The 122878-nt window shown below is 41.5% G+C and overlaps 3 protein-coding genes and 2 pseudogenes across 4 annotated transcripts; 2 read left to right on the plus strand and 3 right to left on the minus strand.

The window, feature by feature from the left end:
- Window positions 1–18020: 18020 nt before the first annotated feature.
- Window positions 18021–19566, minus strand: LOC132242705 (PCI domain-containing protein 2-like). Its single transcript, XM_059711685.1, is given in 2 exon segments — window positions 18021–18905; window positions 18908–19566. Coding segments are annotated over 2 exon segments (1152 nt in total). The 5' UTR covers window positions 19545–19566; the 3' UTR covers window positions 18021–18390.
- A 12352-nt stretch (window positions 19567–31918) lies between these two features.
- Window positions 31919–97515, minus strand: IQUB (IQ motif and ubiquitin domain containing). Its single transcript, XM_059711686.1, has 13 exons — window positions 96216–97515; window positions 82701–83080; window positions 80365–80499; window positions 75853–76011; window positions 75593–75765; window positions 75235–75390; window positions 66748–66958; window positions 59647–59822; window positions 47655–47825; window positions 42732–42908; window positions 36351–36599; window positions 35480–35665; window positions 31919–32240 (listed from the first exon to the last, which is right to left on the minus strand). Exons 2-13 carry the CDS (start codon window positions 83074–83076, stop codon window positions 32058–32060), a joined length of 2352 nt encoding a protein of 783 aa, XP_059567669.1. The 5' UTR covers window positions 83077–83080; window positions 96216–97515; the 3' UTR covers window positions 31919–32057.
- Window positions 76373–79988, plus strand: LOC132211272 (MICOS complex subunit MIC60-like; annotated as a pseudogene).
- LOC132211606 (small nucleolar RNA SNORA42/SNORA80 family) lies at window positions 84259–84372 on the plus strand (annotated as a pseudogene).
- Window positions 97516–99425: 1910 nt separating the features above from the next.
- NDUFA5 (NADH:ubiquinone oxidoreductase subunit A5) lies at window positions 99426–108223 on the minus strand. 2 transcript variants are annotated; one of them, XM_059711687.1, is made up of 5 exons: window positions 108099–108214; window positions 107803–107847; window positions 107105–107221; window positions 105102–105167; window positions 99426–100757 (listed from the first exon to the last, which is right to left on the minus strand). In XM_059711687.1, exons 1-5 carry the CDS (start codon window positions 108117–108119, stop codon window positions 100656–100658), a joined length of 351 nt encoding a protein of 116 aa, XP_059567670.1. In that variant the 5' UTR covers window positions 108120–108214; the 3' UTR covers window positions 99426–100655. The 2 variants fall into 2 exon arrangements, with proteins under 2 accessions (XP_059567670.1, XP_059567671.1); XM_059711688.1 differs by lacking the exon at window positions 107105–107221 and having other exon boundaries at window positions 108099–108223.
- Window positions 108224–122878: the final 14655 nt, after the last annotated feature.

Consider the following 122878-nt stretch of genomic DNA (forward strand, 5'->3'; position numbering starts at 1 on the left):
TCCCACTGGGGTGCCTTGCCAGCCTGGGTGAGGGGCTGATGGCTGTTTGCAGGCTGGTCAAACCCCCTTTAGGGTGTGGGGTCCCCACTGGGGTGCCTGGCCAGTCTGGGTGAGGGGCTGAGGACCGTTTTCAGGCTGGCCAAGACTCCCCGGTGATGGAAGCTCCGAGCCTCTCCTTTTTTTCTTTTCTTTTTTTATTCTGGGATTTATTTACCGTCTATAATTGAAACTTTGTTGCCTTCAGTGGAGCTCAGAGCCAGACAGGAAGCTTGGCTTCCTCCATCACTGGAGCAACCAAGCCTCCTGCTCGCTTCAGCTCTGTGGCTCCCGGCTGCCATCTTGGTTGGGTTAATTTGCATATAGTCGCTCTGATTGGCTGGTGGGCATGGCTTAAGGCATAGCGAAGGTATAGTCAACTTGCATGTTTGTCTTTTATTAGATTAGATATTCAATGACTTCTATGCATTTATACATAATGCATTCTGTGCTTATATAGTGGCATGTTACTTATACATTGTCTCCCACAACCACACACACAGAGTAAGGACATTTCATTATTCCCTGCTGCACCTTGACACCTAAAACAACCAAGTACATCCCCAGCTGGTTGGGTTCAGTGGATAGAGCATTGGCCTGTGGACTGAAGGGTGCCAAGTTCTATTCTGGTCAAGGGCACATGCCCTGGTTGCCAGCTCAATCCCCAGTAGGGGGCGTGCAGGAGACAGCCAAGGGCACTACAGCAATGATTCTCTCTCATCATTGATGTTTCTCTCTCTCTCTTCCTCTCCTTTCTTCTCTGAAATCAATACAAATATATTTAAAATAAATAAAACAACCAAGTACATGGTAGATAATCATACACGCAAAATGAACTAATAAATATCAGGATGAACAAATGAATTGACAGGTAGGAGAAAAAGGTGAAGACCTGGATAGAGTACCCGGTGGGGAAATGAAAGGGCAAGACAGTAGCATGAGAGATTCAGACTCTGGTACTTGAGGTCAGAAAAGTGGAAGCCACGCAGGTGAATACGTGTGAGGGTAAAAGGGAGAACCAGTCACTGCTATGGGTTCTAAATGCTGCCTAGCATGACCCTTTGACAAATCACTTTGGCTTTTCAGTCCCACATGAAATGCTTGGGGGATACTTATGAGACTTGCATGGAGTCTCGCTTCAGACTTGAGCCTAAAAATAAAATTTTAAATGGAGACACTTGCTTCCAAATACTGTAGCCAGAATAAATTATGCTAAAGATAGAAATATCATAGAACTCTGGTTGAATGACTAACTTGTGAAATCCCCTGCCCATCCTCCCTTCCCAGTGAGCATTTCCCACAATAACTGTAGGAAAATTTGGAAATATATGTAGTGAACAAGTGATTGGTTCCAAGGAGAAAAAGGTGGGGTGGGTAAAAATTAGAATGGTGATGGGGCAAGTAAAATTAATGTCAAAAAGAGAAAAGAGCCCTACCTACTGTAGCTCAGTGGTAGAGTGTTTGGTCTGCAGACCAAATGGTCCCGGGTTCGATTCCAGTCAAGGACATGTACCTTGGTTACAGGCTCCTCCCTGGCTCGGGCTCTGGTCAGGGCGCACACAGGAGGCAACCAATGGATGTGTTTCTCTCATATCGATGTTTCTCTCTATCTTTCTCTCTCTCTTCCACTCTCTCTAAAAGATCAATGGAAAAATATCCTCGGGTGAGGATTAACCACAAAAAAAGAGAGAAGAGTTTTGAATCCATGTCAGCATGGCAAGCCCAAGAAACAACATCTCACAAACAGCTCTCCCTGGCCTGCAGGAGGTTAGGGAGCCTCGGCCTGTCTCCTTCCCAAAGCAGCTCTCCCAAATGCCCTTGCTTTCCTTTGCCCCTCCCCATCCCTCTCCCAACACACTCCTTCCTTCAGTCCCTGGGGACCCAGGCTCGTCTCCAGACCTGGGACCTAGATGTGTTTTCCTCGGTGCCTTTCCAGGAAAAAGATATAAATTCAACATAAATGTGCAGGAGGACCCCAAAGTCCCTCCTAACCTAAAAAGCTGGCTTTCTGGCTGCTTAGTTAACGGGAGCACTCACACATAAACTTTCTAAATGTATTTAAAAATGTGAGACACTTAACAGAGGACGCCGGCGAATGTAGATTGGGAAACAGAACACCTGCTGCTGCTCTAGTCGGGCTTTGTAAGTTGGTTGGAACATAATGGGAACAGCCTGTCATGCCATAACCATTATAATGATGTAAATTATTTATATAGATAAGCACACATAAAATGAAATTTAAACACCATTAATGAATTTCACCATGTTCTGTTTGGTTTTGCTGCACTTTATTTTTTTTTTTATGTTTTTATTTATTTCAGAGAGGAAGGGAGAGGGAGAGAGAGACAGAAACATCAATGATGAGAGAGAATCATTGATGGGCTACCTCCTGCACGCCACCCGGGGGATGAGCCCTGACCAGGAAATGCACTGTGACCTCCTGGTTCATAGGTCAATGCTCAGTCACTGAGCCATGCCAGCCAGGCCGCTTTGCTGCATTTTAAAGTTTTGGGGAATGAAAAGGCATGGGGAGGAAGACAAAGGGAGTTTATTAAGAGATATATACTATAAATAAAATTTCTACCTGTAGTCAAAGTTCTCTTCAGTTCTCAACTTTTTTCCAAATAAATGGGGTCACATAACATCAAAGAATTACCCACCTGGTAGAGTTGCCAGATTTAGCAAAAATAATAAATATTAAAATTTAACTGGACATTCTGTATTTTATCTGGCAACTCTGCCCTATGGGGCTCTTGCCTGATTCGATGTCATGGTTAAGAGCTTGGCTCTGGAGAGAGACAGCTCTGTAATCCTGGTAAATAATTTAGCCTCATTAAACCTCTGTTTCCTCATCTGTAGAATAAATTCATAATAGAATCTGCCTCAGAGAATTGTTCTGAGAATTAAACAATTCAATTCATGTGAAGCCACACAAAATGAATGTTGTTTCCCACCAGAAAATACTCAATTATCATTATTATTATTATTATTATTATTATTAGGATGGTGAACTTTTTAATTAATTAACAAAATTACTGGATTATTTCCAAATACAGTTCAACCATGTTTCTGTGGTTTGGTTTTATTGCATTTTCAACTTTGGAATTCTTCATGAAAGTTAGAACAAGAGGCATATAAAATTATTATACAAATATTAACAATATCTACATTTCAGTTCTATGTTGGCAACCTAGGGAGGTATGGGAAAGGAAAAGAAAGAGGGGTGGAAGACACAAATTAGATGCAAGAAAGATAAAGACAAGTAGATGGGCTTGGTTTGGCCTGCACCCTAATGTTTTAAGTCTTTTCCAACACTCACAGATGGGGAGTTCACCTAGGTGCACATAATTCTGGCTCTTCTTGACAAATCAGGACTGTGCGCCCCTCCAGCCTGAGTAGCGGTTGTCCTTGATGGAGCATGTGCATTTGAGTTCAGCCCCTACTTGTCCACCAGGCACCGAAGCCTGCTGTTGGTCATCATTACTCAGTTTACTTGTATGTACTGTCGTTATTCTTATACCTGGTCAGCTTCACTCATTCATTTCACCTGCCTGGCCCAGCCGTGAGGCTCAGGTGTGGTTTACAATTGCATTAACTCATCAAAATGATCTTGAAGAGCAACCCAAACCACCCAATATATATATACCACCCAATTATAAAGAAGCAATGGGTTTGGTGAGCAAAAACAGCTTAAAACAAGTCATCGAGACCAGAAGGCTTCAGTTGTTTCTTCTTAGTTGTCTTCTAGCGGAATCTTGAGAACTTTGTACACCTTGCACATTTTTATGTTGAAATTTAAAATTTGTTATCCTTGGTGTAATGATTGAAATGATATCATTTCTAGCATAATGTGAGCACTAAATTTTAAAATCAAACTCATATCACTCCATTAAAGCCACCTGATAGATTATAAACATGATAGTAAATTTTAGCATTTTATATTGAAATAATTTTAGACTTTCAGAAAAAAAAGATAATATAGAGTTCCCTAGGTCTTTTTCCCAACTTCTCCTTACGTTAATATTTTACATAACTGTGGAATAATTATCAAAACTAAAAAATTAACATTACTACAATACTATTTCCTAATACCAACAATAATATCCCTAGAATTCAATTATAGGATTCTATCCAGGGAACCACATTGCATTTAGTTGTTATGTCTCCTCCAATCTGTGGCAGTTCCTTGGTCTTTCCCTATCTTTCAGTATCTTCACACTCCTTCAGAATACTGATCCTATATTTTCTAGAATGTCCCTTGATTTGGGTTGGTCAACTATTTTCTCGTGGTAAGACAGAGATCATAGATTTTTGTGGAAGAATTCCACAGAGATGATGTGGCCTTCTCATGACATCATATCAGGGGCTATATGATATCAATTTGTCTTATTATTGGTGATGTTAATCTTCATTGCTTCATTAAGGTGGTATTTGCCAGCTTTCTCCAATCTAAAGTTACTAGTCCACCTTTATAATGAATAAATACACACTTTGAGGGAGATTCTTTGAGATGATGCAAATATCCTGTTTTACCCATTTATTTTAATATCCATGGATGGATTTTGCCCATACAACTATTACTCTGTTGTTCTAATGATTTTCTATTTCCTTTAACCCTTCTTCATTTAGTAATTGAAATTCTTTTATAAGGAATACCTCTTCTTCCTCACTTATTTATTCTGTTATTTATATCAGTATGGTCTCGTGGATATTTATTTAATTCTTTGGGTTATGTATTAGTCAGGGTTCTCCAGAGAGACAGAACCAACAGGATGTGTATATACACCTAAAGAGAGAGAGATTTATTTTAAGGAATGACTCACACTGTTGAGGATGTGCACAGTCCAAAATCTGCAGGGGAGGCCAATAGGCCAGCGACCCAGGGAACAAATGTTGTCCTAGTCCAAAGGTAGGCAGCTTGCAGAATTCCTTCTCGCTTCAGAGGGAGGTCAGTCTTTGTTCTGTTCAAGCCTTGTGCCGATTGCATGAGGCTCACCCACATTATGAAAAGTAATATGCTGTAGTCAAAGTCTACCATCTTAAATGTTAATCTCACTAAAAACAACAACAACAACAACAACAACAACAAAAAACCCAGCTTCACAGAAACATCCAGAATAATGTTTGACCAAATAGCTGAAGTACTTGGCAACACGACCCAGCCAAATTGACACGTAATATTAACTGTTATAGGTTATAACCCAATATGACCATTATTTGTTTTGTTTCTCAAGTGGTTCCAGCTTTAGCCATTAGGAGCTCATTCAGGTTGGCTCCTCTGTTCTTTTGACAAGTTTCTATCCTTCTGCACGTCTCTACTTTCTGAAACTACAGAATATTCCAGGCTCATCTTGTATATTACCTGCCCCAGTCCTGAAATCAAACACTTTTCCAAGGAACCTTTGTTCCTTTAATGGGAAAAAAATATTTAGAAACAAAGGCCTAGACACTGAGTGTGCTCAGTGCTGCTGGGATATCAAAGCTTGTAAACCTCCTCTGTGGACAGAGCTAAGAAATGTGCATATGACACTTACACATACATATTTACTTCTGTATCTACCTCTTGGCATATTTGAAAATATGGGTTTACACAGGTATATCTGACTCCAATTTAGCACCACGGGATTCAGTTCTAGCCTTCCCCCTTTCCTTATTTGTAATGTCTTCCTCCAGTCGTGAGAAGCTTTGCTGACATATACAGCATGTTAACTTACTTGTTCAATCCTAGTTTACATATAAAATAGTTTCAGTATGGCTAACCCATGCTCCGGTAGGACAGATACTTGCCAAACAATGTACAGTGTGTGTGTATAGTAATTTGGTCTTTATAGTAATTTAATCTTCATTGCTTCATTAAGGTGGTATTTGCCAGCTTTCTCCATTCTAAAGTTACTAGTCCGCCTTTATAATGAATAAATACACACTTTGAGGGAGGTTCTTTGAGATGATGCAAATATCCTGTTTTACCCATTTAGTTTAATATCCATGGATGGATTTTGCCCACACAACTATTACTGTGTTGTTCTAATGATTGCATGAGACCCACCCACATTTTGGGAAGTAATATGCTTCCGTCAAAGCATTTGACTAAAATGCTTTTTTTAATAGTTTAATGTATTTTAATAGCAAACTTACAGGAGCAGCACAGAAGACAGACAACATTAAAAACATGTACTTGCATGTAGGACAACTAAGTTAGAAAAGTACAGTGAATTGATGGAATCTACTATATGATAAAAATGCTACAAACACCATTTAGTTGCCATCAATAAGAAATTTACTTATTTCCAAATGCTGGCATTGTCCAGAAAAATTTAACAGGTTTATTTATATTGTTATAAAGTTGAACTGCTGAAACTTGTTCACTGAAACATTTGACTTACATTAATGCTTTATGTCCCCGAATTTATGTTAAAAAAAATCACACACAAAAGAAAAGGGAAAAACTGCCAAATAACTGATTTCTGTCCCCTATTTTCAACTTGTAATCATATACTTAGGTACCCTTGGACCCCATGGGGGAAAAAAAGAACCCTAACATTCAGAACTACCAATAACAGGAAGAAGAGAAAATTTTTTAAAAGAATGAAATGTTTTCTGTTGGGGTCCAACACCAGCAGGTCAAGGGTTTCCCAAAGGTGTAGACGGAGTCAGCGAAGAATGAAGGACACCCAGGCAGCGTTCAGTTGATCAGCATAGCGAGGTTCTCCTCCCAGGATCTCCAGCGAAGTTCTGTCCTTTATTGTCTTGTTACATCTGTATTTATACCAGTTGATTTTAATCCTGTCAATTTCTATTCCAAAGGTTAGGGCATTTCTTATCTCCATTCCAGGGAGTAAAGATTATGTAACTTAAGGGTGATTGTTCATAGTTAAAGTGATTAACTACCCGCCTGGCATTTAGTTAAGGGGTTTTATTCCCTCCCTAACTCCAGGGAAAAATCCCCACCTGGGAAAACAACCTTTCTCAGAGAGGTGACCTTAGTTAAAACACATAGCGCTAAGAAGGGGAGCAAACATATTAAGAACAGTATGTCATATATGCCAGGTCCCTTGAAACATGCTGTGCAGATGTTTCTTCCCTGCAGCAACTGTGTCAAGCAGCAAGGATGGACCGGCTTCCAGCAAAATCCCCCCCCTTTTTTTTTTAAATGATAGCACGTGTAAATCAGCGGCCAACTCGCTGATTGGGTTGTTTAAAACTCAGAAGAAGACTGACAAGCAATGATAGCGAGCATAGCTATAAACATAGTGGATAGAGTGCATACAGAACCTTGTAGAAGGTTGCTGGCCTCTTCAGTCAAGGATTTCAGCTGTCTCCAAGTCGGTGGCCTGGTTGTCCTTGTTGATCTGGCTAGCAGGCAGTGTCATTGGCGACGGGCTTCCCGAAGTGTCAGCGCGTTGAAGGGCTGGATCATGGGTCCATCAGAGCCGCGCTTGATGGTGATGTGGGCGTCCGAGGAGGAGTCAGCTGTGCCCTCTGGGTCGGCTGATATGGATGATACTGGGGAGGAGGAGGAGGAGGTGGAGATGGAGGGTAGTAGAGAGAGAAAGAAGAGAAAGCAAAAGAACTACAAGGCATGGAAGTGTTTAGAAAAAAGAGGGAGAAGAAAAGGAAGAAGGCAGCATCCTGACACAGCCCTTTCCTTCAGCTACCCCTTTCCCTGTGGTCCAAGGTAGAAATGGGAAACAAGTCCTGTTGCAGGGAGAGGGCAGCTGCTGTCAGCCAGTCTCTGTCTTCACCTGGGTCCCGATCTGAGCTGGGCATGGGAAGCGAAGCAGCCATGGGGGCAGGAGACCTCCCTCAGAAGGGGTGAGGGTTCAGGCCTCTGCAAAGTTGGGGGGGTGAGGGTCTGTGCCCCACCTCTGTTGACCCCCAAGTTGTCTCCTGGTGGCCCCTCTGCGACTGTGCCTGTCTTAGGCTTTTTCTTCCCTGAGGAATCTTACCCGTCTCTGGCTAACCAGCCATGCTCCGGGGCCAAGCAGGGTGATGTGAGGTGTGCGAATGAGGGAGGGGCAGCGCCCCCCTGCAAGAGGTTCAGTTCTGTCTCCTTGGTAGCCTATGCCCCGGTGGCCTCCACGCCCAGCACCTGCCTTGGGCTCCCCTCGCCTGCAATTGGACTGTGAGAAGAGGGTCCCTCTTGACACAAGGGCAAGAGGGGCCAATACAGGACAAGGGAGGCACGGCCTGTTGGCATGTAGTCCTGGGACAGGGCTTTCCCAGCCAGGATGTCAGGCTCTTGGCACAAGACAACTCCACGTATGGGGCATATACCAGACACCCCCAGTCACGGCAGAAAAGGGAGGTGCCCTTCCTGGAACAGTAGGGTAGAGAGATTCTAGAAAAGGCTGTGTTCAGGAGAGAAGGAGAAAGGCCAAAGAACCAGCAAACAAGTAGTCAGATTTTAAAAAAAGAAAGAAAAAGGAAAAGAGATGTGGGGCAAAGCTGGGACATAAGGACAGACAAAATTTAGGCACATGTGATCCTCCCAATGGACAGGTGGTTCCAGCTCAGGGCTGCACATCTGCTGCCGACGGGCACTGGTCAGGTGTGCTAACTCGGCCTCCCAGGCGTGACGGTCCCAGGAGGCAGGCAGAGGCTGCTCCTTCTGGAAAGATACAAAACACAAGCTCTTCCCCACATCATCACCAGATCTGGTAAACTCTTGTCTGGTTTGTGTATCCTTCTACCAGGCTGAGTCGGCAGAGGCTATTGTACAGGAGGCTCGATGCCTTTTGGCTGCTGTACAACCCTCTGCATTGTATTTTTTAAAAATATTTAACATATAACATTCTTCTCTTCCTTTTTTGTTCTTAGAGAAAAGGTTTATATTGGGGGAATTGTCAGTTTTCTTTTTGTGTCAAGAGCTAACTTTGATGTGTTAAAACTAAGTAAAATGCATTTACTCAATCCAAAGCAGGTATTAAAAAGAAAAACCCCAAATGCTCTCTTGTATCCATTTTAAGAGTAGGATTGGCGCTTTCCGCTATTACCTGAGTCCTGATCTATCACCCCAGGGAGAGCTTGCCAATCCTGCACTTTCCCGGGGTGGAAAGGCTGCAGTGGGGTTAAGGATAAGGCTCCTTGGGGCTACCTTCTCCCATGCCTCTACATTTACCTTTCCTTCCTCAGAAAAGCATGGACATACTTCTTGTATAAAACGTATGTGTTAAAAGATCAATACAGAGTCTTTTTTCTTTAGATTCAGTATGGCACATCTTCTCAATCTAAAGATCAATACAGAGTCTTCTTTCTTTTGACTCAGCATGGCACATCTTCTCAATCTAAGTTCTGTACTATCCACCTTCTTACCCTACTTATCCTCTATAGGGGGGTCTGCAGCACCCTGGTGGAGTCCTATCCGTCCCAAGTGTGGGGGTTTTCAATGGGGGGTTGGGGGGGGTTAACTAAGGGAATCCTGTTCAGGCGCCATCATCTGGGGTCCAGCCCCAGCAGGTCCAAGGGTTCCCAAAGGAGTGGACGGAGTTGGCGAAGAAGGAGTCTCACGGACACAGGGTTTAGTTGATCAGCATGGTTGGGGGGTTTTTTTATTATCCTATTACATCTGTATTTATACCATTTGATCCTGTAAGCATGCCTCAATAATCACATCATGGTATGTTTCGAGTAACCTTCTACAGTTCCTAGTTTCATTTCCATAGTTCTGTCTCTATCTAGTTCTGTTGATTTTAATCTTGTCTAGGTTAATCTCTGTGTTCCATTATAAAGGCTATTCCAAGGTCACTGCTCTACTGATAAGCTACAAGGAAGTGACTGAAGGAGATTATCCTACCCAGTAAAGGTTATGTCCTCCCAGCCTCGCTGCTTGCCTTCCCTGGGACTGCCCTGTGTCGGTGGGTCTCCAGGGGTATAGGCTTTGGTGCTTTCCCTGGTGGGCAGACCCCTGGGAATGTGGGCCCAACAAGTCCCAAATTTATTGCCAACAGTCTTAGTCCAAGTTCTTCATAAGTTGTACATGGTATTTCTGTAACAGTAGGGGGTTTCACTGATTTATTCTCTGCCTTAGTCCTGTTAACTCCAGGGAAAAATCCTCACCTGGGGAAAGAACCTTTCTCGAGGAGGTGGTCCTGTTTAAAACACATAGCGCGGCTCTCTCTCTGTGTGCACTGCCCCTCCAGAGGGCAGGCACCACACCCAGCCCAAGCTTTTCATCTATTTTATGTCTGTCTTCCATTATTTCTTTAATCCCGAAAGGGCCTCCTAGTTTGCACGAACTGGTTCAAGTGTCCTTCTGCGGGCAGGCGGCGCGGGAAGAAGACCACGGCCCCAGCACCGCTGGAATATAGGAGAGGGGAGATTCGGAACCAAGATGGCGGCGATATAGGCAGACACGTCCCAGGTCCTGTCCCGGAGCAAATGGAGCGAGCAGCAGAAGCTAGTAACACTCACACCGAATTGGCGAAATTGCTCAGCTGGTGAGAGGCTTTGCAGCCGGGAAGAGCAGAACTCCCCTGGAAAGGTAAAAAAAACCAGGGATTTGGGCAGGAAAGTTTGCCAGACCTCTCAGCCCAGAGAGCCGGAGGGAGACCGTGTGGCAGACAGCCGCGTCCCCTGGGACAGGCACAGCCCCTGACGGGGGAAAGGAGAACCGCGGGATTCCTGGCGCCGCCAGGGAAATTGAGAGCTGGGTTCTGTGACCGCGGAGGACTGAGCCTAAAGGGGGCAGCCTGAAGAGCTGACCTGACCATGCAGTCCCGGTAAGAGAAGAAGCTTACAGAAACCAAGCCTTCCCCGTTTCCGCGACCGGCATTTGTTTGTTTGTTTTCACTGAATCCTGTTCATGGGACATTTCGGATACAGACACTCACCTGTGCTGAAGAGAGGGAGAGTGTGCTGAGGAGTGGAATCTGGGGAGAGACTGGGGAAAGAGGGGGAGCCGGGAGAGGTGGTAGTGAATTGAGTGCTGAGACACCCCTGAGCCCAGGACTGGGGCAGCCACCCGCTCCTGAGAGTGAGTCTCCTCCCCCCAGCCCCCAGGCAAGGAGCACAGCCACACCCAGATTCCACCCTGTACGAGATCAAGGATTAAGATAACCTGATCAGTCCCTGGGAGTTAACAGGGTCTGGCCTATAGGGGGATTTTCAATCCCAGCAACAACACAGCGCCGGTAACTAACTATTACGCAGTCAGCTCTGGGCAGTGAACTTCCACTGGACAGAGAGGCCCTATAGCCTCAGAGGCCAACCCCAGAACACTGCCACCCAGAAGCTGACCCACAAACTGACTCTTTGCTAAACACAAAATAAGGCAGTCTGGGAAATAAATGCGGCATGCTTTAAAATAAGGACTGTGGTTCACAACACAGAGGAACAGTATATCGCAGGGAAACTCAACACTCTCCTGAATACCTGGAAGGTCTAAGGCGAGCCACACTGAAGAATAGAAGAAACGAAGGACCTCCACTACTGCAATTTTTTTTCTTTTTTCACTTTTTAACTAAGAAACCAATTTTTTTTCATTTTTTTTTCTGTTTTTTTTTCTTTTTTTTTTTCTTTCTTTTCTTCTTTTTCCATCACCTGATTTTACCCTTTTGATTACTACCTTCTTATTTTTAACCAGTATTATTACTGCTACCATTTTACCATTTTTTTAAAGTGCCATTTTATTTTTTCTTTATTTTATTTTGGGATTAGTGTTCACCATTCTATTTTCATCGTTATATTATTGGTTGTTTCTAGTTTGCATTCATATCCAGGGAGCTGTTGCTGGAATTTGTTGGGATTAATGGCTGTTCTATAGGAGTATTCTCCTCATATAAAAAGTCTCTTCCCTCTTCCACTTCATTCTCTCTTTTTGCTCTTTTTTTTTTTTTCTTTTCTTTTCTCGCTTTTATTTTCCCCCTTCCTTTTTCCCAATTTCATTTTTGCACTCCCTTTTTTTGGTCCCTACTTTTCTTTTCCTTTTTCTCTTTTATCTTTTTCTCTTCCTTCTTCCTTATCCCCTAATTCTCTTAATTCAGGTGGTCACCTTTAACTGGGGTTATTAATATCGTGAATATATTTGTGTATAGTGCCTGGTACGTGGTGCCTTGTTGTGTTGTATTTTGTGCCTTTAAATCAACGCAGCAGATCCAAGCAACAGCAACCTCCTGAGCACCTCATCCTCTGCTGAGGAACAGCAGCTGTACGTGAAACCTCGCCCCACCAGCCGGAAGAGCCACCACAGCTGTGAACAGCACCCACCAGAGGAGCTGCTGACAACTGAAGAGCAGCTGCTACCGCAACCGCCCGAAGAGCAACCACAGACCAAGGAGTCACTGCCACCAAGGGAGCAACCACTGAACAACTCAACGTCTAGATATGTCAGTGAGATCAAACATGGGTAGACAAAGAAACCCCCAAAGGAAAGAGAAGGAGGACTCTCCAGAAAAGCAGCTAAGTAATACAGAGGCATGCAACATGACAGATAAAGAATTCAGAATAAGGATCCTAGAGTGCATAAACCGGATGGAGGAAAAAATCGACAACCTCTGCAAGAAGCAAGAAGAAACAGATGAAAAAATCGATAACATATGGAAGAAGCTAGAAGAAACAGATGAAAAAATCGATAACATATGGAAGAAGCTAGAAGAAACAGATGAAAAAATCAACAACCTAAGTAAGACCCAAGAAGAAATGAAGAGTGATATAGCTGCAATGAAAAACTCCATTGAAAGTATCAACAGTAGACTAGGAGAAGCAGAGGACCGAATAAGTGAATTAGAAGACAAGGAAGCAAAACACACCCAAAATGTACTGCAATTGGAGAAAAAAATTAAAAGACAGGAGGAGAGCCTAAGGGAGCTTTGGGACAACATGAAACGAAACAACATACGAATAATAGGAGTACCAGAACAACAGAAGGATGAACAAGGATTAGAAAACCTACTCGAAGAAATAATATCAGAAAACTTTCCTGAGGTGGGAAAGAAAAAAGTCACACAAGCCCAGAGAGTCCCAAACAAGGTGAACCCGAAAAGACCCACACCAAGACACATCATAATCACCATGGCAAATGTTCAGGACAAAGAGAGAATCTTACAGGCTGCAAGAGAGAGACGGAAAGTTACATACAAAGGATCTCCCATTAGATTGTCAAATGACTTCTCAACAGAAACACATCAGGCCAGAAAAGAATGGACTGAAATTTACAAAGTGATGCAAAGCAAAGGACTGAATCCAAGAATACTCTATCCAGCAAGGCTATCATTCAAACTTGAAGGGGAAATAAGAAGCTTCACAGACAAAAAAAGACTAAGGGAGTTTGTCACCACCAAGCCAGCATTGCAAGGAATGCTAAAGGGACTGGTATAAAAATAAGAAATAAAAAGCTCAGAAAGAAAACAGCCACACAAAAAAAGAAATGGCTACAAACAAGTACCTTTCAATAATAACTTTAAACGTAAACGGACTAAATGCTCCAACCAAAAGACATCGAGTGGCTGAATGGATAAAAAAACATGACCCATACATCTGCTGTCTACAAGAAACCCACCTCATTAGAAGGGACTCACACAGACTGAAAGTGAAAGGATGGAAAAATATCTTTCAGGCAAATGGAAAGGAAAAGAAAGCTGGGGTGGCAATACTTATATCGGACAAAATAGACCTCAAAGTGAAGGCCTTAACAAGAGATAAGGAAGGCCACTTCATAATACTAAAGGGATCAATACAACAAGAAGATATAACCCTGGTAAACATATATGCACCCAATGTAGGAGCACCCAAATTCATAAAAAAACTCCTGGAAAATATCAAAGGAGAGATCGACAACAATACAATCATAGTAGGGGACTTTAATACACCATTGACAGCACTGGATAAGTCCTATAGACAAACAACCAGCAAAGATACAGCAATCCTAAATGACTCACTAGATCAGATGGACTTAATAGACATCTTCAGAACACTTCACCCCAAAGCCAGAGAATATACGTTCTTCTCAGGTGCTCATGGGACATATTCAAAAATAGACCACATATTGGGTCACAAGCAAAGTATCCCCAAATTCAAGAAGATTGAAATCATAAAAAGCGTCTTCGCAGACCACGATGGCATAATATTAGAAATAAACTACAATAAAAACAACCCAAAATACTCAAACACCTGGAAGCTGAATAGCATGCTATTAAATATTGATTGGGTTACCAATGAGATCAAAGAAGAAATTAAAAACATCCTGGAAACTAATGACAATGAAAACACAACAATCCAAAACCTATGGGACACATTGAAAGCAGTCCTGAGAGGGAAGTTTATAGCTCTACAGGCCTATCTCAAAAAACAAGAAAAAATGGGAGTAAATCATCTAACACTACATCTCAAAGAATTAGAAAGAGAGCAACAAGAAAACCCCAGAGTGAGCAGAAGGAAGGAGATAATAAAGATTAGAGCAGAAATAAATGACATAGAGACCAAAAAAACAATACAGAAAATCAATGAAACCAAGAGCTGGTTCTTTGAAAGGATAAACAAGATTGATAAACCTCTAGCCAGACTCACCAAGAAGCAGAGAGAGAGGACCCAAATAAATAAAATCAGAAACGATAGAGGCGAAATAACAACAGACCCCACAGAAATACAAATGATTGTTAAAAAATACTATGGACAGCTTTACTCCAACAAACTAGACAACCTGGAGGAAATGGACAAATTCCTAGAAAAATACAGCATTCCAAAACTCAATCAGGAAGAATCTAAAAATCTCAACAGGCCAATAACTATGGAAGAAATTGAAGCAGTCATCAAAAAGCTTCCATCAAACAAAAGCCCAGGACCAGACGGCTTCACAGGGGAGTTTTACCAAACATTCAAGGAAGAACTAAAACCTATCCTCCTCAGACTACTACAAAAAATTCAAGAGGAAGGAACACTTCCAAGCTCATTCTATGAAGCCAGCATCACCCTAATACCAAAACCAAAGACAACACAATAAAAGAGAATTACAGGCCAATATCCCTCATGAACATAGATGCCAAAATCCTCAACAAAATCTTAGCAAATCGGATCCAGCAGTACATCAGAAAGATCATACACCATGACCAAGTAGGATTTATCCCAGGGATGCAAGGATGGTACAATACCCGCAAATCAATAAACGTGATACATCATATAAACAAATTGAAAGAAAAAAACCACATGGTCATATCAATTGATGCAGAAAAAGCATTTGACAAAATTCAACACCCATTTTTGATAAAAACTCTCAGCAAGGTGGGAGTAGAAGGATCATACCTCAACATAATAAAAGCCATATATGACAGGCCCACAGCCAACATCATACTCAACGGACAAAAACTAACACCATTTCCCCTAAGAACAGGAACAAGACAGGGATGCCCCCTCTCACCACTCCTGTTCAACATAGTACTGGAAGTGTTAGCCATTGCAATTCGGCAAGAAGAAGAAATAAAAGGCATCCAAATTGGAAAAGAGGAAGTAAAACTGTCCTTATTTGCAGACGACATGATATTATACATACAAAACCCTAGAGATTCCATCAAAAAGCTACTAGACTTAATACATGAATTTGGCAATGTAGCAGGATACAAAATTAACCCCAAGAAATCTGAGGCATTTCTATACACCAATAGTGAACTTTCAGAAAGAGAGATTATAAAAACAATCCCGTTTACCATTGCACCGAAAAAACTAAGCTACCTAGGAATAAACTTAACTAAAGAGGTAAAAGACCTCTACTCAGAAAACTACAGGACGTTGAAAAAAGACATAGAGGAAGACATAAACAGATGGAAGAACATACCGTGTTCATGGATTGGTAGAATCAACATCATTAAAATGTCCATACTACCCAAAGCAATCTATAAATTCAACGCACTTCCCATTAAAGTACCAACAGCATACTTCAGAGATCTAGAACGAACTTTCCAAAAATTCATCTGGAATAAAAAAAGACCCCGAATAGCTGCAGCAATCCTGAAAAAGAACAAAGTAGGTGGGATCTCAATACCAGATATCAAGTTGTATTACAAAGCCACTGTTCTCAAAACTGCCTGGTACTGGCACAAGAATAGGCATATAGATCAATGGAATAGAATAGAGAGCCCAGAAATCGGCCCGAACCAATATGCTCAATTAATATTTGACAAAGGAGGCAAGAACATACAATGGAGCCAAGATAGTCTCTTCAATAAATGGTGTTGGGAAAATTGGACAGATATATGCAAGAAAATGAAACTAGACCACCAACTTACACCATACACAAAAATAAACTCAAAATGGATAAAGGACTTAAATGTACGACAGGATACCATAAAAATTCTAGAAGAATCCAAAGGCAAGAAAATCTCAGACATATGCCGAAGCAATTTCTTCACTGATACAGCTCCTAGGGCACTTGAAACTAAAGAAAAAATGAACAAATGGGACTACATCAAAATAAAAAGCTTCTGCACAGCAAAAGAAACCATCAACAAAACAATGAGAAAACCCACTGTGTGGGAAAACATATTTGCCAATGACATATCTGATAAGGGCCTAATCTCCAAAATTTATAGGGAACTCATACAACTTAACAAAAGGAAGATAAACAATCCAATCAAAAAATGGGCAAAGGACCTAAATAGACACCTTTCAAAAGAGGACATTCAGAAAGCCAAGAGACATATGAAAACATGCTCAAAGTCCCTAATCATCCGAGAGATGCAAATCAAAACAGCAATGAGGTACCATCTCACACCTGTCAGACTGGCTATCATCAACAAATCAACAAACGACAAGTGCTGGAGAGGATGTGGAGAAAAAGGAACACTTGTGCACTGCTGGTGGGAATGCAGACTGGTGCAGCCACTATGGAAGACAGTATGGAGTTTCCTTAAAAAACTGAAAATGGAACTCCCATTTGACCCTGTGATCCCACTTCTAGGAATATATCCCAAGAAACCAGAAACACCAATCAGAAAGGATATATGCACCCCTATGTTCATAGCAGCACAATTCACCATAGCTAAGATCTGGAAACAGCCTAAGTGCCCATCAGTAGATGAATGGATTAGAAAACTGTGGTACATCTACACGATGGAATACTATGCTGCTGTAAAAAGGAAGGAACTCTTACCATTTGCAATGTCATGGATGGAACTGGAGAGCATTATGCGAAGTGAAATAAGCCAGTCAATAAAGGAAAAGTACCACATGATCTCACTCATTCGTGGACAATAGAGACCATTATAAACTTTTGAACAATAATAGATACAGAGGCAGAGCTGCCTCAAACAGATTGTCGAGCTGCAGCGGGAAGGCCGGGGAGGGTTGGGGGGCAGGAGGTAGGGGGGTAAGAGATCAACAAAAAAAATAAAAATAAAAAAAATAAAACACATAGCGCTAAGAAGGGGAGAAAACATATGCCATATACGCCAGGTCCCTTGAAACATAAGCTGTGCAGATGTTTCTTGCCTGGAGCAACTGTGTGAAGCAGCAAGGGTGGACCGGCTTCTGGCAAATTCCCCCATTTTTATTTTATAAATGACAGCGCGTGTAAATCAGCGGCCACCTCTCAGATTGGGTTGTTTAAGACTCGGAAGACCTGTTTGTGACCTTGCCAACAGGTCAGTCAGAGGCTTACCCCTATATCAGCTCCCCACAACCCTTGAAATAGAGCAACAAACCACCCAGAGAGCCTTTATATTTCTTGACTTTTCCTGTCACATGCGCCAGAACGCTTCACCATTTTGGATCTCGCCATATTATTTGGCTCCTTCCCTTATTACACAAATAACGAAAACTTAAAAAATAATGGCAACTATACTTGTTGCAAATACTGAATAGAAGTAGAATGTTGGGTGTCTTGCTCTCTGTTGAACTTGGCTTCCTGATTTTGTGTGAATTACAATTTTATTTTCTTTATTCCATTTAGTTTTCTTTTAGCTTCCCAGTCCTCCTCCTCCTCCACTATGGAGATGCTATACCATAAAAGCAACTACTATTTATTGAGAATCTACTATGCTTATACACATATTAGATCATTATCTTTTTTTTAATTCAGAATGCCTTTTATTTAGAAAAATTATATAAAAAATTGCTTTTGTGCATAACTCTTAGGGGAAGTAAACTGTAGCTGCCTTGGAGAAGAGCCTCCTTCACAGAAGTTTCTCCAACGCTCCAGAGTCAAAGGAGGGTCTGCAACATTTGAAAAAGAAATTCCAAGTCTCCGCGAGGTCAACATCAGTAATGAGCGATGAGAGAATGTCAAGATGGCTGTGAATGCGGGGAACTCAGTCTCAACACCCCTGAGAGAAGAGGCCCCAGAGAGATTCCGGCTGCAGAAAGTAACGTCCTGGCAAAGTACGGATTCCATCAGTACGATAAACACCAGAGGAACAGGTTCTGATACATTCAACACACTGTAGACAGCGGACGAAACGGATTTTTCTTGCTAACTACTAGCTTCTGATGCTGATGTGATATATAGCCTTTGACGTGACCCATGTATATCAGGTTGGCTAGAATACACTGGACTTCATCGATGTACACGTCTTCCACTTGCATGAATTTCAAAGCAACTAGAAAAGCATCCAGAGATAACTGGTGTGTTTTGAGTAACAAGTACACTTTCTTAAAAAGATTTCTGTAGGTGATGATCTTCAGCTTTTCAAGGATAAGGAAGATGCCCCAGCGAATAAAGAAGGTCTCATGCTTTGCTAGAGCCTCGTTCAATAGAAGGAGATTGCCTTCACTTACAGCTCTGGTTACTTCAGCAAACTGCATGAGATGATACTTTTTCAAAAGCTCAATGGTTGGCATATGACCCAACAGCATTTTTACTGGGAGTAAATATATCAAAATCATCCTTTTGTTCTTCTGACTCAAATGATGACAGTGCTCAAATGCAAAGGACGGGTACTCCTCGGCTTGTACGTTACTCTCTGTGCTGTGCTATAATCTTCTTTCAGATCTGAGCGGTCGATGGCCCTGATGAGAGGTATAAACAAATGGAGTTTGTTGATCTTAAAGTAAATCTTGAATAACTGATTCACCAGAAACAGCATCCCCCACTTCTTAGAATCCTCTATACCAGCACGAGTGTCACTGGCACAGACGCGGAAACAGCTCATCAACAGCTCAGCAGCTTTTCCCAACATGTCCCCAACTTTGCTTTTTCCTTTCTTAACCAGCTGCTGATCTGCATTATTGGCAAATACTCGAAGATCAAGTGCTACTGCATACATGACAGGCAGAACCCAGTTTTCTTCTTTGTGGGCCTGAAACGCCCTCAGGAATGATTGGACGATGACAGTCTGGCATTTGTATGCCTCTGTGAAGTCACGGTTCCCCACTGCGTACGTGCACCTTAAGTGAGCTGCAAACATTTCATCATAAGGGGGTTCCAAAACTTGTTGACACTTCTCTTCCGGAGAGGCCAACTGAAGCCGTGGGTTGGCAACATGAGGATGCTTGAAAGACACCAGCTCTGCAAGGGATTCCCTGTCTCTGGTTTCGATTGCCTCACAGACCTGCTGCAGGTACTGGTTGATAGTGATGTGCGCCATGGTGGCTCCCACGCCGCCGGGACCAGACAAGTAGATTTTTATCTTTAATGTTCCCAGGCACCTTTTTGTAAATGAAAGTTTGCAGGGTTTGGGCAGTGTTGGGGTCCTGCCCAGAGGGCCCAGGGGTTCCCAAAGGTGTGGACGGAGTCGGCGATAAAGCAAGGACATGGAGATAGGGTTCAGTTGAGCATCATGGCCAGGTTCTCTCAGGATCTCCAGCCAAGTTCTGTCCAGGTTCTCTTGCCACATTCTCTAGCTAGGTTCTCCAGCCAGGTTCTGTGTCTTACTGTCTTGTTACATCTGTATTTATACCAGTTGATTCAATCCTATCAATCTCTATTACAAAGGTTAGGGCGTTTCTTATCTCCATTCCAGGGAGTAAAGATTATGCAGCTTAAGCGTGATTGTCCATAGTTAAAGTGATTAACTACCCGCCTGGCATTTAGTTAAGGGGTTTTATTCCCTCTCTAACTCCAGGAGAAAATCCCCACCTGGGGAAACAACCTTTCTCAGAGAGGTGACCTTGGTTAAAACACATAGCGCCAAGAAGGGGAGCAAACATATTAAGAACAGTATGCCATATACGCCAGGCCACTTGAAAGATAAGCTGTGCAGATGTTTCTTGCCTGCAGCGACTGTGTCAAGCAGCAAGGGTGGACCGGTCTCTGGCAGTTTTCCATCATAGTGGATTCTTAAGCACGTTCTCCACGTATGTGGCATGCTAGCTGGATGTCTTTTGGCATAACTGTTACACGTTTGGCATGGATAGCACACAGGTTGGTGTCTTCCAACATAACAACCAGATAGGCCTCACTTGCCTCCTGCAAACACCAATGGCTGCGCTCTGGAAGCACAGGTCTGTTTTGAAGTCCTGAGCAATTTCTCACACCAGACGCTGGAAGGGAAGCTTGCAAATGAGAAGCTCAGTGGACTTCTGACATTATCCAGCCAAAAGTCGGCCTTTCAAAATGATTCGGGTCAGAGCTCCTTGCATTCCTACCTTCGTCAGTGTGGTTATGCCATTCATTTGAGAGACAGTTAAAATCATTTCTCACAATCTGTCTTTCCTCTTCAGGTTCCCTCTACAACATCACAGTTAAATTTCCTTTTGTTTACAGAGAATAACATTCTCTCTGTGTGGTGTACAGTTCTATGGGTTTTCCCATCGTCATATATCCAATGCCATGGTTCCATCATCCCCGAAACAGAACAGCTCAGTTATCCTCAGTTTTCCTTGAGCTGCCCCATTGCACTAATGTTTTTAAAAATGTGATATCCTTCACAGAGCAGCGATCCTTGGAAATCAGTGGGATCCAAAAAATTGGATTATAGAACATTAAAAAATTTTCACATTATGAGTGATTTTCCAATAACTACTTGCCCCTTCTTCCCCCATGGTCTAGAATCCCCAATTTTCAATGGGACACTCAGTCCTTCAGAATCAAGTTAAACTCGCCTGTGGCTAAGCCCTGGTCAACAGACAGAAGTGCAAGTGTCAAGCAGGAGCATCTCTGGTATAGACCAGTGATGGCGAACCTTTTGAGCTCGGCGTGTCAGCATTTTGAAAAACTCTAACTTAACTCGGGTGCCGTGTCACATATAGACATTTTTTGATATTTGCAACCGTAGTAAAACAAAGACTTATATTTTTGATATTTATTTTAGATATTTAAATGCCATTTAACAACGAAAAATCAACCAAAAAAATGAGTTTGCGTGTCAGAGGTGAACCTGTGTCATAGGTTCGCCATCGCTGGTATAGACCTTACTTTCAAGATTGCTGCAGCATGCCCTTTGCCCTTTCTTTATGTATATATACTAGAATTCATGCCTGGGTGGGATCCCTTGTGGTGGCCTGCGGATATCGGCCCCAGCTCTCACCCCCAGCCTCACAGCCCCAGCGCCCGCCCCAAGCCTCACAACCCCGCAGCCCCTCCTGGCACCCCACCATGGCCGGGTGTGGCCCCCTCACTTGATCCACCATCCCGCCTGCGGGGCGATCGCTCAGGTCCGGGCCCCCGCCCGGCTATCTCAGCACCTGGGAGCCAGGAAGCGACCCTGCACCCTGCCACCGCCACTGATTGCCATCTGCAGGGCAATTGGCAGGGCGATCATGCCCCCAGTCGCACCCGCCTTGGCCTGGAGCCACCCGCTCACCTGCTCCACCATCCCACCGGGGTCCCACTCTTGTTGGGGCCCATTGGGACCAGCATGTTGTTGATGCCCGCCATGTTCCACACCACCCCCTGGTGGTCAGTGGATGTCATAGAGAGCGGTGGAACTCTTGGTGGAACAACTGCCTGAGGGGGCAATTTGCATATTAGTCTTTATTATATAGGATATTTATTTATTGACTTCAGAGAGGAAGGGAGAGGGAGAATGAGATAGAAAAATCAATAATGAGAAAGAATCATTGATCGGCTGCCTCTTGCATGCTCCACACTGGGAATTGACCCCTAATCTGGGCATATGCCCTGACCAGGAATCAAACCGTGACCTCCTGGTTCATAGATTGACGCTCAACCACTGAGCCACTCAGGCTAGGGCTTGCCCTTTCTACTTCATTCTTATCTCTATTGTCCTAACTTAAACTGGCATGATGGTTTAATATTTAATATTTAATACTGTTTTCCCAGAGGGTCAAATGAGATCATTCTACAACTTTAAATTTGGTAGCAGATATTTGGCCTCAAACATTTGGATTCCCATATTTATCTTTCTCCTGGGAAATGTAGTTTGGGCTCTTATGGCTATTAAAGTGAATAAATTCATCTTTAAAAATAAACTGAAGTAAAAATAAGCGATCTTTCAATTATCCAGGTTTATTATAGGATCTCTGTGATCCATATGTTGGTTCTAAAGATACTTTTCAAAAGCCATATCCATACATAAATTTACACTGGCAACATGTCTTTCTTCCTCCTGTAGTGCTTTAAAATTCAAATGCAAAGAAACCATCCTTAAATTATCTTACCTTGTGAGTGACATCCCCCACTAAGGCCTAGATTCACCTCCCGCCCACATAGATCCAGTTCATGGAGACTGCTGCCATGAAATGTAATAGATGGAATGAAGACTTGTGCTAGAAAAACAGCCTCATGTCAGTTTACATAGCCTTTCTGAGCATTTCGTTTCAGAGGGGAGGACTCACAGAGAAACCAATCATTGACCTGGACTCAAGAAGAAATAGGAGGCATATGTCAACATAGCTACGGCAGGTGCTGTGTTCTGTCGCCTGAAATTAGTAGCACCTTCCATACAGTAGAGCTGGAGTTAAAGGGACTGGGATGGAACTAGATTCCTGTAGTGTGTCCTTTTGAACAAAATTTCAAAATTTTGATAATAATGCCTGTGGAAACGAGACGTAAACATCAGCTGAAAAAGTTAACTGAAATTTCTAGCTCTCAATAAGATGTTATTGTATTTTTCACCAATGGTATAAATGGTTCTCCGCCTTCATTTAGAATGGACAGAGGACATGGGCCTGGTCTGTGACATGAGAGAGGTTGGTATGTAACAGAAATTTCCCAGCAGGGAGGACTTGGAGAGTGTGGGAAGGGCTCACAAGTGAAGGTATTGGGGTTTCCTAAGTTAATCTCATTCACTCATATATTAGCAACTTTTTATTTTTAGGGTGATAAATAGCAAAAGTCACTTGATTACTAGCCCAATGCCTATTTCCAATGCTCTGTCCCCATAACCAACTCGTTTCCTAATTAAGGGACAGGTAACAAGAGCTAATCTCTACCGATTATGAAAAAAAGACTTGCCACAGAAATATAGCACTAAGTAGCTGTAGATGGTGAATGTGATTGGAAATAAACCTGAAATGAGAGGGAAAAACTGGGAAATGAAGAGCAGTGTCTGGGAGTGAGCAGGGGGCAGAAGAGGAAAAGACAGAGGGAGGACTGGACCAGGTGACCACTTCATCCAGGAAAGATGGGTGGCCGGATCTTCAGGGCCACCTAGGCCCAGGAATGCTTATGAGGTGCAGAAATTAGTTAGCACCATTCACCTCTCAGTTTCCTCTCTTATTTTTTTTCTTTTTTTTTTTTTTTAAATATATTTTATTGATTTTTTACAGAGAGAAAGGGAGAGGGATAGAGAGTTAGAAACATCAATGAGAGAGAAACATCCATCAGCTGCTTCCTGCACATTCCCTACTGGGTATGTGCCTGCAACCAAGCTACATGTCCTTGACTGGAATCGAACCTGCAACCCTTGAGTCCGCAGGCCGATGCTCTATCCACTGAGCCAAACCGGTTAGGGCTCCTCTCTTATTTTTGTTGCCATGTTCCCAGACCCTTGCACACTAGTCCCTGGTCACACAGGCCCTCCAGCTCCTTAGCACACCCACTTAAGCCTCTCTCTCTTTTCCATCCCCCAAAGCTCACAAACTGAGAGAGGGCTGCATTCATTTGTGTCTTTTCTTGGTTCTTTCTTAACTATGTACACAAAAGCAAGGTCTACCATTATTTCCTCATTTTCTATCTCCTGGGGATTTTTTAAAAATTTCTTTCCTTCTCTGTCATCTGCCTTCGGTGTCCACTTTCCTGTACCTTGTAGGTAGGTGTCCTGTGAGGGCACAGTGATACACACAAGCAATAGATTGTTCAAGTGCTTCCAGATATTTTCAGATTATGCCCCCCAAAATTATGATTCAACAGGTTTAGAAAATTATGATTCAAAAGGTCTAGAAAAGGATTAGACCAGCCGTGGGCAAACTACGGCCCGCGGGCCGGATCCGGCCCGTTTGAAATGAATAAAACTATTGAAAAAAAAGACCGTACCCTTTTATGTAATGATGTTTACTTTGAATTTATATTAGTTCACACAAACACTCCATCCATGCTTTTGTTCCAGCCCTCCGGGCCAGTTTAAGAACCCATTGTGGCCCTCGAGTCAAAAAGTTTGCCCACCCCTGGATTAGACTCTGTGTTTTGTTTTTAAATCCTCACCTGAGGATATGTTCTTTGATTTGAGAGAGAGGGAGGGAGAGGGAGAGAGAGGGAGAAAGAGAGAGAAAGAGAGAAAGGAAACATCTATTGGTTGCCTCCCATATGTACCCTGATGGGGAATCAAACCCACAACCTTTTGGTACATGGACCAACGCTCCCATCAACTGAGCCACCCGGTCAGGGCACACTCCATGTTTTTTAATGTTCCTTTGGTTACTCCAGTGGATCCAGTTGGGAACAACTAGATCAATGAATATTTTAAATGGAAGGTATCAATCACCCTACCATCCACATCAAAATGAAAAAGTTATCCCAACCAAGTCTTCTAAAACTACTGAATCTTAGCTAGGGATGTGCAGCCGCAGTGCAAACCCAGTGGTGGATCTGAAGAGCAGCATCTGGAGCTATCCGTCTGCAAGAGAGTTAATTGATGTGTTCCATAGCTGTCACCAGTGGAATGAGTTCATCTATAAGCTATAGTTTTAAGTTTTGAAAATAATATATTTAAAATATGTGATATGATAAAAAGCATTCTTAACTGAAATATTGTATTGGCAAAGGTCTTTTGAAATAAACAATGTTTTAATTTTCAAAGACTTGTCTGGACATTTTGGATTAAAACATGAAAAAAACTTTAAAGTCTCTAAGTGAAAAACTAATAGATATTCATGCGATGTCTTATTCATCCTCAAATTGGGAATGCAAATGATTATAATGTCTGAGTAACAAATCCTATTGCAAACCAGGTGGTTTTCAGTTCTTTGCACAAAATTAAATAATCTAATTTAGACACCAACTGAAATGTCAATAAAAATAATTTTGAAGACAGAATACTGTATGTTTTTTGGCATACAATTCAGGAGGTTAGGAATAAATGCATAGCCAAAAATTTGGAGTTCCAATTTGTATGAATGTTTTACTGCAGGGAAGTATGACATATCTACACTAATAAAGGAGAAAAATTGTAATTGGCGTACGAGCTACCCTTTTCATTGGCTAATCAGGGCTATATGCAAATTAACTGCCAACTAAGATTGGCAGTTAACTGCCAACAAGATGGCGGTTAATTTGCATATGTAGGCACAATGCAGGGAGGCGAAAGGGAAAGCAGGAAGAAGCCCCCTGCCACTGACAGTGATCGGAAACCCAGGGGGGAGCTAAGAGCTGGGGGGCAGGGCAAAGGCAGCCCCAGGGCCGCCTTTGCCCTGCCCCCCAGCCATGATAGGAGAATCAGGCGCCTTTTCTGCCCTGGCCAGTGATAGCAGGAAGTAGGGGTGGAGCCAGCGATGGGAGCTGGACACGGTCAAAGCTGGCAGTCCCAGGAGCTAGGGGTCCCTTGCCTGGGCCTAAAGCGAAGCCCACGATCGCGGGGCCACTGCAGCTGCGGGTCCCCGCTGCCCGGGCCGGACGCCTAGGCCAGAGGCATCAGGCCTTGGCAAGGGGCCGATCCTGCGATTGGAGGGTGATGGGGGTCAACGCCTGAGGGCTCCCAGTATGTGAGAGGGGGCAGGCTGGGCTGAGGGACACTCCCCCCCACACACACACCCAGTGCACGAATTTCGTGCACCAGGCCCCTAGTGATAGATAATATACTGTCAGCCATTCATGAATACATATTACATTAAGATAGAGTTCTGTAAGAGGAGAATTGAGAAAATATGATGAACATATATTGTTGAAAAGGTATTTGTCTAAGTGGATGGTGAAGAATATCAAATTGCTATTGTATCACCTTAGAAACGGGAAAGAGCATCATTCTCACTCTTGCAACAACAAAAAAACCCTGGGTACCTCTAAGCCCATCACAAGGAGCAGTCATCTGCAAATCACTTTGTAGCTTATGCTGGGTGGCCCTGGGTGGGGCACAGGTGGTGGCTGACTTCTATCGGTCCCTCTCCGGAGGCCCCCGCGCATGTGCATCCAGTGGACAGCTTCAGGCCACATTGAAGCACCACCCAACCACCTCCACAAGTGACACACTCAAGAGGCAGGCTCAGTGGGCACCAGAGCCCCGCTGAAGTAAGTCCTACTCTGTGGGGTGTGCCCCCGCACACCTGATCCTCCACAGTGATCTCAGCCAGTCCTTGCAGCCGATCAGCCTGGGGGAAAATCCCTCCCACTGATGTGCCAATAGAAGTCAATGCTCAACTACAACAGGAGGGTGTACACAGCCCACATGGGGCAGCACACTTGGGGTGCCTAGCTTGGGTGATTTGGGAGGCTGTGCCACTGGACCCGACAGAGCACTTACTGCATTAAGCCACTCTACCCAGTTTGGGAAACATAATTGCTCTACCTAATACATAGAAACAAACACAGGGAAGCAGCCAAAATGAGGAAACAAAGAGACAAGTCCCAGATCAAAGAATAGGACAAAACTCCAGAAAAAGAACTAAACAATATGGAGATAAGCAATCCACTAGATACAAAGTTCAGAACACTGGTTATAAGGACACTCAATTAACTTAGAGAAAGAGTAGATGAATTTAGTGAGAACTTCATCAAAGAGATAGGAAACATAAAAATGGCCGAAACTGGTTTGGCTCAGTGGATAGAGCGTCAGCCTGCGGACTGAAAGGTCCCAGGTTCGATTCCGGTCAAGGGCATGTACCTGGGTTGCGGGCACATCCCCAGTAGGAGATGTGCAGGAGGCAGCTGATCGATGTTTCTCTCTCATTGATGTTTCTAGCTCTCTATCTCTCTCCCTTCCTCTCTGTAAAAAATCAATAAAATATATTTAAAAAAATAAATAAATAAAATAAATAAATAAAAATGGAACTAGAAAATATAGAAGAACCAGTCAGAAATGAAGGCTGCATCAACTGAAATGAAGAATACATTACAGGGAATTGACAGTGGAGTAGATAGATCAGAGAATCAAATCAGAGATTTAGAAGCTAAGGAAGCAGAAAACACCCAAGCAGAACAACTAAAAGAAAAATAATTTTTAAAAATGAGGATAGTATAAGGAGCTTCTGGGACAACTTGAAAGTACCAACATTCACATTAGGGGGGTACCAGAAAGAGAAGAGAGAGAGAGAGAGAACAAGGGATCAAGAACCTATTTGAAGAGATAATTGCTAAAACCTTTCCAAACCTGGTGAAGGAAACAGACATAGCAGTCCAGAAAGTGCAGAGTCCTGAGCAATATAATCCAAAGAGGCCCACATCAAGACACATCACAATTAAAATGACAAAGGTTAAAGACAAAGAGAGAACCTTAAAAGAAGCAAGAAAAAAGCAGTTAGTTACCTACAAGGGAGTTCTGATAAGACAGTCAACAGATTTCTCAAGAGAAACATTTCAAGTCAGAAGGGATTGGCACAAAATATTCAAAGTGATGAAAAGTAAAGAACAACCAAGATTACTCTATTCAGCAAAGCTATCATTTAGAATCAAAAGACATATAAAGAGCTTCCCAGACAAGAAAAAGCTAAAGGAGTTCATCACCACCAAACCAGTATTACATGAAATGTTAAAAGGTCTACTTTAAGAAGAAGAAGAAGAAGAAACAAAGATAAAAAATATGAATAATAAATGGCAATAAATACATATCTATCAACAATTGAATCTAACAAGCAAAATAAATGAACAAGCAAAACAGAAATAGATTCATACCTAGATACAGAGAACATTTTGATGGTTGCCAGATTGAGGGGGAGGGGGGGGGGTGAAAAATATAAAGGGATTAAGAAGTACAAGTTGGTAGTTACAGAATAGTCACAGAGATATAAAGTACAGTATAGGGAATATAGTCAATAACATTGTAATAACTATGTATGGTGTCAGACGAGTACTAGATTTATCAAGATGATTACTTAGTAAGTTATGTAATGTCTAATCACTGGGTTATACACCTGAAATTAATATAATATTGTATGTCAACTGTAATTAAAAATTAAAAATTATTTTAAAATAAACAAAATTTTAAAAACTGCTTCAAATATTTCTTTTTAGAAATTTGCCTTAAGGTTGTGTGTGAATGTGAGGAATATAATATGTATAGAGTCAAATATATAAAAAACATGTGACTAAATGTTATCTTAGAAAATATAGCTTTTATTCAAAGGATAGCACTTGACTATATTACATTTTTTATAATATAAAATTATATTCAGCACTGCTTAGAGTGGAATTTATTATATGAAATGCTTATATGAGAAAAGATAAAATAATTCAAATCAATTATTTAAATTTTACTGGGAAGTCCTCAATAATGAGGGAGAAATAAAATTATTTTCAACAAATGGTGCTAAATTCCTGAAAGTAATACAAAGTAATCTATAACAATAAAAGGCCAGGCATCATGATCAGAACAACCAATCGACCAGTCGCTATGAGGTGCACTGACCACCTCTCGGTCCCTCCCACCAGCCCGCAGGCTCCCATCGCTAGATGGCCAACAAGGAACCACCAGAACCGGACTGGGTGACAGCGGAGTGGGTCTGGGGACTGGACTCGCAGGGCGGTGGCAGCATCGCGGAGCGTCCCAGGGCATCCCGGGGCGGCGGCAACGTCGCGGAGCATCCCAGGGTGGCGGCAAACAGCTTCACAGAGTGTCGTGGGGTGGCATCAGCTTCACAGAGCAGAGCATCTTGGGGCAGTGGCGAGCAGCGAGCAGCACCACGGAGCGTCCCGGGGCAGCATCAGCGTCGCGAAGCATCCTGGGGCGGTGGCAGCATCGCAGAGTGGCGAGCATGGCTCTGATCACAGGCTAGGCCTTGGGACCCTACACACACATGATTTCATGCGCTGGGCCTCTGGTCTCCATATATAAAAGCCTAAGTGGCTGTCCAACTGACCGTTCACCTGGTAGCTATGATGTGCAATGACCACCAGGGGCAAATGCTCCGACCAGTAGAGAAGGGAGTCCGATTCCTCATGGAATTGGCTGTGGGTTAAGTTGCTGCTGGAGCACTGTCAGCCCCGAATCTGCTTTACCTGAACCCCGGACCCAGAGAGGAGGGAGCCCGATTCTGGGGTGCATCACCTGAGAACTGCCCTCTTGCAATCCAGGACCCCTCGGGGGATACTGGAGAGCCAGTTTTGGCCAATCCCCACAGGCCAGGCCAAGCGACCCCACTGGGCCTCTAGTAGTGAATATAAAATGTCATTGAAAAAAAACCCAAAAAAACAAATGGTGCTAGAACAACTAAATATCCGTATTGATAAAAGAAACTGTAATCAATGCCAATCCTATATAATAAAACCCTAATATGCAAATCGACCGAACAATGGAATGACTGGTCGCTATGGTGCACACTGACCACCAGGGGCAGATGCTCAATGCAGGAGCTGCCCCCTGGTGGTTAGTGCGCTCCCACAGGGGGAGTGCCACTCAGCCAGAAACCAGGTTCACAGCTGGCGAGCACAGTGGCGCGGGAGCCTCTCTCGCCTCCGCAGGTCCCTCTCCCACTTCCACAGGAGCCTCTCCTACCTCCATGGAGAGCGTGCCTAAGCCGGCAGTCAGACATTCCCCGAGGGGTCCTGGGCTGCAAGAAGGCACAGGCCTGTCTGAGGGATCCACACCCCTCCTCCCCCCCCCCCCACCCACCAGTGCTCAAATGTCGTGCACCGTACCAGGCCTCTAGTCTCACATAATATACAGAAATGAACATAATATACAGAAATACTCAAGATGGATCAAGGGACTAGATGTAAAGCTAAAACTACAAGACAATTACAAAAACACTGTTAACATAAAACAAATGGGGTTTTTGTTTAGCAAATAAGAATTCTTTATTCTTTATTCAAAAGCAACTTAAGTATTTTTTTCAACTTCAGGGTCTTTTCCTGGCCACGTGCTGCTGTGTATAATGGAAATTAAATGGTTTCTTTCTTCGAATGGGAGACCAAATCCCGTTGGTTTTGTTCACATCCATTTAAAAATAGGTAAAAAGAATAGAGCTATCACAACACATAATATTTTTTATTCTACTAACTGGTATTTTTAAAACTTCACATTGTTACAGAATATTTATAAAATAATAAAGCCTAAAAAGTTTAAGACCACATAACTAGTATAGTTCTCTGTTTCAAAGCCAAATCAATCTCCTGAAGTTTGAGAGAATTACTGACTTAATAAATTAGAAAAGAGGGAATTAGTGAGTTGTTGTCTTCCTAAAACTGCACAGCTGCCTCTAATTTGGAAAAGATAAATGCAGGTAGGAAGACCATTGGAAGCTGCCAAACACAAGCATTATCCGGAAGCCAAGCTGAGTGGGAGGAGAGACAGAGCAATCCATTTGCAGATAAAGCTCTTGTGAAATCCGGAAGATTTTTTTCTAAGGAAGTCCCACTGAAAGTTCATAATAACTTCTTGAACAGCTGTAAATTTCAGAGATAAAAGTATCAGCAGTAGCTGTACGCACTTTATATACCTGGAACCTTCACCCCGGGAAAGCAGAATTCTGTCTCTTTTGAATAGAAGGAAACAGAACAAGGGATGACTCTTGGGTCAAATTGGAATACAATGGCTTTTGGACAAAATCCCACAGTGCCATGTGATGAGTCTACAGTTAATAACCGTGTAGGCCACTAAGAAAATGATTAATCATTGGAGGGCTAAACCAAATTCTGTGTGTATCCCATCAACATATTGCATATGAAATAATAAAGAAAATTATGCTGTTGTAACACTTAAAGCAAGCAAACATTAATCCTTCATTTAACAAACGTTTAACACTGCCCGTGTCCCATATATTTTACATATATACTCTAATTTTCTGCAATCCTAAAGCTGAAGTATTCCCAACATCACTTTCTAGATAAGGAGACACAAAAAGATTTTAACTCTTTGTCTGTTTTCATAAGTTCCTGAAGAATAAATAGTGGTTTATTGGACATTGTGGCCCCATGGCATAGTAGTCAGTCCATATTAAACTAAAAAAAAATGTGTTAAATAAATTAGTAAATGAATGAACGAGATATAGTTAGGCTGACCTTGAGAAATACCTAGGATAAGCAGAAGCAAGGGAGTGAAGGCAGAATTAAAAAAAAACACAGAAAATCCAGTCACCATTGCTTGTTACTGTTTAAGGAAAGCAAAATTAAAAAGTGAATCGCCTTATACCTAGCTACAAAAGAAAGGCATTACTACCCATAAGCTGAGGAGGTAAAGAGCAAGAATGAGTCCCAGAATTCAGAGTTGTAGAGCATGTAGCTGAATGCAGTCACTGACAACAGACCAAAAATCAGGTGAGAGGAGCCAGGGGAATAAATACCACAATCTTTGCCTTTCTTTCAGACCTCAGGTTTCCTGCTGATGGCTCCCACTGACCAACGCAACTAAAGGGCATGACATACTTGTTGATGTAGTGCACAATGCTCAGCCTCCAGGGCACAAAGCAAAGAGAGAGGGAGGGTGGGAGGCAGAGCGAAAGAGGCAAAGGAAGGATATCCAGCAAAAGCCACGTGTTTTACATTTCAATAGACTTTTATTTGAAAAACAATTAAAACCAATTTAACAAATTCTATTTCCATACGGTGTGACCTCTGTATTATTCTATTTGCAGTGGACAAAATGCTGATCATCAAACAAGTACTCCTGGGTCTTCTAAGGACTGGGCATCTGGGGCTCTATAATCTTAGGGCTTGTGTCTTCCTGATATTTCTGTCTGATTTCACCTATTTCGGGATCATCAACTATAAATGAAGCCAGGACTGGAATCTGCGAAAAGTAGTTCTTAGCCAGGATATGCTTGTGTTTGATCTTGTGAATGAACAAGGGTTCATATCCCTGAAAAAAAAAAAAAAACTCTATTAAATGTCACAGTTATATTTAGCCAAGTAAAAACACTTTCATGCCTCGCTGCCTTCGCTTATAATTTCTCTGAGCCCAGGGTACATTTTTCGCCACTGTGACTATCATCTTTCAGGGCTCAGCTCCTATGACCTTTAACCTGCCCGCTTTTCCTGACTCTCCCTTCTTTTCCACCAAGTGATGGCTACTACCTGTACCTTCTCTTACCACCTGTTTTTTGAGAGTAAAACAGCGCCTCAGTAAAGATCCCTCACTAGTGTCAATCAAAAGTGAAGCAAGCCCTAGAGGAAAGGAGCCAAAGAATATGAACTAGGTAGGATTATCCTGGGCTTATTTTTAAGCCTCCTCTCCACCGACAAATTTAACAGGTCAAAATAGGAATCCTTCGCACTAATCTAACTTTATTCCATCACTTCTTAGCTCATATTTATTAAAGAAAAATTAACACATTTCTGTTATGCAGCATTAAATTATCCATACACAGGACTTCTTATATTTTCAAAGTACCTTTATAGATCCAAAATGTAATCCTTAAAGATGAGATAAGCATATTATAGTACATACAATTAAAGAAATAATAAGCAGCTCTTAAAGAATAATATAAAAAGATATCCAATACCTATCACCCCCTTGTTATATTATTCCCTTTTTATTAATGAGAAAACCAGAACACCAAGACATTAACAACCTTGCCCCACTTCTCTCAGCTCATGAGTGACAGAGCCTGAATTCAAGTCAGGCTGCTCTGGTCCTCTGTACCGAGTCCATGCGTGTAGGCACCTTTATAAAAAAGTATGAAGCAAAGCGGGCAGGCCTTACTGTCCTTTAAATCATTAGTGACAGGAATGGGAAATACTGGGTCAGGTCTGCTGACTCTAAATCCACTGTTGTTCTACTTTGGCCAATGTGACACCATGAGAAACTGATCTGCCTCTTTTACAGTTTAGAGAAGAGAAGCTTTTATCCATGCTTTTCCTATAACTTGTGTCATGATTACAGGGAGTCAATCTTTAGCATCTAAGTATTTTTTTTTTTTAATTCACTGAGAAAGCAACTATCAGTGCATTATGGAAGATCTGGAAATACTTTAACTTGCTGCAAGACAAATTATTCTATTTTTATTTTTTTTTGTTAATCCTCACCTGAGGATATTTCTTCTATTGATTTTTAGAGAGAGTAGAAGGGCTGGGGGCTGGGGCAGGGATCGGGGTGGAGTGAGAGACAGAGAGGGGAGAGAGAGAAAAAAACATCAATGTGAGAGCAACACATCACTTAGTTGCCTCCTGCATGGGACCTGACTGAGGACCAGGGATCGAACCTGCAACACAGGTACGTGGCCTTGACCAGGCATAGAACCCGTGACCCTTCAGTAGGTGGGCCAATGCTCTAGCCACTGAGTACATTGCCAGAGCAACAAATTATTCTTTAACTAGGTTGAATATTAATACTCAAATGATTACACCAGGCTGAATATTAATACCTTAAAAGATTACATCAGCCCCAAACCATCAAGAAGGTAATTTTTTTTTCTTGAGTTTGTCTGGTTGTAAACCTTAGCTCTAGTTACAGAAATTCAGTAAGCTCAGCATCCTGAATGGGGATAGAACTTAATTTGATTCTGCAGTAATTTGATTAAATACACAAGGGGAGCTGTGTGGATTAATTGAAGAAGCGGTGGAATATCAGCGCTGGGAATGCACTCCAGTCCCACTGCGGTGCTAGATGAAATGAGTTTGCTAGTATTGTCTATGCTTCCAGTGATTAAGTATTTAGGAGGCAGCTGAGTTTACTAAATACAGCACATAACACACCTTCAAAATTTCTTGCTGCTCTTTCTTTCCATAGCTAAAGTAAAATTTATTTTAGCCTGGCTTCTCCAGGAAAGTTATTCAAAAAAGCTAAAATTTTAACTAGCTTCTCCCCATTACACCTCCCCTCTCCCCAATAAAAACACAGGCAGGGCACAGCATCATCCAAAATGACTTACATTTGAAGTCATTTCTTTAGTTTCTCTTAGCTGGCATCTTACATGGAACTGAATACATCAACTTAATCAGCAGAAGTCAGTAGCAGCAGTAGGAGTCCTGGGCTTGCTTAGTGTAAATAAAGCTCTCTGGGAACCCATTAGGGACTCCTCAAATTCATTCATCAACAAGCTTTAGAAATTACATCGTGTAAGTTACTGAAATTAAGTGGTATTTAATTTTTAACGTGCTTTCTCCACTCCTAGTTAGTTGGAAGCAAATAAAAAATGGAGCCTCGAAACTACACCCCATCAGTATGATGATTTCCATTTTGAGCACAAAATTATGAACAAAATTTATTTGACAATTTAGTGTGCTTTTACGTAGGCTTGTGATGATTAATCAAAGGGCAGATTTTGAGTTCTATAATATCTATTTAGTGGTAATATTCATCTATTCACCCAACAAATCCTTATTAAACCCCTAATCTGTGACGGGCAGTGTGGTAGGTATTAAAGACACAGACACAAGTAAGCTAAACAAAATCTCTGCCCTTGCGGAGAGATTGTGCTTGAACTTGCTGTTATTAGATGGGAGTAGTATCATGTTTGGGTACTTGTACAAACCTTCAGGTCTTTCATTCTCACCTTTCATTCTTTTATTCTCGCCTTAGCTTCCCTTTAATTTTAATCTGTCACACGTACCATCCACAATTTTTGTTATCCAATGGGTTCTCTGTTTCTTAACTCAATGGAAGTACTTAAATTATGCAGGGAATGTGGTTTTTTAAATCCTCACCTGAGGATATTTTTTCCATTATTTTTTTAATCTTTAATTTCTTTATTGGTTAAGGTATTACAAATGTGTCCTCATCCCCTCATTAACCCCCAACCTCCCTCCACACACACACACACACACACTCATGCTCTCATCCCCCTGTTGTCCGTGTCCATTGGTATGCATACAAGTCCTTTGGTTGATCAGAAAAGTGGAGGGAGAGAGAGAGAAACATTGACATGAGAGAGACATATCGATTGGTTGCCTCCCACTCTCACCTGGACCAGGGCTGGAGACCGAACCTGAACCCAAGGTACACACCCTTGATGGGGAATCAAACCCAAGACTCTGCAGTCTGGTGGCCTATGTGCTAATCATTCCAGGGCAGGCATGGACTGTTGTCATACAGTCGAGTTATCTCTAATAATTCCAATGATTAAATTAATTTTCCCCGGTAAAACACAACTTGCTTACCGCTTCAATACTTGTTAGCTTGAGGTGAGCGGCAGCTTCATCCTTGGTGAGGAGAATGCAGTTCCAGGGGGACCACTCCACGGCCTTGTCCCACCGGACGACGACCAGATCGTTGAGGTCATTCCAGGCACTGAGTGCTGACTGGGCCGCCCAGATGTTCTCTACCAGGTACTGAATATCTTGCAGCTGCATGTCAACATAAGTTGAAAAATGCCTTCTTATAAACATAAAAATTGCTTACGATTATTATATTACTTGAGGAAATAATTGAATTATATTGAGTATATTCTTGAAAGAGAAATACTATTCGTGAGGTTTTCCGTGGCGTATTGCTCCTTATTTTTCACTAAACATTTGTTCATTCTGACCAAATTAGGTTATCAGTCTCACATTCATGACCGTCCGTACCTTTGACCTAGAGTAAGCTATATATATTTCTTCCAGTATGCTAATTTTACCTTACATTTAAATGGTAAGTACTTTTCAAAATGTATGAGTAACTATCATCTTGTCCCCAGGGTTAATGTCTGTCATTTTACTCCCATTTTACAGATGAGGACATTAAAATGTTAAAAAGCAATTTTCTTAGTGTTGTTAAAAAGATATTTTTTTGTTTTAATGAAAAAAAGAGAGAAGGGGGAAATGAAATAGCTTTAAAAACATTTTTTAACTTAAACCATATTAGCTAAAACTCTTGAAGCAACTTTTTATCAAGAAGTCTACATATATAAATGTAGAATTGCCAGAAGAGCAAGCTTCAGAAAGTATAAGCACAGGAGGTAAAATCCATTATTTTTAAAAGTTTCGGTGGAAAAGCAGGAATCTTGTCTGTAAACTTTCATCTAATATTGGCAACTCTCACTGATCATACCTGTATCAGGAAAGCAATTTTAGAATCATCTTCATAATTAACTTCTGAAAAGTAGAGCCGCTTAAGTAAATATTTGTACTTCAAAAATGATTCCCGTTGTCGAGTCTCATTGTCAAGGCTAATACAGTTACGACACCGGTATATGCGGTGTGCAGTGGATGAGATAGCGAACTCCGTAGACGGTAAGTAGAGCTGGCAACTGTAGCAAAAGTAAATCTTCTTATAAAATTTCAGTGGGTCTGGAGGAACCTAAATAATAAAAATATATACATATATTTAAATTTATATAGAGAGAGCGAGAGAAAGATGTAAATAAAAGCCAAGTCAAATACCACCCAACAGAAGCACGGAGGGCTAACATCTTAGAAAGAGATAAAAAGTTGGTTAATTTTTTAAAAAATATGTTTTTCTTGATTTCAGAGAGAGAAAGGGAGAGGGAGGGAGTGTTGCAGAATTTACCAGGCGACCAGAAAATACACAAGGAGTACCGGAGGTTCAGGAAAAACCCTTTATTTAAAGCAGTGTTGCTGCTCAGGGGATTCGAAGATCCAAAGCCTGAACAACTTATACAGTGAGGTTATCCTATCTAATAAAAGAGAAACATGGTAATTAGCATACAACTGCTACCCTACCCATTGGCTAATCAGGGCAATATGCAAATTAACTGACAGCCAAGATGGCAGCCGGCAGCCAGGCAGCTTGAAGCGAACATGAGGCTTGCTTGCTTCAGTGACGGAGGACTCCAACGTTCCCCGCCTGCCACTACAGGCCTCTGAGCTGCAACTCTAAGCAACTATGTTACAAATATAGAAGCTAAACAAAACCCCAGAAACCTGCTTTAGTCCTCCAGGCTTCAGCCAGCAGGATCGCAACATTGTTTCAAATACAGAAGGTAAACAAAGGCCAGAAACCTGCTTTCAGCAGCAGAGGCCTAAGAGCTGGAGCCAAGCCTCAAAGCTAAAGCTGGCCCAGAATAAAAAGAAAAAAAGGAGCAGTTGGGAGCTTCAGTCACCCGTCAGCCTGAAAACAGCCCTCAGCCCCTCACCCAGACTGGCCAGGCACCCCAGTGGGGACCCCCACCCTGAAGGGTGTGTGACCAGCTGCAAACAGCCATCATCCCCTCACCCAGGCTGGCCAGGCACCCCAGTGGGGACCCCCACCCTGATCCAGGACACCCTTCAGGGCAAACCAGCCCCTTGCCCTGCGGCTCTGTGACAGGGGGCGGGGCCACAACCTCCCTATCCGCCCTGCTCTGTTCGTGACAGGGGAAGGCGCCCCAACCCCCTGATCAGCCCTGCTCTGTGCCTGATAGGGGGGAGCTCCCCAACCCCCTGATCGCCCTGCGGCTCTGTGTGTGACAGGGTGCGGCGCCCCAACCCCCTGATCGGCCCTGCTCTGTGTGTGACGGGGTAGAGCCATAACCTCCTATCGGCCCTGCCCTGAGTGTGACAGTGGCGGCGTCCCAACCCCCTGATTGGCCCTGCTCTGTGGGTGATAGAGGGCGGCGCCCCAACCCCCCACCCCCACGGGCCCTGCTCTGTGTGTGATGGGGTAGAGCCATAACCTCCCCATCGGCCCTGCCCGGAGTGTGACAGTGGCGGCGTCCCAACCCCCTGATCGGCCCTGCTCTGTGGGTGATAGAGGGCGGCGCCCCAACCCCCTGATCCACCCTGCTCTGTGTGTGACAGGGGGCAGTGCCCCAACTCCCCTATCGGCCCTACTCTGTGAGTGACAGGGGGGAGCTCCTCAACCACCTGATCGGCCCTGCTCTGTGTGTGACAGGGGGTGGCGCCGCAACCTCCCCATTGACCCTGCCTTGAGTGTGACAGGGGGCGGCGCCCCAACTCCCCAATCGGCCCTGCTCTGAGCCCGACCAGGGGCTGCACCTAGGGATTGGGCCTGCCCTCTGCCACCTGGGAGCAGGCCTAAGCCAGCAGGTCGTTATCTCCCGAGGGGGTCCCAGACTGCGAGAGGGCACAGGCCAGGCTGAGGGACGCCCCCTCCCCCCCGAGTGCACAAATTTTTGTGCACCAGGCCTCTAGTCCTATATAATAAAAGCCTAATATGCTAAGTGTCTGGTCGTCCATTCAACCAATCAAAACATAATATGTTAATGACATGCTAATGCCACTAACTGCTCGCTATGACATGCACTGACCACCAGGGGGCAGATGCTCTGACCAGTAGGTTAGCTTGTTGCTGGGGTCTGGCCTATTGGGCCTGAGCAAGATGGGCCAGACATATGCTGTAACCCTCCCGTGCTCCCTCCCTGGCTGGCCAACCTCCCGCATCCCTCCCTGACCCTGATCATGCACCAGTGGGGTCCCTCAGCCTGGCCTGTGCCCTCTCGCAATCCCGGACCCCTCAGGAGATGTCAGAGATCCGGCTTCAGTTCTATCCCCCAGGCCAGACCGAGGGACCCACTGATGCACAAATTCATGCACCGGGCCTCTAGTTCCTTATATATATTTCTCAATTCTTTGTTTCCTTATTCCCGGCTTTCACAGCCCCTCCTGAGTCAGTTAGAATGGGGAAGTAAGATTACAGCCTTTAGTGGTGCTAGTGACCTCCCCTCTAGCTAAGCTGTTAAATTCTTAGTTTGTGGCCCTTGTAAACTGGGAGCATTTAGGAAAACAGATTATTGCCTAAGGAAGGGGCAGTGACTTAATTATAGGCTAACAAGAATGTGCACTAGGACACCAGTCACTGGCACAGATTCAGATTGCTAGCACCCCCGTCCCCCAGATTGCCCCCTATATTCCTCCTCAAGAGAGAGAGAAACAGGATTGGCAGCCTCCTGCACACTCCCTACTGGGCATCGAGCCCACGGCCCAGGGACTTGCCCTGACCTGACCAGGAGTTGAACCAGCGACCTTCTGGTGCATAGGCCAAAGCTCAACCTACTGAGCCACACCAGCTGGGCAAAAGTTGGTTAATTTTTAAAGTCATACTTTCCCTTTAACTTACTATTCTATACAAAATTTAAACTTCAAGTAGTATTCACTTATCCTGCCAAAATATTAAAAATCTGTATTATTCATCAATCCTTGGATAGATGTAGTAAAATCACATAGAAAATTAATTGACTGAAAGAAAATTAGTAAGTCAAGACTTTGGGTTGCAAAACAGTAAGAAAACCTTCCAAGTACTTTGGCACTTATTTTTAAGAAGACTTTAGAGTTTTGGTGTTATGCTACACTAATTAATCTTACAGGCAACTAGATTAACATATAAGTAAAAGCTCACTAAACCAATTGCTCTTATTCATTCAGTTTAACAATAAATTTGGATAGGCTCAATTTTCAAGATTTGAAACTCTGTATCATGTGGTAGTTCTATTTTTATTTTTTTGAGACAACTCCATTCTGTTTTCCATAATGTCGGTACCAATTTACACGTCCACCAATAGTGCACAAGAATTCCCTTTTCTCTACATCCTTGTCAAAACTTATCTTTTGTCTTTATCACTTTGCAGTTTTGATTTGCATTTCCCTGATGACTGAGCACTTGTCATGTGCATGGTGGTCATTTCTCTACTCTTCGGGAAATGTCTCTTAAGGTCCTTTGCTCATTTCAAAGTGGGTTAAAATTGTTTTGCTATTGAGTTGTAAAAGCTCCCTTTGGGGGGGGGGGGCAGGATATTAACTCACCAGATATATGGTTTGCAAATATTTTCTCCTATTTCATGGGTTGCCTTTCACTTTGTTGATGGTTTCTTTTACTGTGTTTTTTAGTTTGATGCAATCTCATTTGTCTGATTTTGCTTTTGTTGCCTTTGCTTTTGGTGTCATGACTAAAAAATCATTGTCAAACCAATGTCAAAAAACGTTTTCCCTGTTTCCTTCAAGTAGATTTACCGTTTCAGGTCCTACATTTAAGTCATTAATCCATTGTGAGTTGATTTTTGTACGTGGAGGGATATAAGGATCTAATTTCATTTTTTAATGTGGTTATCAAGTTTTCTTAATCTCATTTATTAAATAGACTATGCTTTCTCCATTGTGTTCTTGGCTTCTATGCCAAATATTAGTTGACCTTATATGTGTATGTTTTCTTCTGGCTAGTCTGTATCATTGATCTATATGTCTCTTTTTAAGGCAATACCATACTGTTTTAATTATTAAAGATTTGAAATATAGTTTTAAATCAGAAAGCATCATGCCTCTAATTTTGTTCTTTCTCAAGATTGTTTTGGCTACTAAGAATCTTTTCTGTGAACAATGCCATTGGAATTTTGAAAGGGATTGCACTAAATCTGTAGGTCAGTTTGGGTAATATGGACATTTTAACAATATTAATTCTTCCAAAAAGATTTAGTAATACAAAGCAAACACCAAAAGCATGATCCATTTAAAAAATGGATACATTCAACTTCATCAAAATCACTTATGCTCTGTTAAAGCTATTGTGTAGAGAATGAAAAGCCACGCCACAAACTAAAAGGAGGTATTTACAAATCATATATCTTACAAATGGCTTGTATGTGAAATAGACAAAGAATTTTCAGAATTCAATAAATGAGAAAATAAGTAGCCCAACTAAAAAAAAGAAAAAAAGGTGGGGGTAGCAGCACAAGATATACGCAAACAGCTCACCAAAAAGATATATGTATGGCAAAAAAGTGAGTAAAAAGATGTTTATTAGTCATTAGGAAAATGGAGATTAAGAAATAATGGGATACTACTTCACATCTATTAAAATAAAATTAAAATAAAACTTGACAATACCAAGTGGTGACAAAGAGACAGAACAACTGGAACTCTCATACATTGAGATGGGAATACAATATTGTACAGCCAGTTTAGAAAAAATGCTTGTCAGTGTCTTATAAAAGTACATATGCATTTACCATATGATTCAAAAAATCCCACTTTCTAGGCATTTAACCCCAAACAATTAATTTACATAAAAATTCATAATCAAGTGTTTGTAGTGACTTTATTTACAAAACCACAAAACTCTAAACAACTCAATGTTCTACAACTGTGAATAAACTCTGGTATATCCAGACAAGAAAAATACAAACTACTGATATACTAAAAACCATAGGTGAATTCCAAATGCAATATGCTAAGTAAAGGAAGCCAATCTCAAAAGACTACATGTTGTTTCACTTATATGACATTCTGGCTTAGGTAAAACTATAAAAACAAAATGCAGATCAGTACCAAAGGTTAGGGGACCAAGGAAAAGATTGACTACAAGGTAGCAGCATGAGGGAATTTGGGAAGGCAATAAGACTTCTTTAATCTTGATTGTGCTATTGGTTATATGACTCTCTGAGTTTGTCAAAACTCACTAAAAAGAGTTAATTTTACCAAAGGTAACTTACAAAGTAAATAAAATGGTATAATGTTATGTGAATGTATAAAATATAAAATTCTATTATATTACTACAAACATATAAAAACTAAGTAAGTCTATAGAAAAGGCTAGAGGTTAGCCTGGACAAATGAAACACTGATTTAAATAAAAAATAATAAAATGGGAAACTTTTCTCTTGAATTTTTGTTATATTTTAATATTCTCTTCCAAAGCAATTAAATTTTAAACATTCATTTAAAAATAAAAATTATAAAAATTAAATAATTTTCATTTTTATAAGTTTTGAATAATTATTAAGATAATTGTCAAAAAGCAAAACAGATAGATATTCAGTCAGCTTCTTAAGTAAATTACAACTCTACAAATAATCATTGGAATAAAACACTATTTAGAATTCTTTAGTAAACTACCCCTAAAAATATTTTAAACTGTTTTGTACAGTAAGAAGGCAATAAGGCATTTATCTTGGCTTTAGAGAGCAAAAGCCCTATTGAAACCTAAACAGTTGGAGAAGACAGTTCAATTCAAACACATGTTACATGTGCCGTTCTCTCAGGATAGCTACATGGAACTGTTCAATAATAATTATAACTACGTGATTAGTATTCTAAGGGAACACAAACCAAGTGCATGTAGAATCTCAGAGATGCAGGGTCTCTAAGGCCTCATGAAGGAGGGACATGTGAATTGAGTCTTAAGAAATGAATTCGGACTTGGCTGGGTGAAGGAGGCGGACAGCATTCCAGGTGGAAGCAACAGTACGTGCAAAAGCATGAAGGTGTGAGAGGTGATGATACATTCAACATAGTGCGATATTTAACTAGAGATTTGGTTCAGATATTAGGAAAGAACTCAAGGTTGGAAACAGACACAGAATTGAAATGAATATGTTTAATTCATCAACACAAAAAATAATCATTCAAAAGAGATTTCACAATAAGATGATCTTCCCCATGGAATCCCAAGTAAAGTGTTAAAGCAAACTTTGAATAGTCTTCCATTTATTATCTCACATCTTAGAATTTTGAGAAAGCAATACAGGAAAAAATTGAGTACCTTAAGGTGTCTTGCAACTTCTGCATTAAACAAAGGTGTTTTGATGTAATGAAAAAACAATGTTGCAATTCTTTTTCTGAGTCCTTCAAGGTTATCATTTTTGACTCCTCTCATCATAAGGTCAACCTCTCTGTCAATCAATTCTAGAATTTCCTGAGTCAATTTACATTCATGTTCCTATTTAAGACACAAAAATATTCAGTACAGAATTTTAAGAATCAGTTTTTTAAATTACCACATGAAGAAACTGAAATGAGACTCCAGAAGAAATGCAACATCACTGATAGCAATATAAACTGGCACAACTAATTTGGGGGGAAAATTGACATTATCTAGTAGAGTTTAAGATATACACAATCTACAACCCAGCAATTCTGCTCTTAAGTGCTTTAGAGAAATGTGCATATGGAGTCATTACGCACAGTGACCCCAAAGTAGAAAGCAACCAAAGAGCCATAAATAAGTTAATTACATAAATAAGTGATGGCTTATTCATAGACCAGAATATTATCTATGTAAGGAAATAAGTGGACTACAGCTATATTCAATAACAACTTTCAGTCTTACAAATTAATGTTGAGTAAAAGAATCAAGGCACAAAATAGTGCATATAGTATCAATCCATTTAAATAAAATACAAAAATAAGCAACACTAACCATATTTTTTAAGAAATGTACACAGAAGTGGTAAAATAAAGAAAAAAAATCAAAGAAATTACTACCATGGAAGTCAGTATGGTAGGACTGCTAGGGGATAAGAGGGTGAGCTGCCATTGTAAAGAGAAAGTGGGACACCGGCAATGTTGGTTCTATCCTGTTTTGGATCCACAGGGTGGTTACATGATTGATGGCTTTATATTCGTTAGACTGCACACATATATTTTACACATATTGTCTGCATGCTAATATAATTCACAATAATTTTTAATAAAGTAAATAGAAATGAGTGTGGTTGGATAAGAAAGCCCTGGGTAAGAGCTAAGTGATTAAGGTACAAGGATTGATAAGTAGTCAAATAGAAGGTGCTCCAACTGCCCCACAGAGGATCATGAGAAATGAGTGAGCCAGAAGGTAAAGTCAGTAACTAATACTCTTCCGTACTTTCCAATACATGCTTGGCATAGCTAATACGTGAGTCTAATCAGTGGCCCCTGAGCCTGAAGGCACTTTAGAAGGACTTGGGGGAGGGTTTAAAAGATGTTTAACATTGCTCTCACACTTGAGTATCTAATTTAACTGCCTTGAAATGGAGCCTAGATATTATTTCTAATCATTCTCATATCCTCTATCTGTGTGTGGTGTGTGTGTGTGTGTGTGTGTGTGTGTGTGTGTGTGTCTGTCTGTCTGTCTGCCACTCTCTCTTTTTCAAGCTCTCCAGATGATCCTAATGTGTACTCAGGTTTAAGATTCACTGGTCTGTATTAGTAATTGTTACCAAAATAATACCTATTATTTATTGAGGGCTTTCTGTTTGTAAGTACTGAGACATACAGATTATATTTTTATTTTATATATTTATATATACATATATATGCACAAACATAGATATATTTATATCCTCAAAGCAACTAACTTTACAAATTAATTAAAAATGATTTTCAGAAATATTAAATAACTTATCTAAGGTTGCACAGCCATAAATGAATAAGAGCCAGAATTTGAATCATTCTTGAAGCCCGGGGGGATTAGGCTTAAGCTGGCAGGTGGACATTCCCCAAAGGGTCCCAGACTGCAAGAGGGCATAGGCCGGGCTGAGGGGAACCCTTTCCCCCCCCCACCCCCAGTGCACAAATTTCGTGCACCGGGCCTCTGGTTGTTATATAAAGGTACGGGTGATATAGTAGCTTAAACAAATTGTTGAAGAGATGCCCAATTTATCTTTTATGAGCCACTCTTTGGTGTTTTTTTTAATTAGCCAGATAATGGTCCTAATTATGTCAGATAAGAGGATTTCTACTAGATTCCCTACCTTCACTCCCTTCTTAACAATTTGGATATCATGCTTATTTCCTACCTCTAGATCTATTGCTTCTCCCTCTCTTCTTAAGTATCACAGTATTTTAAGGCCACTCACTACACAAACATCTTTGAAAGAGTAGTTCAGGACAAAGGCACTCAATGCCTCTGCTCTCAAGATGGGCAGAAATGCGAGAGACCTGTGGAGACTTATCTCCCAACAAGAACCATTTACTCGGCTACTTAATGTGTCATACGAACTTTGTGTGTTTTGGTCTTGTTTCTTCTCAACAGAATAACAGTTCTTTGCAGTTAGGAAACAAAGAACCCACACGAGGTATCTAAGCATTTTGCTGATGAAATTCTTAGATTGCAATCACATGATTCTCCTAGATAGATTTAAATATGGCTGACATTTTTCTGTTGTTATTTATAATGAACCCCTGATTATAATTTGGATATCTATATCTATATGCTCTGAGAATTTGGCTCATATTGATGACCAAAATAGACATGCCATGCAGTTATCCAACCCATAGCCTATCTAAAACCTTTATAATAGTTAAAACAGATGGTAACTCAGAAACAACTTCTATCTTTATGCCATCAACTGAAGGTGGCATCTGGCAAGTGCCTTATAAATGTAGTGAACTGAAAATCATTTTTCAGAAGCCAAATATTTTAACTGAATTGCCCACTTAATTTACCTATATTGACAAAAACATAGGACCAATATTGCCTTCCATTTGAGCTATAAAACAGAAGAGCGATTCCAGTGGTCCTGATGATACTTGCGTTTTCCCCTTTATTTAGGATACAGAAGACATATTCATTATAGTGAATGCTGTGACGTGCTGCCCGGATTACCCCACTTCAGAACCAAAGCCCTCGGTCTCCCTGCTGTGGACAGGGCCGGCGGCTGGCAACTCCCAGCTGAGCCTCCCTCTAGATTGCCCTCAGCTGAAGAAAGCCACATTGGCTGAAAAGAGCCACCATCGATTTAAAAGGACTTTCTCAGTCAAGGCCATGCTTTCTTCCCGGGAACACCCTGAAATCAAATGACTAATCAATGTGGGGGCACAAAGGCCAGGACCGAGTGGAGGTATTTGGGAACAAACAAATAACTAAATGGAATTCTGACCCAGGTCCTGCTCACAGTGGGTCCCCTGGGTGCAGAGACCCGCCCAGCATTCATTTCCCTGGTCCTGACACATATCATTGGAATGGAATGCTTGGTAGTTGGCACAGGCCCCCTTTCCTTTGATTTCTTGTGCTTCTGTGATGGGGAAGACGAAGCAGAAGACCTTGAAACTGCTCTACGCTGGAAACCAAGGGGGTAGAGTAGAAATGGCCTCACTCACTACTTTGGGAATGTTTGCTTCCTGTCCCTGCAGCTGTGTGCTCTTCAAGTTTAGAGGTTCCAATTCCTGGGGGGGAAATGCTTCTCGCAGTGGACACAGCAAGAATCCTATTAAACGTGAAACTATAACTAATGCCTGGGGTCCTTAGGCCACATGATCTGGGACAAGAAAAGTGTCACACGCCTGTAAAAGTAACTGACCTTGATCTTTCAAAGGCAGCACAGTGGGGCCTTGACTTACGAGTGTCCCGACTAATGAGTTTTTCGAGATACGAGCCGTCTCTCGGCTGATTTTTTGCTTTGAGTTGCGAGCTAAAATTCGGGTTACGAACCAGCTTCAGATATCCCACCGCTAGTTGCCGCAGCGAACGTCACAGTGAACGCCACAACATCAGCCCAGCATCACGTGTCTCACTCGTTCACTTTATGATTTGACATACGAGTAATTTGAGTTACGAGCTCCATCACGGAACGAATTAAACTCTTAAGTCAAGGCCCCACTGTATGGCTTTTATTGCCCAATGCAGACAAGGAAGGGTATTTTTGGCCCCCATGTAATGGGCATTTCTTGATATACCATTTAAGGCTGAGTGCTGTAAATAGCAGCATAGAGCGTCACCTTCCCCTATCCCTTTCCCTTCTTGGGGCCTGAAGGAAAAGACCAGCGAGGAAGGTTAGACCTCTGGCTACCAAGGAAACTAACACCTTCCTGAATCAGCGATCACTCAAGCCCAACCCAGACTGTTCCGAGGGGTATTCACTGGCTTCAAACCAGGGAGCATGTTCACTGGGCTCCAATCACGGAGCAGGCCTGGCAACAAATGTGAGCTTCCCTGAGAGGTATTGGTTGGTTCAGCCCTTTGTTCTCTAGACCGAGCATGTCAAACTCATGACCCGCAGGCAGCATGTGGCCCACAATGAATATTTTTGTGGCCCAGCCAATATAACGGTATGTAAGAAATATTTTAATAAAAATTTCATAACTTAATTTTTACAATATCCTGTTATACATAATTATTAATAATGAACGACAACATTTGCTAATGACTGACTACTATAATTGTGTTGCATTTATTTCCCTTACACTCCTTACATGCAGGCGCACCATTTCTCTCCACTAATACTAGCAGCAAACATTTTAGCAGTTGATTGCCACATCATTAGTCTTGGACTGACTTGTTTGGTGTGTGCAGGAGGAAATATTTCCCTTTCAGAGAACAAGAAAAATAGGTTTATTTGCATTACACTTATTAATTTGTGCAGTTATTCAGTGTCTGGTAAGTTAATGTTCAAGAAAAAATATTTTTATTAAAATGTTCTATTATTTTATGTTAATGATTACTCATTTATTTCAGCCCTTTTGTTTTCAGCATTTTTATATTTATTATGTGCCATAATACATAGTTTGAGAACTTTTAGATAAATATCACTGCATAACCCATATCCTCTCCAAATTATACCAAAATAGTATAGTTGACACAATTTATGTAAACATTTATCAATCATTTTTATAATTACTGAATGCAAACATTTCATTTATTTCAGCATTCAATTTTTTTTATTGATAATGCTAAGAATACCCCAAAACTAAGAGAGAGTTAATGTACCTTCACAGTATGTTTAAGTGTTAAGAGTACGTCCAGCCTCTCATCTTGGGAGAGATTTTTCAGCATAATGCATTTATAGATGTTTTGAAGCTCTCTGGCTCTGATAATGAACTGTGTTTCCATCTCAATTATTTTGCCATCGGCTCTTCTCCATGTCTTCGGAGCTGAACACTTAAAAATATATTAGGTTTATAATTATCAGTTAGTTAAAGGCTAAATTATAACCTTGTTTTTTCTATTAAAAGTTTACCTTAATTATCATGTGCTTTATGAATAAGAGTATCACTAAAACATCAGAAAATTAATTAAAGAATTTGGAGACCATGGGACAGTAAGACATTTTAGGAAAAAAAATATGAGAGAGCTGTTCAGCATATACAGTATAAACACTTCTACAGGATTCAGATTCTGCTACTAATTTGTACTAGCTGGTACGTTGAACGGCTTGAAGGGTGCATGAAAAAACTCATTACCCCCATTTAGAATGTTTCTAAAAGTTATCTGCTCAGTTCAATTATATCAAATTGTATAAATGTCTTGACCGTGCTTTGCCAACTGAAGACCACCTTTGTGGGTGGAGCTACTGTTACAATCCTCAATGTGTAAAGCCAAAAGAACTCTGTGAGTTTTAGTTTTGTTTTCTAGATAAATAAATCTACCCAAAGTTTACCATTCTTCACAACGCAGATGTCCATAGTGAGACGGCGTTAGTAGCTATCTTAGCAGTTGCTATGGTCCCTGCCTCCCTGGTAATGGCTAAGAGTCTCACTTTGTATTTCCAAATCTGGCATGGTGCCTCCCAACAGAGCCCACCTCGGGAGCTGAGGGTGACAGCTAGAGCTCACCTGCCCTGCTGCTCCTGTGACTACCTCCAGGCTAAGAATTCAGAAACCAGAGACAGGAGGTGGAGAAGGCCCTCCGCAACTGCGGACACCAGCAAGTCTTAATGCCGAGTAGGAAGTTTGGGTCTGCCAGCGCTTCTGTTCCCGCCTTTACGATGCATTCACCCAGAAATTTCCCTGTGAAAACTCACGGTCTATTTGCTCTTCCACTTTAAGGTAGAAGGCTGCTCAGTTTCTCTCCCTGATGATACTCTATCAGAAACAAGGCTATCTTATCATGACTAGTAGCTGTTCAGATGCTGGAGGCTGATTGGTAATCGCTCTGGAGACCTGCAGTCCAATTGCCATACTTGCAACCATTTAAATCTTAGATTTGATATGATTTAGAGTTTAAATAAAACCCCAGGTGTTGGGACAAATCGTCAGGAATGTAGACTAGCCAAATAAAGAAATAATATAAAGATGCATTTGGTATGATGGTATTATGAGGATCTTATAGTTATAGCATCAATTTACCTTTTATTATTTTACATTTCATATTAGCTAAACTACATTGAGAACTACAAAGTAACCTTTGAAAAAATTACGTTTGAGCCTTGGCTGGTGTGGCTCATGGCTCATTTGGCTGGGCGCAGAGGGCATACAGGAGGCAGCCGATAGATGTTTCTCTCTCTCATTGACATTTCTCTCTCTCTCTCTCTCTGTCTCTCTCTCTCTCTCTCTCCCTCTCTCACTTCTCTCTCTAAGGCAGCGGTTCTCAACCTGTGAGTCACGACCCCTCTGGTGGTTGAACGACCCTTTTACAGGGGTCGCCTAAGACCATCCTGCATATCAGATATTTACATTATGATTCATAACAGTAGCAACATTACAGTTATGAAATAGCAACGAAAATAATGTTATGGTTGGGTCACAACATGAGGAACTGTATTTAAAGGGCCAGAAGGTTGAGAACGACTGCCTAAGGTAAATAAAAACATATTTGTAAAATAAATCAACTATATTTGATATGCTTTCAAAGTAATGCTTTCAAAGTAATTATTTTCTGATCAAAGCCAAAATGAATCAAAAATTTTAGATTCTCAGTTCTAATTTTAATTCAGCAAGTGCGAAGCATCAGCGCTATAATTAATTATATTTTAGAGTATAACTGTAGTATTAAAAATATATTATTCATTAGTGGCCTGATAGAATTAAGTCAAATTTATTAAGAATTACAAAATGTATATAGCTCAATAATAAAGTGTTTTATCACTTAATTATTATCAATTAGAAATAAAAATATTGTTTTAAATTGAATACAGCCTTGTATGGGATAGGCCTCAGAGTGTTATTAAAGTTTCATGATTGTTTCAAAGCTCTTTTTAAAAGTTTTAAGGAATAAGCAATCGTAAGATAAGTTTTCTACTGCAATATTCTAAAGTCTAACTAATTTAATATGCAATTTTCCTCAGGGTGGCTCTGTTAAATGTAATCTTCAAGTAATGTGGATGATACCTTTTGCTCTGCAGGCTGGTAATTTATTTCACTTGTAATAATCCAAGCATATTAACCTTTTGATGAAATGCCTAGTGTAAGAAACATGCCTCTGATTCATCTTCATAGAAAAGAAACAGCATGTGGCCAGGCGGTCACTGAATTTCCCCAGAGCAAACAGGGTGTGGGGGGTGGGGAGAGGGCATGAGAGCTGTGCACGTGGCTGATAGCACATTTTCCAGGAAGATTCCCCTAAACGAAGGGAGGTGGAGACAGCTAGAAAGGTCTCTGCCCAATGTTTTAAATGGCCCAATGCGAGACAGCAAGACCTAGGCGGCGTATTAGGAAACAGGTGACCAAACAGTACTCAGCCAGTGAGGAACCGGAGGAGGGACTAGATAAATAGGCTATGTTCCCTGCCCCACATGTGTTCCTGTACAATGGGCGCCCACTCTCCAGAGTGTTATTAAAAGTCTCATTTTCGCCATGTTTCTGTCTCCCAGTCTGTCATTGAAATTCAGACAGGTGAGCCATTTCTCAACCTACTTTATCTACTGCATTGTGTTTTATCCAGCTGGTAGATTGATTTAACTCTACCTTAACTTTTTAGCCCCATCTAAATAGTATGATATGGTAATATCTTGGATTTTTTCCAAACATATTCAACATTCTGAACCTTTCCATTCTTTAGTTTTCAACTCAAACTCTATTCCTAACTACTATAGTCTGAACAAATAAAATCACTAGTACCTGAAATCCTATTTTACTTATAAACACACACACACACACACAAACACACACACACACACACATGCAGTGTTTTTATTTCAATTGCTCAGGACAATAAAATTTGTGTCCAAATTGTTCTATAATTATTTTATGTTTGTTAATTCTATATCTCCCCAAAGATTATAAGAATAAATGTTTCAGTTATGTATATCTCACAGGGCTAACAGTACTCATTCATTCAGCCAACTAATATTTATTGTGTTTACTGTATATCAGCACACCAAGTACCTAGTAGATAAAATACTGTCCTGATTTCAAGAACTCTCAAATCTAATGAGATGTAAAGATAAGAAAATAAGTAACTAAAAGAAGGGTGATTATGTGTGATGATTGCAGGTAAATAAGTAATTAACTGGTGAAAAAAAATAGAATCTAAGATGAAACCCAAAGAAAAACTAGGAGGTAGACAGAGTAAAAGGAATAATGAGTGATAGATACAAAGAACCCTAGATATGAAGTTCAAGTTCCCTAGTGTTGGCACTATGGAGATATTAAAAATCTGTTTGGCAAAGCTTTTTTATACCGGATTTATTCCTGCCAACACTGACAATTTGGTCTTCAAATCTAGGCTTCTTTGGTTTCGGGCCTTAAGATATTTTTTTACTCCGATGTAGGAAAATGTCAACTTTGCTGATTTCTCTTTCCTATTGCCTTTTTTTCTTTGAAAGCTTTGGCTATACTAAGAGATGCACAACAATCGTGTTCTTAAATTGGCTCGGAAAACAGGAGTGTAATAAATTCCACTCCGTTGCTAACAAATGAGACAGCGCGGACTCTGGAGGAGAGAAACAGAAGAACAGCAGGAAGACGCATTTCAGGGCAAGAAAGGTGGAGAGAGAACCTTGAGCGCAGCAGGCTTCCACAAAGGAGGAGAAATGACTGCACTGTGAAGAGGTCTTTTCTTCCTCCTAAATTAATACGCAAGTCCCGAAGGACACAAATTAAGAATAGCCCAACCCCCCAATAGCTACTGGGTAGTGGTCAGCTTTTCTTTTACACAGCAAAGGGGTTCCATTCGTCCACAGAGGACACCCCTGTACACTGTGGTGCTCAGAGAGAGGCAAGAATCAGTTGCATTTTTCTGTCCCATTAGCTGTTGGCCACCTGACTAATGAGACTTAAATGACACACCTAACATAGCTGGCAGTTTTTTAGCTTGTGATTATGAGAAGTGAAGTGGTGTGAAATCAAGAGAATCAAAGAATAAATGGCCTCGACTCTAGAGAAAGCCTCTTACAAAGTGCAAATGGTCTCGATACAGTTTGGATAAAAAGCACACAAGATATATTAGAAACCAGCTGATGATTTTTTGTTCAAATTTCTTGACCTGAATTTCTTCACCTCTGTTAACTTGTGAGTTTTTAACTTTTGATAACCTGTGGAGGTCAATGTTTGATGTGTTAAAAGTATAACTCATTTAATTAATTCTTCAGAAAACCTTTCCATTAAGCCTTTTAAGGAGAATGAAGGCTTAGTATAGAATTTGTAATAACTGACTGGTTCCATGCCTTGACTGGACCAATTTAAAAGCATATCATTCTTACTCAGAGAAATTCCATGTTCAGGATACAAAGATAAAAAATACCCTTAACCAGTTTTGCTCAGTGGATAGAGTGTCAGCCTGCAGACTCAAGGGTCCCAGGTTTGATTCCGGTCAAGGGCATGTACCTTGGTTGCGGGCACATCCCCAGTAGGGGGTGTGCAGGAGGCAGCTGATTGATGTTTCTCTCTCATCGATGTTTCTAACTCTCTATCCCTCTCCCTTCCTCTCTGTAAAAAATCAATAAAATATATTCTTAAAAAAAGATAAAAAATAAAATATTAGTTCAATAATCTACATAATCTTTAGATTCAATGAAGTTAAACACCAAAATTATAATTGTGTTCTCCAATGTTATTTCCAAACTACAAAAAAGTAATTGTTCTTTTTACATATCTATATATTATGGTGCTAAGAGTGGATCTTAAAATCTGCATTATAGCTCTGGCTGTTAGTTTTGAGATTTGAAAAACTCTAACCTTGTCCAGCTTCAGGGATTAATAATAAGCTATTTTTTCTTAGCAATCAAAAAACCCTGTGGATTAATAACTTACTTCAAGTCTAGGAGCTGAACACTGACTCCTCCTGCATATTAGAGGCAATGTTAGGCATGGGGGTGATGGGGGAAGGTGGACGGGCATAGTAGGGGGTAGATGTTGTATTTGCAACAAAAGACTTAATATAAAATCTATCGTAATTGTTTTCTATGATGTTTAATATGACATCATATACAAAAAGGTGATTAAAATGATTTTTTATTTAAATAACAAAGATTTTAAAATGTACTATAACAGGTTAAAAGCAGGTCCAAAGTCACTGTTCGTCAATATTTTTGAAGACTGGACTAATTAAGTTATGTAATGGACTGGGATCGATCTTGAATGTAGTTGCTCCATTCTGTGGTTGTGTTTTTCTTGCCCTATATAACACTTTGGTCAAAAGAGAAGTGAAATTCCTTTGTATCAGATGAAATGTCCCATTCTCTAAACCTTAGTCTGGGGATTGGTGAGATCAACTGGTGTATCAGCTGGAGTGACTGCAGATTTAGAACTCCAGTTCTAAAGCCTATGATCCACAAAAAGCCTTCCCTCACCATCCATGAGTTCTTCTGGCTAGCTCTTCTACCCTTCCGTCAACCTTCTGGTCTTGCATCGTTGTGTGCTGCCCTGAATCAGTCTGGACATTGGGATTCGGTCATTCTCGCATTCTGTCTCCTCTCACAAAAAAATACCATCTTAAAACCAAGATGGCAGCATAGGTAAACACCGGAAATTGCTGCCTCCCACAACAAATTCAAAAATACAACTAAAAGACAAAACGGACATCATCCAGAACCACAGGAAGGCTGGCTGAGTGGAAATTCTACAACTAGAAGGAAAGAGAAAAGCACACTGAGACTCAGAGGAGGTGCAAGTGCAGAGGTACGGAAGCGCACGAGGCAAGGGCTGGCAACTGAGGACACAGCTGTCTTTTTGAATCAGGAGGGAGTCACAAGACCCTGACTGCTCTGAGCTCCAGTTCTGGGTGAGTCTCTGGGGACCCGGTCCTAGACTCATATGGGGAGAAATTGGACTGTCTGGCAGTGGGCAGACCTCGGAACTTGAGGGCAGCTTTCTCTCAGAGGTGCTTGCAGCGATTACCAGGACACTGAGACGCGGGGCCCCTTAGGGCAGAGCTGAGGATCAGCCATAGCTGCTTGCTCCGCCCTGTTGATCCCCTAAGACCCTGCCCCACCCAAGCTGCAGCAGAGGCTTTTGCATATGAATGCCCTGGCCCTTTGCAATCTGAAAATTACCTAACAAACTGCAGCTAGGCCAGACAGACCCAGAACTTCCAAGAGAAGGCCCAAGGCCCCATAGCAGCTTGCATTGCTTCACAGCTGGGCCTCATCTGGGCACCTCCAAACCCCAAACAAGGAAGGGGAATCTGCAGATCTCTTCGTAGCTCCTGCTGGGTAGCCTCAGGCAGAGGCTAAATTAGCACCTCCTTAGATCCAAGAGCCAGTGTACCCAGTGGTCAGAGTGGGGTCATCCAGATTACAACTCCTCAGATCCATAAGGGACACACTCAGGGGGCAGGCTCAGTGAGCACCAAAGCCCAACTGAAGCAAGTCTTGCCTCATAAGGGTGTCTTCAGCACAGAAGTTCTCCCACTGTAGACACAGCTGACTCTCACAGCCAATTGGCCTGGAGGTCAATTCCTCCCAGTGATACCTACAACAATCAAGGCTTAACTACAACAAGACTGTGCACACAGCCCACAAAGGGGTGCACCAAGAGTGTCCACCTCAGGTAATTGGGGAGGCTGAGCCACTGGGCCCTATAGGACACCTAGCACACAAAGCCACTCTACCAACATAGGGAAGCATAAAAAATGAGGAGACAAAGAAACAGGTCACAAATGACAGAAATGGAGGAAAGCAAACGACTGGATATAGAGTTCAAAACCACACTTTTAAGGTTTTTCAAGAACTTTCTAGAAACCGCCAATAAATTTAGTAAGACCCTCAAAAAGACTGGTGAGACCAGCGATAAATGTAGTGAGACCCTCAAGAAGTCTAGTGAGACCCTCGAGGTTATGAAAAAGGACCAACTAGAAATTAAGCAGACACTGACTGAAATAAAGGATATCATGCAGAGTTCCAACAGCGGACTAGAGGATCACAAGAATCAAGTCAAAGATTTGAAATACGAAGAAGCAAAAAACACCCAACAGGAAAAGCAAAAAGAAAAAAGAATCCAAAAATATGAAGATAGTGTAAAGAGCCTCTGGGACAGCTTCAAGCGCACCAACATCAGAATTATAGGGGTGCCAGAAGAAGAGAGAGAGCAAGATATTGAAAACCTATTTGAAGAAATAATGACAGAAAACTTCCCCTACCTGGTGAAAGAAATAAACTTACAAGTCCAGGAAGCTCAGAGAACCCCAAACAAAAGAAATCCAAAGAGGACCACACCAAGACACATCATAATTAAAATGCCAAGAGCAAAAGACAAAGAGAGAATCTTAAAAACAGCAAGAGAAAGACAGTCAGTTACCTACAAGGGAGTACCCATACGACTGTCAGCTGATTTCTCAACAGAAACTTTGCAGGCAAGAAGGGAGTGGCAAGAAATATTCAAAGTGATGAATAGCAAGAACCTACAACCAAGATTACTTTATCCAGCAAAGCTATCGTTCAGAACTGAAGGTCAGATAAAGAGCTTCACAGATAAGGAAAAGCTAAAGGAGTTCATCACCACCAAACCAGTATTATATGAAATGCTGAAAGGTATCCTTTAAGATGAGGAAGAAGAAGAAAAAGGTAAAGATACAAATTATAAACAACAAATACACATCTATAGACAAGTGAATCTAAAAATCAAGTGAATAAATAATCTGTTGAAGAGAATAAACTGGTGATTATAATAGAATCAGGGACATAGAAAGGGAATGGACTGACTATTCTTGGGGGAGAAAGGGGTGTGGGGGATGCAGGAAGAGACTGGACAAAAATCGTGCACCTATGGATGAGGACAGTGGGGGTGGTGAGGGCGGAGGGTAGGGTGGGAACTGGGTGGAGGGGAGCTATGGGGGGAAAAAAGAGGAACAACTGTAATAATCTGAACAATAAAGATTTAATTAAAAATAAATAAAAATAAAAAATACCATCTTGCACTTAATATTTTACTTATTTAGTAATACAACTAAAGAAGCCACATTGTACCCTATTCCCTTCCAACTGCCTCCTCAGCAATACTCAAAAACCTCCATTTTACTGGCACAAAACAATACTTCCTATACTGAGGATCCTGCAAGGTCAGATTGAACCCCAACAACTTATCAAAGTATTTATAAGAAACAAAAATGATCCCTGGCAGGTGTAGCTCAGTTGGTTGAGTGTACTCTGTACACAAAAGGGCTGCAGGTTCAATTCCCAGTCAAGGCACATGCCCGGGTTGAGGGCTCAATTGTGCAGGAGGCAGCCAATTGGTGTTTCTTTCTCTCTCTCTCTCTCTCTCTCTCTCTCTCTCTCTCTCTCTCTCTCTCCCCCGCTATCCCTCTCCATTCCTCTCTCTATAAAATCAATAAAAGGAAGGCAGGGGTGGGTAGGTGGGTGGGAAGACATCAATCTAAGAACTTGTATGCATATATGCATAACCCATGGGCACAGACAATAGGGAGGTGAAGGCCTGGGCCGGGGAGCAGGGGTGGGCTAGAAGGGGTCAATGGGAGAAAAAGGGGACATAGGAAATACTTTCAACAATAAAGATTAAAAAATAATAATAACATGTCATCAAGGAAAATATAAAATAAAATTAATAAAAGCATATATTTTTAAATAAAAACACATTTTCTTCTTAATGGGAATTCTTGTGAACAAAATTTCCCAATCTTATCCTTTTGTGTGTGTGAGAGATTTAAAGGCTTTATCTTAGAGTGATATATTTCATGAGAAAAAGTTATGTTCTTCAACTGGCTCCAGTTGCTATTATATGTTGGGACTTGATCTACTTTTAGACTCTTTATAATTCAAAAAATGTTTAGAGTTGATGCTAGACATGAGGCCTGGGGTAGGGATGAGGAGCAAGGTAAAAAGGCATAAAGAAGAATAGATATTGTAAAAGTATTTACAAGAAGAATTTAAATTAGTTTATAGTAAACAAAGGAGCAGAGAAAGCACAGGTGGCAAACCCTATGGAGGGTGCAGCCCATCTTCCCTGCCCACTGGCACCTCAGAGGCCTCAGGCACCTGCAAACACTCTTGGGCCCTGGGTCCATGCTGACCTCCTTGGTGAGGTTAACAATCAGACACCTAAGGAACACAGTTCCCAGTGATGATGCTAGATTCAACATAAAGCAATCTGCTAAATGAATAAGTTTGTTTGAAATACGAGTCTGGAGAAGTATGAATATTACGGCTTCTATACAGTAGACTCGTCTTTTCTAAATGAAAATATTTAAAAATTTGAAATGACAGTATCTACATGTCATTGTATAATATCTGAAATATATACACCATCTAATGTCTGAAACATAAAATTATAAAACGATTGTTTCTCATTTCCCCCTGCCTTCCTCCATGAGCATTCATTGATATGATACTCTGTGATAAACTCTGTGCTAAGATGTGAGGATACAGAGACAAAGATAGCTCTGGCCTTCAGCAGCTCAGAATCTAGGAAGGATGCAGACATGTAACCAGATATAATAAAAACTGACCACAATGTTCTAAGAGAGAAGTAAATAGTCTCATAAAAGCATATAGTCCAGGCTACAGTAGGAGGATCAGTGGATTCTTTCTTGAACAAGGGGCGTCTGAGCCTGTTTGGAAGGGTGGTTAGCTGGCTACGGAAGCAGGAAGGAAAGGATATTCCAAGTAGACACAACACTAGATGCCAAAGCATCAAGAGCACGTGATCTTTCCAAGGATGTGCACATTTCTGAGCACGGCTGGAGCAGTGTGGCTTTCGTGTGCAAGGAGAGATGGCAGTGGGACAACAGGGTGGGTGAGGTGGGCTGAGAACCCATTATTAAAATCTTTGAGCCCTAGCTGGTTTGACTCAGTGGATAAAGCATCAGCCTGTGGACTGAAGGGTCCCAGGTTCGATTCTGGCCAAGGGCACATGCCCGTGTTGTGGCTCCATCCCCAGTAGGGGTTGTGCTGGAGGCAGCCGATCAAGGATTCTCTCTCATCCTTGGTGTTTCTATCTCTCTCTCCCTCTCCCTTCCTCTCTGAAATCAATAAAAATAAACAAATTTAAAAATTTAAAACCTTTGTTCCCTGAGGCAGTGAGGAGGGGCATGGGCAGAGTGGTATTTAATGAGGTCACTATGGTAGTGGCAACCATATGGATAATGGAGGAGGGAATTGCAAAGAGAGACTGGACACCAAGAGCCCAATTTGGGGACATAGAGTAATCCAGAGGAGGAGAACATCAGAATTATTTAAATCAGGGGCAAGCTCACACACACAGGACAAGCATCTCATGACAATCTCCTGGGGGGCGAAAGGGCAGCGAGAGAGAGGAGCTGCCCACAGCATACCCTCAGATGCCCCCATCCTTCTGTGTTCCAGCAGGACCACAAGGCGTTCCACAAGACCCAGAGTAGCTGCGGTTCTACTTTTTGCCTATGTGGATACATGGGAAGTCATCAGAGTGCCATGAAGGAGCCATTTCCTTACAGGCAGTGGTAGTGGGTTTAGAAATGAAGCAGTAAAGAGTTGAGGAGATTATTAAAATAATAGAACAAATAGGTTGGTGGCTAAATGGTATGTCAAGAATGATGCTTCCTGAAGCAACTGAGTAGATGATGAACTATTCACAGAGATAAATGGTGTGTGTGCTACAGAAGAGGATAAGGTTGGAGGTGAGGGGTGAAGGAACGGTGAGATGATATGACTTAAGAGTTGACGTGAGGTGGACTCTTGGGACATCCGAAGAGCAATGACAGTAGGCAATTGGATATGTGATCTTGGGAGCCCCTAGACAGGTCTGGCCATTTTTTACCATCACATCCAGCCTATAGGGAACTATAGGGAAGTCCAGGATTCAGGTAGTCATTAAGACCAGAAGAAAAAACTCAGATCAAACAGGAGAGTGTACAGGTAAGATAAGAGGAAGGCATTTATAGTATCAAAAAAATACATTTTTGAGAATAAATGCTCTCAAACAAGAATCATACAAACTAGAATCACTAGACTCCCTACAGGCAAGTATCTTGAAGAGCTCCATTCATTTTCTTCCTGTAGCTGGTTGGCTTTTAATTGTTTACAAAGATCAGGTTTATAAAAGAAAATTGGTCACTATGGAAACAGGCTATTCAGTATCAAACAGACAGTGTCACCAGGAAAGGGTAATTACTTTAGTTTTTCCATTAATTGTATGTTTTCATGGTTTTCAATAATCATGTATCTTTTTGGTCAGAAATATTCCATCAGTTAATGACTTGGTGAGCAAGAGAAAAAATGCTAGTCTATAGCTATTTCCCTAGGCTGCTTACTCTATGGGCACACCAGAAACGATATTTTATGAATTTCATACTCCATATTATCAGTGGGTGCAATTCATCCAATTCCTATAGCCAGCCTAAATCTAAATGAACAGTCACAAGGAAAGTGTCTCCATTTTTTTTATTCATGGTTGAATCCCTTTTGTTGAAAACACATTAATTTCATGTTACTTGTCCGTCATTATTCTAGGCTACAGTTAAAATGTAAAGATGCATCAAAAGTAAAAAATAGAATTTTAAAAAATATGTCACCAAAATGCTAAACAAAATTCACGCAAATTCTTAAAATGTAAATCTTACCTGTTTTACGCTAAGGGTACACTGATGTTTAAACAAGTGTCGCTGCACTGACCTTATTCAAAAAAGTTTGTATGATGGCTTCCTGGTTGGCCAGGTAAGCGATGTGTCTGTACCTCCCAATGGAAGCAATGATCTGGGTCTCTTTTTCCAGAAGTTCGCACAAAGCAACTTTCCTCTCAGCGCCACAGAAAGTCTGGTTAATGTATTCCAGTTGTTCTTGTCGCCAGACTAGAGGAATAACATGAGAGACTCCTGAGGTTTTAATATCCCACAGCTTTTTACCACCACGTCCTGACAAGCAGTATTTTATTTCTGTGTCAATTTCAATAAAATTATACATGAATGGAATCACTCATAACGTACATCTGACATACGAAAAAGTAGGATGAAAAAGAAGCTGAGAGGCTTAAAGCAATAAAAGTGGTCAGACAGACAGAAGCCAGAGGAAACCGATACCGAGAATGTCACCGTAAGCCCGCAGGTAAGCTTGCTCGCGGGTTCCTGCCGCAGCAGCACGCCTGTCTTCATCCATGAACGGTTACCTAACTTCAGCTTCCCTCGAGATACCCTCCCCCCGAACACATCAGATACGCTAAATGCTCTGTCCCCAGCCTTTTCTTCCAGACACCTCAGTCTCTTCTCTCCTAACCCACACAGGAAGTGTGGTTTCGAGGTATAGCTAGATCTTGCCTTAATGTTCTTTCTATTCTAATGGCTGCCCTAAAAAAATCATTTTTGTAACTTTGTCATTTACTTCATCTCCTGTTTTCCTCCCAACCCCTACTCCCCTCTTTCTAATTAAACAAGCCATATAAATGACAGCTGCTGACTATGTGCCAGACTGTCCCAAATGCTTCCGTGAACTCATTTACTCTCCTGACAAACCAATGCTTAGGTGCTACTGGCATCCCCTAGTTTATAGAAAAGGAAACAGGAAAAGAGAGACTGTGGGGCTTGCCCAAGGAGCCGGGACTCGAACACTGATAGTCTGGCTCCGTGGTCCACGCCTTGCCTGCTCTCTGCCTCTTAGAAGCATGCCATCCTTTCAATTGTACAGTCCTTCTCCATGCGAACTGACTCGTTGGTTTACTCCAGAGACCCACCTTGACTTAAATAGTCATCTAATCCTTTCCTCTGACATAAAGGTAATGTATTATTACACTGTCAGGATGAAGTTTCAAACTCCCATGAACTACTGTGGACAAAGAACCAAACTTTTTCTTTTCTGAACTTTAAATAACCTAGTTCACTTACATGGTTAGAACACCTGCCAAAATTCTTCTTTGCCAGTTCAAAATACTCAACAGCCATTTTTAAATTAAATTTAATTTAGTTTAGTTTAATTTTTTCATCACCATTTATCCCCTCTATGCCCTTTTCCACCTCCACCCACCACCTCCCCCGCTGCAATCACCAGTGCACACTGCTGTCCATGCCCATGAGTCCTCTCTTTTATTGCTTTTTAGAGAGAGGGAAGCGAGAGGGAGAGAGAGAGAGAAACATTGATCAGTTGCCTTGAACATGCAATCAGCAGGGGACTGAACCCACAGCCTGGGCATGTGCTTCAACCAGGGATCGAACCAGCAACTTTTTGGTGCACAGGATGATGCTCAACCAACAGAGCCACCCTGGGCAGGGCTCCACAGCCATCTTTGAGCAATTATGATGTGAAAAGAACTCTCTAAGGCTGGAAGGTGCATACGGAAGTGAGAAAGGCATGCATACGCCATTGTGAAGGGACTAACGGTGTCCTTGCCTCTCCCCAGTTGGGTAGACTGTAAAATCCTCCCATCAGGACAGAATTTCTGCTTCTCCTCCCATTTCTCTTTACCCAAAGCCTGCCATTTTGTACCAGTGGCTTAAAGACTTCCTTTGGGTGCAGCTCTTCCTTTTTTAATTTATTTTTTTCATCATCATTTATCGCCTCTATGCCCTTTTCCACCTCCACCGCCTCCCTCCTCCTCCCGCAATCACCAGGGCACACTGTTGTCCATGCCCATGAGTTCTCTCTTTTATTTTTTGATTAATCCCTCAGGACCCCCCCCAACATCACCCCATCAAGGGGCACATTTCTTGACATATAAGAGTACTTTATTGTCTCTTAGTTATGATTTAATCAAGTAAAATATACTCTTTCTTTGTTATATTCCAGACATGGGTACTTTCTCATCATGTTACAGAGATAATGCAAAATCTATTACATTTATATATAATTTATATAATTAGAAACTATAGTTTTCTTCTATTAAAATGTCAGGTTACTTTAACACCCATCTCTGCACTGAAAGGTGAATATCTGAAGCCATAGTGTTGTTTCTGGCCCTCATCTGTTATAAACAATGCCTTTCGTGATTTCATGGCATCTAGTTTTACAGTTTTATCAGACCATTTCCTCTTCCTCTTAAATTTCGATCTGAAATCACCCTGATCAGGTCAATAACTTGCCAGTTATGTTCTTTATAAGAATCTACTTGACCAGTGTGGCTCAGTTGGCTGGGCTTCGTCCAATGCACTGAAAGGCTGCCAGTTCGGTTTCCGGTCAAGGCACCTGCCCAGGTTGCGGGATTGATCCCCGATGGGGGGGCATGCAGAAGGCAACCAAATGATGTTCCACTCTCACATTAATGTTTCTCTCTCTCCCTCTCTCTTCCTCTCTCTCTCTAAAAATCAATAAAAAAAATCTTTTAAAAAATAATCTACTCTGTACTTGTAGACACTGTATGGCTTGGTTTGTCCAATAAGAGGATTTGTAAATTTAAGAGTTAAATTGTATTAAGAAAGTCCAGGAAATCTATGACTGATGAGTTTATCAGTTAAGAGTGGTAAGCAAAAAGAACTTTTAAAAATTGAACAAACTCCATATACCAAAAGGTAGTATATGATTGAAGAGAAAAACTGAAAAATTATTTGCTTATGGAAATAATAACTGAGAATATTTATCTCATGGTATTACCTAGATGTTCCCAGAAAGCAAATAAAAACTGAGAGGTATTAGTAAGCCTATTTTACTTCCTAGTTTTACATTAGAAACCTTTCAGTAATAAATTTAGGCCACTGGAGCATTATTTAGAGTATTCTGCTAACCTCAAGAAACAAAATACTGCTCGCCTAGATTAATATTTAAGTCCTAGGTAAATATGGATATATATATATATATATATGTGCTTTCAAGTACATGTATTCATATTACTCAGTTTTTATATTTTGCTTAAATTATTATGACTTTTAAAAAGAAACCCACCCAATGAAGCTAATTAGAAATAAAAATATGGGCCTTAATTTCAATAAAATTTTCCAATAGATGAACCACCTCCCTGTAAATCTGTTTTAAGGGATAGAATATGGCATCAGAAACATACCATGTCCCAACTACTTATAAGAAGTAGAAAAATACAGGAATCAGGAACAGCTGGACAAAACTAATTTTACATCTCATTTGACTGTTTCCAAAACTATAAATAGAAGCCATTGAGGAGAACAAGAGAGATTCTTCCTCCCCTTCATAACATTTATGCTCCCTAGGGATGATTTAAAGAATGGAATAATATATTAGTTTGCTTGGGCAGCCTTAACAAAGTACCACAGAATGGGTGACTTAAACAACAGAAGTTAATTTCCTCTCAGCTCTGGAGGCTAGAAGTTCAAGAGCAAGGTGGAGACAGGGCTAGTTTACTCTGAGGGCCTCTCTCCTAGGCTTGTAGAAGGCCGTCTTCCTCTGGTGTCTTTATATGATCTTCTCTCTGTGCCTGCCTGTTTCCTAATCTCTTCTTCTTATAAGAGCACTGGTCAAATTGCCTTACGTCCCATTCATAGGACCTCACTCCTTCTTGATTACTCCTTTAAAGGTCCTTTCTCTAAATTCAGTCACATTCTCAGATACTGGGGATTAGGAATTCAACATATGAATTTTAGGGGAAACACAATTCAGCCTATAACAAATATCAAAAACCCTCAATATTTTGAAAGAAAATGATATTAAACAAGTTAGTTCATTTGAAAGAATACATTTATCTCCTTATCTTCTTTGACAAATGACCTAATTTCCAGAGTTTGAAGTTCAACTATGAAATGAAAGTATAAGACTAGTATCTAAAGTCCACACACATTCTAAACTTTCTGAGACCTAAATTACAATTTTCAAATAAAAAATAACAGAACATACCATCTTTATCCACCACTGGCAACTAATGTGCGTCTTCTTTTTAAAATTCTCATCACAAAATCAATCAATCAATCAATAAGTAAATAAATAAAATTTCCCTCACAGACTGGAAACCTGAATGGGGAGAATCTAGAAAGATTCAGACTGAAAGCCCAGAGCCAGATATGTAAATGGACTGAGCCCACTGAGTCTTCAAAAGCCAGAAATCGAGGTACCTTGACCAAGAGGTAATAGTTAGAGTCAAAGACTCAGTCAAAACAAAGCAAAAGGTTAGAAGATTCAATTCAATACATATTTACTAGCTGTACTGAGCAAGGTCCTATCAGATGCCATAGGTGCAAAGGTGACTAGTGAAAAGAGAGTGGTGTGCACAGAGAATAACGGGGCAGGAAAAGAGGCTGTGAGCTCTATCCAGGCTGTCCGGAGAGGTTTCTAAAGATGCTGACGCCTACGCTGGGTCTGCGGTAAGAGTAACAATTGAGATCAGTGGAAAATTAAATAAATAAAGAAGTATTCATTTTTATTACTGAGGGACAGATTACCTGGAGGAAAAGTTAAAACTTTGTATTAGGCGTTCTAATTCAAATGTTATTGCCACTATGAGCCACAAGAGGGCAGCAGTTCCAAATACGTACAGGAGTTAAGACTATGGACTGAAAACTAAATTATTAAGTAGAAGAGCGGTATAAATTATTGAGCTTGTGAACCAGAAATTTTAACTACAACAAAAAATACTTTAAAATTATTATTCTGAGAGCTTAAATTTAGAATTTTAGGGCTAGAAAAAAACTAAGGGATGTCTCTTTCATGCAAATTTCATTTGCTTCCATATAAAACATGTATAAACGTAAAATGTATTTGTTCTACTCTAATATGAAAAAATCTGTATAAAATTATTTACCACATAACAGTAACTTAAACATGCATAGAAGTTTGTACTTTTTTAAAGTAGTTCCATAAATATAATATTTTATATTTTCTACTTTATAAAGTGAAGTAGATGAGTCAAAAATTATTAAGTTATTGTACTGATGAAGAAGCTGAGGCTTAGGAAAAGTGACTTGTGTAAGTTAATTCCACTAGTAAGTAGAAAAAGTAGAACCTCATTTAGCATATTTCCTATTATTTTGCACAGTTACCTGTTAACCAAACAAAATAACAATGGTATTTGGTTTATTCACACAGGAATTTGGCATGTTGTTTGAATAGAGTTCTGCTCTAACAGAACTTTAGTTTTATAATTATCAGTAAGAGCTTTCACAGACAACTTGTTAACAGTGCTCTGTTTAACTACTAACACCTAGAAATAACCTTTGTTTTCATCTGATAGAGCAAATGGAAATAGAAGCAAAATTTAAAGTAAAAAAGAAAGTATTTGCACAGGTCAACACTGAGGAGACAGGGGATGCAGATGTAGAAATCTAGGGAGCAAGCTTAACTATTCCACTAGCCACATCCCTACAGACACTTAGTGTTGCATGTGAGGCGCATTTATTAATATTGCTGGTTGGACCTAGTGTTGAATTGTATCGTCTTGAGTAAGTAGTGTCTTGTCACACAGCTCTGTAAGTAGACACCTAAAATTATATTCAATTAGAGCGGAAACAGTGACTTGAGTAATAGAACACATAACAATATCCACGAATAGTATATACATAAAGTTATAGTAAAACACACTTGCTAAAAGTTAATATTATGAATCATCATAGAAATCATATTGTTATTTCTTTGGATTAAACAAAAAACCTGCTCAACCAAAAAAATAATAATAATTGAGGCCATTTTTAATTTCTAAAATTCTTCTATGATCACAAGCGCCCAACTTCCCCACTTTCTGGCATCTACGATAATAGAAAAACTCTCTGTCCCAGTTACTTCCGCTTCCGCAGGTATTCCTAGGAAAGCAGAAGCTAGAAAGGATGGCATTACTACATGCCTGTTTCCCCTTCATTCCTGTATGCATTCATTCCACCAATATTTGTTGGGACGCGAGCTAAACACAGAAAAACAGAGATAATTATTTTTTTTTAAATCAGTTATTCTCTCCTGAAGCTTACAACTCAGTGGTGAAAATTAATGTTAAATAAAAGATGTATTACTACAAATTATGATGATATGAGTGAAAAGTTCAGAGTGCAATGAGAACATGAGATGCAATAGGATCTCCGTCAAAAAAGGCTTGGAGTGGATGACATTTAAGCTGAGAGATGAGACAGGCTTCAAGAAGAACAGTGCACCTACTGCTTGTTCCAGTAACGGAAGCTTCTAATTGTGCCAGTGACTAGCATACATTGAATGAAAGAAATGAAGCAAAAAGTCAAATGTGTAGAAAACACATGCTTACATATTATCATTGATGGGAGGGAATTAAAATACATTGCCACGCCCCTCGTCTAAAGGGCCGAATCAGAGACAGGATGCTGAACTAAGAAATTGGAGAAGGCCCTAGCTGGTTTGGCTCAGTGGATAGAGCATCAGCCTGCAGACTGAAGGGTTCTGGTCAGGGGCACATGCCTGGCTTGTGGGCTCGATCCCCTGTAGGGGGTGTGCAGGAGGCAGCCAATCGATGATTCTCTCTCATCACTGATGCTTCTAATTCTCTCTCTCTCTCTCTCTCTCTGGAATTAATACAATATGTATTTAAAAAAATTGGAGAAGTTCAACTCTGAATTCAAAAATTCCAAAGACCGTCAAAGAACCATATTGGACAATACTTTCTTTATAACACAGGGTTGAGGATCAAATGAGATAATATACTAAAACTACATAATTTACCCGTTGTTAATAGAAAAGCATTTCCAATTTCATTTCCCCCTTAATTCCTGTACCAAATGTAAAACACTATTCATCATTTTAAATTATCTAGTCCAGATTCCCAAGACATTTTTCCTAAGATAATAAAGTCTTCCTTTTGTCTTTAGTAGACCTGTTTTTCCTACTAATGAAAAATTTTAAAATTAATATTTTATGCAAAGCCTATTTTAAACTTACGTTCTAGCGCATTATAAAGAAGTTCAAAATCTTCTTTTGTTTTAGGATTATGCCTCCGGAGATAGTCCATTTTCATCCATTCTTCTTTTTCTCTTATCTTTCTTAGTTCTTCCTCTTCTTTCCACTTCAACTTTAACATTTTTTGTCTTCTTAAATTATCAACAAAGACTTTAGCATGCCATTTTCTATAGTACGTCTGTAACACTATTACCTGTAGTTAAAAGGAAATAAAAAGTATCTACCATCAACTTTATGAATCAATAACAACAGGCAACAATGATTATTTTTATTCCAATTCAGTAAATACTAAAACACTCTGAGTCTAGTTTTAGTTCTGTGACAGGTACTCTCACATATATTATAACACAGAAAATGCACATCAGTTATTTGACTTTGAAATCTAGCAAACACATCTTCATGGGAGGCAGATAGTACAATACTTAAGAGCACAGGCTCTACAGAAAAACTTAATTTAAATCTTCCCTCTGCGACTCACTAGCTGTTCGGTTTTGGGTAAGCTACTTGCCATCTCTGTGCTTTGGTGCCCTTATCTATAAAACAAGTGATAATAGCAGTATACATCTAAAGTGCTTAGTTAGCTTAAACCTGGTGTATCTCAAATTGTCAATAAATACTATTATTGTCATATTTAATTATCTCTATTATTATTGAATAGCAATTATCTCTAGTTCATCATTTTGTCCTTAGCATTAGCTTATATTTAAAACAAAATTGAAGACCATAACTCTTTCTCATGAAGTATATCACTCTAAGATAAGGCCTTTAAATCTCATTTTTTTAAAAAAGATAAAATCAGGAAATTTTGTTCACAAGAATTCCAATTAGGAAGAAAATTTGTGTTTCCTAAACATATAGCAGGTAGATTATGTGGTGGAAATCACCAAAGGCAGGTTAGATAAAAGAGAATTTAAGCAAGCAGGTATCTATTAAATTATGAGAAGTATAAATATGTCTGAGGGTCCACTATAATAAATACATCTGAGGGTCCACTGGATCCGCAAAATACTTGCAATATAGTTGAGAGTTTCCATTTTTATTTACTAGACTCATAAATAAAAATAAAATGTGGAGAGGCTGGATCAAGATTGAAGACAGAAATATGTTGATACATGCCTATCCCTCCTTCTAGTCCCAGATAATTAGAGATAATTATATAAGCAGAAATAAGAAAAGACACTGGACCATGTTGAAGGAGTCCTCCAAAGGAAGAGAAACTTTAAAGAATCCCCTCAAGAAAGGGAATGGGTGATACTTTAAGCAATAAAAGAAAATTTTAAAAAAAAGAAGAAGAAGAAAGGGAATGGGTGATACTTTAAGCAATAAAAGAAAATTTAAAAAAAAGAAGGAGAAGAAAGGGAATGCGTGGAATAGCTGCAGGAGGAGTCTAATCATACACTGGACAGGCAAGTCACAAAATACAGAAGCGACTCTAAGACTGCTTCAAGCCCCAAATTGCTGGGTCACGTGAGCGGAAGAATCCCAGGGCAACTAACTAGGTGACTGCTTGAAAAATGTGAGAGAGACAGGATCCTCTAAGTCTAAGACAATTAGTTAAAGAGAACAGAGCCCTCGCTGATTTGGCTCAGTGGACAGAGCGTCAGCCTGAGAACTGAAGAGTCTCAGTTTTAATTCCGGTCCAGGGCACCTGCCCTGGTTGCAGGCTCGACCCTAGTAGGGGGCTTGCAGGAGGCAGCCAATTGATGATTCTCTCATCATTGATATTTCTATTTCTCTTTTCCTCTCCTTTCCTCTCCCTTCAAATCAATACAAATATATTTTAAAAAAGCAACCGAGGTATTTGCCTCTGGGCAAGAGGAGCCAGTGGCCTAGAAGGCTCGTGGCACCAGGATGAATAGAAGCCCCCTCTCAGAAAACTAGCTCTCCCCCAGAATCAAGCCTGGCCCATCCCCTAAAGCCACTGGGTAAGGCTGTAGTATACAAATTATGTTGTAACACAATGGACTTCAGAAATCAAAAATACTCTGAGGACACACCCAAGAAAAACAAAACATCTAAGACAAGCCAACAAAATAAAAAGTGCCTCATTCAACAAAGAAGAATTTACATTTGTATGAAACAATTACTAAAACAGAGGGTCTCAAAGCCTGTGGGCTAGACCCATAGCAACAGCAGCATCTGAAACTAAATTCACAGGCTTCAGTACAAGGGCTGGAGGAGCAGGGGCCAAGGCATGAAAGAGCTGGCAGACACCGTCATTTCTTTGTTGAACTTTACCCCAGCCAGCCAGCTGGTGCAGTTGCCAAACTGGAGATCTCCATTAAGTTGGCTAACTCTGTTCACCGCCCTGGTGATTCCCTGAGAACCCACCACACCACACTCACACCACCCACCAACTTCTCCCAGCAGATCCTTCACACAGGCAGTCTTCCCCAGATTGTGCTGCTCACTTTCCTACAATCTCTCAGAGATCCTCAACCCCCAAGCCAGCAGCAGCTGGCATTAGCATTCCCTGTACCTCTTGCAAAGGACCCCCACGCCCAGGTCTAAGGGCAGCCAGACTCAGTTTGCAGCCTCGCCTCTTCCAGGCACCTCTAAACTCACAGGCAACAATCAATTGCAAAAGACAAAGGATGGTTGACTGGACAAGAAAATCCAGACCCATATATATGCTGCCTACAAGAGACCCACTTCAAATAGAAAGAGTCACAAACTGAAAGTAAAGGGATGAAAAACGACATATCATGCAAATAAAAGGAGGGGGGAAGCTGTGTGGGGAATACTTAAATCAGGCAAAACAGACCTTAAAACAAAGACTGTAAGAAGAGATAAAAAAAAAAAAGAGGGCATTTCATAATGATGAAGGGATCAACCTAACAAAAGGACAGAACACTTGTAAATATCTACACAACCAATGTGGGAACACCTATATATAAAAAGCAAATATTGATCAACAGAAAGGGAGAGATCCACAATTATACAGTCATGGTAGGTGACTTTAACAATCCATTAGCATGCTTTCACACTCTCCACATCAACATCAATGGACAGGTAATCCAGGCAGAAAATCAATAAGGAAACAGGGGCCTAAACTGACACATTAGATTAGAAAAACATAATTGATATTTTTAGGACATTTGACCAAAAACCAGTAAGTCTCAGTTCACAGTGTGGCCTCTCCCATGCGCCCCCAGGCCCAGCACAAGCAGCTACCAACCATGGATCACTTTGTAGCAACTACCAGCTAATGCTGAGTTGGTCTCAGGCAAGGCTTGATCTTGGCCTATACTGAAGCCCCTCCCAAGAGGCCACAGAGCCAACAAATTCAGTGGCTAGCTTCAGACTACAGCAGAGCACCACCCAATTAGCTCAACAAACAGCACAACCGAAAAGTGGTCTTGGCAGGCAAAAGAGCCCATTGGGGTGCATCCCACTCGATGGATCCAGCCCCCCCACAGTAGCTTGAACACTTTGGTCATGACCAATACTCACAGCCTGAGGGTCACCCCAACTACTGATGTGCCAACAACAGTGAAGTACAACTACAACAGGAGGGCACACACAACCCATACAAAGGACAATCCTGGAGCACCCAGCTCAAGTGACCAGGGAGACAGAGCCATTGGGCTCCCAGGACATGTACGACATAAGGCCACCTGCCAACTTGGGAGACATAGCAGATATAACTAATACCTCAAAACAAACACAGAGGAAATCAAGATGAGGACACAAAGAACCATGTACAAAATGAGAGAACAAGAAAAATCCCCAGAAAAAGAACTAAATGAAATGGAGGCCAGCAATGTATTAGATATAAAGTTTAAAATAGTGATCAAAGAACTTTGTGAGAACTTCAACAAAGAAATAGTGAGCATAAAAAGGGACACAGAAACCATAAAAATGAACCAGTCAGAAATGAATACAATAACCAAAATGAAGAATACCCTAACAGCAGATTAGATGAAGTGCAGGATCAAGTCAGTGCTTTGAAAGACAAGGTAGCAGAAAACACCCAATTGAAACAGCAAAATGAAAAAAGAAAAAAAAAATAGGATAGTTCGAGAAACCTCTGGTATAACAGCAAGTTTAACAACACTCACTTCATAGGGGCACAGAAGAAGAGAGTCAGCAAGGAATAGAAAACCTATTGAAATAATAATGACAAAAAATTTTCCTAACCTGGAAAATAAAATAGACAAGTCCATGGAGCACATAGAGTCCCAAACAAGATGAACTCAAAAGAAGCCACATCATAATTAAAATGGCAAAGATGAAAAACAAAGAGAGAACCTTAAAAGCATCAAGAGAAAGGCAGTCAGTTATCTACAAGGGAAGCTTCCATAGACTGTTAGCTCATTTCTCAACAGAAACTTTTCAGGCCAGAGGAACTGACACAAAATATTCAAAGTGATGAAAAGCAAGGACCTACAACCAAGATTACTCTAGCCAAGAAGGCTACTAGTTAAAATTGAAGGAGCAATAAAGAGCTTCCCAGACAAGAAAAAGCTAAAGGAGTTCAGCATCAGCAAGCAGTTTTACAAGAAATGTTAAAGAGACATTTTAAAGAAGATGGGAAAAAATAAACATGAATAATAAAATGGAATTACTTATTTAAAATATAACTGCATTAAATAATACTTATAAAAAATTATAATACTTAGAACATAAAAAGAATGTACAAATTTGTATGATAATGATAGCACACAAAAAGGAAGGACTAAATTGGAGTTCTATTGGAGCAATATTTCACTATTTTGTTGGATTTCAGTTAGTATTAATGTGAAGTATCCTATATAATAAAAGAGAAACATGTAAATTGATCGGTCCCTCTGCTACACTAACCAGTCAATCAGGAGTGCGTATGCAAATTAACCCAACCCACCAAAGATGGCGGGTTAATTTGCATACACAGGTGCCCGGCGGAGAGTAGAGCGGCTTGGGGAACTTTGCTCCCCAAGCCGCCTGACAGAGAGCAGAGAGGGAGAGCTGATGGCTTGGAGACTAGGCAGAGTGGGAGGCCATGGGTCAGGGACAGAGCAGGAAGGGAAAACCAAGAGCGCAGGGAGCACCAGGAATGCTGGGAATCGTAGTTCTGGTGGCAGATAGATCTCTAGACACTAGAGCAGTGATTCTCAACCTGTGGGTTGTGATCCCTTTGGGGGTTGAACGACCCTTTCACAGGGGTTACCTAAGACCATCGGAAAACACATATATAATTACATATTGTTTTTGTGATTAATCACTATGCTTTAATTATGTTAAATTTGTAACAATGAAATTGGGGGTCACCACAACATGAGGAACTGTATTAAAAGGTCACAGCATTAGGAAGGTTGAGAAGCACTGCACTAGAGCAAAGTGAGCCTGGAGCAAGTTACTGTTGAGGTGGGGGATGGAGGGAAAGCAAAGGTGAGAGACATAAGTAAAATCAGAGTGTTTAGGAAAAATTAAAGGGAAGGTATCCTAAAACTTCCAGGAAATCTCCACCAATGAAGCAAAGAAAAAAAAATGCCTCTATTATTCTGTGAGCAACAAACCTGAGTTGGGGTCTCAGACAATTCACTCATATGACTGCAAAGACAGACAGAAACTTCCGGATTGGAGAGGGCTCTACTGAGAGCTCCCAGATTGGAGAGGGTGCAGATCGGGCTGAGGGACCCCCACAACTCCCAGTGCACAAATGTCATGCACCAGGCCTCTAGTATTATTATAAATATAGATGCATATTGTAATCCCTAGATTACACTCAGAACAACCATTTAGAAAATAACTCAAAAATAATTCAAAACATAGTAAAACAATAATTTTAGAAATTTAAAAATGGGTAAAGGATCTGTGTATACATTTCTCCTAAGACTATATACAAGTTGTTAATAAGCAAATAAAAATTTATTCAGGCCAGTTAATATATATATATATTCAGCCCAGCTGGGTGTGGCTCAGCAGTTGAGTGTCAGCCCAGGAACCAAGAGGTTGCCAGTTTGATTCCCATCAGGGCATATGCCTGGGTTGCAAGCTCAATCCCCAGTAGATACATGCAGGAGGCAGCCAATGATTCTCATCACTGTTTCTATCTCTCTCTCCCTTTCCCTTCCTCTCAGATAACAATAAAAATACATATTTTTAAAAAGAAAATATATCCAATATAATTAGCCATCAGGGCACACAAATCAAAAGCACAATAAAATACCACCTCACACTCTTTAGGATAGCTATAATAAAAAACAATAACAAATGTTGATAAGAATGTAGAGAAATTGGAATCCTCATATACTGCTGGGGGGACATAAAATGGTACAGTGCTTTGGAAAACAATTTGGCAGTTCCTCAAAAGTTTATAAGTAGACTTACCATATGATACAGCAATTACACTCCTGGGCATATACACAAGAGAAATAAAAACTTATGTCCATATAAAAAAAAATTGTACATGAATTTTATATCAGTTTTATTTCTAATAGCCAATAAGTAGAAACAACCCAAATGTCCATCAACTGATAAGTGGACAAATGAAACATGGTATGTACATTTGCATATATGTAATAGATATATACATTTGGGTATATATAATATTATCCTGCAATATAAAGAAATGAAGGATTAATACATGTTACAATATGAATGAGCCTTAAAAACATTATTCTAAGTTAAAATGGTCACAAAGACTACATACTGTATGATTGCATGTATATGAAATGTCCAGAATAGGCAAATCAACAGAGACAAAAAGTAGATTAGTGGCTGCCTGAGGCAGAAAGGATTGGAGGAAAATAGGATGGCTATTAGGTGGAGAACTTCTTTCTGGGATGATGGGAATGTTCTAAAATTGATTGTCATAATGGTTGAATAACTCTGTTTATATAGAAAAATCTTTTAACTGTATACTTTTTTGAAAAGAGATACTAAAAATTTTATACTTAAAGACTAGAGGCCCAGGGCAAAAAATTGTGCACAGGTGGGGTCCCTAGGCCTGGCTGGCAATCAGGGCCTATGTGGGCCATCTCACCTAGTCCTGATTGGGGCCGGGCTCGCCAGAGGCTGCCGGCTGCCGGACAGGGCCTGCCAGATGGGGCCTGCCGGATGGGAGGAAGGACTGCGGACTGCAGGAGGTTTGCCAGCCAGGGCGAGAGATTGGGGGAGGTTGTCTTTGGGAACGCACTGACCACTAGGGGGCAGCTACTGTGTTGAGCATCTGCCCCCTGGTGGTCAGTGCATGTCATAGTGACTGGTCAACCAGTTGTTCCTGTCATTCTGGCTGTTCAGTCACACCGGTCACTTAGGCTTTTATATATATATATATATAGATATTAATTATATAAATAAAAAACTAGAAAATAATAAAAATGGCACACTAGAAAATATTTAACATAAAAGAAAATGGTAAAGGAGGAAAAGAGGAACCAGAGAAACACAGGACTATAGACAACAATAGCAAAATCATGATATAATTCAACCTTATCAATAATAACATTAAATATATGTGTATTAAACACTCTAGTCAAAAGGCAGAGATTACTAGATTGGATAAAAAGATAAGATCCAATTATATGCTATTTACAAGATATATACTCCAGATACAAAGTCTCAATTAGGTTAGAAGTAAAAGGATGAAGAAAGTAGAGTATGCAAACATAACATAAAAGAGTTGTAGTGGCTATACTAATATCAGAGAAAACAGATTTTAATACCCTTTTGTTTTCAATTAGTCTGGAACCCTTCCTAGGTGATCCAACTGTCACAGGGATTAAGGCCAACGGATAGAGGGTAGAGAGATCATAAATGGCCAAAGGCAACTCACAAAGGTCTGGGAATTCCCTCAGGGAAAGAGAAGGATTAGGAGTATTTAGGATTCTGGTTCCTTATACTGGGGGCAGATTAATCCCCAAAATTGCTTTTACTACCAATAAAACATGGCTCACACTGACAAAGACTCTTTCCTTGACCAAATTCTAATCAGGCTCCTCTAAACTCTTTTTCAACTATGCCTGGACATTAGGGCTTCTGTGTTCAGCTTTGCATTTTTTCAATTTTATTAAGAATCCTGCTAACTCAGTTTAACCACAATCCCCACCCTCAATATCTGATCACTCTCCATATTTGATCGGGTTCCTCATCTTCTGCCACCCCCCAGATGATGCCTACTCACTCTGGCCTGCCTTTGGCAAAAATCCTGTTAGGTTGGTTTAGCCAGAATCCCCTTTACCCCTGATGTTTTCTCATAGTAATTTTCCATCCTCTGACCCCTACCTTGTTCCTTGGCTATAAACTCCCACTTTTCCTGCTATATTCAAAATTAAGCCTAATCTCTTCCCTCCATTGTAGTAGCCCCTTTTGAATCAAGTCTGCTCTACCATCTTTAAAAAATATTGTAATTTAGTCTTTAACCACACTCACATAGGTTCTTCCCATGCAAGCTTAGTGTGGCTTAGGCAAAGACATAGATATACACAGAACAATTGACTCACATATTGAATTTTTAGTATTCACCCATAATAAAAGTTATCTTACCGCATTTAATCTTCGAGCATGGTATTCTTCTGCTGTAAAATATTTTCCTGGTGTTATCAGTTTATCAGTCATATTTGATACATACACACCAATTTTAGTCATCTGTGTGGATGTTGTATTTGTAGTTTGTTGGAGCTTTTTTCTCAGTAAAACTGTCTAAAATTAAAAGAAGATTTAAATAAATATCTACTCTCTACACATATAAATGAGTAAGAGCATGTTCTCCTACACATTTAAGTTATTTATTCATTATTTTAATTGCCATATAATTCCTTAGAAGACTTTTAGAGAGGTATACAGCATAACATGTGTTTATTCTGTAGCTTCAAAAACCTATAAGGAAAAATAAAAATACTACCTGGGTATCCCTACAAAATATATTGTCTTTTTCAGGAATCTTTTTAGGTACAGTTTGTGTTCCAGCATTGTGATATTCTATTCCCGTTAGTTTATGTCTGAATCCACCAAGAAATGGTTTGTGAAAGTCAGATTTTATCATCTCAACAGCTACATGCTGGTACTGATCAATGGCTGAGGAGATAAAACCAAGACTGAATGGAAGTTCAACTACAAAATGACTCTAAAATGCTTTTATCCAAAAGACATAAAATAACTAACCAGTTTGTACTTTGACAATTATGATTTGAGAGGCATTTAATCTGTGTAATCTTTTGATTGGATACAGATCTGGAAGTGTGGAATAGATATCCACTTGTACAATATCCTGTGGCTTAACTCCATATTTTAGTAGAGTCTCATGATTTTTAAGAATATTTCCTAAAAATGAGATAAAATTATAAGAAGTGTTATGACAAAGAAATGAAATATATACTCATTTGAAGGGGCTATAAAACATCTATAAACACATGTTGTTTAATTACCAAAATATTGATTGGTATCGAGTGCCAAGTATTAATGGTGTCCATCTCTTGCTATAAAGTTAATACAGAGCACTCTGCAGTGGGAAAAGTCAGGGTGGTATCCCGCACAAGAATTCAGCATTATAAGTAAAGCTACAACTCTTAACTCATCAGAAACGCAAATACATAATAACCATGCAACTCTGTAAACATTTGAAAATTTAAAAAACCTATTCTATAATATGAGCAAAATCATACTCTAAATGATTCTGTAAAAAATGACAGTGTATTACATGTAAGCACAGGTCATAGCATATCCGGGAAAACCTGATTATTTTAATACTCACCTTTCTCTCCAGTAGAAAAGTATACAATCAGAATTCTAAAGAATCCCTTCCTGTCTCTGTTTCTATAATCAGAAACTCATACAAATTAATTAATGCCAAGGTGGAGCTAAACCTCAGTTTTGTGTTTGAAAAAGTATAGAGTAATTTATTTTTATGTTGTATTGCTTCAACCTCTTCCTTCTCCCCATTGGTTTATTCTATAAATTGACTCTAATTTTATTTCTCTATTTTAAGGCATACAAAAATATGTATAATGTTACTGGTTGCAGTTTTGTATCATGGAAACTTTATTGATAATACCCATACCAATTTTCCAACATATGATCTTCCTAATTACACTTGATCTTAGCCAAAAGGCCGAGAAGCGATGATCTTCCTAATTACAATTAATAAGTTAAGCATAGCAAAGGTTTTAATACATTCATTCTTAGAAATATATCACATACCACCACTAGCCTTTTAAAAATGTTTGATAATTATCAATATTTTTATTTTTTTATTTTTTTTCAATTATAGTTTACATTCAGTATTATTGTGTATTAGTTGCATGTGTACAGTATAGTGGTTGGACAACTACATACTTTACAAAGTATTCCCCCTGATATTTTCAGTACCCCCCGGGCACCATACGTAGTTCAAGAAAGCACAAAAATCACTGAGTTTCTATATTTCACCCTCAATTCATAATTTAAAAATTAACATGAATGTTATAGATTTGGTGATAGGTTGAAATAATGGTCCTAATCCCCAGAACCTATGAATGCTACCATATATGGAAAAAGTGACTTTCAAGGATTTTGAGATGGAGAGATTATCCTGGATTATCCAGGTGAGCCCTAAATATAACCACAAGTGCTCTTATAAGAGAAAGCAAGAGGGAGATTTGATTATAGGGGTGAAGGTGACATGACAGAGCAGAAGGATTTGAGGAGGCTGTGCTGCTGGCTTCGATGATGGAGGAATGGGCCATGAGCCAATGAATGCAAGGAATGCAACCCTAGAAGTTGGAAAAGGCAAGGAAGCAGAATCTTTTCAGAACCTTTAGAAGGAGAAGAGCCCTGCTGACACTTTGACTTTGTCTGAGTGAAAGTGAGTGAGGATTTCTGACCTCCAGAACTGTAAGAGAAATCATGTGTTGCTTTAAGCTACTAAATCGGTGGTTGTTATAACACTCATCGGAACCTAATACAGATTCCCAGAGCCTCTTTGTTCCTCTCCTTGTTTCTGTAGTAGGCTTAGTACCATACCAAACTTGAATTCTAGTTCTGGTACCAGAAGAAAGCACCTATCTAGAAGGTGGTTAGTTGGCACAGAATCCAGCTTTTTCATTATTATTGCTACTGACATAAGCCCAGTGGTGCTGCTGAGTATTTACACATAAAGAAAAGGCCGTGAAGTGCAAAGAAAGAGATTCTTAGGTACCACTGGCCAACTTCTCCAGTGCTCTCTCCAGTTTTGAATTTCACCTTATAATTAATGCCACACAGTTTCAAGTTCCCTTTTTGGAGTTATACCTATATTTAAGTTCAGACTCTGCCACTTATTAGCTATGTGAATTTATGTGATCTGAAGAGAAACCAGAGCTTTAGTTTTATTCTTTTAAAGAAAAAATTCATAATAAAGGATTTTGTGTGGATGGAATGATATTGTGATAATGTAGCCACCATATTTTGTAGGGCTATCACATAGTAAATGCTCAATAAATTAACCATCATCATCAACATGATCATGATCGTTATCACTATTATTATTACTATATAAATTTTAGCTTTGTTTCCCCAACCAAGCTTTAATAACCATTTGCTTGAGTACACAAGAATTACACTATTCGAGTATACTGATTATAATAGTTTTGGGAAACAATTTTTTCTACTTTATAGTGCTTAGGATTTTCCACACAAAAAAAGTTATTGTGGCACCTTTGTAAGTAAAGACCAGAACTTTTTAAGCTAAAATATTAGGATTTGCTATGGGACACAGCAAAAGCAGTCTTGAGAGGGAAGTTCATAGCACTACAGGTCTAACTCAAAAAATAAGAAAAAATAAATAAACTATTTAACCCTAAAACTTAAAGAATTATAAAGAGAACAACAAGAAAAATCCCAGAGTTAAGTAGATGGAAGGAAATAATAAAGGAGCAGAAATAAATGACATAAAGACTAAAAAAAATACAAAAAAATCAATGAAACCAAGAGCTGGTTCTTTGAGAGGATAAACAAGATTGATGAACCTTTAACCAGACTCATGAAGAAACAAAAAGAGAGGACCCAAATAAATAAAATCAGAAATGAAAGCAGAGAAGTAACCACTGACACCACAGAAATACAAAGGATTGTAAGAAAATACCATGAACAACTATATGACAACAAGCTGAACAATGTGGATGAAATGGACAAATTCCTAGAAAACTACAATCTCCCAAAACTGAATTAGGAAGAATTAGAAAACCTGAAAAGGCAAATAACAACGGATTAAATAGAAGCAGTAATCAGACAACTCCCAGCAAACAAAAGCCTGGATCCAGATGGCTTTACAGGGGAGTTTTACCAAACAGAGAAGAACAAATACCTATACTCCTTAAACTATTCCAAAAAATCCAAAAGGAAGGAACACTTCCAAGCTCTTTTTTTATGAGGCCAGCATTATCCTAATTCCAAAACCATATAAAGACATGACAAAGAAAAAGAATTACAGGCCAACATCCTTGATGAATAGAGATACTAAAACCTTCAACAAAATATTAGCAAATTGTTGGGTAGTGCCGTTGAGGCCATCAAAGACAATTCTGATAGTGAATTTGCCCAAACTTTAACCGCAGCCATCGCTCAAGAGTCCCTGACCCGTGGGGTGCACAGTGAAGAGACCCTTAGAGCCCGTTTCTATGCTGTCCAAAAGCTGGCCCGGATGGTAGCAATGATTGATGAAACCAGAGATAGCTTATACCAATACTTCCTCTCCTACTTGCAGTCCCTGCTCCTATTCCCGCCTCAGCAACTGAAGCCACCGAGGAGCTCTCCCCTGAGGGTATAAACACATTTAAGTGACTGTCATATGCCTCCTATTGCATTGAGCATGGTGACCTGGAGCTGGTGGTGAAGTCTGTCAATCAACTGAAAGGGGAGTCCAGACGAGTGGCACAGGACTGGCTGAAGGAAGCCCGGATGACTCCAGAAACTAAACAGATAGTGGACATCCTGACAGCATACGCCAGGGCTGTAGGAATAGGAACCACTCGAGTGCAGCAGGAGTAAGGCCTAGGAGTTTTGTCAGAGGAAGTCAACAGTAATACATGAAGGGTTAGCAGCAGGGGCCCAGAACTGTCTAGAAAGGGGCAGGTTACAAATGCTGTTCTAATGTTAACACCTGTGGCATTTATATTATTTCCACTTGCTATCATGTCAGTGAACTCCAGGAGTACTTTCTTTGCAACTTGTGCAACATTTTCTGTTTTTCAGGTTTTACTGATCAGGCTGTGAGCCAATCAAAATGATGCTTGTGATCCCTATTATTATTGATTTTGTCCCTGGAACAAACTGAATAAAACAGAAAAAAATATATATTAGCAAATTGCACTCAGCAATGTATTAAAAAGATCATACAACATGACCAAGGCTTTGTGCATACACATTATGTGGGAACTCCTGCATGAATCGTCTTCCTTGCTAGTCCATAAACAACTTGAGAACAGGGATTTTGTTTCATGTTTCTTTACATCTCCAGTTCTGAGCAAAGTATTAAGAACAAAGTATGTCCTCAATAAAAACATGTTGAATGAATGAATACATAACCACAACATAAAATTCAATTAGTAAATGTCAAGATACTTAGTTTAACAAATCGAATATCCTGATTATTTACATGTAAATAATTAAATCATTAACACTAAAGAAGTCTTGATACATTGTATTAGCTTCCAAGCTTACCTGCACATCTTAACTGTAGTACATCAGATGGCACATTCAATATGTATGAAAAATGGTCCCTGAGGTTTTTAAAACTGCTGTCAATTTTAAAAGGCATTATCACTTCCTGGCACACAGGAAGAAGTACAGCTTTTACTGTAGATTAAAAAAAAAAAAAAAAAGGAAAGAATGAATCATGGTCAAAACAAGGGTCAGCAACCTACAGTCGATAATCAGATGGAAAATCATGGAACAGTTTTTACATAGAATGCAGGTGCTTCTGCCATATTCCCCCACCACCTGCACCTCCATAATAAGATTTACTTTTCATTTCCTATGAGAAGTTCCAAGCTTTTGCTTTGATAATCAATGTAGAATCTCAAAAATTAACATTGATGATGAATACCTGTTCCCCAATGCCAGCTCAAAGTTCAGATCTCTCTTCTATTCCCTGGCATGAGGATCAGTGCACATTCGGTATTACCTCCTGGCTCAAAATATCAGGAGAAATATAAAATAAAACTAACTGCTTTGAAAAATTCCCACTATCTGCTATGTATTACCCAGATTTAGACATAGAAAATTAAACATTTTTGTGTAGTACTGGAAAGGGACCCTGAGGCTTAGAGGGTGTCCCAATACTTTAATTACATATTGATATCATACTTCACTAAATCAGTGCATATTTATGAAATTAAGAAAAACTAACAAATTTTCAAAGAAATTTTTCTTTGACCTTGCAACTACAAAAGATATCACATACTAAATCCATTCTTCTTCTCATAATTTATGTCTATAGTTGACAAAATGGAAAACACAAAATCAGTTTTGCAAATATCAGAAATACCTACACACAAAAAAATCTGGAATAACTACACAAACCCACTTTTCACAAAAATGGACATTATGTGGTTCACTCCCCATTTTATAAAAAGGAAATCAAGATACTTGGAAAATTTTAAAAACTGTCATTATAAAATGATTGTCTATTCACAAATTATAGGAAGGAAATACAGTATTTCAAAACTATTGTAGGTAAACGTTTTCTTTTCACCTACAGATTTTAAATTTTAATGAAGAAGATGGAAAAGGTAATATGGAATAGAGTGCACACTGTAAGCCAAAAGTGCCTTGTATATTTCTTATGTCTGATATGACAGTTTTCATAAACTAAATGAGACATCAGTAATCCCAAGACAAAAGTCAGCTAGGCACTGTTGATGCCGAGGTTCTTCAAACTTGTTAACATTTATTTTCACAGTTTTCTGTCAACAAAGAGAACACTTCCACAGATGTTAAATTCTCAGGAGGCTATTTTAATTGTTTTATGGATTCAAAATTTGATGATAAATATATTTTAAATTTAGGAAGGGAGGTGTGTTGAGGAATTTGTGAGCCTCGCGGCCAAGACATTTTAAAAAATCACCACGAGTTTGTTATAAGCTACAATATGAGGGAATCACAGAAATATGAAAAAATGAATCCCAGTTAACACTGAATAATGAAATCGAAGGATAACACCTTCAGTTAGGTGTAATTGGGCTTGATTAATTTCTTTGTCTTCCTTTTCATTCTTAACTTATAAGCCTCACAAGGTTAAACTACTCCACTGAATTCAAAAGCTACATTTTACCAGCCAAACTAACCTGCTGTAATTGTTGTTAAGTGGTGGCTCACGTTCTCACCCTGTGGATGAAAACTCTCTCAGAACTTATGGACAAAGCGGAGAAGCAGTAGTCAGTTAACCAGGCAAGTAGAAAGGTTCTCTGTACAATCACTTTCTTGCTGCCCCCTCTGCTTTGTTACCATCAATGCAGTAATAACTCCTACATGCCACCAACATTATATCTTTAAAATTAAACTGCAATGAAAGACAATGATTTTTCTGAAGCTAAAAATAAGGTAACACTATGCAGAAATTTGGACACTGGTAAAAGCAACATGATATGTTTGCACTGGCTCTGAAACTGGGAAATCTGGGGTCAAGTTCCCATCCCACTGTTTGCTGGCCCCTTACAATTAATTCCAAATTGGCATGCAAAAGAATTACAATTATACCCAAGAATTTATCTGCCATTTCCTAAGATCCCTAGACATTTTAAAAACAGGATTAAAAAAAAAACAGATAAACATCCATTTAAAATTAAAGATATTCATTTATTTAGGGAGAGTAGATACTGTAGAATAGAAAAGCTTCCCATGTAGTTAAGAGATTGAAGTGGTTTAGCTGGAGACATTTGGTGTATAGGAAAGGGGAGAGTAAAATCAAATGTCAAACAAATCTTGAAGCAAAAACAAGAAAAAGCAAGCCTTCTTCAAATGAGGATAAGAATGATCCCATCTTCCCTGGGTAATACCTGTTGCTGTAGGGTCTACCACTGATGTTTTCAGAGAGCCTCTCAGAGCCTCTATTTTATCCATCAATATCTGATAATCTTTGGAATACCGACTGGTTGTATCAGATTCGGTGAGATTGTAATCTGAAACTTGCCCCGATGTCGTAACCTCTTCATTGGATGCCAGGCTTGAAGAGCTCTGGTCACTCTGCTCCTTGGCTTGCCGTTCCAGGACACCGCCAGACAATTCTTGCTCAGACCCATTGTCTTCAGTTTGATCTGACTCTGGAGGCTCTTCTGAGATAACTGGAATCTTGATCGTCTCATAAGGATCATCACTTTCTTCTGTTGCAACAGGAGTATCCAGAAGATCCAATTCTTCTAACTCTTTAGACATTTTCCTGAACTGAGAAAATTAATGCATTTACTATACATAAAAACATATATACCAAATATCACATTCATTGCTGGTATACATTAATGTTCACAAAAATTGTCAATTTTTTCTTGATTCATAAAGTATACAGGATAGGGTTATGTATGGAACAGCATATCGGGTAAATGGCCTCCACGGCTTGGCTGGCACATATGCACTCTTTTGTTGAAATTTTCTATGACCGTTTTGCATAAATGTGGCTGAATTTCGATGGGGCTCATTTTCATCTTGATGGCTTGGTTAATCGACAAAATTGTTGCATTTGGGGTTCAGAAGATCCACGAGTGATTGTTGAGAAACAAATGCATCCACAACGTGTCACCGTTTGGTGCGGATTTGGGGCTAGAGGCACCATCGGACCATTCTTCTTCGGAAATGCGGCTGCTCAGGCAGTAACAGTTAATGGTGCTCCCTATCGCGACATGATAATCCAGTTTTTATGTATGCTATTCCATACATAACCTTATACTGTATGCTTTATGAATCAATAAAAAATTTACAATTTTTAATTATAAACCTGTGTTTTCTATCAAAATCACTTCTTGCGTGAATTTTGGGACACCCTTAAATACAACACTACCATGGAATTTATGCTCTGGCATTACAATTGATCAGATGCTCCAAGGACCCTGCCAGCTCACACAGCAACTACATGCTGGATAGTACACACTGTTTGTAGTAGCTTTGCTCTTACAAGACTTAGCAGAGGTCTCCAATGACCTCTACCCCCTTCCAAAACGTCTATCAACAATCAAATATTGATCTTGGAGCTGACTAGGGCCTGAGCTACCACAACCAGCCTTGGAAAACAGTATGATGCCATCCAGGAGCTTGGGTCTGGGTGGACCAGGACAGCCCAGAGCCAAGCTGCAGAGGCAGGAGCTGGTGCAGGGTAGTGAGGAGCCAGTGAGCAGTGAGCCAACCTATAGAAGCTGGCAATCAGGAAGGAGGGATAGAGGAAGTGACCTTGAGGCTGATTTCTGTGGCAACCAGCAGAGGGAAGATTAAAATTTGGAACAGTAGTGAGATGGGAAAGCTGTGATTGGGGTTCCCACTTGAAGCACAAATCTTTATGGAGAAAAAAAAATTAATCTTAGTGAAATTGTCTGGCTACTAGATGACAATTTTTTTTAAAAAAATCAAATATGTGTCTATGGGCCTCTCATAGTGGACCCATGCCAGAGGAAGTTGCAGCCTCAAACCATTGCCCAGCCTCCTTATCCTTGGGCTGTGAGCACTGAAGGGGGCTGTACAGTAAAAAAAAAAAAATGTGGAATAAAAATATATAGTTGTTGAATCCAGTGACTATAGCATTAGAGTTGAAGAGATAATTAGTAAACTGGAAGATAGAGATTTTACAGAATGATGCAAAGAGATAAGGATATGAAAAATATGAGAGTATAAGAGCCATAGAAAAGAGTAAAAGAAAGTCTAGTGTGTTTTTCTGCTAAGCATATATCTTGTTGTGAGCTAAGGATGGATTTGTATTGCTAAAATAAAAAACAACAAAAATATGGAGAGGAAACCAAGATGGCGGCATAGGTAAACACCGGAAATTGCTGTCTCCCACAACCACTTCAAAAAGACAAAACGGCTATCATCCTGAACCACAGGAAGGCTGGCCGAGGGGAAATTCTACATCTAGAAGGAAAGAGAAAAGCACACTGAGACTCAGAGGAGGTGCGGAAGTAAAGTGCAGAGGTACGGAGGCGTGCACGAAAGGGCTGGCAACTGAGGACACAGCTGTCTTTTTCAATTGGGAGGGAGACACAAGCTCCTGACATCTCTGAACTCCAGTTCAGGGAGAGTCTCTGGGGACCCAGACTCATATGGGGAGAAATAATACTGTCTGGCATCGGTCGGAACTCGAGGGCGGCTTTCTCTCAGAGGTGCTTGTAGCCATTACTGGGACATTGAGACTCGGGGCCTCTTAGGGTAGGACTGAGGAGCAGCCATAGCTGCTTGCTCAACCCTGTTGATCCCCTGAGACCCTGCCCCACCCAAGCTACAGCAGAGGCTTTTGCATATGAAAGGCCTGGCCCTTTGCAATCTGAAAATTACCTAACAAACTGCAGCTGGGCCAGACAGACCCAGAACTTCCAAAAGAAGGCCCAAGGCCCCACAGCAGCTTGCATTGCTTCACAGCTGGGCCTCATCTGGGCACCTCCAAACCCCAAACAAAGAAGAGGAATCTGCAGATCTCTCCATAGCTCCTTCTGGGTAGCCTCAGGCAGAGGCTAAATTAGCACCTCCTTAGAGATCCAAAAACCAGTATACCCAGTGGTCAGAATGGGACCATCCGATTACAACTCCTCAGATCCATAAGGGACACACTAAGGGGGCAGACTCAGTGAGCACCAAAGCCCAACTGAAGCAAGTCTTGCCTCATAAGGGTGTCTTCAGCACAGAAGTTCTCCCACTGCAGACACAGCTGATTCTCACAGCCAATTGGCCTGGAGGTCAATTCCTCCCAGTGATACCTACAATAATCAAGGCTTAACTACAACAAGATTGTGCACAAAGCCCACAAAGGGGTGCACCAAGAGTGTCCACCTCAGGTAATTGGGGAGGCTGAACCACTGGGCCCTATAGGACACCTAGCACAGAAAGCCACTCTATAACACAAGGAAGCATAAAAAATGCAGAGACAAAGAAACAAGTCACAAATGACAGAAATGGAGGAAAGCAAACTACTGGATATAGAGTTCAAAACCACACTTTTAAGGTTTTTCAAGAATTTTCTAGAAACTGCTGATAAATTTAGTAAGACCCTCAAGAAATCTAGTGAGACCCTCGAGGTTATGAAAAAGGACCAACTAGAAATTAAGCATACACTGACTGAAATAAAGAATATTAAACAAAATTCCAACAGCAGACTAGAGGATCGCAAAAATCAAGTGAAAGATTTGAAATACAAAGAAGCAAAAAACACCCAACAGGAAAAGCAAAAAGAAAAAAGAATCCAAAAATATGAAGATAGTGTAAGGAGCCTCTGGGACAACTTTAAGCGTACCAACATCCGAATTATGGGGGTGCCAGAAGAAGAGAAAGAGCAAGATATTGAAAACCTATTTGAAGAAATAATGACAGAATACTTCCCCTACCTGGTGAAAGAAATAGACTTACAAGTCCAGGAAGCGCAGAGAACCCCAAACAAAAGGAATCCAAAGAGGACCACACCAAGACACATCATAATTAAAATGCCAAGAGCAAAAGACAAAGAGAGAATCTTAAAAGCAGCAAGAGAAAAACAGTCAGTTACCTACAAGGGAGTACCCATACGACTGTCAGCTGATTTCTCAACAGAAACTATGCAGACCAGAAGGGAGTGGCAAGAAATATTCAAAGTGATGAATACCAAGAACCTACAACCAAGATTACTCTACCCAGCAAAGCTATCATTCAGAATTGAAGGTCAGATAAAGAGCTTCACTGATAAGAAAAAGCTAAAGGAGTTCATCACCAACAAACCAGTATTATATGAAATGCTGAAAGGTATCCTTTAAGAAGAGGAAGAAGAAGAAAAAGGTAAAGATACAAATTATGAACATCAAATACACATCTATCAACAAGTGAATCTAAAAATCAAGTGAATAAATAATCTGATGAACAGAATAAACTGATGAATATAATAGAATCAGGGGCATAGAAAGGGAGTGGACTGACTACTCTGGGGGCAGGGGGAGGGGTGTGGGGGGTGGGGGAAGAGACTGAACAAAAATCGTACACCTATGGATGAGGACAGCGGGGGAAGGGGGGAAGGGCAGAGGGTGGGGTGGGAACCGGGTGGAGGGGAGCTATGGGGGAGAAAAGAGGAAAAACTGTAATAATCTGAAAAATAAAGATTTAATTTAAAAAAAAATATGCAGAGACTGCATGTGGCTTGTGAAGCTCTTTTCATAAAATTTGCCAGGCCCTCATCTAGCATATTTCAAACTGGAGTTCCAGAAGAAAACAGAAAAATGGAAAAAAATGAAACATCCTAAAAAATAATTGCTGAGAATTTTTCAGAACGAATGATATATATGGATCCACAGGTCCAAGAAGCATAGCATATACCTAATTCATAGCCATGTACATTGTAGTTAAATTACATCATAACAAAGAGCAGGTCTGGAAAGCAAACAGTGAAAAAGGACATATCATCTACTGTTTTGAATCATATTAATTTTCTGACATTAATAGAAAAGAAAGAAAATCACTGCAGATTGCTCATTAGAAAAATAGAAGCCAAGGCAACAATGTACTAATTAAAATAAGATAGCTATCAACCTAGAATTGTGCACCCAGCAAAATAATCTTTCAAGAAAGAAAACAGATACATTTACAAATAAATTACCTTCGAGATATCTGCTCTAAAGGAACTCCTAAAGGATATACTTGAAGAAGGAGGAAATGAGTCCAGTGAAAGTCTGAAGTTCAAGAAGAATAGATGAGCAAATAAACATATATTGTCAACACAAAATAATAGTAAAAAAATTGAAATATTATATAATAAAACATGTAATTGGAAAGATGAAAATAAACTGCTCTTGACTCCTTATACTGTTTAAAAATACCGTTTAAATTTCAAGTACAACAAATAAAATAACTAAAGTTTTAAAATTCTAAAACAAAAGGTGGGGGAAAGTGAAATGAGATAAAAACTGAACAAAACCTCGACTTTTTAAAAATCCCAGAAACTTCTTTAGGCTCTCACCCACTAAAAAAAAACTTCCTTTTGGTTATTTTCTGCCATAACAGAGCTCAATGGCCTGATTAGAAAGAGAGTATCTAAACAAACCCTAACTCAGCAACATACTTATCTGCCCTTTTTGGAGAGTCTGGGGTAAAGCTCTTGTTTCTATCTGGGGGGTCCCCTCTAAAATGGCCAAGATGGCTCTTCTAAATCAGCAACAAAATCATGAACTTCTGCTCTTCAAAAAACACAACTAAAGAAATAAAAAGACAAACCATAGACTGGGAGATAATTTTTTTTGCAAAACTCACACCTGATAAAGGACTTGGATCAAAAATATTCAGAGAACCCTCAAAACTCAATTTAAAAAAATTAACCGTAAAAAAAAAAGAGTAAAAGATTCAATAGACACGTCACCAAAGAATAGATGCAGAAGGAAACTCAGCAAAGCCTGGACTACGCTGAGGCAAGTGTGGTGCCTGCATGGCTCGACACTTGGACCTGAGCCTGAGAATAAATGCCTCCTAAAAGTCTGGACCCGGTTGCCTCAGTTACCTCATTCTAGTTCTGGTCCTGAGAACAAGCACATGAAAAGATGCTCCATGTCATTAGTCATTGGAGAAATGCAACTTCACATCACAATGGGAATCTACTACACACTTATTACAATAGTTAATATACGTTGGTCTATTTTTTTTAGCTCAACACTATCAAGGGCTAGTGAGTGTGAAGACAAGTGGCTTTTATACCTCGATGGTGAAAATGAACACTGGTGGGTGCAGCATTTGGGATAATTCTGACAATTTTCTTATAAAATTAAATACGTACTTATTCTATAACCCAGCAATCTGTGTCCTTCACCCAAGTGGAATGAAAAGCTACATTCACACAAAACCTGTACACAGAAGTTTAGACAGGCTTTATTCTTAGTCACCAGAGACTGGATGGAAACAATACAAATGTTCCTTAGCTGATGAATGGATTCATATACTGTGATACATTCATAAATGGAATACTACTCACCAATAAAAAGGAATAAACTACTGATACACACAACAACATGGAAGAATCTCAAGTTATGCTAAACAAGAAGCCAATTTGAAAGGCTGCATATTCATGATTCACTGAAGTGATAAAGCAAAGCTATTGGTTCACAAACTCAAGAGCTCCCCAGGTAAAATCCAAAACTGCAACAGAGCGGTTTTATTTTGTCTTGTTTTAGAGGGGGGGGGCGGGGGGGGGGGGAGAGAAAAACATTGATTTGTTGTTTCATTTATTTATGCACTTATTGGTTGCTTCTTGTATGTGCCCTGACTGGGGATCAAACCCACAACCTTGGTGTATCTGGATGATGCTCTTACCAAGTCAGCTACCCGGCCAGAGTGACAGGCGGCAATTTTAATAAGTAAGGGAACTTACATAGGAGGCTTGTCTTGGGCAGCTGCAAAGAGGAGTAGATCTCTGCAATCACCTACCAAAATTTAAGATTTTATATAGAGACCTTACTCCTGCCGAGTCATGTATACAGACCAGACGGTCTCAACACACATTACTCTCCATGACAGTGGAGTGGATGAGGAACCTCCCATCTCTCTATCTAGTTCAAGGGTCAACCCACAGTCAGGTCCTCTTGATGAACTCCCACAAAAGCACAGACCAGCCTGTGCATTTTTACAGGAACAACTGCGTATTTGTATATGGAGGGCACCTCTAGAAGGTGAACTGGAGGACACGGATGGACTGAAGGCAGAACTATTTAAATGTTTTATCATTTATTTCCATTATCTATTCAAAGTAAATGTTTTAATCTTGAAATTTGTTTTAAAAGAAAATTGTTATAAAAGAAAAATAGTCTCCATTATGATTACATACCAAAAAAAGTTCCCCTTCCACCTGCAAGGCATGATAGATCTAGAATGTGAGTGTAAGCAGCAAGGCAGGGGTCCCGTTTTGCTTTCTACCAAATAGACTTGAGTTTTAAATTCTTTTAAAAGGCACAGCAAAACCAGGGGAGGAAAGGAGGTGTGAGCGTGCCAGTGAGGAAAGTCCGTACGCCCTCTGTTTACTAAAGACTGAACATGGACCACGGATGGCTCAGCGTGTCCTGATGCCAGCGCTGGGTACACACACATGTTGCTTCTATGCTATTCCCGGGAAAGGCACGGGGGTGGGAGGTGCTCCTTCCGAATCCCAAACCACGGGGGCGGAGCCAGAAAGGGAACCCAGAAAGAAAGGACGCTTTTCACGGTTTTTAAACCAAAGAGGGACATTCCCGACGGGCCAGTCAGTCCCCAGAGCCCAGGCGGCATCAGCACCCGGCAGAGACCTCGGAGTGCAGCGCTGGTAGACCCCTGAGGCAAGGCCGGTCTAGCGGCTGGGTCCGGAGTGTGCAGCCGGAACCTGTCCTCCTACCCGACCAGGAACTCGGCGACTTGGTCCCAGTGGTTTCTCAGGCTCCGAAAGGTCCGCACTGGCTGGATGCTCTGTTACCCGCAGTATCCTAGCAACGCGGCTCGCGAGAAGAGAAGGTTCTCGCGCTGGAAAGAATGGCAGCGGAGGGGCGGGATGAGGCGGAGTCGGGGGCGGGGCGGATCAGGGGATGGGGCGGGGAGAGTGGGGACTGGGGAGTGGGGAGAAGAGAAAGGGCGAGGGGAGGAGGGGCAGGGCGGAGTCAGGGGCGGGGCGGAACCAGGGGATGGGGCGGGGCGAGTGGGGATGGGGAGTGGGGACGGGAAGAGAAAGGGCGAGTGGGAGGGGCGGGATGAGGCGGAGTCGGGGGCGGGGCGGAACCAGGGGATGGGGCGGGGCGAGTGGGGACTGGGGAGTGGGGAGAAGAGAAAGGGCGAGGGGAGGAGGGGTAGGGCGGAGTCAGGGGCGGGGCGGAACCAGGGGATGGGGCGGGGCGAGTGGGGATGGGGAGTGGGGACGGGAAGAGAGAGGGCGAGTGGGAGGGGCGGGATGAGGCGGAGTCGGGGGCGGGGCGGATCAGGGGATGGGGCGGGGCGAGTGGGGAGAAGAGAAAGGGCGAGGGGGGAGGGGCAGGGCGGAGTCAGGGGCGGGGCGGAACCAGGGGATGGGGCGGGGTGAGTGGGGATGGGGAGTGGGGACGGGAAGAGAGAGGGCGAGTGGGAGGGGCGGGATGAGGCGGAGTCGGGGGCGGGGCGGATCAGGGGATGGGGCGGGGCGAGTGGGGAGAAGAGAAAGGGCGAGGGGGGAGGGGCAGGGCGGAGTCAGGGGCGGGGCGGAACCAGGGGATGGGGCGGGGCGAGTGGGGATGGGGAGTGGGGACGGGAAGAGAAAGGGCGAGGGGGGAGGGGCGGGGCGAGACGAGGGCACTGGGGGCGGGGCCAGGGGCGAGCGCCGCTGTTACCCGCGGGTTAGATTTGAAAGGGAATCGGACTCTAACCACGCTCCCAGCTCCCTTGTACACCAGTGAAAGAGCACAGCTCTCTACGCTATAGATGTAAGAAATCAGGATTATAGAAAACTTAAATATGAAATGAGAATGAAGATCTTGACAAAGGAGAACTCAGATGTACAACAGTCGGTGCCTGCTTGCTTTTGTTAAATTTAGAACTTGTCTCTTAGCTTTCTGGCAACCGAAAAGAAAAGGGAGTCGGGAGCTATTAAAATAATTCCCCCTTTTAACTCAGGAGAAGGGTTGGGTTGGTGTTTTTGTTTGTTTTCTATCATCATACGTTCTTTAAATTGAGGTTTATAAAGAATTGGGGGAAAGGATCGTTTATGTTCCTATTGCAAATGTAATAACAAATTTAATGTGGCTGCCTTAAAGTAATAGCTAACACTAAGTATTTTCTTACTAAGCACTTTATCTATATATTTTAATACATATTTTTAAAGTTTATCTAGCTGTCACTCATGTGGAATCTAATGAACAAAATAAACTGATGAGTAAAATAGATCCAGAGACATGGAAGCATGCAACAGACTGAGGAGCCTCAGAAGGAAGGGGGAGGGAAGAGATCAACCAGTGAATGTGTTGCACACAGACAAAAGTGGGGTGCAGCCCTGGGGAGGGGAGGAGGGAAGGAACATATTTCTAATTTAATTCTTACAATGATTTTATTAGGAAGAACTGTGATTAGTTAGCTCCATTTTACCAATGAAGAAACTAAAGTTAGAGGTTTAATGAGAGAGGCAGATTAAACCCAGCAGTATGAGTCCTGAGCAGTGGTTCTCAACCTTCTGGCCCTTTAAATGCAGTTCCTCATGTTGTGGCCCAACCATAAAATTATTTTCGTTGCTACTTCATAACTGTAATGTTGCTACTGTTATGAATCGTAATGTAAATATCTGATATGCAGGATGGTCTTAGGCGACCCCTGTGAAAGGGTCGTTCGACCGCCAAAGGGGTCGCGACCCACAGGTTGAGAACCACTGGTCCAGAGCCTCTAGTTTAAACTACTAATCTATGCTATCATGTTTAACACCCTTTACTATTTTAAAAGATAAGATTAAGTAATAAAATTAAAATTTTGTTATATATAGTACAGGTTCATTCCTCCATCATGTTCAATGTTTTCATTCCTTTATGTCTTTCTACTAAAATTATATTCTTATCGCCGTGGCTGGTTTGGCTCAGTGGACGGAGCGTCGGCCTGGAAACTGAAGGATCCCAGGTTCGATTCCCGTAAAGGGCACATGCCCGGGTTGTGGGCTCGACCCCCAGTGGGGAACTTGCAGGAGGCAGCCGATCCGTGATTCTCTCTCTTCGTGGATGTTTCTATCTCTCCCTCTTCCTTCCTCTCTGAAATCAATAAAAATATGTTTTAAAAAAATTATATTCTTATCTCCCAATAACTTCTTACTACTCAGTGTCATTTTTCAGTCTTCACCCTATTTTAAAATATGTTTGTTACTAATACATCGTCAGATAAAACTGGCTTTAATAATGGATTTATATGAAAGCAAATGCATTTAAACCACTGCATGAGTCCACATATTTATGAAGATCAGAGGAAAGGGGGAAGAGCATTCAGATAACGAGGGTTAGTCTTTTATGGGTAAACCAGGTGCGAATGGAGGTGTGCAGACAAGTGCTTCCACATACTCCCCCACTCCCATCTCCGAAATCATAGCCTATCTTCACCCTCCTAGCTCTCCTCTTTCAAATTTATCATCCACTGACCTCCATGTATGAAAAAAACTAGGGTTAGGCATAGAGGCATGAGATGGAGGGAAGAAAACCTGGTGGTAGACAGTGTCAAGCAAGTACTTCACAGTGTGAAATGTGGCTGGATACCCACTACATGTTCACATTTTATTTACAGTTCACTGTGGAGATGATCTTATACAACCATATGGGCCTAATTTAATTGCTAGGCTTCCAGGCACTCCATTCTATGCAGGTTGGAAAGGTTATTAGCACATCAAAATTACACACACACACACAGTAACTATTTGGTTGTATAAAATAAATGTAAATGCAAGATGAAAACAACCAATGGGAAAGAGTCAATTCTTAAAGTGGAAAAGTAATTTTATATCATTTTTTATTTACTGGTCACAATAAACCTGTATTTTCTTGGGATTTATTGCTCAAAACGACTTATCTTTATTATGAAACACCTACCTTTATTTATTTCAGCATTTATTATACAATAAATGCTTTATTGTTTGGCTTTTATTATTTTATTTTGTTGTTGATAGTATTACAGATGTCCCCCAATCCCCCCCCCCTTTACCCACCTCCTCTCAGCCCCAGTTCTTTATTCTTATAAAGATGTCACCTAGTGGCTTTATGAAATCAAGCATTTCAAAATATTTCTCATTTTTACTTAAGGATAAAATGTGTTTTGATATAAATGAATGAATTAAAACACACAGTAGAAGAATTTAGAAAACCAAGGACCTAAAGTTATGCTTTGGAAATCATCTATATGGATTAAATTTGTGAGCTAGTGAAGAGACTAGAAATACAGATAGTATTTCCATAGTCCCTTTTCTGTACCCATAAGGAACAGCTATGTTTGAAATTTAGGACTTTCCCATTTTTGAAAACTAATATGGCACTTACCATATATTCTGTGACACATTCAGTGGGCCTGGATAAACAGAATCATAAAAACAGAATCAAGTACATTAATACTTCTATGGTAAAATACATCATATTCACATTCAAGTGGGGTAAAGACTACAATACTAGTAGCCTTATGTCAATTCCAGTCAGACTCTGCTTCCAATGAGTTGTGAAAAAGTTTTCTGTTTTCCAACATTTTGGAGTTTAGCCTATCTGAGGTATCACCATGGCTGTCAGAAATTAGAACTAGTCCAGTGGAAGGCCTGTTTGAAAAGCCTGCTGAACATCAGGTGAAGAGACAACTTTTTTGGTGGGGGTGGAGGGAAGCGGACATTGGTTAATAAAATTACGTAGGTTTCAGGTGTACAATTATATAATACATCATCGGTATATTGTTTTGTGTGTTCACCATCCAAAGTCAAGTCTCTTTCCAGCACCATTTATGCCCGTTTTACTTTCTACCTGTCCCCACCCTGCTCTCCCTCTTGTAATCACCATACTTTTGTCTATGAGGTGTTTTGTTTAATCCCTTTAACTTTTTCACACAGCTCCACAGGTGTTAGTCTTTGACAGCTGTTAGTCTGTTTTCTGTATCTGTTTTATTTTGTTCATTAGATTCTGCAAATAAGTGAAATCCTAAGGCAACACAGCAAGTCTTCCCATTTTAGTAAGTCCCAGTCAGCTACTTAAGAATCTTGATCTCCATTTGACAGACTGCTTTCTTTCCTTTTTATCTCATATTTTAACCCTCATTGTTATCCATGCAAATAAACCTGCTTTGCAGTATAACAACAAAAACTCAGCCTAACCTCTACATTTTAGGTCAGTGTGGCTCAGGGTTGAGCGACACCTGAACCAAGAGGTCACCTGTTAGATTCCTGGTCAGGGCACATGACCCTGTAAGAGTGCAGGAAGCAGCTGCTGATTCTCTCTCATCATTTGTATCTCTCTGAAAATCAATTAAAAATGTAATTCATTGAGAGAGAGGAAGAGAGAGAGAGAGAGAGAGAGAGAGAGAGAGAGAGAGAGAGAGAGAGAGAGAGAGAGAAATACTACAATCAAAATAAACTCCTTCCATCCCCAAAGTTGAGGGAAAGGTAGGAGAGGAGAATAACGAAGAGTGACGCCTGGTGGCATATGATGGTTGCCACTAATGGCATCATATTCTTTCTATTCAGATGACAGACTACACCAACTTCTGGTATAGAAGAGATGGCGACCCTCAGAGTTGATTCTTACTCCAAGTTGGTGCCACATATCCTGTTTGCCCAGGGCAGTCATGACTTATACCTATTATCCTTATAACTTCTTTCACTCTCAAAATCATTAGAGGTTAAATAAAAAATCATAGTTACACAGATATAAACCTGTGTAAGTATTTTCACCCCAAAATGAAGCATGCCCATAAATTTGAATATTCTGCATTCAGTCCACAGATAGAAAGGGGGCATTGATTTTGCTGTTTTTTTTGTTTGTTTACAAAGCTCAAGTTGATCAGCTTCTCTTTTGAATTGCCTGGATTATGGTAATTGAATAAAACACATGAGGAACTTAAGGAAAACTGAAATGGGCCATTCTGAAAATCACTCACATTAATCTAGACGCCACTAAGCAACACTGAATATCTTTAAATAGAACACATCTCCAATTGGTCAGGAAAGCTTAATCTGGAAGTTTATAGGAAGCAACTGAAAACATTTGAAAGAGTAAAAGCAATCGAGTGTAAGGTTGTATGGGCAGTTGGAATGGCAGTTATGAAATGTGAGAGGATGATGGGCCACACTGCAATGCCTTTCAGATACCTAACCAATTATCAGCCTGTGAGCCAAGTGAAGATTTTTGCACAAAGTAAAATCCAGTTGACTACTTCTGTTTGTATTTATTCTTTTTTAAAAAATATATTTTATTGACTTTTTTACAGAGAGGAAGGGAGGATAGAGTTAGAAACATCGATGAGAGAGAAACATCAATCAGCTGCCTCCTACACACCTCCTACTGGGGATGTGCCCGCAACCAAGGTACATGCCCTTGACCGGAATCAAACCTGGGACCTTTCAGTCCGCAGGCCGACACTCTATCCATTGAGCCAAACCGGTTAGGGCCGTATTTATTCTTTATATGTACTTTGACAGAAAAAGTAAAGAAAGCAGGATCTAGATTCTTTTGGTACAGCCCGCATTGCACAGCAGGAGTGACATCTCAAGCATTCGTAAGGAATAATATAATGTTAGAGCAGGAGTTCTGGAGCAAGACTGTCCTAGGTTCAAAATGTAGCTCCACATGTTACTAGCTATGCAACCCTGGGTATGTTATTACACCATCTCTCCGTCTCAATTTCTCCAGGGTCCCCATGTTGCACAATTGCAGGGGAGCACTACTCACCTTGGATTCTGGTTTCCTTTTCTGGAAAATGAAGATAATTTTCAGGGTCTCACTCTTAGCTGTCATATGGATTTAGTAAGTGAAATCAGTCAAGTACTTTTAGTGCCTGGCAAACATTAACAAACATTAGCTATTATCTATATACTAGAGGCTGGTGGACAAAATTCATCACGGATAGGGTCCCTAGGCCTGGCCGGTGATCAGGGCTGATCTGTGGGGCGACGGGGGGCCCTGCTGGCACCCGCTTTGCCTGGCCTAGGGCCTGCAGGCTGGGGACAGCTCCTGTGTTGAGTGTCTACTCCCTGGTGGTCAGTGCTCGTCATAGCGACCGGTCATTCCACCAGTCGTTCCGCTGTTCAGTTGATTTGCGTATTAGGCTTTTATTATACAGGATATAAAAGCCTAAGCAACTGAACAACCAGTCGCTATGATGCGCACAGACCACCAGGGGACAGACGCCCCATGCATGAGCTGCCCCCTGGTGGTCACTGCGCTCCCACAGCAGGCACACTGCTCAGCTGACCACGGGGTGCCAGAGGCCAGGCTCATGGCTGGCAAGCTCAGCTGCAGCGGCATGAGCCTTTCCCGCCTCTGTGGCAGCACTACCAAGCTACCAAGCAGCAGTGGTAACAGACACAGCAGGGCCAGGATGAGCGGGAGCGGTGCAGTGCTGGCCTGCCACTTCGTACACTACTACATCCCTTGGGGGATGTTGGTCTGCGAGAGGGCACAGGCCAGGCTGAGGGACCCCACTGGTGCACGAATCTGTGCAATGGGCCTCTAGTTCTAATTATAATTACTACAACTACTACTATACTACAACGAACATTTCAACTGCAAACATCAATAGGCCCCCTTTTATCAATAGCTACTGGAGCTTTGTTGATGAAATATATAAGATACTCAAGAATCATGGGAGAACTAGGGCTAAATATATGACAAAGGCACATCAAGCCACCTTTTTATGGTTGGTTAACAAAGTATCCTGAAAGCATCTATGCCTTAGGACCAATCACGTATTTTGATGTCAATAAATACAATGTATTACATATTAAAGCAAATGTTTAGAATTGAAAAGGAAATTATTAATCACAAATTCTACTTCTTTTACAGAGAAGGAAATAGGCCATTCTGAGAAGTTACAACTTGCCTCCATTTAGAGTTCACAATGGCACTAGAACAGGGGTGGGCAAACTTTTTGACTCGAGGGCCACAATGGGTTCTTAAACTGGACCGGAGGGCCGGAACAAAAGCATGGATGGAGTGTTTGTGTGAACTAATATAAATTCAAAGTAAACATCAACACTAATAAAAGAGAAAAATGGTAATTGGCGTACGAGCTACCCTTTTCATTGGCTAATCAGGGCTATATGCAAATTAACTGCCAACTGAGATGGCAGTTAACTGCCAACAAGATGGTGGTTAATTTGCATATGTAGGCACAATGCAGGGAGGCCAAAGGGAAAGCAGGAAGAAGCCCCCTGCCACTGACAGTGATCAGAAACCCAGGGGGGAGCTAAGAGCTGGGGGGCAGGGCAAAGGCAGCCCTGGGGCCGCCTTTGCCCTGCCCCCCAGCCATGATCGGAGAATCAGGTGCCTTTTCCGCCCTGGCCAGTGATAGCAGGAAGTAGGGGTGGAGCCAGCGATGGGAGCTGGGCACGGTCGAAGCTGGCAGTCCCAGGAGCTAGGGGTCCCTTGCCTGGGCCTAAAGCGAAGCCCGCGATCGTGGGGCCGCTGCAGCTGTGGGTCCCCGCTGCCCGGGCCGAACGCCTAGGCCAGAGGCATCAGGCCTAGGCAAGGGGCCGATCCTGCGATTGGAGGGTGATGGGGGTCAACGCCTGAGGGCTCCCAGTATGTGAGAGGGGGCAGGCTGGGCTGAGGGACACTCCCCCCCACACACACACCCAGTGCACGGGGATCAGCGGAGCTGCGATCCCGGCACCGGCATCAGTGTGACAGGGGGCAGTGCCCAAACCCCCTGAACCCCCTGATCGCCCTGCGGCTCTGTGTGCGACAGGGGGCGGGGCCACAACCTCCCTATCCGCCCTGCTCTGTTCGGGACAGGGGAAGGCGCCCCAACCCCCTGATCAGCCCTGCTCTGTGCCTGATAGGGAGGAGCTCCCCAACCCCCTGATCGCTCTGCGGCTGTGTGTGTGACAGGGTGCAGTGCCCCAACCCCCTGATCGGCCCTGCTGTGTGTGTGACAGGGTGTGGTGCCCCAACCCCCTCCCCCCCCCCGGCCCCCCCCAACGGGTCCTGCTCTGTGTGTGACGGGGTAGAGCCATAACCTCCCCTTCGGCCCTGCCCTGAGTGTGAGAGTGGCGGCGCCCCAACCCCTCTGATGGGCTCTGCTCTGTGAGTGACAGGGGCCAGCGCCCCAACCCCGATTGGCCCTGCTCTGTGCGTGACAGTGGGTTGCACTGCAACCTCCCCATCGACCCTGCCTTGAGTGTGACAGGGGGCGGTGCCCCAACCCCCAAATCGGCCCTACCCTGAGCGTGACTGAGGGTGGCATCACAACCTCCTGATCCTCCCTGCTCTGTGCATGACAGGGGGCGGTGCCCCAACTCCCCAGTCGGCCCTGCTCTGAGCCCGACCAGGGGCTGCACCTAGGGATTGGGCCTGCCCTCTGCCACCCAGCAGTAGGTCTAAGCCAGCAGGTCGTTATCTCCCGAGGGGTCCCAGACTGGGAGAGGGCACAGGCCAGGCTGAGGGACCCCCCCCCTCCCTCCCCGAGTGCACAAATTTTTGTGCACCGGGCCTCTAGTCATTACATAAAAGGGTACGGTCTTTTTTTTGTTTGTTTTATTCATTTCAAACGGGCCGGATCCGGCCCGCGGGCCGTAGTTTGCCCACGGCTGGTCTAGAATCATGGGAATGAGAAGCCCTGGACTTCACCCTCTCCCTCTAATGCTTTTCCCCACTTCCCCACAGAAGCTTTCCCCTTTATAGTCTGGCTGCTGAAAAGTAACTCAATCCACTTCATTTAATATTTATTAAGCATTCAATGTACAGCTCTATAAGGGAATATATTGGGGGAAAAATATATAATTTTTTTCTCATTCTGAAAGATTCTGCTTTGCCACAGAGATAGCAAAATGCACATGCACATCCACATCCACACAGACACCCAAAAGTACTATCTTTGAAGGCAAGAAATACCAAATTTAACTAAATTTTTAGAATGATATAGGGCTAGAAAGAAAAGAGGACACCTGAAAAGTAATTTTATTTTTGTTTACCCTTAAACATATCAATCACTTTTTTCCTTGAACAGCTTTATGTTGTTTGAAAACCAACTACCTCATATTGGAAACTTAGTAAAAACTCCTTAGTGATTTCACTTGGAAGTTATAACCATAACAACTAAGATGTTTTGAAAATAAGCCTATCCATATGCCAGATAAACTTTAGAAACTCTTAATATCTCTTCTTGTACAGAAATTCTCTTTCTATTCTGATGTACTTTGGTTAAGGACCAGAAACCTAACTCCCTTAAATGAGACACCCCCCAAAAAAAGTTTTCCAACTACCACTGTAAATAAATCTTTCTTTCAAATATAAATCAATTTCCTCAACTGTACAATCAATTCTAATTTAATGGTTTTTACTCTTGCTACTTCACTTCAAATAGTGACCTATACATTTGTTTAAGCAATAACTTCTTTTCTGGTTTCAAAACATGTAAGAATTTTTCCAATTAACTTTCAAATCTTCCTAAAACCTCTATTTAAAAATATATTATCTTTGAAACTAGAGGCCCAGTACACAAAATTTTGTGCACGGGGGTGGGGAGTGTGTGTGTGTGTGTGGGGGGGGCGGGGTCCCTCAGCCTGGCCTGTGCCTTCTCACGGTCGGGGACCCCTCGAGGGATGTCCGACTGCAGGCTTAGGCCCGCTCCCTGGGGAATTAGGCCTAAGCTGGCAGTCAGACATCTCTCTGGCAGCCCAGGGGGGGATGTCTGACTGAAGGCTTAGGCCCGCACCCCACGAAGAACGGGCCTAAGCCACAGTCAGATATCCTTAGTGCTGCGGAGGAGGCGGGAGAGGCTCCCACCACTGCTGCTGCACTTGCAGCCCTCAGCCCGGCTTGTAGCTGAGCAGAGCTCCCCCTGTGGGAGTGCACTGACCACCAGGGGGCAGCTTCTGCATTAAGCATCTACCCCTTGGTGGTCAATGCATGTCATAGTGACCGGTTGTTCCGCCATTCGGTTGATTTTCATATTAGGGTTTTATTATATAGGACAATTTGAATGCTTTAACAAAAACTGATTTGCAAGTCCCTGTTACCATAATTATCAGTTTTTACAAGTCTCCTAAAAACGTTCTGCATTATCAGTTTTCTTGATTCTAAGATGTCAATGATATGGAAACATTTTTGATATAACAGAACATTTAATCGCATCATTTTCCCTTCAACACACACGTTATTTGATGATGATTATATTGGCCATTTCCATTGGTTGGCAGGAGGCTCATCCACTAAAGGCTCCCATGGCTTCCACTGTATCATTTTTCTTGCCAGACTTAGTTCACTTTCAGCCTGCCAATAAAATATTTTTTAAAAATCATTTGCTTATACTGTTTCATAGATATTTATCATAACTAATAACTAAAATATAACTACTAGAGCTACTCTTTTCATAGTTGTACCTAATAAGCTGTTTTATCAAATGTTGATTATTAATTAATATTACCTTAACTGTCAGTTATGTAACTACCAAGAGTAAGAAAGAATAGATTTTTATTTCTTCTATTTGATTAAAATTTGATATTAGATTCTAGTTCAAAAATTTAATTGGTGAGTTTTTTTTTATCTTAATTGTCTATTTCACCAATAGACTACAAATTCTTTGAGAAGCAAAAGTATGTCTCTTCATTGATGTCAATGGCTTTCAAATTTTATTTCACCACAGTCCAGAGTAAAAACAAAAGAAACAAAACAAAATTTTACTAAGGATCTATATAACACACACATATAACTCAAAGAAAAAAATATCACATTTACTAGCTGTGATACACTCTATATTCTATTGTATTTTTTAACAAATTTTTTTACTGATTTCAGAGAGTAAGGGAAAGGGAGAGAGAGAAACATCAATGATAAGAGAGAATCATTGATCAGCTGCCTTATACATGGCCCTGAGCCTGCAACCCAGCACGTGCCTGGTTCATAGTTCAACACTCAACCGCTGAGCCATGCCAGCCACGCTCTGTTGTATTTTTTTAAGTACTAGACACAACCCACCTATCTGATTTCATGACCCATAATCACTTGAGACCAGTCTGTAAAACAGTAATCTATAGGATGTAGAATGCAGTAGGCACACAAAAATATTTTTGATTGAACTAGTTTCCTTAATCAGATTGTTACATTCGCTTTTTCCTTTCAAATACAATTCATAACACATCTAACAAATATATTTTATGTATCTTATTATTTCACATTTTTTCTAGAACAAAGAGACCTATGACAACTCTGGCCAACTTAGAAGAACACTGTTGAACACTTGTCAGGATGTCATGGAAGGAATTCAAAACAGAATAAGTGCTTAGATTCATCCTAGCAGAAGCTCTAATTCTCAAGTGGTTCAAAACAGCCAATCTATGTTTAGCAGCAACAGTCTAAAAAGTATATAAACAATGAGTTAAATAGTAGACTGAAGGAAATCTGGAGGTAGAAGTATTTACCATGGCTGAAATAAGAAAACAGTATAAATACTGATTAAAAATATCCCTTAGGATGGCCATTTCCCTGATCTGGGTCTCTTGAATATTCATGCTTTCTCTATGCCCCCAAAGCACCGTAGTGTGGGGAGGCCGTCCAGTTCTAACCACCAGTGAAGCCAGCCTTATTTCAGAGAGCTGGACCCAGCTGCATACAGCCCTTGTAGCCCACTCCTTCACTCGTCTCTAGCTCCTGACACACTATCCTTTCCTCATCCCTCTCTTACTATAGCTCTAGAACGGGCAGTCCAATATGGTAACCACTATCTACCTGTGACTACTGAGTGAGCGCTTGCAATGTAGCTAGTTCAAATTCAGATGTGCTGCACGTATTAAAATACACATCAAATTTTGAAGATTCAGTATAAAAAAGAATGTAAAATATCTCAATTTTTTATAGTACTTATGTTTCAATAATATTTTAGATATATTGGGTTATATAAAACACTAGAGGCCCGGTACACAAAAATTCGTTCCCTCGGGGGCGAGGGTCCCTTGGCCCGGCCTGCGCCCTCTCGCAGTCCGGGATCCCTCGGAGGATGTCCACCTGCCAGCGTAAGCTCGATCCCCGGGGCATCGGGCCTAGGTGGCAGTCAGACTTCCCCCTGGCAGCCCAGGAGCCCTCGGGGGATGTCTGACTGACATCCTTAGTGCTGCCAAGGAGGCGACCGGTCGTTCTGGCATTAGGGTCAATTTGCATATTACCCTTTAATTATATAGAAATATTAACCTTATATTGCCCATGAAAATGTGCAGATCTGCAGAACTGACTTAAAAATACTTAATGTATCATGAGACTACAATTGCTTGATAATTTATCAACTAAAGTCATGATCAAAGTGAAATCAGGGAGAAAAGAAAGGATTAGGAAGAGGACAATAATAATAAGTTTCCAGTAAGTTCCCATACTCTACATCTAGTACCTTATGCTAATGAACAGAAAGGCCAGGAAAATAGGCCTCTAATGATTGAAACAGTACATTCATCAAAAGCTGTCTGAATGCCCTATTTTTCTTTTAACGGAGCCATCTAACAATGCTTTTAAATATGTCTGTTAGTTAAATACTTCCCTAATCTACAATAATTTCAAATATTTCCTCTTATTTATCCTTTGATAAAAGGCAAGAAAACTTAAGAAAAAATGATTACCTTTTTGAAAAATTCAAAAAAATCCTTACTAATAAAAGGCTAAGTAGTCGCCACACCGTCACAAGATGGCTGGGTGCACAGAGGGCGCGCGCAGGTGGGCGTGGCTGGTCTTGATGCTGCAGGCACGGCAAGGAGCCTGCCTGGGAGTCCCACCTCCTCCCAGCTCCGAGTGCGGCCAGGCCTGGGGGGTCAGAGGCCGAGACCCAGGCCCAGGCAAGCCGCAGCTGGCATGGTGGCAGCTGCTGCAAGGGCCGGGCCGAGGCTCAGCGGTGGCTGGCAGTGGCAGCAGCAGCAGCGCAATGGGGGCGTCGCCTTCCCCCGATCAGCCCAGTCACCTACCGCAGAGGGAGGCCAGAGGCAGGAGCAGCAGCGAGAGGGTGATGGGGGCAGTGGCTTCCCATGATTGGCCCCTCGCCTCCAGCAGAGGGAGACCAGACTGCAGCTTAGGCCCGCTCCCCTACTAAGCCATCAGTAGGACATCCCCTGAGGTCTCCCGGACTTTGAGAGGGGGCAGGTCAGGCTGAGGGAGCCCCCCCCCCCAGTGCATGAATTTTCATGCACCGGGCCTCTAATGTAAAAAATAAATGAAACATAACTGAATATTTATAAGACTCACATAAGAGGAAGACATGGGAGTATATAGAGGGAGGATTATTTGTCCAAATAAAAATTTTTAAAACCTCTACATATGGGAGATAATATCCAATTCAAGTTAAAATACAAAACAACAGGCTAAAAAAAAAATGTTTAGGCAATATGGCAAAAGATTAAGGTTAGTATCTCTTTTATTTTAAAACAACTCTCAAAGAAATATGTAAAAAAAACAAATTATAGAATAAAAATATCGCCTTAGCTGGTTTGGCTCAGTGGATAGAGTGTGGGCCCACAGACTGAAGAGTCCTAGGTCAGATTCTGGTCAAGGGCACGTACCTCAGTTGCAGGCTCAATCTCTAGCCCTGGTCAGGGCTCATATGAGAGGCAACCAATCAATGTATCTCTCTCACATCAATGTTTCCCTATCTCTTCCCCTCCCTTTCCACTCTAAAAATCAATGGAAAAATATCCTCAGGTGAGGATTAACAACAACAACATATTAATAATTGCCCTAGCTGGGTGGTTCAGTTGGTTGGAGTGTCATCCAGATAAGCCAGGATTGTGGGTTTGATCCCCAGTCGGGGCACATACAAGAATCACCAATGAATGGATAAATAAGTGGAACAACAAATCAATGTGTGTCTCTCACTAAAAAAGCAATTTAAAAATTTCTTAAATACTAATAATTTATAGAACATGAAATATAAGAAAATTGTTTTCAACATTTAATCTTACTAGTAATTGGGGGGTAAATGCACAACTAAAAAAGGGGGGGACATCATTTCCCCCAATTTAATTAAAAATTGTAGTATTCTTACCAATCCATTAAAATTTGAAAGTATTTGTATCTAAAAAGATAAAATTATTCAAGAAACAGTAAAATTGTGTAACTAATCTGAACTAAAGTAAGTCTAATAAGAACATGACCATTATATTTAAAGAATATAAAACTCCAAACTTCGCCGAAACCGGTTTGGCTCAGTGGATAGAGCATCAGCCTGCGGACTGAAAGGTCCCAGGTTCGATTCCGGTCAAGGGCATGTACCTGGGTTGCGGGCACGTCTCCAATGGGAGATGTGCAGGAGGCAGCTGATCGATGTTTCTCTCTCATCGATGTTTCTAACTCTCTATCCCTCTCCCTTCCTCTCTGTAAAAAATCAATAAAATATATATAAAAAAAAAATAAAATAAAACTCCAAACTTCTAATAGAAGCCTCATAAATTCAAGTTATAATCAATGATATTTAACTGTTATATACATTAGAAGTATTTTCTACTTGTGATTAGTCTTATGTTTGATGAGTTGATAAAAGAAATTTAGTTTTCCTTTCTTTCTGGAAAGTCAGTTTCGTGCCTCAATACATTATGTCTCTGAACTTTTGAAGCCAAACATCTATATATTCAACTTTTTCTTTACCTGAAGAATCACCTCTTCTATTTGGCCACCCTGAAGCCTGTCTTCTAATTTTTTAACATCTGGTTCCTATAATTTAAGGGGGGAAAAAAACCCAGAAAAATATGTAAACACAATAGCTGAACGTTTCAATATCATATATTTTAAAAACTCATATACAAAAAATGCACTTGCTATAACAAATGTAATTAATTTTTCTTTCATCATACCAATTTTTATCAAATAGTTGGTGGAAACTGATTTCATCTTTCTGTTCTCAACCTGTGGGTTGCGACCCCTTCGGGAGTCGAACGACCCTTTCACAGGGGTCGCCTAAGACCATTGGAAAACACATATATAATTACATAACGTTTTTGTGATTAATCACTATGTTTTAATTATGTTCAATTTGTAACAATGAAAATACATCCTGCATATCAGATATTTACATTACGATTCATAACAGTAGCAAAATTAGTTATGAAGTAGCAACGAAAATAACTTTATGGCTGGGGGCCACCACAACATGAGGAACTGTATTAAAGGGTTGCAGCATGAGGAAGGTTGAGAACCACTGGTCTAGAGCTTTTGATTTGGAAGCTGTTACCTGTTTATATTCGTCTGCTCAGGCTCCCTACAAAATACCATGGATTGGGTGGCTTAAACTACAGAAATTTATTTTCTCACAGTTCTGGAGACTGAAAGTCTAGGATCAAGGTCTGGCCGGGTAGGTTTCTTGTGAAAGCTTATCTTCCTGGCTTGCAGAGAGCCACCTTCTCACTGTATCCTCATGCAGCACTCCGGTGTCTCTTCTCCTAAGGCAGTGATGGCGAACCTATGACACGCGTGTCAGAGGTGACACACGAACTCATTTTTTGGTTGATTTTTCTTTGTTAAATGGCATTTAAATACATAAAATAAATATCAAAAATATAAGTCTTTGTTTTACTATGGTTGCAAATATCAAAAAATTTCCGTATGTGACACGGCACCAGAGTTAAGTTAGGATTTTTCAAAATGCTGACACGCCGAGCTCAAAAGGTTTGCCATCACTGTCCTGAGGACACTAACTCTTCTGCGTCAGAGCATCAGCCATATCACCTCCGTAACCTTATTACTTCCATAGAGGTTCCAGCCACAGGAACCTCATCGGGCTTCAACATACACGTTCTATGGCAGTGGTTCTCAACCTTCCTAATGCCGCAACCCTTTAATACAGTTCCTCATGTTGCGTGACCCCCAACCATAAAATTATTTTCGTTGCTCCTTCATAACTGTAATTTTGCTACTGTTATGAATCGTAATGTAAACATCTGATATGCAGGATGTATTTTCATTGTTACAAATTGAACATAATTAAAGCATAGTGATTAATCACAAAAACGATATGTAATTATAGATGTGTTTTCCGATGGTCTTAGGCGACCCCTGTGAAAGGGTCGTTCCACCCCCAAAGGGGTCACGACCCACAGGTTGAGAACCGCTGTTGTAAGGGGACACAGACATTCAGTCCTTAAAATGCTCAATAAAATTTTGTAGTTAAGTGACTAATGTAGTCCTCTTCTTTTTGAAACAACACACTTTGTAAGAGTTGCTTCTGACAGTTTTCTTTAAACACAACACACTTTTTTTTGTTTTGTTTTCATTCTCTACTCTGAAACTAGAAAAAAAGGATGAAGACTGATGTATCTAAAAGACTGATGTAAAAAATGAAAGATCAACAAAGGACTGGGTAGGAAAGAGAGGTAAAAGAAGCAGGCACAGTGTTAACTTAGGAAACGGACTTGATCTTATTCCTTTGCCCCAGCATCTATAGGGCCTGGCATACAGAAAGCTCTCAGTAAGCAGGTGTTTGATGAATGAAGGAAGAGAAAGGATGGGAGAGAAGCATGGAAGGAAAAAGAAGAGAAATAAGAGGAACGTGAGCAGAATATGCAAAAAATAAGCAACTGCATTTCTGTTGTTGTTGTTAAATGTTGCCATGGATACCATAAATCCAAGCAAGCAAAATTAAGTCCGCTACTTACCGCTTTCACCATACCCAGCCTCTCATTTGTAATCTCCTCTGTGTATTTTCTATATGCTGCATTTTTAGGGATTTGCTCAAGAACATCAAGAATCTTTGTGTACAATATTCTTAACCTCTGAAAAGACAAATCATACAAATGTCTGTTTTAAAATACCACCAAAAATCAAAATGGGACACTTTGAAAAGTTTCACAGCTTAAAGAAAAGAAAAAGACAACTGTTTTTTAAAAAACCACTTCACTTTAGCTGTAATTTCTTCATGTCTATGTCCTATCTATTTCATATGTATATATAATGATTTTTATTTTTCTTCTATTCTTTTTTTAAATTTTATTTTCTTGTTTAAAGTATCACAAACAGTAGTACATATGTCTCCTTTTTTCCCCATTGACCTTCCCCGGCCTACCCCCACTCCCCCACCCCCGCCCCGCACATGCCCTCACCCCACCCCCCGTGTCTTGCGTCCATCGGTTATGCTTATTTGCATGCACACAAGTCCTTCCATTGATCTCCTATCGATCTCTTTTACAATTTAAGGAAAATCGTTGTGGCACCGGACCAACTCTCAGGGGCTCAGGAGGAGGAGCGGTCACTCTGGGCTGGAAACGTCCCCGTCGCAGTCACCTTCCAGGGAACAAGGTCGCGGGCTGCCGTCGTCCTCGGGGACGCGAGGAGAAAGCCAGACAGGGGTACCCACCTCGTGCGGCGTCTCGCACACCGCCAGTCCCACGAGGCCGGTGCTCTGCGCAAAAACAACACGCCAGTCAGGCCGGTGACCGCTCCGCGCGCCCCCCACGCTGAGCCAGAGCCAAGCCGCAACCCCCGGCCACTCGGTGCCGCCCGCCCCGAGCTCCCTTCTGCTCCCGAGGGCCCAGCAGACCGAGCGCCCACGCCCCGCCCAGCCCGCCCGCGCCGGTTCCGCCACCCGCCGCACGCGGGCCCGTCGGGCTGACCACCCCACAGCCCGAACCCAGTGACCTCCGCCCGCCTCACCTTCTTCAGCAGGCTCGCCATGACAGCGCCGTCCGCCGGGCGCGCGCAGCCCTCTGGGAAGCTCGTCCAGACCCGCTCAATCCACCGCCGAGGCCGCCACTCCGTCGCCTTGGAAACAGCCTGGCTCCTCCCCCTCAGGACCGCCAATGCCGCGCCTGCTCCGAAAGGGAAAATTGACGCACGCGCAGTGCGTATACCGGCGTCTAATCCCGGTGGGTGGGGGCCGGGGTTTGTGTTCAGTGCCTCACCTTCGGTTCCTGGCCCTTCCACCGCGGACCATTGCCCAAAGGTGGAGGGAAATACTCCAAGCAACTAAAATATCGAGAGTAGCCATTCTAGGAACCGGCACTCTGCTTCCCCTTTGGCGAATTCCTGCACGTCCCTCCCCAGTGGGGCAGTAAAATGAGGGTGGTCGTGGAGCTCTCCCGGTGATCGCTGAACTGCAAAGGTTAATTCGTGCGAGCTCACCAGTGTTCTCGGGATGTTGAGCCGCGGCACTGCGGCATGCAGTTGCGTTTCCCATCGCAACCCCTCTCTTCTCCATTTCACTCCCTGAAGCAATCATCATTTTATCATTTCCCCACCGACCTCTACAAACATTTATTGAGCACATGCTAGTTCCTGGGCATAATTTGTAAGACAGGATCCCACAGCCTGGAACTCACAGAGCAATGATGAAGACATGCAAGGCTAGGTCATGCTAGTGTTCCAAAAGAGGTTTGCACCAAGTGTCATGGTAGCAGGTAGAAGAGGAAATAACTAGCCAAAAGTTGTGGGTGACTTGAGTTAAAGAAGGCATTTACTAAAAAGTTAATGAGAGAAAAGCAGAAGAGAGAAATATATATATTCTGAATAGCAAAAGTCATAATTTAAATAGTAAAACACTCCACAAAAGGGGAGAAGATATTTGCAACCTCATACAATCACCGAAAGACAAGCAGTACCTAGAACACGTAAGGAACTTCTATAAATCAGTGAGAAAGAACGAATAACCTGAGCAGGTCTCCCCGCCTGTCTGGAATGAGTTAATATATGTAAAGTTAATACAAATGAGTTAATATATGTAAAGTTCCTGGCTCAGTGCATGGAACATAGCACCGCACACAGGATTGCCGTTAATTTTTAATTTTGGTATTATTATACTCAACCTAGTACCTAGAAGAATGCTTTTAGAAAGCACTTTGCTCAAAATCCCTCCATGATTTTTCACTGAAGTGTAAAAGCTAAAGTCCTAACACCCACCTATGAGGTTCTGCACGAGATTGCCCCTTCTGCCCCTCACCTCTCAGACCTGACCTCCCATTCTCCTTCCCTACTCAGGTAGCTGCTCTTCCAACCTTTTCTTGAAAAATCCTTCCAACATTGGGCACATGGCTGACTCTCTCACTTCTTTCAAATATTTCTGAAAAATATTACCTTCTCCATATGGCTTGATCTGGCCCTGAGATTTTAAATTGCAAGTCACCACAAAGCACACCTTACCTTCTACTCCACTTTTCTTTTAAAAGAAATATCTACACTAATAAAATAGAAAGATGCAAATTGACCATACCTTTGCTATGTCCACCAGCCAATCAGGAGTGAGTATGCAAATTAACCCAACAAAGCTGGTGGGTTAATTTGCATATGCAGGCGCTGAGCGGCCAGGGTGTGGACGGATGCTTACGTCTTCACCATGGCGATGATGCAGGTGTTCCACACTGCCCCAGCCGCTCTGGGCTTCTGGGCAGCCTGGGAAGGTGGAAAGGCTGCTCCGGGCCAGAACGAAGGTGGAAAGGCAGCTCTGGCCGGAGTGAAGGTGGTGGCAGCAGCCAGGGGAAGGAAGGCTCATGATGCAAGAGTGGAACATTGATTGGCTGCCACCTGCATAGCCCCCCACCAGGGATTAAGTCACAACCCAAGCATGTGTCCTGACCAGGAATCAAACCAGCAATCTTCTGGTGTACAGGATGACACCCAACCAACTGAGCCACACCAGCCAAGATTCTGCTTTAGTTTTCTTCAGCCCTTATCACCTAATATGCTATCTAATTACCTTATGTTGGATTTTTATATCATCCTTTCTAGAATATAAACCATATGTGAATGGAAATTATGTCCTACCATATCTCAGGTGCCTAAAATAATATCTGGTACATAATAGGCATTCAATACATATGTTTTCAGTAAATATGATAGAAAAAAAAGGCAAAAGAAATTAAAAAGCAATTGACAAAAATGAAAACAGGAACACTCGATAAACATGAAAAGGGCTCAAGCTCTCTAATAATTAAGTAAATGGAATATAATTTTATTGCCATTTTATGGACAAAAATGAAAGACTGACAATACCAAGTGTTAGCAAGGATGTGGAGCAACAGGAACACTCATACACTGCTTGTGGGGTGAATTGGTATAATCACTTTGGGGAATAATTTTTCAAATACTAGTTGAAGATATGTTAAGACCTATAACTGAGTGTTATGGGTTGAATTATGTCCACACTCAACTTCATATGTTGAAGTCCTAAATCCCACTACCTCAGAATGTGAGCTCATTTGGAAATATGGTTATTGCAGATGTGATTTGTTGAGGCGAGGTCATTAGAGTGGGCCCTGTCCAGTATGACTGATACTCTTATAAATGGGAAAATTTGGACAGGGAGACATGCATACAGGGAGAATGCCATGAAAAGATGAAGGCAGAGATCAGGATGATATTTCTACAAGCCAAGGGACACCAAAGATTGCAAAAACAAACAAACAAACAAAAAACAAAACAAAACAAAAAAAACCCCACTAGAAATTAGAAGAGAAGCATGGAACAGATTCTCTCAGCCCTTAGAAGAAACCAACCCTGCTGACAACTTAATCTCAAACTTCTAGCCTTTGATGGGTGAGCTAACACTTTTATGCTATATAAGCCACTGTATAGTATGTTTGTTACTATAAACTAACACTGGTTAATAGATTAGTTTGATCATATGCTCCTCCCTTCCATTTAGGATAGCTGTCCCTAGAAACATGAGCCATGGGATATAACCTTTCCAGTTAATATTGCCCAAGAATTAGACTTTACCATAACTTTCATCATAATTTCCAACTTCTAGTATTTAAATTATCCACAATGACAATTCATATTATTCACAATGACAATTCAATATATATTATATCAATGACAATGACAATTCAATATATATTAACAAATGTGCATGATGTATTGATGGCATTTTAAAGATACGCATGTTCCTGGATGTATATATAACACCCCACAAAATATATAACATACAAAATGTTAAGAAACTATGCAACTAAAACAAACCACCTGATATATCATTTGCTCCTACAAAGGTTACATACTTATTTGGACACACTAGATTAGATACAGGACACCCCATTAGGATTGGGAGGAAATACCCTATTTTTCAAACCAGATAATGCTGAAATCATCACTGGTGAGAAGGAAAGTGGTTTATTCAAGTGCCAGCAACTCAAAAAGATGGGGGACTCCTGTCCTCAAAAAGCCATCTAACATTTCTGGTCAAGCCAGTGATTCTTATAGGGAGTTGGTAGAAACTGGGGAGGAGGGAAATTCCCAGAGGGAGTATAGACATTCAGTGTCTCTTGAGAAAAGCAAATGGGAATAAGGGGAGAAGGCTGAAAAGGAGTCACCACAGCTCCCACTCAGGCTCGCTCCCTTTGGTCTGATGTTCTCTCTCAATTTGCTCCAAACAGCCATTTGTGGTTTTACTGCCAGTGTCAGCACTCCTTACTCCCAAAGTAGGCTGCTCAAACGTAATGAGAAGTTGGCCAGAGATGAAAGCACAGGATCTATTTACATACCTTAAGAAAACATAGGGTTGACTATATACTTTGAGCTAACACAGAATACATAACTTTGATGACCAGGTTGGTAATATTAAGTCAATGTTAAATCATGTTACAGTAGCTGGTGAAGTCTTGAGGTGCATGGCAATCCCCAATTCTCTAATGCAGTGCTTGAAACATTCTTGGTTTGGCTACTAATTGAGTTGCTTGAATCACTGAGCAGAGCAGATATCACAGTCAAGCTTGCCAGGCACAGGGGCAGTTCTGAGCTTGCTTCTACTTTGGACCATCTGAAAGGTGCTACTCTGTAGTGGGAAGACATTGCACAGCATGTCTCACCTCAGAATGGAAATGGGGAGGGCAGTGGTTCTACCTGTAAACACACACACACACACACACACACACACACACACACGCATGCATGCACGTGCACGCGCACGCGCGCGAGCGACCCAAGAGGCCTCTACATACAGTCAAGCCCGGCTGGGTTAAAATTATAGCTCTGCTTCTCACTAACTTTGTGACCTTGGGCAATTTACCTAACCTTGTAAAGAAGCTTTCCTCCTGGAAAAAAAGGCCGTGATAACATCACATCTACTTTGCAGGAATGCTGTGAGGATTAAATGTGAACGAAGGCAGATACACGACCAGGACTGCATTACGGAGCATCGTTATGCAATTTAGAAAAAGTTGGCCCTCTCCAGGTTATACAGCCCTTCACCAGGGCACTTGTGTCAGTGAGCAGAGAGGAAGATGAATATCAGCCCCCTGGCCCCTTCACCCAAGCATCCTTATTCAGGTGCCACCTGCACAACTGGGCACAGAAGCCGGCGGTGTGTGTGTGGGGGGGGGGGGGAGGGGAGCTTAGCAAAATGTGTGGGTATAACAAGAACTCAATAAATATTGCCATTATTATAATTATTAGGTGACAAACCACTCCAAAACCCAGTGTTGAGGGTTAATCGGAGACACCTGGTTACATTTGTTATGAAGAGAGAACAATGGATTTAGAATGCACACCTAAGTCTTAGAACACAGTTCAAAATAGAGAATTGGAAAGCAACCCATTGGGCGTCCATTCCTGTGTGACTCTCCTCCCACTAGGTGGTGCTCTCTGTCATGTAGGCACAGACTTCAGCTTGTTTGGTAGAACTGACCTCCATTTAGAAACGGCTTTCACTTACTGACAACTCAGGCAATAGCCAGGTGGGGCCTGTGGCCCGGGGGCTTCCTTCTGCTCTTTGTGGGCGAGGAGGGAGGTGTTCCTTCCTTCTCTCTCAGAGCACGAGTGTTGCACAGTGTACGTAAACACCGCTCCAAGAAATCATTCTCACCAGAAACTCCATTAACTTCCAAACACATTGAATTGAAAAAAAAAAAAAAAAAGAATATCCCCAGTAATTAAATTACCAACTAACAGCATCATTTTACCGTTTGACCTCTTTGGGCGTTGTTACTGTCTGAGAGTGGAGGCAGGACATGATATTTCAGCTCTGCAGTTCTAAAAGGTTATTCTCTAGACACCTCATCTGCATGTCAAAGGAAGAGGATTCTGCCCAACTTAAGTGATAAGGCTGTATTTTCATGATTTCTATTTTTTTAAACTTATCTAGTTCTAAAGAACTTGTGAGCTTTGCTACACAAAGGATACATTCTGAGAAGTCTTTTAATCAAACTTGTATACATCACATTGTAACTGGACAATCAATGGGTCTGTGCTGCCTGTCCCTACTTGAGCCAATTAAGCAGAGACATGACTGAATCATATATGAGTATTTATTCTAATAGTGCCGGCAGTACAGGGGAGCAGCAGATCACCCGCAAAAATCTGCTCAGCACCCCATCATAAGCCAGCTGCTTATATTGGGTAGATTAGGTGGAGAAGTAGCCAAAGGGTGTGCCAAATGGGCAGTTAACAGGTTAGTAGAGGGCTGGGGTCTTCAAAGGGCTGACGGCTCTGGTTTCTGCAACAGGTTGTTAATCTTTTCTTGATAACTAGGGGCCCGGTGCACGAAATTCGTGCACTGGGTGTGGTGGTGGTGGTGGTGGTGGGGGGGTGTTCCTCAGCCCAGCCTGCCCCCTCTCACATACTGGGAGCCCTCAGGCATTGACCCCCATCACCCTCCAATCGCAGGATCGGCCCCTCACCCAGGCCTGACGCCTCTGACAGAGGCGTCAGGCCTGGGCAGGGGACCTCATTTCCCCCCATCACTGGTTCTGCCCCCAGCCCAGGCCTGATGCCTCTGGCCCAGGCGTCAGGCCAGGGCAGGGGACCCCTAGACCCCTCCGATTGCTGGCTCTGCCCCTTGCCCAGGCCTGATGCCTCGGCCAGAAGCGTAGACCCCCATCACCCTCCGATTATCTGATCGGCCCCTTGCCCAGGCCTGACGCCTCCGCCAGAGGTGTCAGGCTTGAACAGGGGACTCCCATCTCCCCCTGATCACTGGCTCTGACCCCCGCCCAGGCCTGAGGCCTCTGGCCCAGGAATCATGCCTGGACAGGGGACCCCCATCTCCCTCTGATCGCTTGCTCCACCCCCCACCCAAGCCTGACGCCTCTGACCCAGGCTTTAGGCCTGGGCAAGGGGACCATCATATCCCCCCAATCCCTGGCTCCGCCCCTCACCCAGGCCTGATGCCTCTGGCCAGAGGAGTTGACCCTCATCACCCTCTGATCACCAATCACCGGATCGGCCCCTTGACCAGGCCTGAGGCCTCCGGCAGAGGTGTCAGGCCTGGGCAGGGGACCCCCAGCTCCCCGTGGTTGCAGGCTCTGCCCCTGCCCAGGCCTAACGCCTCTGGCCTAGGCATCCGGCCTGGGCAGCGGGGACCCGCAGTGGCAGCGGCCCTGCGATCGTGGGCTCCACTTTAGGCCCAGGCAAGGGACCCCTAGCTCCCGGGACTGCCAGCTTCAACCGTGCCCAGCTCCCATCGCTGGCTCCACCCCTACTTCCTGCTATCACTGGCCAGGGCGGCAAAGGCGCCTGATTCTCCGATCATGGCTGGGGTGCAGGGCAAAGGCGGCCCCAGGGCCACCTTGCCCTGCCCCCCAGCTCTTAGCTCCCCCCTGGGTTTCCGATCACTGTCAGTGGCAGGGGGCTTCTTCCTGCTTTCCCTTTCGCCTCCCTGCATTGTGCCTACATATGCAAATTAACCGCCATCTTTGTTAGCAGTTAACTGCCATCTTAGTTGGCAGTTAATTTGCATATAGCCCTGATTAGCCAATGAAAAGGGTAGTGTCGTACGCCAATTACCATGTTTCTCTTTTATTAGTGTAGATAGGCAGCTCCCTAATGAGGAGGATGGGCTGCATTTCCAGGTGCGCTCCCAGGTCCCGTGTGTAACTGCCAGCCAGGCTAGAATGTGCCTTCTTTAATCAGAATAAAACAATCATGGCTAACAGAGCACGATTAATATTTTTTAACAATTATAGCTGGTTCCCCTATCCAAATTATGAGGATAACTTGCTACTTAGGAAATTATGTAATAAATTTCCTCATAAAATGACAATGTTATTATTATTATTTTTTTTTTGCTATTTAAGTCCAGATGTGAATGTACCATATATGTTTGCAAATTTTCTCCCTTTCTGTCACTCTTTGAGGAGAAAATAAGAGATCTCAAGGATAATTTGAAAAAGACTTCTGCACACCATTTAAAACAATGTAAATGAGCTATCTAGGTAAAGCAAATGATTAACACACTGGAAAGCGTTTTTTTAACCTCCCCAGCCATGTATTCTGGGCAGTGCTGGGGCAAAAACTGTGCTGCTGCTCCACACCCATGTATAGATGGAACACCTTCTAGTAGTTTGGATCAAAAACTACATCTCGCCGGGGAGGGTTGGGGGGCAGGAGGTAGGGGGTAAGAGATCAACCAAAGGACTTGTATGCATGCATATAAGCATAACCAATGGACATAGGACACTGGGGGATAGGGGAGGCTAGGGGACTGTCTAGGGCGGGGGGGGGGTGGAAATGGACACATATGTAATACCCTTTGTAATACTTTAAGCAATAAAAAATAAATAAAAGAAAAAAAATAATAATAATAAAACTACATCTTGGTGTTAATGGTAAAAGATCTGCAAATGAGAAGTGAGAGGAGAAATTGTTAAAATGGGTCCTGATGTTTTTGCCTGAAATGCTCCCATGGCTTCCTCTTGCTTCCGGCAGTGGTTCTCAGACGCAGAACATTTGAGGGACAAGACTCATTTCACATCTTTGAAGATGATGTCTTCATGGAAAGAAGGATGTGTGAGCATGAGAGGTGAGGTTACGTTAGAATACCCAAAGGGAGCATATATTCAAATGTGGGCATACGTTCTCTCTTCCTGCGACCAGCGCCGAAAGAGAGAACATGGGGGTTCAAGAATCTAGAGTAGAACGCAAGGAGGGCTGAGGAAGAATGAGAAACGAGACAGACAGAAATAGAGGGAATAGCTGGGCCTGGGTGTGGCGTCTGCCCTCTGATAGATGAACAGAGCGCCCAACACCAGAAGTAAGTTTAATTTATGCTCGAAGTAACAGGAAGTTACATCACATCTGGGTAAGCCTTGGGTTTTTGGCGACATAGTGAGATCCAACCCCTAGCACCTGGGCTGGAAAGGTCAGACTGATTGACGTCCTTGCCTTTGGGCTAGGACTGCCTCCAGGGCATGGCTCTGCCTGCGCCCTGGGTTCAGTTGACAATATTTTTAAGAATGCCCATTGTGCCTTGCCAGAGCCCCCCCCCCCCCCACATTCAAAATATTCAGACTATACACATGGCCTCTAGAGATTCTGAAGGCAGAGATACCACTGACCCCAGGTTACCCCAGGGATAAAGCGATTTCTCACCTCTACTGCCCCAGAGGAAGAAATAAAATAAAACCCCAAATCCCCTGATTCACTGTATAATGTCCCCCATATTCTGACTCCTGCCTAACTCTCCTGCTCATTTACTGCAGGTTCCCCAATGCATTCTGTGACCAGCTATCATAAGTGTTCATAATTCCCCCCACATAGGCCATTCTCCCTCACACCTGTGTGCATTTCCTCGGCTGGCAATGCCTGTCCCTTTGTAGATTATCCAAAAATGTCCTTCTCATCCACCTTTATCTTTGTACTTCTCATGCCTTTATCTTCCTGTGGCACATTTTTTGTCGCACTCTCTGGAAGCTAAATATCACCTCCTTTTGGTCATCTCTTTATCTCCTCAGTTGAGAATGAGAACTGCCTTGTTTAATATTATCATTGTACCTGGCACATAGTAGCTAATAAATTCATGCCTGGCCAATAAATGACTTTAGTTCTATTCAAAGGGGAATACACCTAATTTAGGTTAGTCAGAAATAACTTAGGATTGTGAAAAAAGCTGGTGTGAACCTTATTTAAGAATTAATTTAGCCTGGTTGGTGTTGTTCAGTGATTGAGCATCAACCTATAAACCAGGAAGTCATGATTCAATTCCTGATCAGGGCATGTGCCAGGGTTGCAGGCTTGATCCCTAGTGGGGGGTGTGCAGGAAGCAGCCGATCAATGATTCTCTCTCATCATTGATGTTTCTCTCTCTCTCTCTCTCTCTCTCGGTCTCCTGTCCTCTCTGAAATCAATAAAAAAATATTTTTAAAAAGAATTAATTTATTGGCTTCTTTTAAATTTAAGATATAAGGTAAAGAGATGGCAGGCATCAGAAACAGAAATATTTTAGCAGAATCTGAAACTTTAAAAGTAAGGAATATGTGGTTGAAAAAAGGCCACATGCTAACCTGACTAGCTCAGGGAAGGCCTCATGGCAGTTTTGCAAACTCAAAGATCTAAAGCAGGGGTCCTCAAACTTTTTAAACAGGGGTCCAGTTCACTGTCCCTCAGACTGTTGGGAGGCCGGACTATAGTTTTAAAAAAAAACTATGAACAAATTCCTATGCACACTGCACATATCTTATTTTGAAGTAAAAAAACAAAACGGGAACAAATACAATATTTGTATTTGCATATGGCCCGCGGGCCGTAGTTTGAGGACCCCTGACTAAAGTAACCACAAAGGTTGATCTGAAATTAAAACTTTAACTAAAAGCAGTTTATAGTGGGTAGTCATGTCCTAGACCAGTATCTTCCCTGATAAAGGTAAATCTTTCCCTTAACTGAATCTATTGTCTTTTTGCATCTGAGATAACATCCTTGTGAAATGTCAGGGTAACTTGTAACTTCCCCTTTCCAGACCCTTCAGGGCACAACCAAATGTTCCTGGGCACCTGGAAGAAGATCATAAACTCCTTCATTCTTATTGTTATCATGTTCATTGTTGACTGTTAACTATCCTGCACCCACCTGGGTAAAAGAAGTATGAGTCTATCAATTTACTTTTTATCTAATCCCAGAGCCCCCCACCCCCACCCCCACCCCCACCTCCACAACTTTGCTTTCTCCCGCCTCCCTGATCTATCACCAGTGGATTTCATGTAGCCCACTTATGTCTCCTCCTTTGATTGTAATGTACAAAACAAGGTGAAGAACTGCCATTCTCCGGAGCATTATCCCAATCCGTTGAGATTCTGCTTCCCGGCAGTTGTTGACAGTTTGGCTCAAATAAACTCACAAAAATTCTTTACAGGTTTGAATGTTTTCCTGTTAACAAATGTTTGGATTATAAAACATAAAAGGATAGCATTATAGGTTCTAAAAATTGAAAGTTTAATCAGAGCTCTTCTAATTCCAGGCCTAATTTCAATATTTCAGCTGAGAAACAGAGCATCCAGAGAGGAGAGGCTGTTTCTTGGCACTTTCTGTTGACCTTATGTCATTTGAAGAGATTTCGTGGGAAAGTGAGCAGCCCGAAGGAGAAGCTGGAATTGAGAACCACGAATGTAGGAAAATTCTAAGCCGCTCCCCAAATCCTGCCCACCCCCTCAGCCACTTGCTGTGGTTGTGGGTGTAATGATATGCTAAGAAATTGTAATAAGATAATTTTAAATTCTTCCTAAGTTTCTGTTATGTGATACTAGAGGACGCCCTCTCGCAATCTGGGACCCCTCGGGGGATGCTGGACTGCCAGTTTTGGCCCAATCCCTGCAGGCCAGGCTGAGGGACCCCACCAGTGCATGAATCCCTGCACCGGGCCTCTAGAATGCATATAAGATCTTTAGTTAATCTCGTCCTGCCCTCCCAACTTCCCCCTTCCCTCTGAGATTCCTCAGTCTATTTCATGTTTTCATGCCTGTGCGCTGAGCATCTGCCCCCTGGTGATCATTGTGCGTCATAGCTACCGGTCCAACGGTCAAACAGTTGGATGGTTGCTTAGGCTTTTTATATATACTAGAGGCCTGGTGCATGGATTCATGCACCAGCGGGGGTCCCTCGACCTGGCCTGTGCTCTCTCACAATCTGGGACCCTTCCCAGGCTGGGGAAGGACTGTGGGAGGGCTCCAGGGTGTATCTGGCCCCATCTCACCCAGTCCCGATCAGCCAGACCCCAGCAGCAAGCTAACCTACTGGTTGGAGCATCTGCCTCCTGGTGGTCAGTGCACATCATAGCGACTGGTTGAACAGTTGGACACAGCATATTAGACACTTAGCATATATATAGATAGAAGATTCTTTTTATTCTAATATAGTTGTTAGTATAAACATGAAAATAACTGACTTTTACAAATCAGTGGCTATCATTTATAAATAAGGGAAACAAAATGAGTTAAGGGACACTACAAAGAGAAAAGGCATAGAAAAAGAAAGTAACATTTCTAACAATTTCCTAAACCCAGGAATATTATTGTACTTCTTCCTCATACTGAAAAGCAGGGCAGATGGGGAGCAAGATGGCAAAGCACTGAAAGGAAGCCTGACGAGATGATTCTGGAATAGAAAACAAACCTACGTGTTGTTAAGTTCACTGGTTAGTTCTTAGTCCTCATCGTACTTGAGCTAGCAGCAGAATTTGATACAGCTGATCCCTCCTTTCTGCTGCAAACAGTTTTCTTCCCTTTGTCTCATTGCTTGTGATTAATCCCAGGGCTCGTCCCTTGAATGTCTTTATTTTTGTCTCCACATGCTGGTTTGATAAACTTATCTGGCCTCATGGCTTTAACTATCACTAACTTCTGTCTCCAGGTCAGACTTGCCCCGAAGCTCGGCCTCACAAAGCTCCTCTTGGACTTCCATAGATGTGCCAAGCTTCGCACAGTCCAGGCTCAGCTCCTGTTCCTCCTCCCAAAGCTGCTCCTCTGACGCCTTTTTCACCATAGTTAGAGGCAAGTCCATCATTCAGAATGCTTAGGCTCCATCCTGGCCTCCTCCTCACAAACAGAGAAAAGTCCCTGCGGGTTAGGTGGCAATATGTTGTATTCATTGCTGGATCCTGAGTAGCCAGACAGTTCATCTGGCACATAACACTGTTCAGAAAGTACTTGTTGAATAAGTGAAGGAGTGATTTTAACACTAAGTAAGAATGAATACATATTTTAAAATATGTTTTTCTTTAAAATCGGGGGTTAGGTAAATCAAAGAGTGAAGTTAACAATTGGGAATGAAAGAAACTGACTTTTGTATGACTGCGAAATGTTTGTATTAGATCACTCTATACATAGATGTGGTTCCTAAGCTTGGCAACACATTAGAATCACCTGAAGAGCTTTCAGTGTTCTCCTGGCCAAGAATTAGAGTATCTGGGGAGGGGCTCAGGCAACAGCATTTCCTACAGCTCCCTGGTGATTCCAATGAGAGCCAAGCCTGAGAACCACCACTCCTTAGAAATTATACCTAGCGTTAGTGTTAACATACTAATGATTTGATCTAAATGTTTCATAATAGAATCTCTGTTTCCTCCCTAACACACTAGTACAGTGGTTCTCAACCTTCTGGCCCTTTAAATACAGTTCCTCATGTTGTGACCCAACCATAAAATTATTTTCGTTGCTACTTCATAACTGTAATGTTCCTACTGTTATGAATCGTAATGTAAATATCTGATATGCAGGATGGTCTTAGGCGACCCCTGTGAAAGGGTCATTCGACCACCAAAGGGGTCACGACCCACAGGTTGAGAACCACTGCACTAGTGTAATGTTCCTCATAAGATTTCTGACTACTCAGCACTGTGTACAGAAAGTCAAGAATGCACGAAAATCAACCTAAAATTATTAGAACAAATAAGAGGTCTGAAAGGGCAACTGAAACAAAAGAAATACACAAAGAGAGCTAGCTTTCAATGTGCCAGAAATAACCAATTGAAATATACCGAGGAAAAATAATTCTATTCCCAAAGAAATCAAAATTACAAGATATGGAGGAATAAATAGATAGTCAAGACAAATAAAAATTATGATTCTGTATAAAGTTCGAAGAGAAGTTTTTAATAAATTGAGACATACCATATTCCTGGGTTGGGGTATTAAATATTTAGACATGTCAGCTCTTCCCAAATGAGTCTAGTCTTAGTCACAATTCCATATCTGAAAGAGATTATGTGTGAAATAAAAATATTTTTAAAAGAACAATTATGAGGGAGGGCTTGCCCTCCCAAATACCACATCACTCTATGAAGCTGTAATAATTAAAATAGTATGGTATCAGTGAAGGAATGGATGGGTATATGAGTGTGTGAGCACTTCCCTGGCTGCAGTTTTTGGTTTTGTTTTAAATTTATTTTTGTTGATTTTTTACAGAGAGGAAGGGAGAGGGATAGAGAGTTAGAAACATCAATGAGAGAGAAACATCGATCAGCTGCCTCCTGCATGCCCCCCACCGGGGATGTGCCCGCAACCAAGGTACATGCCCTTGACTGGAATCGAACCTGGGACCCTTCAGTCTGCAGGCCGACGCTCTATCCACTGAGCCAAACCGGTCAGGGCATGGCTGCAGTTTTTAATTGTGGGATTTAATTATCTGAACAACGAACTCAAATAGTCTTGCATTTGAATTGTGTATTAATTCCCCCTCTTTGAGATTCACTTTTACAGGTTAAACATTCTGAAAAATAAATGGTTTAGCCTTGTTCAATGGTTACAGAAACAAATTTATTCAAATAGGAAAGGGAACTTCTCCTTATTCCCTAAATCCTACTTTAGGGAGCCCTGGAAGGGAGGCCCCAAGCTGGCACGTGACTCATGGAGAGTCATATGAGATATAGCTGCTAGCAATGATGTATTGGGAGAATGAAGCAGAGCAGGGAAAGAATAGAAGAAAGAAAGGGCCCTAGCTGGTTTTGCTCAGTGGTTAGAGCATCAGTCTTCGAATTGAAGGTTCCCAGGTTCAATTCTGGTCAAGGGCACTTACCTGTGTTGCAGGTTCCATCCCCTCCCCAGACTGGGCATGTGTGGGAGGCAACCAATTGATGTGTCTCTCTCACACCAGTTTTCCTCTCTCTCCTTCTTCTCTGCCTCCCTTCCACTCTCTCTAAAAATCAATGGAAAAAATATACTCAGGTGAGGATTAAAATAGTAATAACAATAATAATAATTTTAAAAATGGGCTGGATCAGAAAGGAATATGATAAAACCTTTTGTGTGGGGATGGATGTGATTGTATGGCTAACTATAGCAGGAGCTGTATTTTTAATTCACAGTCAAAGGCCTGCATGCCCCATACATGTTTTAAGGAGCGCAGAGTACCTGTGGGCAAGTGAGATGTATAACAGCAGCACGTGCCTTTAAACATGGAGACCAGATGCTTCATTGCTCCCTGGAAGTTCAGGTACAATGCTACCCAAATGGCTTGTTCCAAAAATAAAAAATGGGTGGTTCCAGGGACAGTGCCTCTAACACTGTGGTCCAGCCATTTCAACCTAAGACTCATATCAGTTGCTATAATTATCACCTTAAAACAGGACATGCATTTCTTGCTATATATAGATAGAAGCGACATGTATTTGGATGTTAGTGTTATTATTGTACCTTCCTCAGAACAACAGTCTTATTCAATAGTCCTTCACTGCTTGGTCACACCCCTCCCTGACACTCCCTCTCACCAGAGGGTCCCAAAGAAACCAGAGGCAGTGTTAA

The sequence above is a fragment of the Myotis daubentonii genome, chromosome 10 (genome assembly GCF_963259705.1).
Source record: "Myotis daubentonii chromosome 10, mMyoDau2.1, whole genome shotgun sequence".
In the NCBI taxonomy this organism is placed as follows: Eukaryota; Metazoa; Chordata; class Mammalia; order Chiroptera; family Vespertilionidae; genus Myotis; species Myotis daubentonii.

Bases quoted from the DNA above. Each gene is read 5' to 3' on its own strand.
- IQUB (XM_059711686.1), bottom strand. From the start codon at position 83,076: ATGTCTAAAGAGTTAGAAGAATTGGATCTTCTGGATACTCCTGTTGCA. The intron at 47,826-59,646 runs GTCAGTGCAGCG...TATATTTTTAAG, and splicing joins TACAAACTTTTTTGAATAAG to TGTTCAGCTCCGAAGACATG. The intron at 36,600-42,731 runs GTACTCAATTTT...TTTATTATTTAG, and splicing joins AAGTTGCAAGACACCTTAAG to GTTCCTCCAGACCCACTGAA.
- NDUFA5 (XM_059711687.1), bottom strand. From the start codon at position 108,119: ATGGCGAGCCTGCTGAAGAAG. The intron at 105,168-107,104 runs GTAAGTAGCGGA...CTTAAATTATAG, and splicing joins GGCTGGGTATGGTGAAAGCG to GAACCAGATGTTAAAAAATT. The intron at 100,758-105,101 runs GTAAAGAAAAAG...TTTTATTGGCAG, and splicing joins TAGAAGAGGTGATTCTTCAG to GCTGAAAGTGAACTAAGTCT.